General features: G+C 57.0%; 8 protein-coding genes and 4 long non-coding RNA genes across 13 annotated transcripts; 6 read left to right on the forward strand and 6 right to left on the reverse strand.

Moving 5' to 3' along the window:
- Window positions 1–11,704: 11,704 nt before the first annotated feature.
- LOC119140208 (keratin, type II cytoskeletal cochleal-like) lies at window positions 11,705–25,133 on the reverse strand. Its single transcript, XM_037371293.1, has 11 exons — window positions 24,885–25,133; window positions 23,252–23,469; window positions 22,520–22,580; window positions 21,842–21,937; window positions 21,321–21,485; window positions 21,106–21,231; window positions 20,613–20,833; window positions 20,410–20,438; window positions 18,808–18,835; window positions 14,843–14,922; window positions 11,705–12,006 (listed from the first exon to the last, which is right to left on the reverse strand). The coding sequence occupies exons 1-11, from the start codon at window positions 25,131–25,133 to the stop codon at window positions 11,705–11,707; spliced, it is 1,575 nt and encodes a 524-aa protein (XP_037227190.1).
- Window positions 25,134–41,540: 16,407 nt separating this feature from the next.
- LOC119159153 (keratin, type II cytoskeletal 6A-like) lies at window positions 41,541–45,411 on the reverse strand. The gene is made up of 9 exons (XM_037411736.1): window positions 44,902–45,411; window positions 43,823–44,037; window positions 43,564–43,624; window positions 43,302–43,397; window positions 42,955–43,119; window positions 42,696–42,821; window positions 42,245–42,465; window positions 41,920–41,954; window positions 41,541–41,812 (listed from the first exon to the last, which is right to left on the reverse strand). The coding sequence occupies exons 1-9, from the start codon at window positions 45,409–45,411 to the stop codon at window positions 41,541–41,543; spliced, it is 1,701 nt and encodes a 566-aa protein (XP_037267633.1).
- A 5,584-nt stretch (window positions 45,412–50,995) lies between these two features.
- Window positions 50,996–54,881, reverse strand: LOC119159145 (keratin, type II cytoskeletal 3-like). Its single transcript, XM_037411727.1, has 9 exons — window positions 54,282–54,881; window positions 53,331–53,545; window positions 53,072–53,132; window positions 52,810–52,905; window positions 52,525–52,689; window positions 52,266–52,391; window positions 51,815–52,035; window positions 51,487–51,521; window positions 50,996–51,387 (listed from the first exon to the last, which is right to left on the reverse strand). Exons 1-9 carry the CDS (start codon window positions 54,879–54,881, stop codon window positions 50,996–50,998), a joined length of 1,911 nt encoding a protein of 636 aa, XP_037267624.1.
- Window positions 54,882–59,364: 4,483 nt separating this feature from the next.
- Window positions 59,365–63,730, reverse strand: LOC119159144 (keratin, type II cytoskeletal 3-like). The gene is made up of 9 exons (XM_037411726.1): window positions 63,098–63,730; window positions 62,213–62,427; window positions 61,947–62,007; window positions 61,608–61,703; window positions 61,317–61,481; window positions 60,715–60,840; window positions 60,280–60,500; window positions 59,826–59,860; window positions 59,365–59,726 (listed from the first exon to the last, which is right to left on the reverse strand). The coding sequence occupies exons 1-9, from the start codon at window positions 63,728–63,730 to the stop codon at window positions 59,365–59,367; spliced, it is 1,914 nt and encodes a 637-aa protein (XP_037267623.1).
- Window positions 63,731–68,138: 4,408 nt separating this feature from the next.
- On the reverse strand, window positions 68,139–73,323 carry LOC119159146 (keratin, type II cytoskeletal 4-like). The gene is made up of 9 exons (XM_037411728.1): window positions 72,718–73,323; window positions 71,897–72,114; window positions 70,879–70,939; window positions 70,577–70,672; window positions 70,305–70,469; window positions 69,952–70,077; window positions 69,534–69,754; window positions 69,266–69,300; window positions 68,139–69,161 (listed from the first exon to the last, which is right to left on the reverse strand). The coding sequence occupies exons 1-9, from the start codon at window positions 73,249–73,251 to the stop codon at window positions 68,878–68,880; spliced, it is 1,740 nt and encodes a 579-aa protein (XP_037267625.1). The 5' UTR covers window positions 73,252–73,323; the 3' UTR covers window positions 68,139–68,877.
- Window positions 73,324–82,387: 9,064 nt separating this feature from the next.
- LOC119159159 (keratin, type II cytoskeletal 8-like) lies at window positions 82,388–87,695 on the reverse strand. Of its 2 annotated transcripts, none has more exons than XM_037411747.1 (9): window positions 87,110–87,695; window positions 85,648–85,856; window positions 85,037–85,097; window positions 84,860–84,955; window positions 84,604–84,768; window positions 84,191–84,316; window positions 83,439–83,659; window positions 82,972–83,027; window positions 82,388–82,882 (listed from the first exon to the last, which is right to left on the reverse strand). In XM_037411747.1, exons 1-9 carry the CDS (start codon window positions 87,440–87,442, stop codon window positions 82,689–82,691), a joined length of 1,461 nt encoding a protein of 486 aa, XP_037267644.1. In that variant the 5' UTR covers window positions 87,443–87,695; the 3' UTR covers window positions 82,388–82,688. The 2 variants fall into 2 exon arrangements, with proteins under 2 accessions (XP_037267644.1, XP_037267643.1); XM_037411746.1 differs by having other exon boundaries at window positions 82,388–82,885.
- Window positions 87,696–93,951: 6,256 nt separating this feature from the next.
- Window positions 93,952–98,641, forward strand: KRT18 (keratin 18). Its single transcript, XM_037411751.1, is given in 8 exon segments — window positions 93,952–94,413; window positions 95,199–95,281; window positions 96,294–96,450; window positions 96,538–96,702; window positions 97,251–97,376; window positions 97,481–97,687; window positions 97,689–97,705; window positions 98,437–98,641. Coding segments are annotated over 8 exon segments (1,281 nt in total). The 5' UTR covers window positions 93,952–94,002; the 3' UTR covers window positions 98,552–98,641.
- Window positions 98,642–100,008: 1,367 nt separating this feature from the next.
- On the forward strand, window positions 100,009–112,068 carry EIF4B (eukaryotic translation initiation factor 4B). The gene is given in 18 exon segments (XM_037411791.1): window positions 100,009–100,099; window positions 104,492–104,629; window positions 105,439–105,566; window positions 105,568–105,648; window positions 107,704–107,820; window positions 108,138–108,192; window positions 108,600–108,743; window positions 109,245–109,355; window positions 109,648–109,826; window position 109,892; window positions 109,937–110,171; window positions 110,451–110,569; window positions 110,664–110,838; window positions 110,840–110,875; window positions 111,071–111,138; window positions 111,297–111,384; window positions 111,544–111,616; window positions 111,869–112,068. Coding segments are annotated over 18 exon segments (1,839 nt in total). The 5' UTR covers window positions 100,009–100,086; the 3' UTR covers window positions 111,947–112,068.
- LOC119159190 lies at window positions 100,432–103,850 on the forward strand. Its single transcript, XR_005108046.1, has 2 exons — window positions 100,432–103,679; window positions 103,779–103,850. It is a non-coding gene; the product is annotated as an uncharacterized LOC119159190 (long non-coding RNA).
- Window positions 112,069–114,967: 2,899 nt separating the features above from the next.
- LOC119159188 lies at window positions 114,968–116,358 on the forward strand. The gene is made up of 3 exons (XR_005108044.1): window positions 114,968–115,096; window positions 115,914–116,022; window positions 116,320–116,358. It is a non-coding gene; the product is annotated as an uncharacterized LOC119159188 (long non-coding RNA).
- Window positions 116,359–117,501: 1,143 nt separating this feature from the next.
- On the forward strand, window positions 117,502–117,968 carry LOC119159189. Its single transcript, XR_005108045.1, has 3 exons — window positions 117,502–117,534; window positions 117,612–117,661; window positions 117,915–117,968. It is a non-coding gene; the product is annotated as an uncharacterized LOC119159189 (long non-coding RNA).
- Window positions 117,969–119,500: 1,532 nt separating this feature from the next.
- LOC119159187 lies at window positions 119,501–120,379 on the forward strand. Its single transcript, XR_005108043.1, has 3 exons — window positions 119,501–119,524; window positions 119,799–119,882; window positions 120,330–120,379. It is a non-coding gene; the product is annotated as an uncharacterized LOC119159187 (long non-coding RNA).
- The last annotated feature ends 1,853 nt before the right edge of the window (window positions 120,380–122,232 follow it).

Below are 122,232 nucleotides of genomic sequence, written 5' to 3' on the forward strand. Positions count from 1 at the left end.
GATAGCCTCAAAGAGCCGCGCTCCATCTCTGTAATTACCCACAGCCCCAGAAAACCCATTGCATTCAGATAGGACAATGGCAATAACCTGCTTGTGCTAACACCATCCTCTGGATGCAAGATTGGGTCGTAATGTGTATTTTTATACACACAGTTTCTCGGGCGGTAGAGACTTTTATCAATGTCATTCATGAGATGTTAAAGAACTATCTTGATTAGCGCAGCCTCATTCCTTTGTACCCTAAAGCCAAGGGAATTCAATCTGGTAATGTATTTTTTTTCCTTCATTAGCCTACATCTGCTCTACATTAGAAGTCAAGGCTGGGATTTTCAAAGAATGTTGCTCATAAAATTCATCAAATGAGGGGCCCGGATACACCTTCCTCCCGACTTCAGCCATCAAACTGGCCATGCATCCTAATTCCATCTTTGAGACTCCCTCTATGGCTAATGGAAAGAGATAGGCATCTCCAGACGGTGATTCATCACATCCTAAAATAGGCAGCTAAAACAGGTGGGAGGAATCCAGCTCTGGAGGTACTTGCCTCTATTCTTACCGACTACTAGAGGACAGTCTAGACAACCAGACAACTAGACCAGGCGCCCCAATTCTGGATGGTTAAAGTTAGGTGAAATTAGTCCCACCCTTTGGGCGCCAAATTTCTTTAGTGCCTTTGAAGTCTTAATGAGAGTACACAACATCACACGCTCTCCAGATTTGCCCAGACCCTGATGTATGCACATACCCTATCTCCGTGCGCCGATTAGCGCCTGTAAAGCTGAGGCTTGCAACAAAGTAAAGGCTTGTTTTGATCTTTTTCATGTTGATGTTTTCCTCCCATAGACTTGCACGGTGGAAATGAATGGTTGGATGTACAGGAATCTGGGCCCCTGAATGGGATGGCATCACACTGCCTGTTAAAGCAAAAAGATTAGAAAAGGGGAAAAAAAAAAAAGTTGCAGCTGTTACTAGGTTACAGCAATTTCCCTATAAATCCCCAGGAGCTCTCATCCCTTCCAGTTGAGGCTGTTTTCTTGGGTGGAAGATCCTCGGAGCTGTACAGGAGGAAGGAATTGCCCATGGAAGGTGGGGCAGCTCCTCCTGGGAAACAGGTTCAGTGGCAGGAGATAAGCTTTTCCTTTTCTTAGGCTAAAGCCCCAGCCCAGGTTTGATTTGTTCTGTGCAGCTTTGTGATGTGGTGCTGAATTCCCGATAAAACGCACAGATTTTTGGAGAGGCTGGTCACAGGTTTGGGGTAAAGCACTTGGTAAATCACCTTCTCAGCCCTTGAAATGGTGACAAGGGGGAGTTTGGAGGTGAGAAACAATCCTAATTCTGTGTCATTTCCCCAACTTGCTCTTCTCTCGCATAAAAAGTGATGGGACCATCAATGGGAACATCATAACCCTTATGAGCTGCTTAAACCCCTCTTAATGAATATTTACGGCTGCTGGATTGCTCTTTTCTTGTCAAATCTTTCTTGTGGTTTTCTTCATTAAAGATTGCGCCTGTTTTCTTTTGTGCTCCTCATATTTGATTGGGAAATAGCTTCCTATCACATGAGAATTGGGGGGAAAGAAGGCTCTTCCAGTTCTGAATCGCGGTAACTGCTTCGGATAGGAAAGACCTTCCCTCTGGATTCCCTACTTTGTACAAGACCTGTCTGCCCAAATTGCCTCCGCACAGTTCTTTTCTTTGTTCTGCTCATTGGCTTTCATCAGTTTAATCACAAAACACTCGAGCCCTTTCTGATTGATCTACGTTACTAATATGTTGGCTTCTTTTTTTTAATCTGCTCAAAGGTACAACAAAATATCTCCCTTTGATCTGTTTTGAAATCCTAAACTGGCAGGCATAGGGTTTCTAAAACGATGCTGGAAAAGCAAGCAAGTACATTCCTGATTTTTCTTTCCCTATAATGACCCTCTCACAGCAGATCTTGAAGACCTATAAAATGTGTTTTGTTGTCACACCTCTGTGGTAGGCTTGCTATAAAAATGTAAAGAGGCTGAGATGACTTCTCGGTGAATTTTAAAAGACCCATTGAATAGCATTGGCTAGGAGCCAAATTTGGTGCAAATCAGCCCAAATAAGCTCACTTTACAAGGCTTCTGTCATTTACAGCAACCAAAGACTGGATCTACACCGTGGTCTCTGGGCAGCCCTGACACCTCCACTTAATTGCTAAGGATTCTCATCCGCAGAGATGGCTTGTCCAGTTTAGCAATGGGGCATTTCTGTGTTCTTGGGAAATACTAAAAACCAAGTGGTAGCATGTTTGCTCTCCGTGCGATTTATTAGGAAAAGAGCAAAAAGTTTAAAGCTCTTGAGCCATCAAGGTAGACGTGAGGGTTCTGTGATTTACTAAGCAAGGAAGCTAACAGGAGTCCAAGCAGCATAATTACTCTTTGCTGACTACAGAAGGTGAAATGTGGGGTTTTTTGAATTGCGATTTCCTTTGACTTGCCTGCCTGCATATGGGTGACCAAACTGCTCCAAGAGAGAGAACAAAGAACATCACTGGAGTCCTGCCCCTCCTCTCTGTGACCCTGCGTGTCTCACCACTACAACTCCACTGCCTTGCCTAAAATTACATCAGATAGATGTTGATGAAATGGCGAGTCCTAGAGAGCTCATTTCCAAAAACACTTCCCAGAGCACTCTAGGGAAAGGACTACGAATTAAATATCACAACTTGTTTGATAGATAGCAAAGGCTTAATTGGGGGGGAAAAGAAGGCTGGTGGGAAGCAGGAATTGGTGATAACAAGGTAAGTGCCTCAGCACAACCACCAGCCCTTTAAAGAAACAGCAGAAATCAAAAGGAATATGTTTTAAGTGTCCCTTTTTTGATGTGATCCTGGTGGAGCTTCTCTGATGTGGTTTCATGATGCTACAGTCTTCTTGTACCCAGTACTCTTTCTTGTGTGTAAGGTGGTGCTGAGGACATTTTTACTGCTGAAAGTGGAGCAGGGCTTTCATTTTCCTACTTTATATCTTACATCCTGGTGGTCTCAACTCTCACAGCTGAGGTTTAGGTCCAGGTGTTGCTGGGGCATCAGGTCCAGTTGAAGCCTTCACCCCTGGCCAGCACATCCCTTGTGGGTGAGCTGAGCCCCTCCACAGCTCCCTGCAGAGCCCACCAGTGCCCAGAGGGGCTGAGCTGTGGCATGTGGCCCCCACCCCGGCCCTAAACTCCTCGCTCCTGGGAGCACCAGGGATGCACCACCTGCCTGCAGAGCTGGCAGCGCTTCTGGAGGTGAACCCTCTGTGGCAGCACCAGCGCCTTTGGGTAGGGAGGCTCTACCAGTGCTACAGGAGGACTTGCATCTTCTGGGCTGTCCACTGTTGCAATCTGAGTCCAAATCAGTTTGCCTCACATGGGGCACCAATTGTCACAGCATAAACAATATTAGCAAACAGCAAAAGGGTTTTACCGTGGGTCAGATTCTACTGTCCATGCTGTTTCTCCACTCTCCTGAAGCCAGACCACACTGCTCCTTGTTTCTGCTACACCCAGGTTCTTCCTTCTCCAGGCTCCTCCTCCACCCAGCCACCTCTCCTACCCTCCTCAGGGCCATTTAACCACTTTGCAGGGACAAGCCACAGCTGCACATCATCCATGTCAATCAACCCACTGCCTTCATTCCTCTACAGTCCACCAGATCCACTGCCCAGATTGGAGGTGGTGTTGCAAGGGGTGGTGATTGCTGTCCAGGGAAAACACAAGCTGAATCACTCACAGGGAGGATGCAGCCTTCCTCCTCCCTCTGCAGACCAGGGCTCCATGGTTTAATATTGGAAGGAAAGCACAAAACCTTGAGCTTGCTTACACCTTTTAGGGCTCCCAAGACGTATCCTGAAGGAGAAGGTCTCAAGGTTATTCACCATGTAACTAACATTTCTAGTGTTTTCCAGCTTCCTCGTATCTGCTGAAGAGTACTGAGGACTGAACGCTGCCCACATGGTGGTAGTGGTACCCACCTGCTCTCTTCACCCTCCAGTACAGTCTTACACTTTGCAATCTCAATGTCCAGCACCATCCTGACACTCAGCAGCTCCTGGTAATCCCGCAGCATGCAAGCCAGCTCATCCCAGGCCTCCCGGAGGGCATTCTGCAGCTCAACATGCTTCTCCCGGGCATCTCTGAGGGCCTCAAGCAGCTCAGTATCACAAACCTTTTTGGTTTTGCAGAGAGGACCCCTGCCAAGGGAGACACAACAAGTCTTTATTTTCTCTGCCCTCTCTCTTGCCACGCCGGCCTTTGAAAGAGAAATTCTCATTCTTTTGAGAGTCCCAGACTGGGAAGTATTGAGGCTGGTTTTAGGAAAGCCAAATGTTTCCAATTTCAAACCTCAGTTCTGAAATACTACAGAAAGGCTGGACATGTCCCTGTACGGCTAGACTGTGTTTAAGTCTGGTTTTGAGAATACCAATACCTTGTTCTAATTGGAACTAATAATTAAGGTTTTCCATTACTTCCCGTTATAAACTACGTAATGAATTAGATGGTCTGAAAATTATACCAGTTTCTATGGGTGCTGAATTACTGGTGAGTCATAATTCTACCCTACTTATTGGATGCTTTACACCTGTGTCAGAAGCATTGTCTCCTGCCAGAATTCTTTCTGGAGCAATTTTAGCAATTTTCCAAGTGGCTGTAGCTAATCCAATGATCTAATTTGGTGTAATTAGTTCTTTGCAATAATCAAAATGGTCCAACAGAAAATGAGACAGCAGATAATCCTGATAATCTGATAATCCTTCTTCCCCAGCATGAGGCAACACTCTTTGATAAAGATGAACAAAATGCCACAGAGCAGAAAGCCAACTGTCCCCTGGGCAGCATCACTGGGGGGGCGAGGGAGGGGGCTCTGCCCGGCTCTGCTGAGACACACACACATACCCGCAGCACTGCCTCCAGCTCTGGGGCCCCCACCATAAGAAGGACATGGACCTGCTGGAGCTCGTCCAGAGGAAGCCACAAAGATGCTCAGAGGGCTGGAGACCCCCTGCTGTGAGGGGAAGCTGGGGGAGCTGGGGGTGTTCAGCCTGGAGAAGAGAAAGCTCCAGGGAGACCTGAGAGCACCTTCCAGTACCTAAAGGGGCCACCAAGGAAGCTGGGGAGGGGCTTTTTACAAGGGCCTGTGGTGATGGGACAAGGAGGAATGGCTTTAAACTGAAAGAAGCAGATTTAGATGAGATATGAGGAAGAAATTCTTTACTATGAGGGTGCTGAGGTGCTGGCACAGGGTGCCCAGAGCAGCTGTGGGTGCCCTGTCCCTGGAAGGGTTCAAGGCCAGGTGGACAGGGCTTGGAGCATCCTGTTCTGGTGGAAGGTGAAAGATGGTCTTTAAGGTTCCTTCCAACCCAAACTATTCTATAAGTCTATGAAAACATGACGTGGGATCTCACATCCGGGATCCAGTGAGTCAATATGATCCATCATACCTGCTGCTTCACATTTTCATCTGCCACTCACAGCAGAAGATGATGAGAAGAACTTTCTTCCATGAAAAGACCTTCCAGCTAAGAGCCAATGTGATGGAGGAGAGGGTGCTGGAGGATGGCAGAGGATGCAGCTCAGAAAGGGGCCCCTCAGCTCTGACACCCCCGAGCACCTCCTTTATACACGTCTCAGCAGCGGGGCTCGGTTGATGCATATGAACAATTCGGGGTTTTCTTGGGGTTTGCCTTGCCTGGCAGCAATTCATAGATTTAAATACACAAAACAATGCATAATGCTGAACATTTGTGAAATACAATGGAATTTTACTGGTTTTAAATTGCTTTATTTGCATACTCCGCTTGGAGGATCCCACGGGCTGGGTTTTGTGAGGATTCTTCTTTTGTTTTAGTTTGCCCTCCTTCCTTACATTAATTACCGTTTAGCAAATGGCCTTAAGAGTATCTCCCTCTGTCAAGGACAATTTGTAATGTTCTGCCGAACAGCAAATTAGGAGTGATTTTTGCAGTATCCATTCTTTTCATAGTCACTCCCTCCACAAAGGACAGTCAGAGCCCAGGAGGCACAACCAAAGGCATCCCAGTGCTTGGAAGCTGGGGACCACAGCATGGACAGGACACACAGATCTCCTTGCTGCAGTACAAGAGTGCAAGATACTTACTTTTCACCAATAGCCCTCCGCACACCATCCTTAAAAGTCCGTAACTGACTGGGCAGGACTCACCTCCTCTAACTTTTGATGCTAGGTCTGCTGAGATACTGCTCTCCAGAGAGCCTTCCTCTTCTTCGTTGCGACCAAGAAAGTCTCAAATGACCAGCTCAAACCTGGATGCCCAACTTCTAGAGGAATAAATTAGTGTGGCTGTATCTTCTTGTTAAGTCTTTGGCTTTGATTGTGTAGAGCACATGGAAAAATGAGGCTCGCATGGAGAAGACGATGAATAGCTTAGAAAATAGGAAGCTGAGCCACAAGGCTGTTAACGGAGACACGTTAATCATTTAATTGGAAACATCAGTAGGCTTGGCCTTGGTGGGCAGGCTACGAATGCACAAGCGACCAGTATCCTGCAAAAATACCTTGTTAATACAGCTGCTGCGTGGCTACTCTCTGTTACTGTCCTTTATATTTGAGCTTGTAATTAAAACCCTTGGGATAGCTCAAGGCAAACAAAAAAAGATTTATTAGAGTTGCTTGGCAGGCAGGGAAGAAAAGGCTGATAAATATAATATATTTGCTGAGAGCCTCACAATACCTCTGAGGTGGAGCCAAGATTACATCCCTGTCCTTGTGGCTTCTGGCCGAAGTCTCTTTCAAAACAGAAAGGCAAAAGGTTCCATTTCAGATGATTTGAAAGAAATAATTTTCCCCTGCTGCTATGCCACACTAATCCTTAACTTTTTCAATAGGCTTAAACCTTGGCCAGTGGGGTTTTTTTTGTTTCAAATTCCCAAGAAATAGGATAGTATTTCCTGTGCCCATTTCTTTCCTTGGCTTTGCAGGGATTTTTAATATTTTTTTTCCCCACTCCCTGGGCTCATTGGAGGGCTTTTTCACCACCTTTCGCAAGAAGGCTGATGGAAAACAAAACTGATTACCAGAAACCTTCCTGGTATTCTGTCTCCAAGACCAGCTGATGCCAAAGGTTTTCTCGTACCTCATTATTTGCAAATGTTCTGCACTGGAACAACTTGCCCTTAGCCCAGCAAGAGAGATAATTGATGGTATGAAGTAGCTGGAAAGACAACTAGCTTAATTGCAGGTTCTTGACAGCACTATCAATTACACCTACACACAGAAGAGCAGGAATGATTGAAGTCCTGGGTGTCTCACTTGGCTGCTTAAATACAGGCAGAATCCGTGGCAATCCCAGCTGGAAAAGCAGGATCGGAGCCCAGGAGGAGTGTGCTTGGCCTGGAGCTGCTCTGACTTGGTCTTCGTTTTGTGCTTCCAGTGTGTCTCTCCTTGGTCTCCCACTGAATCCCCCTGTGACACCCAGCCAGAGGGTACCACGATGCCCCTGAGCGGGGGGGGGTGTGTGTGTGTGTGTGTGTGACCTCACAGCACTCTCCCTGGCCCTGCCGCTCACGAGGAGAGCGCAACTCCTTCCAGGCAAGACGGAGCAAGCTCAGGTTTTGTTTCCTTGCTGTGGTTAAAGCCTACAGGGTCATGGGTGGTTTCAGGTTTTCCTCCCATAGATACGCTCTGATAAGCAGAGCTTCTGAACACAGGTTTTCACAGCCCCAGACATACCAAAAAGTTCATCCATCCAGATCAACTTCACCCCTGACTAAGTCCAGATGCCCCCGAGTCCCCAAAAGACAGATGATGCCACCTGGTGCAACCCTTGGGCTGTTCTCACCTGCCTGGCTCAGGCTGTAGCTTAGAGGACCACAAGGTCAGCTTTACCTTCCTCTCCCAACTTCATCTCATCCCACCCAGCTTGCTGCAGGAGACAGTATTTGTGTGTCTTGACAGCAGAGTGGCCTCCAGGATTAAAATACATCAACTCTTCTCCACTCGCTTCCACCCAGCTGATGGAACTCGGTGCAGTCATGTCGGAGCGATGGCGTTTGCTCCAGCTCCCTTTCAGGAGAGGGAGGGGTTCATGTGCATGGGGGCACCAGAGGGGTAGCTCCCAGGGTAATCACAGCTCATTAATTTACTTCTAATCACCAGGAATTTTGGAAAGAGGCCCAGCAATGAAGATAGGAGGCCCACATAGCCCTGACTAATTTGACAGCTATTTGCCAAAGTAAATCAGAGGGGAAATGCTTGTTGTGGCCACATCTGTACAAGTGAAGAGGGTTCAAGCCCAAAACTCCATCAGTCAGAGAGCAACTGGAAGAGCCGGCGCAAGGACCAGCCCTACCCACTGTGGTACAGCTGTTTTCTCCCACTAGGTGGTGGTATCTAATGCATCTTGAACATCCCTGGCCACATGGGTTCTTGGTTGGGTTCTGGGTGGTGGCATGAGGCTGTCCGCACCTAGTTCAACACCCAGAAACATCTCAGGACACCGCTAGCCAGAGCCAGCTCACAGCTGCAGGGGGCAATATTTAGAAGCCAGGACAGCATGGGAACAGCCAGGTCAGTCCTTCAGGAAGGTGAGATTTCATGGATTTGTGCTCTGAGGTCAACTATGAGTCTGGGATGTTTTGTAAACTATGTGTGCGTCCAGCAACACGCCTCTGGCAGAAAAACAACACAGAGATAGAGAGTTACTGCCAGCTTTAAGGACAACTGACCTGCTGTCATCTTCTTCATCACCCTGGTGTCCTTCCGTCATACCTGCGATCTTGCTCATCACGTCAATACTCTTGGACGCTCAAGCTGTGCCCGGGCACAGGGTGTCAGTAGACACCTGGTTTCGGTATTACATCCTGAGCATGTTTACAGCGTTGTGCTGATGGGTAATACATGCCCTAAGACACCTACTGACATTAATCTGAAGGTTTGCGTCTTACGCTCTTCTTTTTCTCATGACTTCAGCCTCAGCCTCTGAACCTCAAAAATCAAAATGACTCTGGGACCAGCCTTACCCAGCCTATTTCACTGCAGTTCCCATCAAAAATGCATCTGCAATATCTAATCAACATATGCCATTAGCCTTGAGTCAAGAAAAATCAGCAATGAAAAATTACACAGATTGACACTGCGCCTCTTTTAGCCTCTTTCCACCCTTCGAATGTGCTGCGGGTGGTGGAAAGAAAATCATTTGCTTTTTTTTCATCCAGCTCAGATGCTGGATGATCATCCCAGCTCAGATCTGCACGATCCAAAGGCCTGAAAGCAGCCCTGGTTTAACTGGGCTGAATCAGGAGCTCCTTACAGATACTAACAGGAGCTGGACCACATAGGAAAGGCTGAAGGAAAGGAACCACCATAATTAAGTAATTAAAAAATACTCTATTTTAGAGAACTGAAATTCTGGATAAGATTTTTCACTCTTACTTACACAGGAATAATTTTATATGGAAGGAGGTGCCAGGACACTCATCTCCAGAAACTGGAGATATCATTATAGCTTAGCTGACAAGCAGAACGGGTTTTGATGTACCCTTCCAAACCATTCCTTCACTAAATTAGCCCAGCACTTAAGGCGATGTACTACCAGTATGTAAACAGTACTTAAAACAACTCCGTGGAAATGCTGATCAAGCCCCTTGTACAAGTCAGGAGTTGGCAATCTCTTGTCTAAGTTGGTCTCCCAGGCTCCAGTTATAGTCGACCGAAACAGATGGTTTGTCTGGTCTCCAGCAGGTGATTCATCCCGTGCTGAGGTAGATGCACAAATTAGGGGTTTTTTAATCGCTTCCAGGAGTGCCCGTTTCTCTCCATTGACTCTACCATCTTCCTTTTTGACCTTTCGCTCTACAGAACAGATTGGTGAAAATCCCACCGACCTGACCACGGTGTTCATATTAATTCCTTATTTCTTCTGATTAGAGATGAGAAGCTTTAGCCACCCTGCCTACACAATTAACAGCGAAGCTAAAGCCCAGCAGTACTGGCTAGTGTGCAGAACTGCCTTTCACAGCTTCCACTTTTTATCGTAAGAGGGGAAGCTTTCCCTTGGCTGAGAAGTCCCACCTAACCTCTTAGATAAAAAATAGGGTCGTGATGACACAGCTCATTGATCACTTGGATCCCGAAGAGCTGAGGTGTTTCGAGGAGTGACATAGAAGCAGCCATTAACAGGGCGAACAAACTGGTCTCAGCTGTTGGAGGGCAGCTCTACATGGCGTTTTGCAAACCAAGGTGGACTCACACCACCCACACGCCGAACGTGTGGGCTGCAGGGCAGATGAAAGCACAGGCTTATCTCAGCGGGGTTTGCTAACACAGCCTCCAGATTTCACTGCCACCACTTGTGCAGAGCTTTCTGCATTTGATGAGGGCAGCGATAACACAGTTGTGACTGAAATACAGAGCCTAGATCTCCCCACTTGCAGGGTACCCATAACTGCATCCAGACTCTGCCATAAAGGCTTGATCCAGCCCTTTGTGGCTCCCCGACCATCTTCTCTACTTGTTTTATGGCTCCACAGCCCTTGGCAATGGGTCTCCACAGTGGATTTCCCACCAAGCTGAGCATCTCGCTCCCCACTGGCTGCCACCCTCAGGACTCTGCACAGCTGGATTTCTTTGAAAAGCCATTAAAAGGATTGTACCTTCCCTCTGACTGGCGAAAAGTCATGAAATATTCCTGATGGGATCACAAGACTCCAGTTATCTGTGGTGTGTCACCAATTCAGGTGACACAGTTGCACTGAGCTTCTTGAACAAATTTTCCTGGTGATCTCAGTTGCTCTGCTCTTCATTAGAACTTTTGATTAGACTTAAAGGAGGTTCTGTGGGAAATTTAGAAAACATCTGGCTTCCTCTGCATGGAAGTGGCCATTGAATAAGATAGTGGCCCAAAAAAGCTTCCTTGGGTTCGTCCCATCCAACTTTGATTTGGGACCCCGGGGGGGAAAACGGGACCAGAAGCAAGATATGGAGACAGTGTTGTTCATAGACTTTCTGCTCCTTTCTTTTTCAGCAACTGTGATGCTAACAAAACCTAGGTGGATGGTTTGATCTGCCCCCTGGTTATTTAATTAGCGAGTCCTGCAGGGAATGATGGGACTGACGTGTAGCCACGCACCCTGGGTGGTGGGCTGGGTTAGGCCAGTAGGACTTGTCCTCTGAAACCCATTTTCACAGTAGATGTTCAGCGTATGCCCCCCTCCCCTATTGTAAAAACTTTCTTCCACTTTTTCCCTAATTTTTTTTTTTTTTTTTGCAGTTGGATTAGATCTCTGTTAACTAGTTTATAGATTTAAAGAATTCTTTCAAAAATCTTGTCATATATGAGGGTTACATGCTCCCATAGACCAAGACACACACAACAGACAGGGTTTCAAGATTTTAGTTGCCAAAGACAAAGGTTCCAAACAGCCTGAGCTGAAGTGCTCAGAGAAAGCCTAAAGTGACAACAGCAAACGTCACAATATTGTCATCAAACGGAGGGATGTAGCTGGAGAATTCAGGAGAAGGCTGTGCTGGGAGAAGAGAGCTCGAGATCATGAGCAATGCACTCAGACTAGCGGTGTCTCAGCGGCAGGCAGGAAAGCCCCCATGCCTCCAAGAGCGAGGGGAATGTCTTCTTCCCATTCCACTGGCACAATTTTGCATGGAAATATTACTTATGGAAAGCATCTGCAGAAGAACCTGAGCTACTTCCATACACAAAACTTAGAGAAGAACCCCCGCTTTCAGAGCTGCATTCTCCAGTCCCACCTCCGCAGCTGTACCCCCCAGATCCATAACTCGGTCCCTCATAACCCCCTTCCCCACCACAACTACTCCCACCTTCACAGCCATACCCTCCACTGCCAGAACTACAGACGCCTCCAGAGCTATATCCACCACCTCCACACCCATACCCGCCACCACCAGAACCACAGGTATCACCACAGATCGATTCCCCACCTCCAGAAAATGACCTTCCCACACCACTGCCACACATGGACCCGCCACTGCCTGAGCTTCCTCCTCTGCATACAGACACACCAGAGCCAGAACTAGATCGCAATCCCCCAGAGCTGCTGCCACCACCAGACATGGACCCTCCACTACGAGAGCTGGATGCCCATCCTCCAGACCTGTGGCCACCTCCAGACATGGACCCTCCACTGCCTAAGCCTCCTCCACCATCACCTCCAGAGATGGACCCTCTCCTGCCAGAACTGGATCCCCATCCTCCGGAGCTGCTGCCACCTCCAGACATGGACCCTCCACTACCTGAGCCTCCTCCAACACCTCCAGACATGGACCCTCCACTGCCAGAGCTGGATCCCCATCCTCCAGAGCTGCTGCCTCCTCCAGACATGGACCCTCCACTGCCGGAGCTTCCTCCAACACCTCCAGACATAGACCCTCCACTACCAGAGCAGGATCCCCATCCTCTGGAGCTGTGGCCTCCTCCAGACATGGACCCTCCACTGCCTGAGCCTCCTCCACCACCACCTCCAGACATGGACCCTCTCCTGCCAGAGCTGCTGCCACCACCAGAGCTCAGCCCTCCACTGTGGGGACTGCATCTGCCACTGCCGGAGCTGGACCCCCAACCTCCAGAGCTGTGGCCACCTCCAGACATGGACCCTCCGCTGCCTGAGCCTCCTCCAACACCACCTCCAGACATGGACCCTCTCCTGCCAGAGCTGGATCCCCATCCTCCAGAGCTGCTGCCTCCTCCAGAAATGGACCCTCCACTGCCTGAGCCTCCTCCAACACCTCCAGACATGGACCCTCCACTGCCCGAGCCTCCTCCAACACCTCCAGACATGGACCCTCCACTGCCTGAGCCTCCTCCAACACCTCCAGACATGGACCCTCTCCTGCCAGAGCTGGATCCCCATCCTCCAGAGCTGTGGCCTCCTCCAGACATGGACCCTTCACTACCTGAGCCTCCTCCACCACCACCTCCAGAGATGGACCCTCTCCTGCCAGAGCTGCTGCCACCTCCAGAGCTCAGCCCTCCACTGTGGGGACTGCATCTGCCACTGCCGGAGCTGGACCCCCAACCTCCAGAGCTGCTGCCACCTCCAGACATGGACCCTCCACTGCCGGAGCCTCCTCCAACACCTCCAGACATGGACCCTCTCCTGCCAGAGCTGGATGCCCATCCTCCAGAGCTGTGGCCACCTCCAGACATGGACCCTCCACTGCCTGAGACTCCTCCACCACCACCTCCAGACATGGACCCTCTCCTGCCAGAGCTGCTGCCACCACCAGAGCTCAGCCCTCCACTGTGCGGACTGCATCTGCCACTGCCGGAGCTGGATCCCCAACCTCCGGAGCTGTGGCCACCTCCAGACATGGACCCTCCACTGCCTGAGCCTCCTCCAACACCTCCAGACATGGACCCGCCGCTGCCTGAGCCTCCTCCAACACCTCCAGACATGGACCCTCCACTGCCAGAGCTGGATCCCCATCCTCCAGAGCTGTGGCCTCCTCCAGACATGGACCCTTCACTACCTGAGCCTCCTCCACCACCACCTCCAGACATGGAGCCTCTCCTGCCAGAGCTGCTGCCACCACCAGAGCTCAGCCCCCCACTGTGGGGACTGCATCTGCCACTGCCGGAGCTGGACCCCCAACCTCCGGATCTGTGGCCACCTCCAGACATGGACCCTCCACTGCCGGAGCTGGATCCCCATCCTCCAGAGCTGCTGCCACCTCCAGACATGGACCCTCCACTGCCGGAGCTTCCTCCAACACCTCCAGACATGGACCCTCCACTACCAGAGCAGGATCCCCATCCTCCAGAGCTGCTTCCTCCTCCAGACATGGACCCTCCACTGCCAGAGCTGGACCCCCATCCTCCAGAGCTGTGGCCACCTCCAGACATGGACCCTTCACTACCTGAGCCTCCTCCACCACCACCTCCAGAGATGGACCCTCTCCTGCCAGAGCTGCTGCCACCACCAGAGCTCAGCCCTCCACTGTGGGGACTGCATCTGCCACTGCCGGAGCTGGACCCCCAACCTCCGGAGCTGTGGCCACCTCCACACATGGACCCTCCACTGCCGGAGCCTCCTCCAATACCTCCAGACATGGACCCTCTCCTGCCAGAGCTGGACCCCCATCCTCCAGAGCTGTGGCCACCTCCAGACATGGACCCTCCACTGCCGGAGCTTCCTCCAACACCTCCAGAAATGGACCCTCCACTACCAGAGCAGGATCCCCATCCTCCAGAGCTGTTGCCTCCTCCAGACATGGACTCTTCACTACCTGAGCCTCCTCCACCACCACCTCCAGAGATGGACCCTCTCCTGCCAGAGCTGCTGCCACCACCAGAGCTCAGCCCCCCACTGTGGGGACTGCATCTGCCACTGCCGGAGCTGGATCCCCAACCTCCGGAGCTGCTGCCACCTCCAGACATGGACCCTCCACTGCCTGAGCCTCCTCCACCACCACCTCCAGACATGGACCCTCTCCTGCCAGAGCTGCTGCCACCACCAGAGCTCAGCCCTCCACTGTGGGGACTGCATCTGCCACTGCCGGAGCTGGACCCGCAACCTCCGGAACTGTGGCCACCTCCAGACATGGACCCTTCACTACCTGAGCCTCCTCCACCACCTCCAGACATGGACCCTCCACTGCCTGAGCCTCCTCCAACACCTCCAGACATGGACCCTCCACTACCAGAGCAGGATCCCCATCCTCTGGAGCTGTTGCCTCCTCCAGACATGGACTCTTCACTACCTGAGCCTCCTCCACCACCACCTCCAGAGATGGAGCCTCTCCTGCCAGAGCTGCTGCCACCACCAGAGCTCAGCCCCCCACTGTGGGGACTGCATCTGCCACTGCCGGAGCTGGACCCCCAACCTCCAGAGCTGCTGCCACCTCCAGACATGGACCCTCCACTGCCTGAGCCTCCTCCACCACCACCTCCAGAGATGGACCCTCTCCTGCCAGAGCTGCTGCCACCACCAGAGCTCAGCCCTCCACTGTGGGGACTGCATCTGCTACTGCCGGAGGTGGACCCCCAACCTCCAGAGCTGCTGCCACCTCCAGACATGGACCCTCCACTGCCTGAGCCTCCTCCAACACCTCCAGACATGGACCCTCCACTGCCAGAGCTGGACCCCCATCCTCCGGAGCTGCTGCCACCTCCAGACATGGACCCTCCACTGCCGGAGCTTCCTCCAACACCTCCAGACATGGACCCTGCACTGCCAGAGCAGGATCCCCATCCTCCAGAGCTGTGGCCTCCACCAGACATGGACCCTTCACTACCTGAGCCTCCTCCACCACCACCTCCAGAGATGGAGCCTCTCCTGCCAGAGCTGCTGCCACCACCAGAGCTCAGCCCTCCACTGTGGGGACTGCATCTGCCACTGCCAGAGCTGGACCCCCAACCTCCAGAGCTGTGGCCACCTCCAGACATGGACCCTCCACTGCCGCAGCTTCCTCCAACACCTCCAGACATGGACCCTCCACTGCCTGAGCCTCCTCCAACACCTCCAGACATGGACCCTCCACTGCCTGAGCCTCCTCCAACACCTCCAGACATGGACCCTCCACTGCCTGAGCCTCCTCCAACACCTCCAGACATGGACCCACCGCTGCCAGAGCAGGACCCCCATCCTCCGGAGCTGTGGCCACCTGCAGACATGGACCCTCCACTGCCTGAGCCTCCTCCAACACCTCCAGACATGGACCCTCCACTGCCAGAGCTGGATCCCCATCCTCCAGAGCTGTGGCCTCCTCCAGACCCGGACCCTCCACTGCCTGAGCCTCCTCCACCACCACCTCCAGAGATGGACCCTCTCCTGCCAGAGCTGCTGCCACCACCAGAGCTCAGCCCTCCACTGTGGGGACTGCATCTGCCACTGCCGGAGCTGGATCCCCAACCTCCGGAGCTGTGGCCTCCTCCAGACATGGACCCTCCACTGCCGGAGCCTCCTCCAACACCTCCAGACATGGACCCTCCACTGCCGGAGCTGGATCCCCATCCTCCAGAGCTGTGGCCTCCTCCAGACATGGACCCTCCACTGCCTGAGCCTCCTCCAAGACCTCCAGACATGGACCCGCCGCTGCCTGAGCCTCCTCCAACACCTCCAGACATGGACCCTCCACTGCCAGAGCTGGATCCCCATCCTCCAGAGCTGTGGCCTCCTCCAGACATGGACCCTTCACTACCTGAGCCTCCTCCACCACCACCTCCAGAGATGGACCCTCTCCTGCCAGAGCTGCTGCCACCACCAGAGCTCAGCCCCCCACTGTGGGGACTGCATCTGCCACTGCCGGAGCTGGACCCCCAACCTCCGGAGCTGTGGCCACCTCCAGACATGGACCCTCCACTGCCGCAGCTTCCTCCAGCACCTCCAGACATGGACCCTCCACTGCCGGAGCTTCCTCCAACACCTCCAGACATGGACCCTCTCCTGCCAGAGCCTCCTCCAACACCACCTCCAGAGATGGAGCCTCTCCTGCCAGAGCTGCTGCCACCACCAGAGCTCAGCCCTCCACTGTGGGGACTGCATCTGCCACTGCCGGAGCTGGACCCCCATCCTCCGGAGCTGTGGCCACCTCCAGACATGGACCCACCACTGCCACAGCTTCCTCCAACACCTCCAGACATGGACCCTCCACTGCCTGAGCCTCCTCCAACACCTCCAGACATGGACCCTCCACTGCCTGAGCCTCCTCCACCACCACCTCCAGAGATGGACCCTCTCCTGCCAGAGCTGCTGCCACCACCAGAGCTCAGCCCTCCACTGTGGGGACTGCATCTGCCACTGCCGGAGCTGGATCCCCAACCTCCGGATCTGTGGCCACCTCCAGACATGGACCCTCCACTACCTGAGCCTCCTCCAACACCTCCAGACATGGACCCTCCACTGCCAGAGCTGGACCCCCATCCTCCAGAGCTGCTGCCTCCTCCAGACATGGACCCTTCACTACCTGAGCCTCCTCCACCACCACCTCCAGACATGGAGCCTCTCCTGCCAGAGCTGCTGCCACCACCAGAGCTCAGCCCTCCACTGTGGGGACTGCATCTGCCACTGCTGGAGGTGGACCCCCATCCTCTGGAGCCGCTGCCACCTCCAGACATGGACCCTCCACTGCCTGAGCCTCCTCCAACACCTCCAGACATGGACCCTCCACTGCCAGAGCTGGATCCCCATCCTCCAGAGCTGTGGCCTCCTCCAGACATGGACCCTCCACTGCCTGAGCCTCCTCCACCACCACCTCCAGACATGGACCCTCTCCTGCCAGAGCTGCTGCCACCACCAGAGCTCAGCCCTCCACTGTGGGGACTGCATCTGCCACTGCCGGAGCTGGACCCCCAACCTCCAGAGCTGCTGCCACCTCCAGACATGGACCCTCCACTGCCGGAGCTTCCTCCAACACCTCCAGACATGGACCCTCCACTGCCTGAGCCTCCTCCAACACCTCCAGACATGGACCCTCCACTGCCAGAGCAGGATCCCCATCCTCCAGAGCTGTGGCCACCTCCAGACATGGACCCTCCACTGCCTGAGCCTCCTCCACCACCACCTCTAGAGATGGAGCCTCTCCTGACAGAGCTGCTGCCACCACCAGAGCTCAGCCCTCCACTGTGGGGACTGCATCTGCCACTGCCGGAGCTGGATCCCCAACCTCCGGAGCTGTGGCCACCTCCAGACATGGACCCTCCACTACCTGAGCCTCCTCCAAGACCTCCAGACATGGACCCTCCACTGCCTGAGCCTCCTCCAACACCTCCAGACATGGACCCTCCACTGCCAGAGCTGGACCCCCATCCTCCAGAGCTGCTGCCTCCTCCAGACATGGACCCTTCACTACCTGAGCCTCCTCCACCACCACCTCCAGAGATGGAGCCTCTCCTGCCAGAGCTGCTGCCACCTCCAGAGCTCAGCCCTCCACTGTGGGGACTGCATCTGCCACTGCCGGAGCTGGACCCCCATCCTCTGGAGCTGCTGCCACCTCCAGACATGGACCCTCCACTGCCGGAGCTTCCTCCAACACCTCCAGACATGGACCCTCCACTACCAGAGCAGGATCCCCATCCTCTGGAGCTGTGGCCTCCTCCAGACATGGACCCTCCACTGCCTGAGCCTCCTCCACCACCACCTCCAGAGATGGACCCTCTCCTGCCAGAGCTGCTGCCACCACCAGAGCTCAGCCCCCCACTGTGGGGACTGCATCTGCCACTGCCGGAGCTGGACCCCCAACCTCCAGAGCTGCTGCCACCTCCAGACATGGACCCTCCACTGCCAGAGCTGGACCCCCATCCTCCAGAGCTGTGGCCACCTCCAGACATGGACCCTTCACTACCTGAGCCTCCTCCACCACCACCTCCAGACATGGAGCCTCTCCTGCCAGAGCTGCTGCCACCACCAGAGCTCAGCCCTCCACTGTGGGGACTGCATCTGCCACTGCCGGAGCTGGACCCCCATCCTCTGGAGCTGCTGCCACCTCCAGACATGGACCCTCCACTGCCGGAGCCTCCTCCAACACCTCCAGACATGGACCCTCCACTGCCTGAGCCTCCTCCAACACCTCCAGACATGGACCCTCCACTGCCGGAGCTTCCTCCAACACCTCCCGACATGGACCCTCCACTACCAGAGCAGGATCCCCATCCTCTGGAGCTGTGGCCTCCTCCAGACATGGACCCTCCACTGCCTGAGCCTCCTCCACCACCACCTCCAGACATGGAGCCTCTCCTGCCAGAGCTGCTGCCACCACCAGAGCTCAGCCCTCCACTGTGGGGACTGCATCTGCCACTGCCGGAGCTGGACCCCCAACCTCCAGAGCTGTGGCCACCTCCAGACATGGACCCTCCACTGCCGGAGCTTCCTCCAACACCTCCAGACATGGACCCTCCACTGCCTGAGCCTCCTCCAACACCTCCAGACATGGACCCTTCACTGCCAGAGCAGGATCCCCATCCTCCAGAGCTGTGGCCACCTCCAGACATGGACCCTCCACTGCCTGAGCCTCCTCCACCACCACCTCCAGAGATGGACCCTCTCCTGCCAGAGCTGCTGCCACCACCAGAGCTCAGCCCCCCACTGTGGGGACTGCATCTGCCACTGCCGGAGCTGGACCCCCAACCTCCAGAGCTGCTGCCACCTCCAGACATGGACCCTCCACTGCCGGAGCCTCCTCCAAGACCTCCAGACATGGACCCTCCACTGCCAGAGCTGGACCCCCATCCTCCAGAGCTGCTGCCACCTCCAGACATGGACCCTCCACTGCCGGCGCTTCCTCCAACACCTCCAGACATGGACCCTCCACTGCCTGAGCCTCCTCCAACACCTCCAGACATGGACCCTTCACTGCCAGAGCAGGATCCCCATCCTCCAGAGCGGTGGCCACCTCCAGACATGGACCCTTCACTACCTGAGCCTCCTCCACCACCACCTCCAGAGATGGACCCTCTCCTGCCAGAGCTGCTGCCACCACCAGAGCTCAGCCCCCCACTGTGGGGACTGCATCTGCCACTGCCGGAGCTGGATCCCCATCCTCCAGAGCTGTGTCCACCTCCAGACATGGACCCTCCACTGCCTGAGCCTCCTCCAACACCCCCAGATATTGACCCTCCACTGCCGGAAATACATCCCCATCCTCTGGAGCTTTTTCCACTTCCTCCTTCAGATGCTGACCCTTTCCTTCTGTTTTTGCTGGCACCACCAGTGCTCAGCCCCCCCTTCCCACTTTTCACGCCTCTGGATCCAACTCCAAAGATTCCGGTAGAACTGGTATTGTCGTCAATTACACCTGAAAGAAATGGAATTTAGCTCCACCTTTTTCTATTTACCTCCAAAAATTTACAAGCATATCTGATACTTATTCTTATGTAGGGCCATCATTGCACCTACTCTAGTGGTCATGGTCATATCTTTTAAAAGATCCAATAAGGGTCTTCATTAGAGCTCGTACCTATGATATGTTTTCTCATGTGTTTATGGCTTTATTAGCTTATTTTTAACATTATTTACATTTTATTCTGTACATGAACAGCCAGTGCAGTCCTTCCTTCAAGAAGGCCAAGAGTTCAGGTCTGTTCTCCGTAAGCTGGTTCTCTATTTCCACAGATTTTAGGACAAGCTGCCTGATTTCTTTCATTTCTGACATGCACCGCATGGACATATAGAATGATTTAGGTGTTTCCCACCTCCTACAGGCTTGGCTGATCCCCCCCAATAAGTTCCAAAGCCCATCGCTCAATGTTGACGTATTAATGCATATACACGAGTGTTCCTACACACACTCACAAGTCCACCGTTGGCTTCATTTCCATCAGAAACTCAGATAGAAACTCAAACGGGTTGTTGTGATGGTGATCTTAACTGTTGTGATGTGATCTTAACTACCACGGGCAACACAATGGCATGGGTGCTCTTAAAAAAAGGAAAGCAAAGCCTTGAGATACTTACAGATCGTGGCGGGTGAGCCTTCTCGTATCCTGCGAAGGAAAAGTGACATTGAGATAATGCATCCAATAAAAGTGGACATCAATGTGTCTATAAGCTAATGAAAGAGGTCACTCCCTCCAGGCAGACATTCATCCTGGAGGTCTGAGCGACAGGGTGAGGGGTGGGACACACTGCTTTGTCCAGGATGAGTAGCTTGCACCTACCTGGTCTCCTCCTCCTCAAGGAGTGATCTATACATGGCAATTTCAATATCCAGGGCCAATTTCACGTTCAGGAGCTCCTGATAATCATGAAGAAGGCGAGCAAGGTCATCTTTGGCCTGCTGCAGGGCGTTCTCCAACTCCTGAAGCTTTTGCTGGCCATCTCTGACGGCAGAGCTCCCACGCTGCTCAGCATCTTTAATGGTTTCTTGGAGGTTGGAATTCTGCAGGGGCACAAGCAGAATGTTCATTTCCCGTCTGTGGGACTGGGGTTTTCAAACCTTTCTGGTAGGCCTTGGAAATTAAAGGCCTCAATGACAGAAGACACATTTACTGGGTAAATTAACCCAAATTAAATCCCAGTGCAGACAGCCTGCTTCGTTTTGAAGAGAAACCATCTCTAGGTTTGCCTGCAGAGGACAGGCTGTGTCACACTGCACCGAGTCCCCGTGTGAACGTGACTTACTTTAGCCATGTTGGAAAGGATCAGCTTTACCTTCTTCCTTGCAATTTCAACTTCTGGTTGCAGCCTTTGGATCTGCCTGGTAAGCTCCTGGATCTCCTGGTAACTGTTCCTCAGTTGCTCACACTGGTTTACCCACATGTCCTGAAGGTCCTGGTACTGATGTTCAGAGAAGAGAACAGATGGTTTTGGTTTCTACTCCACTGACTAGCCAGACTTGCCTCCTTGTCTTGTCACTGTCTACTCACCCTGCCACGATACATGGCATCTACTTCAGCTTTGCTTCTCTGAGCAATTGCCTCATACTCCTGCCTGACTTCTTCAATGATGCCATCCATGTTCAGCTCTCTGTGGTTGTCCATGGACAGAACGACATTGGTGTTGCCAACTACCGTTTGCAGCTGGGACAGCTCCTGTGAGGAAAACAAGACGCTGGATTTTAACAGTCCACCTGAGCAGCCCAGATCACATTATGAGGAAAGAAATGGCACACTCTGGTCAGTTATCCACGGGAACTTCCCTACCTGCAGCCCCCAGATCCTATTGTTCCACCACCAGTTTTAATTTCCAAGTGTCTCCTCCAGCCTTCAGGACACACCAGACCCCCCTTCCACTCACAGATGAGAAAGGACTTAACAAGATCAACGGCCAAGGATGATCCTCTCTCCACACCAAAAAGTCCTGTTCAGGCTAAATTTCTGGAAACCTCCAGAAGATACATATCCTTCAAGACCTGAGGGTGAGTTTTTCATCTGAGAAGTGTACTCACCGCTTCATGTAAGCATCTGAGGAACTCAAGCTCCTGTTTCAGTATTTCCACCCGAACATCAAACTCCATTTTTCCCATGTAGGCACTGTCCAGCTCCTGTAAGATAACCCACGGGCATATTTGTATCTCTTTGATCCAAATTCTCCACCGAAGTACAGTTCTTGCAAGGCTTTGTGCACTTCCTTAAAGCCTTCGTTTCTGGAGTCAAATAAGGACTCAGGTTTCATTTGAAAAGCAATTAGAACAAAAGGAAAGATTTTAACTCTTCAAAGAAAAGAACAGCTTAGAAATAAGCAAAATAGCTGTGGAGATAAACGTGTTCCTGGGCAAAACAAGGAAAACATAGATTTCATTAATTCTTCTAATAAAAAGCTGTCTCAATTTTCTATTCTCCTAAGCCATCCATAGATGTTATTTAACCCCTGGTAACGATGTCTCGCCTAGGCTGTACTGAGTGAATAAAAACCAGCACTTCGTAGATACTCATCGTACAAAGGACCAATTCAGTCTCTAGAGGAAATTATTTCTCTCCAGTCTCGCAGTAAAAAGCTCAGGTTTTCAATTACTTCAGTTAGATGAACTTAAGCAAATACCTTGCTTTTAAAAACCTCAGCAGCCATCCTGTTACTGCTTTATTTCTGAAGCTTTGATTTAGCTCAGTGTCTTGGATTACTTCACCTTTTTGAGCTCCACAAACTCCTCTTCTTTCGATGCACGCTTGTTGATCTCATCCTCGAATCTGTTACAGTGGAGAAAAGAAATAGGTAGCTCATTGCCTGGCTCACTTCTTCAGTCAAGCGGATCAGAAACCAAAGGGAATCACCCAGAAAGGGAATGTGTCAAGTTTTCATTTAACTGCAATTTCTGAGCAACTACAAAGGCAAACCCCTGCAAAACTATATGTTAATTAGCCAACAAAACGGGATAGATATAGATCAGGTCTAACATCTCTGTAATCCTGACCTAAAATCCCCATTTTTCAGAGCTGTGGATGTATATTATCTTTCAGGTGCACGTAAGCCAGAAGAAGTGATGACTCTTTTAACTTGACCCCACTGCTCAGCTCTGACCCTCCCCCACGCCCCATTGTCCAGGTTGACCACAACTCCACAACTACCAGCAGAAGTAAGGACTCCTGGGTTACTCATCGCTGGGTGAAGGAAAGGCATGGAGGAAGGCAGGAGAAGAGTGGGATGGATCTACAGGGCCTTTGATTTTCCTCTTACTGTTCTGTGTTCTTCCCTTACCAAATCTTTAGTCTTCCAGCCTCAAAGTCACATCCCCTAATGAGCCTACTGCAGAGCAGTGCTACCATGGTTACATAACTCTTGAACGTGGGGAGCCAAAGGCACCATCATCACTGCCTTAGAAAATTCCAGTATTCTTTTTACCAGACCCGTAATTATTCACCTTTTTTTATAATCTTCTACAAGATAAAGCATGTTATATGCCTCCGGATCCAGCTGCTCCTTCTGGTTCTGGAGCGTTTCTAGCTGCCTCTGCAGGTTGCTGATGTAAGATTGGAAGAAAGAGGTGATATTTCTGCTCTCTTCTGGTCGGGCACTTTGCTGCTGCAGAAGTTCCCATTTGGCCATCAGAGCCTGGTTCTGCCGCTCAAGGCATTGCACCTGAAAGGCAAAGCAGAGTGTCTCAGCTGCTGGAAGGCACCGGGGGACACAGCGACATCGGCGTGAGTCCCTATAGCAAAACAAATCCCAGTTACCAGTTCCACCACAGTAGCATCTAGAGGTTTGTTCCATCAGGTGAGACTAACTGTAGGAACGTTGGTACCAACACACCAGAACGCTTAGACTAAAGGAAGGGACATCTCTTTTTTTCCCAGTCTGTTGTATAAGATGGGTATGACTCTACTGCTGCTTCTCAGCACTGATACTGGAATTTTGCTGGCTTTTCCTCTCTTAAAGGCACAATTTTTAGGGGGATGATTGGGATGGAGAGAGACTTCAGCTGTTTCTGAAGTACCTTAGACACCCAAACACCTGAGCAGAGTTGCCCCCCTCTCAGAAGACCACACAGGACCAGTATCTCCCTGGACACACTTTGCCTTAGAGAAGGTCAGAAAGACCTACAACATGCAGACCTGGTGTTTTTGGAAACCAGAGGGATAGCATCTCTTTAGCTGGGACACTGAACAGTTTATCACCTGGCAGCTGACATCCAGAAGGTTTAATAAAAAAATAATTTAAAAAAAAAAATAGTCAAAAGCACTCCTGTTTTTCAGGACTAAGCACGCTTAAAACTTCTGGGTGCAACCAGCACCTTTTCTGTAGGGTAATACAAGAAGCCGTTAAGTCTTTACCTGTAAGAAATAACACAAGCTTCCACCCTACGCAGAGACACATGTCACCACCCAAAAAAAGGCACATGTCAGGTTTGCGTGGGTGGAAGTGTTTCCGTGGCTGTTTTGTTCCTGTATCTGTGAGTAGAAACAAAAGAGAAGGCAAGACTGCGGGTGGGTGAAAGCGTTGTAGCTGCAAGCCAAGAGGTAAAGGAGAAATACGAGGGAGCCACCGGCCACCTGAAAGAGGCTAGGACCTCCAAACAACAAAGTACTTTGTTTTGTATCTCAGAGAAATGAAACATTTTGTTTTGCTTGAGGGGAGAAGGGGAAAAAAAAAAAAAAAAGAGCACACATCAAGGCTGCTCAAGCCCATCACCCATTTTTCCTGCTAGCATCAACAATGCCCAGGCACCAGAATATTGCTGGCCACGCAGAAACCCTTTTCCTCAAAAGAGAAGTGAGTTAATGTGATGGTGACATCCCAGCAGTTTGTTATTGTCCTGCCACAAAAGACAACTCAGAGATACTTATCCCAGGGCTAAGTGCAAGTGATTCACGCAGCGATGTTTATTGCGAGCTATTAAGAGCTTCACACCAGCACAAGGGTGTGATTTTGAGGGGGGAGAAGATGCCGTGTAAAGGTGTCATGTAAAGGTGTCCCCGTGGCTGGCACAGGCAGAGCAGCACCCCTCGTGTCTCCCCCTTCCCAGATAACAAGTGAAAAAGAGAACAGGGACTCACCTTATCGATGAATGATGCAAATTTGTTGTTGAGAGCCTTAATCTGCTCTTTCTCATCTGACCGCACTCTCTGGAACTCGGGGTCGACTTGTACTTGTATTGGCCTCAGCAGGTTGGTGTTGACATGGACCTCCTCAATGCCTCTGCTGATGCCAGCCTGCCCGAAGCCCTGTCCAGCCCCTTGTTCACCAAAGGTGCTTCTCCCAAGGCCTTCTGCACGCACCTCCCTGCCTGAACTTCCTCCACACATGCCACCAAGCCCTGCTCCACCACCTTGAAAAGCTCCCACAAAACATCCTCTTCTCCCAAAGTCCCTATCAAGACACCTCCTACCACCAAATCCCATGTACCTCACATATCCTATTCCTTCTCCTCCATAGGCTCCACCAGTACAAACATTCCTAAACCCACCGAGGTTGTGGAGACTCCTGCTGCCATAACCATACCCATAACCACTGTATCCATCATCTCCTCTATTGTCTTCATAATGGCTTATGGTAGAACTTCTCCAGCCACCTGCTGGGCCACAGTGAGCAGAAAAGGAACTGAAATTCCCATCCCCAAATCTGGAGAAATGTCGTCTCATAGCGTCGCTTTCAGAGCGTTAAGAGAAGATGAGAAAGCAGGTGAGGAGTTTGTAAAACGGGAGGAGAAATGAGAGTGAAGGATCCTCAGCTCCTCTGGTAGGGAGGACGGAAGTTCTCCTTTATACGTTCTGGAGGAGCTAGGCTCCATTCCGTGGTAATTAGCAGGTCTGTTAATGTTGTTATTGGGTTTGGTTCATCAAGAGGCAATTAATGGCTGCCTGAAGAGAGGTCAGAGTAAACACCACACACCAATGGGGGAATTGTGAAATTCCCCAAATCTGCTTGAGTCATGAGTTTTGCTCAGATGAGATTTCCTTATCTCATTAGTCTGCCCTCCATCATTAATTACAGTTACCCATCCACATTACCACGGTTTGTTCTCTCTCAGATTTCCCCATCTCTATTGATATTTCATTTCATGAGACAGAAGGCCTCGATACTGGCCCCACACCGTGGCTCACCATGCTTCACCGCATCGCTGGGGGTACAGAAGGCAAAGGCGACAGCTCCTGTGGCTTCCCAATCTTCTCTCATTCCCAGTATATCCACCCATGAGCAAGTATCACTTCTGCAGGGAGCGGGGAGGTGTTGCCACCTGGTCATCTCTGCTAATAGCATTTAAAAAGTTAAAAACCTGCCTTTGGTTCATGAAGCTGAAATAATGTCTAGAAAACAGAAAAAATTTGATCTCGGTGGATCAATTTTAGCTTTGGACAAACTGATACAGCTTTAAATGGAAATGGGAACGGTCTGAGATATACCTCAATCAATTAAACCAATCTTTTAACTATTAAAGATTAAGACGAGGTCACCTGAGGGAACAAGTGACCCATCACTTCCATGGACAAGGGCTCTTGGCCCTCCTGCTACGGTTGCTCCTGCTCTTCCATGCGGGAGAGGTTCGACCATGAGCTAAAGCCGCCAGTTTGTGGGGTGATTCTTCTAGAGGCCCCACCACTGCGTGGCTGAGACATCAGACACAGAGCTGGGTTCCGGGCTTTTCTACCCACTGAGCACCTGCCTGATCCTGATCCATCCCTCTTCCCTCTCCTCATTCCTGCACCATGCTCCACCGTTCCAGCCTCAGCACGCTCCAGCGCAAGGCTCAGTGGCCACAGGCTCATCCAAAAGCATTTGGGAGCCAAGTCCTGCTGCTGGCCATGCCACCCAGAGCCTCAGCCTTGACCAATACCTCAAGAAGGCAACAGGGATCTGGTACACGGTCTCCAAAAGCTCTGGTGGAACAGTTTCCAGAGGGCGAGCACCTCCCCCTTGTCCCCTGCACAGTGTTAGGAGGATCTGGGCTTCACCCGAAGGCGATGCTCTTCCTCCCAAAGGTGCTGGATGAAGCTGGGCTGGGAGCCCTGCAGTTACACAGAGGTTCTGTGCTCAGGGCTCTGCAGTCCTCGATCTGGCTCCATCTGGAAAGTGCCTCACAAACCCCCAAAACAAAGGGTGTGTAGGGAGAGGTTATTTGTCCGGCTGAAGCATCCCGAGGTGGACATGATTTTGGACGCTTAGCGACCTATGAAAGGCTTTTCCCATGAGCAAACACAGTGTTTTCCAGACAACCAGATGGGAAGAGATACCTTTCCCTACCAAACTTGGATTCTTCCATCCTTACACCAGGAATGGCCAACTGGTATCCCAGACCTTCCATTTGTGCTACATTTTTTGTAATTAAACTTCATTAGTCACCTACATTTTACTGAGAATTGCAACTAAATTTCCCACTGAATTCCCCCTTTTTATATACCTATATAAAAACCTGACTTGGATTGAGAATTCTGTGTCCTGCTGGAAAGAATAATTATGGTGAACAGAAAAAAAAAATGTGTAATGAGCTTGATTTTCAAAGTGAGTGGGGGGAAAACTGGAAACAGACCCATTTTAACACATCTGGGTAAGGTTTGCCAAAGCATTAGGATATGACACAAAAATCTTTCCTGTTCTGTTTTAGTTGAGCTCATTAGTTTCTAGATGCTCATGCGTCTCAAGAGAAACCAACGTAAATTGTCCTGCTTTGCTCCCATGTTTCTGCCAAGCTGGAAGACACTTTCAGAACTGCACCCGCTCCCTGCAAAACTCTGTGTAGGACAAATGGTGTCTGAGCAATGAGGCTGAAACTCCTGGGTGACCTTGGAGCCATTATTAGGCTCAGGTAAGGATTAGGAGGACAATGAACGACTTGACGTCAGGAGGAGGTGAGACTCAGTGGGCATGACCCATGGTTGTCTTCGTGCGGTCTGGGCTAAAACGTCCTGTTTGCTTGCCTTAACAAGCAATTCCTGCACAGGAGTTTCTAAAGGGTTTCTGTTCACCTCTCTGTTGAGTTGAAGGACTGCTTTGGGTACAGTTCATCCTCATCCTACACTTTGGGCAGTGAGAGCTGGCTGAAGGGCAGAGGTCCTGACCCGTGGTGCATGGTCTGGCCAGAGGCTGTAGCTCATGGTGTTCCCCAGGGTCAGTGCTGGGTCCTGTCCCACTTCTTCATCACTGGCCTGGTGAGGGGATGGAGTGCACCCCCAGCATGTTGGTGGGTGATACAGAACTGGGAGGAGCGGCCAATACCCCAAGGCTGCACTGCCGTGCAGCCAGACCTGGGCAGGCTGAGGAGCTGGACGCTGAGGAACATCAAGTTCAAAGGCAGATGTGATGTCCTGCCCCTGGGGAGGGACAGCCCCGTGCACCGGCACGGGCTGAGGCTGAGCTGCTGGGGTGCAGCTCTGCGGGGAAGGGCCTGGGAGGGCTTGGGGGCAGCAGGTTGCCCGTGGGCCAGCAAGGTGCCAAGGGGCCAGTGGGATCCCCGGGGGGCACGAGGAGCATGGCCAGCAGGTGGAGGGAGGGGGTCCTGCCCCTCTGCTCTGTCCTGGTGAGGCCACATCGGGAACACGGTGCCCAGTGCTGGGCTGCCCAGGTCCAGAAAGACTGGCAGCTACTGGGGAGGAGCCAGCCAGGGCTGTGAGGGTGATGAGAGACCGGAGCATCTCCCTGATGAGGACAGGCTGAGAGTGGTGGGGCTGTTCAGCCTCAGGAAGAGAGCGAGAGGGATCTCATCATGTGCACAAACACCTTAAGGGCACATGTCAAGGGAACAGGGCCAGGCTCTTTTCAGCGATGCCCAGCAACAGGACAAGGGGCAATGGACACCAACTGCAACACAAGAAGCTCCATCAGAATATGAGGAAGAACTTTACCTTGAGGGTGATGGAGCGCTGGGACAGGGTGCCCAGAGAGGCTGTGGAGTTTCCTTCTCTGGAAACATTCAAACCCACCAGGATGCAATTCTGTGCAACCTGCTCAAGGTGACCCTGCTTTAGCAGGTGTTGGACTGCCTGGTCTCCAGAGGTGCCTTCCAACCCCGACCAGTCTGGGGTTCTGTGATCCCTCCTCTTTCCATTTTGAGAGTGGTTCATTCCAATGCATGCTGTATCAGGCAATACTTTAGATCATCCACACGGATCTTCCACATGGATCTTGGAAGGAAGTGTTATGACCTAGGGGAAGGAACACCCACAGACCAAACAAGTCAGTTCCATGTGGAACAATGCTTAGGAGTTGTCTATCCAAAATCATTGCCCTAAATACATACATCAGCATGAAACAAACCAGGTGGCAATTCGTGCCGAACCACTGCACTGATCTCTGAGGCAGCCACGTCCTGCTTGCGAAGGCCTCCTGCAAACCCTGCATGAGAAGAGCAGCCATCCTGCCCCACGTGCCACATAACCCAGAGCATGGCGTGTAGGCAGCCTTGGCACAACAGACTAAGCCACACCTGAACCTGTTGAGCTGGCTCCAGAAAAGGCGATGCACCCAGAGCGCTGCTCACACATCCTGCAGACGAAGGGGGAGCTTCCTGTGATACCTTCCTCTTCCCTGCAATGAGCTGGCATCGCTCTTGGATGTGCCCGGGGAGCTTCTGCTCTGATCCTGTAAAAGAAACACCAAAACAGTTCCCAACATTCACGGAACAAAAGGACCACAGGTTCAAACAACATCCTTACTGTGGAGATGGATGATCACCAAATCTACCAGGGAGTAGAAGTCTTTGGGGGTTATGCAAGTAGCCACATGATCAGCCTGGCTCTTTCTTGTCAGGGATTTTTTAAGATTAATTTAAATTGCATCCCCAAAATTATTCATGTAATTATCCATAAAATTGGTTGCCCGGGCTGCTTGTACAGCTGCTGGAGCAAGCACAGGTCATCCACGTGTAATTCCTCCCATCCAGAAGAGTCCGTGAAGCAGGTGATGATGTTCCTCCTGCCTGGAGAAGCCCTTGGATAGGGGACATGAGCGTGCCTTTCTGGGTGGTCTCATTTCCCTCTGTGGACCATAAGGGAACCTGGAGAACTCGCTCAACTCCTGACTTCCAGGTGGTGGAAGCAATGTGAGTTGAGCTGTCCTCTGTCAGACCCATGCCACAGAGACTGTGCCAAGGATTAACATTTTCAGACCACCAAGACAATTCACAAACAGGCTGAAACTTCAGCTCTTGGAGCACAATGGACCCAGGAACCCACCAGCCTCCATAACCCACATCCACCTCCGTCCACCTCCAGTCAACCCAAACGATAAATGGGAATAACCAATTCTAGTACTTGGGCTAAAGCTCAAGGAAATGCCTCTACCTTCTTGCAGGACCATTTTAATCAGCTAAAAATAGAAAGCCTGAATGCCTAAAGCCCTGCAGGTGTCTCAGAAGAAAGATCTAGATACTCCTCATCACTGCCAAACATAAACTAGCGATGTTTACAAGCCACATCGGCAGAGAAGAGGGTAGATAAATTAGTGCAGTAATGTACTTATTGCTATTAAATAACTAGTGCACACCAGTAGAGTGGACACTCTGCAGTGTAATGCAGTAGCACATTAATAAATAGAGTATGTAGATTTAATAGCTGTCCAGATAAAGTGGATAGGCACAAACACACCGGATTGAAATAGTAGATCGTGACCACTAGTTGCCTAAATACCTGCACCAGCAGAGCCCCGAGTCACTTAGGAAATGGAACTGAGATCACATAGGCACTTATAAAAACGCTTTTCAGCCCACAGACTTTTGTTTTCTCCCATCTTCCATCACATGGACCAACAATAACCTTATTCTGTGGCTGGTGAAGGCAATAAGAGACTCTGGGGAGACAGTAAAAGGAAGAGAAATGTCAAAAACCTTGTAACGGCAGAAAAAAGTGAAACGCTGGTATTCTACCCAAGGTTTACGCTACTTCAGTTCTGAGGTTTCCCAGCCTGGAGAGCACCCTGCCTGCAAGAATGTATTGTCCTAATTATAACAGACACTTCAAGGTGGGAGCAGGAATATGATCCCACATCCGTGTCCACGGTGCAGAGAGAGCAGATGGAGGTTCCTGCACCCAGACCTACATCTGGGGGGGATGGAAAGTTGCCATTAGACCACAGGAAAAAAGCCCAGTATCAGGGCATGCTCAGGATTTCCCGAGTCATCAACCCTTCACAGTAAAACCATGATGCTTCCTGACAATAATTAGAGGAGGTCTGGGAAGGCCCAGGATGGGAAGGCTTTGTCCTGCATAGACTGACATAAGTGGTGCCGAGTTGAGCTGTTTGGGAATGTTTTTTGGGGGAAAATGTTCTTTTTTCTTTAGTAAACAGAAGCATTTTGTCGAAATGCTTTGGTTGAATTGCATGGTACCAGGGTGGAGGCCAGAGTGGAAGGGGAGGGGGAAGAGCCGGCCACTCCAAACAACGTGAGCTCAATGGACAGGTCAGGAGGAACCTGGTGCAGTACATGTCATCAGCTTCTCCATCAGGAGCTTCTCCAGTGACCGGTGGACTGCAACATTTCATGTGGTGAGAAGCAACAGTGCATCTCTGCTTGCACGTGAGTGATTTCTTTTTGAGTGGAGGAAGGACAAGTAGAATAAGGTGGGGACTAAGAGGTCAGAGGAGGCACAGTCTGACTTGCAAGGGGTTGGGACTAAGTGCTCTGCTCCCAAGTCCAGTGACGGCAAGGCAAGCCAAGGAGACATGGCGTGGGAAGTGGTGGGAAGCCTATGAGGAGCAAGGAGAGTTACACCTGGAGCTCCGAATCCCTCTCCTTGACTATGCAGGGACCTGTGCGATGGGTTTAGATCAGACATTTGCCTTTCAGAAAGCCAGGGTTAGGCAGGATGAACCCTACCTGGTGGGGGCTCAGTCCCCAGCTTGTAGGGGTAGGTCCCCTCCCATCTTTGTCTTACCTGCTTGAGACACTGTGAATGGGGAGAGGGGTGGGCTGCGTTAAGGCTTGATTTTAGCCTCAAGTCTGGACCATCAAGTATTCTTCTAGTACACAACAAAATATTACTTTACCTTGCAATCCCGTTAACAAATGACTAATGGCTATTTCAATAAATGGCTAATTATTCTGGGTTAACAGGAAGGTAAACACGTCAATAATTTACTTGTAACCACCTATAGTATTAAATTATCTAGTCAGAAAATAATCATAATTAAGATATCTGTTAATCTCTTATTTCCCCTACAAGAATGTGAAAGTATCAATTTAATATAACGTGTGAAAATAATAAAGTCATTTTTCTATTATTGTTAACAACTGCAGTGAGTGGATGGAGTAGAAGCTTATTACTCTTTTAACTTTATTGGCTAACCTGACGCAGAACACCATGCTCTGATCCCTGGGATACCTTAAAGGCTGAGCAAGTCCTGGTTCCTCCACACACAGCAAACCTGCAGCTGATGCCCTCAAGCTGGGGCAAGGCAGAGATGCAATCTCCAAAGGGTTTCAGGAGGAGGAGAGATATGACCTGCAGAAGAAGGGGAAAAAAAAAAAATAGGAGAGAGAGAGAGAGAAACGAGGATGAAGAGGAAACTGGGTTGAACTCTAGGTTAAATTTACCAGGTGCCATGAGAAAACAAAACTTTTTTCTATGTACAGCTGCTTCCCAGCAGAAAAATAGTCAATGTATGTGACATCCTTGATATAAATAGAGTGAAAATATTAGGGCAGCTTCTTGATCAAGACCTACAGTGGGAATACGTAAAGAAGCTTCTGGAACTTTAGTAATTGACCCCAGCCACCAGTGCTCACAGGATCAGCCTCCCTAAGGGTTTGGGACCACGTTACTTGGTGAGAAAGGGGAGGCAGGGAGCATGCTAAAAGGCCTATGGCAGGCACCAAAAGACACTGTTTATGACTGAGAACAATTTTAATAACATCCCTTCCCACAGGAAGTTGAAACACCTGGAAATAATTCTGGCAGATGTTCAGAATCCAGTAAACAATGTGATTACCAGCCTACCAGAGAAGTGGGTCCCAGTGCTGCCTTCACTGGGCAGAGCATCATTACATCTGGGAAGTTCACCACACCCGATCACCTGGGCTGGCCTCGCAATTGGCTTAGAGTTGATAATTAATCTAATCAAGGTCAGGCTTTGTGATCAATTGAGTAAATCACTCTTTTGAGTTATCGGAACCTCAATTGCTATCATTAGTGCTGCAGCAGCAATAACAGCATCCACAGGACAACAAAACAGGTGGAGAAAAGGCAAAGCCATGCAAAAAGCAGCAGAAGTTTGATTTTTCTCAGCCTAGACCTTCTGCCCAGCAAGGGAAAGGTCTGAAGGAAAGTCACCTGCTGTAGGCATGGTGTGATGCCCATCTCTGAAGGTCAGTATTTTGCCTGATTTAGCCATTTAGGTTCTTTGCAAAGCTGATGAAGAGAGACCACCACCTCCAGGAGGTCATTCCCTCTCTGGAGAATCCACCCCTGAAGGCATCTTTCCCCACATAACAGCAAAGTTAGTCAAAATTTATTTTATAAAACTTTACAGGTAATGTCAGCAGCGTTTTAAAGGATGGCACTTCTCAGCCAAGAGGACTCTTCCATCGGGGGGGTCTGCCAGGTACATTGCATATACGTCCACACTTCAGACCAGCCACCTTCTACCTATCTCTCGTGGCTTTGCAAAGGTCTGGCTGGTGGGGGGGTGACGGGGACCACAACAGGGTTTGACACAAAGGGACAGGAATCCCCAGCTTTCATCCTCTCAGGAGAGCTGTGGCATCATGACACACCTTACTTTCAGGAGCACTTTAAACCATCATAAACAGTACTATCCCTGCAAGATCCATCCCATCACGCTAACTTCGCCCCAGCCCCACGCTTCTTTAACCAGACACCGAGGCCACACAGAGCCCAGGACTCAGGCCCTGGCTCTCCCCCAGCAAATCAAGTTCCTATCTGATGGCATCTCCCAGTTCAACACTCCAGTTGACAACTGCACAACACAACAGCCAGCCAAGCCCTTAATGCAGCTTTCTCCAAAGAAGCCAAGGCCAGCAGCCACCTTGCTCTCACCACCTGCTGGAGTGGCCGTCACTTTTGGAGCACAGCCACCACCATGGACTCCTTGGGGCCGGGCCAGCAGGTTTTGCACGGTAGGTTGGGGCACGGCTGAGTGACATGCACCGTGGAGCTGGTGACGCAACAGGACCCGGGACCAGGCAAGCCGGTGCCTCCCACCAGCACGTCTCCGGACCACGCACATCTTGTGCCTGCTTGTGCACGGCACCAGCCAGGGCTTGGTGGTCCCAGCTACCACGTCTCTCTGGCCTGGGGAGGAGATGGCATTTGGCTGCCTTATCTCATGGCCCGGGGATCTGGTAACACTGGCTACAACCTTGGGAAGAGCTGGGGAGGGAATTTGTTTGCTCAGAGGCTCAGGCTGCGCAGCAGCAGTATTTATCGCGCAGCTGCACAAACACGGGGGTTGCTACTACTGCACGCGGTGTAAGTGTTGTGTAGGGTTTAGGGCAAGCTCCACAGGGCAACATTTAGTACGGCTTGTCTTAGGTGGGAGGGTACCGTCAAACTGATTAAGGCTGGTTTGATTGCTCACAAGCTCCAGACACTGCAGCTCGAATTGTGGACAAGGCATTTCAAGCGATGAATGTGGGCAGCTCTGCCAGCTGAAGAGGAATCCGTGATGAGTTGCCACTCATCAAAGTAGTCCTTTAGCAAGGAAATCCTCCCAGGTTCATATTCAACTTAGGGAAGAAGAACATCTGGGGAGATGCTGCAGCTCTTGCCCGTGTTAGCAGGAAATTATCAGCGTTGATGCATGGCCCAAGAGGGCTGGAACTGAAGCATTTGCATCTCAGGAATTATCTCATCCATCAGCCATTTCCACCCTGGCCTGCAGCTGCACTTGGCTCACCAAGGCAGAATAATGCCAGTCCACAGGAACAGACGTGGATTTGCACACCGGAACAACTGGGAAAGGCAAGCCAGCACTGGGAATGCACAAAAGGTCACAGTCTTTCCCCAGTCATGCTGCTTTCCATTCTTCCCATGCCAGAAGCAGTCACCAACCTACAAAAGTCTTAAATGCAGTTATTTATTGTTGCTGGGAACTTCAGTCGGGGTTTTAATCTTTAATTAAGATTAAATTAAAATTAAGATACAGCACCTAGCACTAGACTCTAATCATCTGTGCTAGGTTCACACGATGTCACCAAAAACACTTTGGAGCCACAGGCACACTAGCTTGCACCTTGCAGGGAGACAGGATGCTAACACTTTGCAGTAAACAGTAATTTAGAGCTAATTTTATGCATTTAAAACCTTTTCTGAGCCATCTAGTGGTGCTTGGCTCAGGCTGTGCTTTAAAAACCATCCAGACACACCTTGGTGTGCAGATAACCACCGAGCCCTCAGCGCGGCCAAAGGATGCCCAGAGCTCAAGTGGGCCATTGCACTCACCAGTGATGTCCTGGCATGAGTAACCTTAGCCACCACAGCCTGTCACCTTCATGCACGAGATCAGCTCCCCCACCCAAGCCCAATTTGCCGACCCGACATTCCAGAAAAGGCGCCTACTGACCTGCCCCCAAACGCCGTATCCCACCAGAAGTCTTCACAAGTGTAACAGTGAGAAACTTACACCTCCTACCCCGTCAACAATGGGGGCAGCGTTCCCATTGAGGATCTTGATTTGCTCCTTCTCCACCATTTGCACCTTCTGGACCTTGGGGTCAACATCGAGACTGAAAGGTGCCGGGAAGTCTCGGTTCAGGGTGACTTGGGTGCAAGCAGATGTGACGGAGGATGAACGAGCACATCTTTTTCCAACAACCTGTTTCCACCAAAGAGATTTGCCACCCCACCTTAGGGGCACCAAAGCACACTCCTAGCTGAGAACTTCCAACCTGTAGGAAACCCTTCTATTCCCACCATTTCTGGGGAGGCTTCTACTGCAAAGCCACTTCTTCCTCAGCCCAAGAGGTTTCAAGCAGGTTGTGCTGCTGGCAGGTACGACAGCACCAGAGCTACCCTTGCTCTTCTTCAGCTGCTTTACTTCAAATGGACGAGACTGTGGCACAGAAACAGACCTCCTAGCAGAGGGTCACTGTGTTTCCTCTTTGTGTGTCTGCAAGACCTTGGTCGGAGCAGTGAGAAGGTAATGCAAGCCAGCTGAGGGGCTTGGTTCCTTGGCTGCCAGGCCAGCCTTTTCTCCAGCATATTTCAAACACCTGTGGAGGCACAAAACAAAAATAGAGAACTTATCTGAGGGGCTTCAGAGAGTGGTTTTGTAGGGGAGGAGGAAGGGAGGCTGGTCTGAGGACCACCGGGAGGTGGCTGTCCAAGTGTGAGACAAGGACCCGTTCCTATTTCAGTTGATCCCAGCTCCATATCAAAGCCTGTCAAGGTCAGGCGAGGCAGAGGACCTGCAGCTCAGGCAGACCTGCCCCACACACAGTTATTGGTGAATGCAACACACCACTTGTCCTTTCATCCTTCATCGGGCTGCCACTTGTGAGCGATGACTGCACCAAGAATGCGGCTGGTCCTTCCTTTAGGTGGTGGTTTTCTGTACAACCTGAAATTCCCACCTCAGCCTAACCAGTAATTTATGTATGGGAAAGTCAATTTGTCATCGACCTGGAGGACAACAGCAGGTTCAGATGTGTGTGAGAACGGGGCAGTGTCCTCTGCATGGCTGCAAACCCTCTAGGGGCATTTCATGGCCATGTCTACCCTATCTCCATCGGGTCTGCCCAGCAAGCCCTGCTCCCCAGGCTGCTGGAGAGGTAGGCTTGCTTCAGCCCATACTTCTAGTTACGAGTGGATGTTGCCATGCCATCCCATGCCATGCCATGTCATCCCATGTAGACTTCGAGCTAGGTCTGATGGGCACCAGCAACAGGGCTGGTCAGAAAATGTAGATTGTGGAGTCACAAGGGTAAACCTAAAGGAAGATCAGCCCACTCTTAGGGTAGAGCTAATGAGTGTGGAAGCAAAATGAAGGGCAGAGAAGCACCAGCATCCAAGCCAGAGTGGGTGGGAGGAAGAAGAGGAGGAAGGTTTGCTGTCAGCACCAGGCACAATGTGATTGGCATAAGCTCTGCAAACCCTGCTCTACCTGTCCCGGCTTTAGCTGAAAGCCCTGGATGAAATGGGGCCAGGAGGGAGCTGGAGGTGCACCGCATCCACCGGCAGCGCTCATCCAGGTCACCTGGCTAGGTGGGAGCAGATATTTTGTTCTGAGACACGTAACATGGGAGCAGCGTATAATTTGCACTCTCACAGAGGAGCAGTGCTGACATCAAGCAGGAAGAAAAGGCTGGGATGAAAGGCACCTGGCTGCTGGCACAATCTCTACAATCAAAGCTGAGGTGTGTATTAACTTAGATGAAGGACCCAAATTCTCTTGTAAAGCCCTAGAGGAAGCGTTCCAACACGGACTTCTTTGGATCCCAGCAAGCCAGTCAGCAAGAGCCACCGGGCTGCCACAAGGCATCCCTGGGGAGTGACAACAGATTTCCCGCACGATGAATCCAAGGCAAAAGCAGCCAGGATGCGAAGAGGCAAGAGCAGAGGTCTTTTAGCAGCTTGAAGAAAAGCACAGGAGCACAGCTTGCAAAAGCAAATGGGAGAGCTCGGCTTTGCTCCTTAGCTACGTTTCTTTGGTAGCCACATAGCTTTAGGTACGTTTGGCAATGTGTTTGCTTCCAGGAACTTGTAGGTCTTTGACCGTTGGGTTGTAAAACTCCTTCCAAGCCCAGATACTTGGTGGTTGTTGCTGCTTTCATGATACACTGATATCAGTCTCTCCTGAGAAGGTCAGAGGGTTTTCTAGTGAGTATTCCAGCTCGTTTTGAACTTGAGTTGGAGGTGAGTGAGCCAGGAGTGTTGCTGTGGCTGCTTGAAGTGGAGAGAAGGGGCAAAAGGATGCCAGTTTCCACCTTCAACCTCCCATAACCTCTCTGCACCTCACCACCATTGCCTTGAACGTCTCGTCCTTCGGGATCATGAAGGACTCCAGCTGCTCAGGTGATATGTGCCATGTAAATAACAGTATCAAGAATGCGGTGGCAGGGTACGTCTCAGGGGACAACGTCCACGTCCTTTCAACAAAGCAGTGCCACTCATGAAAGCAGATGTTTCCTGCTTACCACCACAACTACGGGGTGGGTGAGTCTCCTCCATATTTGCAGTGACCAACCCAAGGGAAGCAATCTTGGTAGCTCCGGAGGCCCTCCCATCATAAACATGATTAGTAACAATTAAAACCTCATTTCAGCTCTAATTACAGCCAATATAATGCCACCTGGATTCATTCTTAAATAAGCTCATAAAATATTGCACCTATTACATTTCTTTCCATATTCTAATGCAAGGGATATTGCTCTCACACCCTGAACTAGGTTATGCGATGGGCTTCCACCTGCTCTCCTCTCCTTCCAGCAGGTTCCTGCACGTGGCAATCTCAATGCCCAGGGCTATCTTCATGCTCAACAAGTCCTGATGTTCCTTCAGTGCATGGCCAAGCTCCACTGAGGGCTCTGCACCGTCCACCCAGTTCGCTTTGGGCTTTGTTGAGGGTGAGATCTCCTTTCTGTTCCACCTCAACAATGCCTGGGGGAAGGATGAGTCCCACCAGCTGGGGCATAACTGTCCTCTGAGCCGTAGGGCATCCAGCCACCGGTGGTCTTGCACTAAACTGCTCTGTGATGGGACAGGCCCGCAGTCCCAGCCTGTATCTCACACTTCCATGTTACTCAGACTGAGTGAAGGAGACTCAATGGTAAACGCTAGGAGTAAGGCATTGCCATCTCACTGTGAGCTCCAACCTTTGCAAGCCAAAAGGGATCTGAAAATGCAGGCAGGTTCTCATGAGCACCTGAGCAGAGCCCGCAGGAGGCCCCTGGGGGCAGGTTTTGTATTAGCACAGACAGCACGTGCCCTCTGCTGTAGAAAACCACCATGCACAAACCAACAAAAACACATTTATTCTGTATTTTTTGTGCTCTGTGTCCAAAATGGCAGCAGCTCTACCAAAAAATATTAAAAAGACATACCATTGCTTGGTCACGCTAAGGCTGTTTCACAAGTAAATTCACTTATCTGAAGGAAAACCGGCCCCTTTGCTGCAAATACGGATCTAGTTTTACCCTAGAGCTCGCAGCAGTGCCCCACGAAACCGACGAAGGGCAGCCCTGCCACCAGGCTGCTACCACCTCTCATTCAAGCATGAATGTGCTTGAGCAATTAACATTACTCCCTTTTTCATGAGCACAGCAGATGGGAATGATAAACAGCGGCACCTCCATGTTATAGCCTGGCCCCTCTCCAGAAAAAACTCAGGGAACTTATAAAAAGCCTGTGGTTTTCTGTAGGATGATGCCTGCGTCTTTGGCTGCCTGGGTTTCAACACATGGGAGATCTTCCACCACCACCACCCTCCCAGAGAAGCCCCAGGAATGCTCCAGGGCTTTGCACCACCTTGGGCTGTACCTGTCCTTGGACTCTTCACTGGGCTGAGGAAGGAAGAGATGACTTCTTGGTCTCTCTCATCCCAACCTGTAAATTTTAGAATGAGAAATACACTGCTTATTCAAACAAGAGAGTAAGTCATATTATAATCTGGTACAAACATCAGATGAAGTCGTCAGGTGTTAACTGAGAGAGTATTTGGGGGAAAATAAGAAGAGCAGCATGAAAGTAACACTAGTTCAAACAAGAACCATCATTTCTTCGTTTGCTTTGCTCGTTGAGGTGGCAAGGGCTCTGCAACACAGATCCTCTCCGTCACCATATTTTTATCCGACAAATACCGAGGCTGCCTGAGGATGATGCGCACACCACCATACAGTCAGGGTTGATTCACGTACCGGTCTGGCTCTTGCTCCTCCCAATGCCAGAGAAGAATCCAGTCAAGCATTAATCAAATTAATTTGGTTGCAATGGGATGTTATTTAGAGAGGATAATGACTAACCTGGCTGGGCAGTCTGCAGTTATAATAGCAGGTTCGAGGCTGTGTCTCATACTTTCACGCTGCTTTTTTTTTTTTTTTTCACAAGTAATTTGTGTCCACGTAACATCTTCAGACCTTCCCACCGCTCCTGTGTGAGGTGCTGGTGCCCATGTAAGAGCCCTGCTCGTCAGATAGATGGTGCTGCTTGCCCTTGTGCTGGCCAAGGGTAGAGGACAACCGCTCTTCTTCGGTGCATTAACCACCTACTGCAGACCTGTCATTGGTGTCCTCCCCCATGGAGGTCCCTAGGCCACCAGGACAGAGCCCACTGCGTAATGGTGATGGGTTGGATGCATGTCTTGGAATGAAATCTGTGCCAAGGGCTGGTGCTAACTGCCACATCCCAATGGCAATGGTCAAACCACCCCAGTCCAACTGCCATCCCAACGGCCACGCTCAAACTAATCCCAGTCCAACTACCACATCCCAATGGCCACCTTCCAACTGCCACATCCCAACAGCCATGTTCAAACCAATCCTAGTCCAGCCACCACATCCCAATGGCCACATTAAAACTACCACATCCTAACGGCCAGGTTCCAACAGCCCCAGTCTAACTGCCACAACCATGCCGTTCAGGCCACCGTGTTCAAACCATGACATCCAGACCACCACATACCAACTGCTGCCATCCATTGCCATATCCCAACCACAACATCCCTGCTGGTGGCCCTGCCTGTCTTGCTCCTGAGGTGTCCACCAAACGAGGGCTGGCCATCATCCTACCATGCTTGGTATGAGCACAATACCCCCACCTCATGGCCACCAGGTTGACATGGCACGTTCCCTTCCTGTGCCACACTCCTCACAGCCATGGCTCTCCCATCCTGCAGAGAGATGGGGAGTCAGCTGTGGAGGAGCAAGACAGCACCTCCTAAGAGGAAAGAGAAGGTCCATCTTCCTCCTCCTCACCTCAGCTGGGGAGTTCATGGCATCCAGTGATTTGCATCATAGGACAGAGCACCGTAGGCATTGCCATTCGCTATGGCGATGAACAAAGCATGTTTTCCCTCCCCTGGGGACCATTAAGTGATAAGACAACACAAAGGTATGTTTTCATCTCTCTGCAGTTTATTGGTAATGAAAGAACTTGGAGGACAGGGGTGCTGGTAAAAAGCAACCATGCAGTAGGGTTCAGGCAACAGAAGGTTTGCAATAAGGCCATACATACGTCAGGTGTGAAGGAGAAGAGGGAATGGGATCTATAAAATATTAAAGCTGCCAAATTACTCCACCAAGGGAAGGTGGACATCTCCAGAGACCTGTTTCTCACTCCTAAATCTGACTATGAGACATTATCACGTTTCTTCTGCTCGTGTGAATTCCCGATATAGCTGAAACAAGCATGTGGGCAACATGCAGGACATGTGGAAGTTGCAAGGGGAAACACGGCCATTGAAAAAGAGACCTTGAAAAGTGAAAGGAAAGAGCAGCTTTATACACACTCCTCCTCAGCCAGGGCAGGAGCTGGGGGGAGCAGCAAGGAGTGCAGCGAAAGATGCTCGGATGAGCTCTGCGGTCCCTGGTAGCCACAAGGGAGATCTCCTGCCCCTGGAGACTGGTGAAGCTGGAAGAGGAGGCACCTCTGCCAGCAGGATGGAGTTTTCCTGCAAATCTCCCCTTGGGCAGGATGGTTTAGGGAGGTGCTGAGCTAAAAGGGAAACAGTTCATTTCTTTGCTGAACACCGGTTGCGGGTGGCAGGGGCTGTGCTGCTGGCTGGAGAAAGGGAAAGGTGCTTCTTTCCTTGGAGGGACTGAGGGGGGCTCAGTATTTCACCCCTGAGGATTTGACTGTTGTGGTTGTGACACATCTCCGCACGGAGGAGGATCCGGCCCCTCCTATGAAGTTGCCGCCTCCAGAGCTGCACATTCTCCCACTCCCGGACGAGAAGCCACCACTGAGTATTCCTCCTCCCATGCCACAGCTGCCTCCAATGATGCTTCCTCCTCCGACCACACACACTCCTCCGCCCATGCCACTGCCAGCTCCAAAGCCACCAGCTCTGCCTCCAGCAATGGTGCTTCTGCCCACCACAGCTGCAAGAGAGGGACAGGCTCACTGTGCATCCTGCGCCAGCCTGGGAATCCTCAGGAAACCCGGGGGGAAAGCTGTTCTGCTGAGAGGGCGATGTATGGATACTTACAGACATTTACGTTGGATGGGTTGTCAACACAGAGCCTGCAGAGGGAAAGGAACACAAGTTGTAGATCTAATGTAATGGAAAGCAATTAAGGTCCGTGCAATTTCCCAGGTGCTACTTATATGTCCTGGTTCACGCAAAACAACAAAAGCCACTGAGAAATATTCCCAGTGCAGACATCATTTCTTTTTTTGGGCTTAAAAACTTGGGGAAAAAATTAAAGTAAATCAGATTCCAATGCTAAATGGGTTGTGACAGATGATTAAGCCTCAGTTGGCCCCAAGGAGAGACTGTACCTCGGCCAGGGTGACACAGCAGCAGGGCTCACCTGTTCTCCTCCCCCTCCAGCAGCTTCCTGTACATGGCAATCTCAACATCCAGCGCAATCTTGATGTTCAGCAGCTCCTGGTACTCCTTCAGCAAGCGAGCCAGCTCCTCCTTGTCTTTGCTCAGGGCACATTCCAACTCTTCCAGTTTCCTCCTGGCATCCTTCAGGGCCATCTCACCCCGCTCCTCTGCCTCAGCAATAGCTGCCTGCAGTTGGTGGTTCTGAGAAAGAAAAAAGAAAAGCAGATTCTCAGTTCCCTTCTGCACACCCTCCACCAGAGCAGCCTTCAGGATACAAACTGAATGGAAAATGGGCAGGGACCATCCATCTCCTCCAAAGGACCTGAAGCTCAATGACTGATGCTCCCCTCACACTGTCCTTGACACACCACACAGCTCAGTCATGACCCAGCCTGATGCCACCACCCAACAAGATGCTTGCCAACCCCTACCTGCTTCTTCACGTTCTCAATCTCAGCCCGCAGCCTCTGGACGTTCCTGGTCAGCTCCTGGATCTCTATCTTGGTGTTGCGGAGGCTGTCCCCATGCCGACCAGCGGTGTTCTGCAGCTCTTCATACTGACGGCACAGAGACAAAGCAACTGTCAGGGACTCAACTTCTCCAGAATGCAGGTGGTCCCCTTGGTGGGTGGCAAGGGAGGCATGAGCCAGCAGAGACCGTCCCAGGTGCCTTGATGGCTTCCCAACTCACCCGGCTCTGGTACCAAGCCTCAGCTTCAGCCCGGCTGTTCTGAGCAATCTGCTCGTACTGACGCCGGACCTCCTCGATGATGCTGTCCAGGTCCAGGTGACGATTGTTGTCCATGGACACCACCACAGACAGGTCCCGGCTGATTGTTTGCATCTGAGCCAGCTCCTACAACCAAAACACGAGTTAGCCCGACCTTCCGAAGGAAGGGGGGGGGGGGGGGGGGGGGCGCGGAGCAGCAGCACCAAGCAGCCTCTCCAGACTAAATCCACAGGGGCACCCAGTCCAGCCTCACTGTCTTTGGCCAACACATGTCTCAGTACAGCTCCAAAGGAGGGGAGAGCTCGTACCTCCTCGTAGATGCACCTCAGGAAGCTGATTTCATCAGTCAGAGCTCCCACTTTGGCTTCCAACTCTACTTTAGTCATGTAGGCACAATCCACATCCTAAAAGAAATATCACACAGATGGCAACAGCTGCCTCCCACCCCAGAAGAGCTCTTGGCAGCCAATGCCTCCTGTTGGAAGATGCCCATCTTGGTGCTGCCTCCTTCCAACGTCTGTGCAGCCTGTCCCCCGACACTCCCTTTCTCCCAGTGCCTCTCTGACTTACCTTCTTGAGCACCACAAACTCATTCTCAGCAGCGGTGCGCCGGTTGATTTCTTCTTCATACCTGTTGAAGGGGACAAGACAAGTTGAGTCTCTTGACTGCTCATCAGTCAACCAGTGGAACCCCCCTTCCCTCCATGGCAACCTCGGTCCCATCTCTGCAGAGCTCCACAGCAAAGGGAAGACACTGTGGAAATGTCCAAGCTGGCTTCACCCTCCTGTCTTGGTGCCCACTTCTTCCTCAGCCTGTCACTGCACTTACTTGGTCTTGTACTCCTCAACGTATTGTCGCATGTTCTGCAGCTCTGACTCCAGCTGGCCCCTCTGTCCCAGGAGAGACTCCAGCCTCCTCCTCAGGTTCTGGATGTAGTTTTCAAAGATGACATCCAGGTTCTTCCTTGGCCCCGAAGGCCCTTGCTGCTGGAGGAGATCCCACTTGGTGGAGAGGACTTTGTTCTGCTGCTCCAGGAAGCGGACCTGAAAGCCCACAAAGGGGTGTGTGAGGTGTCCACCCAGAGAGGCATCGCACCACTCAAACCTCCTGCTTATTTGGGAGGCCACGGGAATCATTTTCCACATCCCAACAGGACTGGGGCTAGTGGAAAGCCAATTTTCCAGCAGGAAGACTCCTCCCTCCTTTCTCCTCTTTTTTCCATTATATTTGAATTTCTCCTCTTTTCTCCTCCTTCATTATTGCTTGGTTTTTCATTACCTATTGGAATGATTACATTCCAGATTTACAGATTATGATCATTTCCAATTGCAAATTTTGACCCACATTAATTTGCAGAAGCGTCAGATCATTTTTTACTCTCCAGTGAATGAAATGCCATGTCTCACTATCAGAGAGCATTCATCTTACCAGGTACAAGTATTCAATTCTTATGTTATACATTTAAATACTCTAAGCGTGTTCATAACCAATTTTCTCCCTGTGCAGACAGGCTAAAGAATACTCATCTGTACTTGAAGTGAAATAAGGAACAGCTGAGAATTAACGGAGAGCTCATTCCTACGTTCTAAGTTCCTCAAGAAGAAACTCTCCTCGAAAAAGGGCAGGCTTAAAGAACCACTTAGGGCAAGCAAGTACATCATGATCCCTTTGGCTTGACTACACAGAGAGGAAAGCTAAGGAAGAATTTGGATCAACCAAACCTAGAGAAAGCCCTTTGGTTTCTCTGCAGATGTAAAACCTTTACATTTCCTTAGGAGGACGCAATGAAAACACTACCAGCTTTCCAGACCTGCCAACACTGAGCTGGGGAGGACATTCCCCTCCCCACAGCACGGGAAAGTCCTCAGAGTCCCCGTTCCCCAGCAGATGCAGTTCCAGCCTCTCACCTTGTCAATGAAAGAGGCAAACTGATTGTTAAGAGTCTTGATCTGTTCCTTCTCCTGGCACTTCACTTGTTGGATCTGAGGATCGATATCAACATGGACCGGCCGCAGGAGGGTTGGGTCAACCTGCACCGGCTGGATGCCTCCAGGGAACCCAGGACCACCTCTCACAGGACCACCAAAGCTGCCTATTCCTCCACCAATGACACCTCCTCCAATGCTGCCAAATCCTCCTCCATAGCCTCCACCAAAGCCACCAATTCTACATCCGTATCCACCGCCATAAGAGCCACCCATGGAAACTCTTCCGCTGCCACCCATGTTATGGAGGCTCCTGCTGCTAAAACCTCCACAACGTCCGCTGCCTCCAATTCCCCTGGATGTGGAGAACGAGCTATAGCTGATCCTGGTTCTGCCCCCACTTCCTCCAAAGCCACCACCGATGGCAGAGCAAGAGCTGTATCCCCTTTTGCTGCCGCCTCCAAAGCTCCGGCAGATCGACTGGCGAGACATGGCTGATTCTTCCAAGCAGAGTTGGGAAGAGCAGAAAGACCAACGGAGCTGTGCTGCTGAGGGACGAGTGCCGAGAGAAGTGTGCACAGTCTTCTCTGGCTCCACAGCTTCAGGCATTCCCTTTTATCTGTTTCTGGAGGTGGGCTGGGTCTGCAAGGGCGTGAAAAGGAAACAAATTTACTGTCTTCATCAGCTTGGTGCGGTTAACAGATTTTTGCCAAATTGTTGACTCCACCCAGAAATACGCTTTGCGATGCAGAAGAGAATAAAAGAGCAAGAGCATTGAAACAGGTCTCAATGAGTAAGTGGACCCTCATATCTTTATAGCATCTGGAAAAATATGTTTTACAGTGATGTAGTCATGTTCTACCCTCCTCCCACCTTTCTATCTGTTCTCAACAATTTTGCAGTTTGTCTGGGTCTGGATCTTTTGCACTGACACCCAGCGTCAGGGGAGCATTTTGGCAAAAACCAGCTAGAAGGAGACTTTCACAATTCCCCCAAGCACGCCCCAAATCTCCTTCTTAAGTGGAAAATTGCTGATGGCTTTCCGAGAGGCAGTTTCCCAGTGCCGAGCAAAAATACCACATATTAACATTTAATAGCTGTCAGCATTTCTTTTTTATCCAGAAAGGAGGTGCTTAGTTCTTTTCCTACGAGCATCAGTTGGGATGGGAGTGACTTTTTCTAGGGCACGTTCCTGCAAAATGTGTCTCCCAGAGTCTTGAGGTAATCAGGTACCGAGACTGAGCGCCAGAGTGGAATGAGCAAGAGAACAAGGATGTCCGAGCTCCTTCCTTGTGCTTTTCAGATGGCCACAGGGATCTCCAAACCAGCAGAGGACAGAAAGGACGCTTCAGGCACTAGATGTGGTAATGACAACTGAATGAAGGCAAACAGCAGAGAAAGGCAGACAGGGGTAACGGTGATTTGTTAAAAACTTTTTTTTTTACACTAAATTTGGTAGGCAAATGATCAGGCTGAGTTCATCAAACTTGATCATTTTGAAATAAGGTGCAGCTAAAAGTTAGAAGCTCTGTATTGCTGTATGTGCTTTAAGAGGTAGGGCAGCCTTGCCCACATCTCTGACCACAGTAAACCTGGGCGGGGGAGAGAAGAAGGGGTGATGATGAGCTTCACTTTACAAAGATGTATTTTTAAGACAACAGCTGCTGGTTCAAAATAGAAAACAATAATGTTTAAGTTCATGCACGAGCTATCTGGCTATGAAGTAGTCAAGTTAAAGAAATCTTGCAGATCTGTTCTAGGTCTCATTAATCAAATATACATTTTAGTTACATTTATGAAATTTAAGAAAAAGACCTAGCATTTCCTTAGAGCCTAGTTCCTGAAAAATATAAATAATAGCCAAGGGACACATATTTTAAAACCTTGCAAGCATTTCAACAGACCAATGTTATACTGTATTTAAGCTTCCAAATGGGAATATACATGTTCCAGTTTCCGCAGCCACCTGTAAGACTTGTGCAGCTCGGTGTTGTTTGAGTATCCCTCAGTGTCAACCTGCAGCCACAGACACTTCAGACCCTTTGGAAACACCAGCCCAGAGAATCACTTTCAAAAGCCACCAGAGGAATCACAAACATAAATGCCATTGATGGCCGCAGAGGCAGAGGCTGCTGGACACCACAGGCTCTTCACAGAATGGAGCGCAGGGCAGAGGAGAACATGGCCCTTGAGGGGCACTCAAGTCACTGTTGGCCAAGGGCTGTCCGACCCTTGAGGGGCACTCAAGTCACTGTTGGCCAAGGGCTGTCCGACCCTTGAGGGGCACTCAAGTCACTGTTGGCCAAGGGCTGTCCGACCCTTGAGGGGCACTCAAGTCACTGTTGGCCAAGGGCTGTCCGACCCTTGAGGGGCACTCAAGTCACTGTTGGCCAAGGGCTGTCCGACCCTTGAGGGGCACTCAAGTCACTGTTGGCCAAGGGCTGTCCGACCCTTGAGGGGCACTCAAGTCACTGTTGGCCAAGGGCTGTCCAACCCTTGAGGGGCACAAGTCACTGTTGGCCAAGGGCTGTCCAACCCTTGAGGGGCACAAGTCACTGTTGGCCAGGGTCTACCCTACCCATGGAGGGACACAAGCCACAGTTGTCCAGGGTCTACCCTACCCCTGAGGAACACAAGCCACAGTTGGCCAAGGTTTACCTTACCCTTGAGTGACACAAGTCCCAGTTGACCAAGGGTTATCCAGATGTGTGTGGCCTGCCCTCTGTGACAGGCTGGAGCTGGACAATGGGCAGCCATCCCTGCAGCAGGGAGGGGACACCTTCCCTTTCAAAAGCAGCTTGAATGAAGAGGGTCTTGTTTCTTCAGCTGTTACCTCCAAGACGGAGAGTTATGTTCCCCCGATCCCTCTGCAGCGCAGTGCACTCGCTCAAGGTGAGCAGTCCCAGGGAGGTGTAGGGTAGCTCAGGTTTTGGTTGGAGAAAACAGGTCATCTCTGCTCATGGCCTCATGCCAGATTGCCAAAGACACGGTCACTGCCCTTCTCGGTAGGCAGCGTAACTTGGTTGTAACACCCCACATGGCGGCTCCAAGATGAGGGAGAAGATCTGTCATGTCAGCCAAATGCCTGGATGCTGACCACATTCAGCACATGCAGATAAGACACCCAGATTGACTCACTCTGACGTCTTCAGACAAGATGTGAAGATTATACCCAACCTGGAGTCACTGCAGCCTCCTCCAGGTAAAACTCGATAGACAGCCTCGGCTGCAGCCGTTCCTTCAGATCTCTTACGCAAGGAGCTGTGCACAGCAGAATCATCCACACCGCGCAAAATGTAAACTCTGCAGAAAACGTCGATGGAGACCAAGCCGGGCTGCAGCTTCAGATCTCACACAGCAAAGACATTCTGGCATCACAGAGGAGGATGTCGCAATGCCTCATTACAATGCCTACAACGCCATGCTGGGGATTTTAAAGCTGAGAAGAAACATAGTCTTAAAATTAAGAACAAAAATAGGTGACTCTTGCCCCAAGCCAAACCCCAGAGTGCTCTTGGCCCAGCCCCAGCTTCTCAGGGGCATTGCCTTCCCATCGCCTCCTGCCAGGCCAAACCCAGTCACGCTCCCCAGCTCCAGCACACCTCTGCGTGGCTGCACAGGGAGCACAAGCCCCGCTCCCAAGAGCCCCCTAACCATTCCCCACTGCCTTGGCTGGGCCTCTCCTGCCTCAGGGACCTGGTAGCTCACAACAGGTTCTTGTGGGACTCCTGAACCACTACTGAAAGTGGTTTCAGCCTCTTTGATCTCTTCTTGTGGCAGAGGAGCTGAACCACAGCACAGATCAAACACAGCAGCATTGCGCTCCCAGTCCCCCCTCCTCCAGCCAGAGCAAAGCTCTCCTGCTTGGTCTCCACATCAAGATGACCCACTGGGGGGATTAACCCGCTTTCCAGGGAGCTGGAGGGTGCCTGAGGCCGCAGTTTGGGAGCAATCATGCCTTCCCAGCCCTTGTGTTCCTGCTGCTGGTCAGGGAAGGGGATGATAAGTTAGAGATGTTGCAGTTTAAGTCCATATCAGCGTTCCTCACACAGACACCAATTGTCACAGCACAAAAACTACTGAGCAGCAAAAAGGCTTCACTGTCAGCTAAACTCTACTATCCATGCTGTTTCTCCATCCTCCAGAGCCCATAACACACTCCTCCTTGTCTCTGTTTTACATGGGGTTTGGTTTCCTTCTCCAGGCACCTCCTTCGTCCAGGACCTCCTACATCTGGGACTTCCCACCCACCCACCTCAGGGCTATTTAACCACTTTGCGGGGATGAGCTACAGCTGCACATCGTCCATGTCAATCAACCCCCTGCCTTCATTCCCCTACAAGAGGTTCTCAAGCACTGCTGGTGTTGAGCTGTGCAGGCTGCCTGGCCACAGCCTACTTGTGCATCAGAGAGTGGGTGTTTGGCCAGTGTCTATATCCCCACTGGCAGGCAGCTGTACACCTGCCCTCCCACCATGGCCCACAGGACTACTGCCATTGCCACCTTCCTGTACCACAGAGCAAAGTCCATGCCAAGGCAGGAAACTCAGATGAACTGACAACAGCAGATAGGTCTGTTGCCTGTTCCCACCCTTCTGCTGCCAGTTTTCATCATCCATCCATGTGTTTTGATCTCCAGTGGTTTTGCTACTATGTGCTGGCAGGATCCCTGCACAAATCCTGTAACTTTCCGCTTGTGCTTTCAGCATACCCTGTGCACAGCTTCTTCCTGCCCTAAAAATCTGAAATCCCAGCGGGAGATGGATAAACCCCCTTTCCTAGAGCAGGAGCAATTTGACCATTCTGCTAAGATGTGATGTGGGTGGCATAGGCAGCAGGGCACTGAGTGGCTTAGTCTGTGTAGAGGCCAAGCCCTAAATATCGGCACGGGGCAGCCTGTAACCTCCTCCTCATTGACTCAGAAGGTGCTGGACCCCTCTGTGCTGGAGGTTTCCAGAACAACACATGAAGACATCTCCTGGGGAAATGACTACATATGATTACAAGGTTGAGGCTATATCAGGACTTGCTCAAATATTTAGCAGCCTCCTGAATTCCTCCAGTTTGGGCTCCTCAGTGTTCCTGCCTGCTCAAATTTACTGCACATGGTGCGAACTGATCATCCAGAACGTCACCATTCCTGGTACGGGCTTGTGTCTTCAGGCACTACAATGACTGATGAGAGTCGAGAGGCATCACCCGTGCCTGGGTACTTGCCTGGCTCCACTCACACACCCACTCGGTTCCCTCAAAGCACAGTCACGCACCTTGAACCGGAGAACAACCCACCCCTTCCCACCAGGCTGCTTCCCCAATGGCACATCCCACCTTGCCTGGAAGAGCCGTCCAAAGCAATGACACCAAGACATCATGAATGTTCTCTGCAATTTATTGAGAATGGCAACATCCCAAGGAAGTAGGGCATACCACAAACAGAAGAGGAAGGGCGGTGGGGACGGTACATCTTGTTCCATGTCACAGGGGCCTGGCACTGAAGAGCAAGCTTTGTTCTCCTTAGAAAAAGTCCACGTGTGCCTGAGGTCTTGTCAGGTGTCATGGAGAGCAAGGACAAGCTGTGCCAGGGCACCGGTCCCGCTTGCTCCGCACCTACCCGGGCCCCAAAGGCTGGTGAATGGAAGCAGCAGGATGTACCGCATGCAGAAGCACCCCAGGGCCATGGCCATCGAGGAAGGAACGTGAGGACAGTGGAAGAAAGAGGAGTTTTATACACAATTGCCACGAGGCGGCCAGAAATGTACAACACAGCCAGAAAAGCAGAGCGTTCCCCTCCCGTAACTCAGCGCTCCGTGCTGGGTGCCCGCAGGCGAGGCTTTCCTTTGCTGCGAAGATGGTTATTTCATCACTGGGCTGGGGACTAACGAGCAGCGCGCCAGGGCTGCTGACGAGGCATGGCATCGCCACGCGACTCCCGGGATGGGACCGAGCTGGTGCGTGGTGGGCCATGAGGGAGACAGTTCGTTTCATTGCAGGACACCGGAGCTGGATGTACGGAGGCTGGGCTGCTGCCGGGAGAAGGTAGGAGATGCTTCTTTCCTTTTGCGAGGTGGCTTTGGGGCTCAGAACCTCACGCCTGATGATTTGACGGAGGTGGTCGTGACACATCTCCGTATGGAGGACGATCCCCCACCGGAGCTGAAGTTGCCACCTCCGGAGCCGCACATCCTTCCACTCCCAGAAGAGAAGCCACCGCTGTGCATTCCTCCTCCCATGCCACAGCTGCCGCCCATGCTTCCTCCTCCAAAGCTGCCTCCCATTCCACACACTCCTCCTCCCATTCCTCCGCTCATGCCGCTGCCGCCGCCAAATCCTCCTCCCATGCCGCTGCCGCTGCCGAAGCCTCCTCCCATGCCGCTGCCGCCGCCGAAGCCTCCTCCCATGCCGCTGCCGCCGCCAAAGCCTCCTCCCATGCCTCCTCTGCCACCAGAGATGGTGGTCCTGCCTACCACAGCTGGAGGAGAAGCACAGGTTACATACCCGGAGTGCACCGGCATCCCGCATCTCCAGAAACACATGGTTTCTGCCCAAGGAGAGAAATGCCGATACTTACAGACATTGACGTTGGACATGCCATCGTTGCACAGCCTGGGAGGGAAAACAGACCAGTTAATCCTCTGGGATTAACTCTGTAGTGCATGTTTCCACCCTTTTATTACAAGGTTTATATTCACTACATTGCTGAATTTCCCAATTTTTCTTTAAAAGAAATGAGCAATCTTGAACTTAACATTCTTATAAGAAATATGGAGAACATACTTAAGGGTAAGAGAGCACAGGAGATATGGAATTCATCTTTAGAGTCATTGCAAAGATTTTACCTACTCTTAATATAATCTGTCAGGACTTCAGTCAAATAGACACAAAAAGAAGATAGGCACCTGTTCTCCTCCCCCTCCAGCAGCTTCCTGTACATGGCAATCTCAACGTCCAGCGCAATCTTGACATTCAGCAGCTCCTGGTACTCCTTCAGCAAGCGAGCCAGCTCCTCCTTGTCTTTCTGCAGGGCACTTTCCAGCTCCTCCAGTTTTATCCTGGCATCCTTCAGGGCCATCTCACCCCGCTCCTCTGCCTCAGCAATAGCTGCCTGCAGCTGCTGGTTCTGAGAAAGAAAAAAGAAAAGCAGTTTCTCAGTTCCCTTCTGCACACCCTCCACCAGAGCAGCCTTCAGGACGCAAACTGAATGGAAAATGGGCAGGGACCATCCATCTCCTCCAAAGGACCTGAAGCTCAATGACTGATGCTCCCCTCACACTGTCCTTGACACACCACACAGCTCAGTCATGACCCAGCCTGATGCCACCACCCAACAAGATGCTTGCCAACCCCTACCTGCTTCTTCACGTTCTCAATCTCAGCCCGCAGCCTCTGGACGTTCCTGGTCAGCTCCTGGATCTCTATCTTGGTGTTGCGGAGGCTGTCCCCATGCCGACCAGCGGTGTTCTGCAGCTCTTCATACTGATGGCACAGAGACAAAGCAACTGTCAGGGACTCAACTTCTCCAGAATGCAGGTGGTCCCCTTGGTGGGTGGCAAGGGAGGCATGAGCCAGCAGAGACCGTCCCAGGTGCCTTGATGGCTTCCCAACTCACCCGGCTCTGGTACCAAGCCTCAGCTTCAGCCCGGCTGTTCTGAGCAATCTGCTCGTACTGACGCCGGACCTCCTCGATGATGCTCTCCAGGTCCAGATGGCGGTTGTTGTCCATGGACACCACCACAGACAGGTCCCGGCTGATTGTCTGCATCTGAGAGAGTTCCTACAACCAAGACAGTGCAGCCCAAGTGACTCTCAAGCCCAGATCTATGGGGGCACCCAGTCCAGCCTACACATGCCTCGGTACATCTCCAACCAGTCCAGGAAAAGGGAGAGCTCGTACCTCGTCATAGATGTATCTCAGGAAGTTGATTTCATCAGTCAGAGCTCCCACTTTGGCTTCCAACTCTACTTTAGTCATGTAGGCATTGTCCACATCCTAAAAGAAATATCACACAGATGGCAACAGCTGCCTCCCACCCCAGAAGAGCTCTTGGCAGCCAATGCCTCCTGTTGGAAGATGCCCATCTTGGTGCTGCCTCCTTCCAACATCTGTGCAGCCTGTCCCCCGACACTCCCTTTCTCCCAGTGCCTCTCTGACTTACCTTCTTGAGCACCACAAACTCATTCTCAGCAGCGGTGCGCCGGTTGATTTCTTCTTCATACCTGTTGAAGGGGACAAGACAAGTTGAGTCTCTTGACTGCTCATCAGTCAACCAGTGGAACCCCCCTTCCCTCCATGGCAACCTCGGTCCCATCTCTGCAGAGCTCCACAGCAAAGGGAAGACACTGTGGAAATGTCCAAGCTGGCTTCACCCTCCTGTCTTGGTGCCCACTTCTTCCTCAGCCTGTCACTGCACTTACTTGGTCTTGTACTCCTCAACGTATTGTCGCATGTTCTGCAGCTCTGACTCCAGCTGGCCCCTCTGTCCCAGGATCGACTCCAGCCTCCTCCTCAGGTTCTGGATGTAGTTTTCAAAGATGACATCCAGGTTCTTCCTTGGCCCCGAAGGCCCTTGCTGCTGGAGGAGCTCCCACTTGGTGGAGAGGACTTTGTTCTGCTGCTCCAGGAAGCGGACCTGAAAGCCCACAAAGGGGTGTGTGAGGTGCCCACCCAGAGAGGCATCGCACCACTCAAACCTCCTGCTTATTTGGGAGGCCACGGGAATCATTTTCCACATCCCCAACTATGTCTCATACAAACATTCCTCTCCTAAAGTGCCTGGCAAGCATTATGAAATTTTGAGTCATTCTGGAACTCTCACTTTGGGAGAAAAAGACGTTGCCAGTAGAAAATATCATCCCTATTTTTCCATAGCATCAGTTTTGGACATTGCTATCCTCTTCCCAGTAGTGAAGTCAAGAACATTATCTTACAAGGGATTCTGTATTTCTTTTGGGGTTTTTGAATTCAAAATAATCCCAGAGTGTTGGAAAGGTCTTCATCACTAGTTTGTAGAATCAGTTCCTTGAAAAGAAAGTTTCATCAAAAAGAAAAGCACAGTCAGGAGAACTCTTAGGACAACTAAATAGGCGATGGTGACTTTGCCCTGAATCATTAGGAATTAGGCTGTGAGATGACAAGGCAAGAGAATTTAATGTTGTGCAAATGTTCTCTTTAATCTTCCATTAGCACGAAAACCTTGTCTATTGTTTGGTATTATTTAATAAGACCTTTATAATAACTTCTACTAAGGCAGCGGTCTTGCAAACATTAACAAGTAGTTGTTGGTAAGAAAAAATATTCCCTTTCTGCACCACAGGAAAGCTGTTTAGAATTCCCATCTCCAAACTAGCACCATCCGACACTCTCACCTTATCAATGAAGGAGGCAAACTGGTTGTTAAGGGTCTTAATCTGTTCCTTCTCCTGGTTTTTCACTTGCTGGATTTGGGGATCAATCTCAACATGGACAGGTCGCAGGAGACTTGGGTCAACTTGCACTGGTTGGATGCCTCCAGGGAAGCCAGGGCCACCAAAGCCACCCATTCCTCCACCACCCATTCCACCACCACCCATTCCACCACCAAAGCCACCCATTCCTCCACCACCCATGCCACCGCCACCCATGCCACCGCCACCCATTCCTCCACCAAAGCCACCCATTCCTCCACCAAAGCCACCCATTCCTCCTCCGTAGCCTCCACCAAAGCCACCCATTCTGCCGCCATATCCTCCACCGCCATAGCATCCACCCATAGTAATTCTTCTGCTGCCACCCATGTTATGGAGGCTCCTGCTGCCAAAACCTCCGCAATGTCCACCTCCACCACCTCCCCTGGATGAGGAGTATGAACTGTAACTGATCCTGCTCCTGCCACCACCGCCTCCGAAGCCACCACCAATGGCAGAGCAAGAGCTGTAGCCCCTTCTACTCCCGCCTCCAAAGCTCCTGCAGACGGACTGCCGAGACATGGCTGATTCTTCCAAGCTGAGTCAAAATAAAGAAGAGCAGAAAGACCAACGGAGCTGTGCTGCGAGGGACGAGTGCGGAGAGAAGTGTGCACAGTCTTCTCTGGCTCCACAGCTTCAGGCACTCCCTTTTATCCGCCTGTGGAGGTGGGCTGGGACAGCATGGGCGTGCAGGTGGAAACCAATTTATTATTTTCATCAGCACGGTGCTGTTGACAGATTCCCCGTTGAGCTTTCCCATATTTGGTCCTGCCTAGAAACACACCCTGCAATATAGAGGTGAATAAAAGAACAAGGACATTGAAACAGGTCCCAGTGACTAAGTGGGCTCTCATATCTTTATGACATCTCGGAATTCAGCTCTTTCAATATTGCATTTTTCTGCAGCCCCGTGTTGGGTTTCCAACCTTCATGAACGATTCCCAATAATTCCAGATAGTGATCTTTCCAGTCAAAGCTGCAGTGAAAGGAGAAATTTTTATGAAATCCCAGCTATAATGTAGCTTTCACAATTCCTTAAACACACCCTAAATCCCCTTTTTATATGTCAAATTGCCTTTGGCATTATAGAAGAAGTTTCCCAATCTTCAACGGGAAACTCACGACACTGAAGTTTGAAGAGACTCAGCATATTCTCGAGCTCTAAAGGAAAAACATCTCCTTGGAGTGCATGTGGTGTCACTTCGAATGGGAGTGTCCTCTACCCGTGCATTAAATGCCCTCCAATTGTATCTCCCCCAGTCTGTGACAGCTAACTGGGACCTTGGATGATGATGGAGCGGAGTGAACAAGACAACTTGAATCATCACGCTCCTTCTCTGTGCTCTTCTGAGGGCAACAGGGAACAGCAAACTGTGGAAGAGCGAAGGGACACATGGGGCAGCCACTTTGGTGGTGGCTGGGGACAGACATCAAGCACTACTGAGCCCGATGGCAGAGGAGCAGCTCGAGATGGTGAGAGGTTCCTACTGCTCAGATGGATGTCACTGACGCAACAGCTGTTTCCAAAGATGAGACAACCAAAGTGAGAAACATTAAGAACAGGGGCTATTATAACTTGTGAAGCATCGTATATCCTCTCAATTTCAAATATCCTGTTGGGAAAGGGATGTATTTTGGAGATGTTTTCTGTAGGGTGTGTCTGAAAGCCATTTTTTGATTGCTTGTAAATGAAATATTAAATAATTACTCATAAGGTTCCAGGTTACAATAGACAACTGATATGCAGTGTTCTGAAGAACCTGGCTTATAGCTGCTGGTTAAACGGAACCTGAGATCTGTAAATACTATTTAAAAGCCATTCTGAAGGTATTATCTGTCTGGAAATTATCAATCAAATATGTGTTTCATTTAATGATTGAAATACATCATCACTTTTCACATCTTCTCTAGATATTAACCAGCACAAGTAATCAAAAAGTGACAATGAAAATATACATAAAGGCCCTTTAAAAGATTTAAAACAATAATGAACATGAATTTAAAGTTACTCAAAAGACCAAACTATGAACATATACATTCATAACAAGTTTTCAGGATTTCCCGTAAGACTTGTGCAACTCGGTGTTGTTTGAGAGTATTCCTCAGTGTCAGCCTGCAGCCACAGACACTTCAGACCCATTGGAAACACCAGCCCAGAGAATCACTTTCAAAAGCCACCAGAGGAATCACAAACATAAATGCCATTGATGGCCGCAGAGGCGGAGGCTGCTGGACACCACAGGCTCTTCACAGAACGGGGCGCAGGGCAGAGGAGAACATGTTTTTAGGGGGACTCAAGTAATGTTGGCCAAAGGCTATCCCATCCTTGAGGGACACAAGCCACAGTTGGCCAAAGGCTGTCCTATCCTGAGTGACACAAGTCCCAGTTGACCAAGGGTTATCCAGATGTGTGTGGCCTGCCCTCTGTGACAGGCTGGAGCTGGACAATGGGCAGCCATCCCTGCAGCAGGGAGGGGACACCTTCCCTTTCAAAAGCAGCTTGAATGAAGAGGGTCTTGTTTCTTCAGCTGTTACCTCCAAGACAGAGAGTTACGTTCCCCCGATCCCTCTGCAGCACAGCGCACTCGCTCAAGGTGAGCAGTCCCAGGGAGGTGTAGGGTAGCTCAGGTTTTGGTTGGAGAAAACAGGTCATCTCTGCTCATGGCCTCATGCCAGATTGCCAAAGACACGGTCACTGCCCTTCTCGGTAGGCAGCGTAACTTGGTTGTAACACCCCACATGGCGGCTCCAAGATGAGGGAGAAGATCTGTCATGTCAGCCAAATGCCTGGATGCTGACCACATTCAGATAAGACGCCCAGATTGACTCACTCTAACATCCTTAGACAAGATGTGAAGATTATACCCAACCTGGAGTCACTGCAGCCTCCTCCAGGTAGAACTCAACACCAAGCATAGGCTCCAACCATTCCTTCAGATCTCTTACACAAGGAGTTGTACATAGTAAAATCATCAACAACACGCAAGACGTAAACTCTGCAGAAAATGTAGATGGAGACCAAGCTGGGCTGCAACATCAGCGTTCACACAACAAAGAGATTCTGGCACAAAATGCAAGAGGGAGCACGGAGGAGCATGTTGCAGTGACTCCTCACACCAGTACCTACAACGTTGTTTTGGTTTTTAAAGCTGAGAAGAAACATAGTCCCAAGATCAAGAACCAAAACAAGGGACTCTTGCCCCAAGCCAAACCCCAGAGTGCTCTTGGCCCAGCCCCAGCTTCTCAGGGGCATTGCCTTCCCATCGCCTCCTGCCAGGCCAAACCCAGTCACGCTCCCCAGCTCCAGCACACCTCTGCGTGGCTGCACAGGGAGCACAAGCCCCGCTCCCAAGAGCCCCCTAACCATTCCCCACTGCCTTGGCTGGGCCTCTCCTGCCTCAGGGACCTGGTAGCTCACAACAGGTTCTTGTGGGACTCCTGAACCACTACTGAAAGTGGTTTCAGCCTCTTTGATCTCTTCTTGTGGCAGAGGAGCTGAACCACAGCACAGATCAAACACAGCAGCATTGCGCTCCCAGTCCCCCCTCCTCCAGCCAGAGCAAAGCTCTCCTGCTTGGTCTCCACATCAAGACGACCCACTGGGGGGATTAACCCGCTTTCCAGGGAGCTGGAGGGTGCCTGAGGCCACGGTTTGGGAGCAATCATGCCTTCCCAGCCCTTGTGTTCCTGCTGCTGGTCAGGGAAGGGGACGATGAGTTAGAGGTTCTCAAGCACTGCTGGTGCCTGCAGGGTGCTGAGCTGTGCAGGCTGCCTGGCCACAGCCAGCTCGTGCATCAGAGGGTAGGTGCTTGGCCAACGTCCATACCCATGCTAGCAGGCAGCTGTGTGTCTGCCTTCCCACCACTGCCCACAACACCACTGCCATCTACTTCCCCCAGCATGGATCAAAGTCTGTTCCACGATGACTTGATCAGAAGTCAATGTTGTGTGAGGGGACTCAACTGTGTCGGTTGGTATAATGCTGAGGCATGAATTCCAGGACAGTGCTCCTGCCCCAGCCAATTTACTGCACATGGTGCGAACTGATCATCCAGAACGTCACCATTCCTGGTACGGGCTTGTGTCTTCAGGCACTACAATGACTGATGAGAGTCGAGAGGCATCACCCGTGCCTGGGTACTTGCCTGGCTCCACTCACACACCCACTCGGTTCCCTCAAAGCACAGTCACGCACCTTGAACCGGAGAACAACCCACCCCTTCCCACCAGGCTGCTTCCCCAATGGCACATCCCACCTTGCCTGGAAGAGCCGTCCAAAGCAATGACACCAAGACATCATGAATGTTCTCTGCAATTTATTGAGAATGGCAACATCCCAAGGAAGTAGGGCATACCACAAACAGAAGAGGAAGGGCGGTGGGGACGGTACATCTTGTTCCATGTCACAGGGGCCTGGCACTGAAGAGCAAGCTTTGTTCTCCTTAGAAAAAGTCCACGTGTGCCTGAGGTCTTGTCAGGTGTCATGGAGAGCAAGGACAAGCTGTGCCAGGGCACCGGTCCCGCTTGCTCCGCACCTACCCGGGCCCCAAAGGCTGGTGAATGGAAGCAGCAGGATGTACCGCATGCAGAAGCACCCCAGGGCCATGGCCATCGAGGAAGGAACGTGAGGACAGTGGAAGAAAGAGGAGTTTTATACACAATTGCCACGAGGCGGCCAGAAATGTACAACACAGCCAGAAAAGCAGAGCGTTCCCCTCCCGTAACTCAGCGCTCCGTGCTGGGTGCCCGCAGGCGAGGCTTTCCTTTGCTGCGAAGATGGTTATTTCATCACTGGGCTGGGGACTAACGAGCAGCGCGCCAGGGCTGCTGACGAGGCATGGCATCGCCACGCGACTCCCGGGATGGGACCGAGCTGGTGCGTGGTGGGCCATGAGGGAGACAGTTCGTTTCATTGCAGGACACCGGAGCTGGATGTACGGAGGCTGGGCTGCTGCCGGGAGAAGGTAGGAGATGCTTCTTTCCTTTTGCGAGGTGGCTTTGGGGCTCAGAACCTCACGCCTGATGATTTGACGGAGGTGGTCGTGACACATCTCCGTATGGAGGACGATCCCCCACCGGAGCTGAAGTTGCCACCTCCGGAGCCGCACATCCTTCCACTCCCAGAAGAGAAGCCACCGCTGTGCATTCCTCCTCCCATGCCACAGCTGCCGCCCATGCTTCCTCCTCCAAAGCTGCCTCCCATTCCACACACTCCTCCTCCCATTCCTCCGCTCATGCCGCTGCCGCCGCCAAATCCTCCTCCCATGCCACTGCCGCCGCCGAAGCCTCCTCCCATGCCGCTGCCGCCGCCAAAGCCTCCTCCCATGCCTCCTCTGCCACCAGAGATGGTGGTCCTGCCTACCACAGCTGGAGGAGAAGCACAGGTTACATACCCGGAGTGCACCGGCATCCCGCATCTCCAGAAACACATGGTTTCTGCCCAAGGAGAGAAATGCCGATACTTACAGACATTGACGTTGGACATGCCATCGTTGCACAGCCTGCAGAGGGAAATTGGTAGATTTTAATCACCCAGCAAAAGAGACATTGTAAAAACTGCAAACTGTATTTTCATCATCAAACTCTTTTCCTGTTTCATCCTTATGAGCAACTTAATTATCATTAAAATATTTAAGGAGGGAAGGCATTGGCAATTTCTCTTTAGATTAACATTCTTCCATATTTGAGTTCATTAAAAAAATCACACCTAGCAGTAATTAAATGGCAGCTATACCACCTGTAGTGTACAGGTTATGCCAATTATCAGTCCTGGCCATCCACAATGTCACCCAGAGTGCCAATTGCCATATCCACCCATTTTAACCAAATAGCCGGTTTGCAATTACACTGCTATCATTAAAACTGAAGGCATCCAGCATTGATCATAACATCCCTCTCAAACCCAAAGTCAAGTGTTTACCTGTTCTCCTCCCCCTCCAGCAGCTTCCTGTACATGGCAATCTCAACGTCCAGCGCAATCTTGATGTTCAGCAGCTCCTGGTACTCCTTCAGCAAGCGAGCCAGCTCCTCCTTGTCTTTCTGCAGGGCACTTTCCAGCTCCTCCAGTTTTATCCTGGCATCCTTCAGGGCCATCTCACCCCGCTCCTCTGCCTCAGCAATAGCTGCCTGCAGCTGCTGGTTCTGTGGAAGAAAAAAGGGCACTTCCTTCCTCAGGTCTCATTTTGTCACTTTGATCAGCCCTCAAACCCCAAGTGGAGTGAAGTCATGGGGAAAAGAGGAAACATCTCCATGAAGCTAATGGGGGGGTGGCTGAAGAAACCATTCCTGCCCCACACACGGTCATCTGTCACTCAACCCAATGCCACCACCCAACAAGATGCTTGCCAACCCCTACCTGCTTCTTCACGCTCTCAATCTCAGCCCGCAGCCTCTGGATATTCCTGGTCAGCTCCTGGATCTCTATCTTGGTGTTGCGGAGGCTGTCCCCATGCCGTCCAGCGGTGCTCTGCAGCTGTTCATACTGATGGCACCGAGAACAAAGCAAACCTTCAATGAAACGTTCCTGATGCCTAGATGAGATTTGTCAACAGTTTCATAGCTTATGTGCTGCTACAAGGAGCTGGCACGTTGGTCATGGATGCCCAGCTCAATGTAAAAGATGGTTTTGAGACTCAATTATTGGTTTTGATCTTTGAAATATGTCTTAGTGAGACTAAAAAGTAACCCCTGGCTTCTGAAAAGCTGCTTTGAGCAGGCGTTCTCTGGTTAAGGTCCCTTTTTGGCCACCTTTATTGAGAAGCTTGTACTGTGCACTGAAGTGATGTTCTAGACGCCTTGAAAACAGTGAGTCAGATCCCTCAAAAGCAACGCAATTCCTCTGGGGACTTCCTTGCACAAGCTCCAGCACCTTTAGCTTGAAGAGATGTCTCACATTGTCATAAATTATAGGTGAACACTAGCCATCACGCAGGGTGCCTTCATGGTTTCCCAACTCACCTGGCTCTGGTACCAAGCCTCAGCTTCAGCTCTGCTGCTCTGAGCAATCTGCTCATACTGACGCCGGACCTCCTCGATGATGCTGTCCAGGTCCAGATGGCGGTTGTTGTCCATGGACACCACCACAGACAGGTCCCGGCTGATTGTCTGCATCTGAGAGAGTTCCTACAACCAAGACAGTGCAGCCCAAGTGACCCTCAAGCCCAGATCTATGGGGGTACCCAGTCCAGCCTCAGTGTCTTTGGCCAACACATGCCTCGATACAGCTCCAGGGGAAGGGAGAGCTCGTACCTCCTCATAGATGGCCCTCAGGAAGTTGATTTCATCAGTCAGAGCTCCCACCTTCGCTTCCAACTCTACTTTAGTCATGTAGGCAGAGTCCACATCCTAAAGGAAAGAGGACAGAAAATCATTTCATTTGTAAATCCTTCAGGATCATGGAAATTACAATTGGTGCTGAGGGTAACAGCTGTGATGGTGTTACTCAATTATTCAAATCAAAAACAAGGGACTTGAAACTTCAGCCTACAGATCCTACAACGTCTACGATTTCCCATCCAAGAGGGATCCCCTGCAAGAGCAGATAAACCCCCATATTCAAGCGATCACTTTATAGTGCCTGTGACTCACCTTCTTAAGCACCACAAACTCGTTCTCAGCAGTTGTGCGCCTGTTGATCTCTTCCTCATACCTATGGAGAGTGAAAATACAAGCTGAGCTTCCTGAATTTTCCTGCCTAAGGCCACGCTAAACAAACAAACAGGAAAAAAAAAGAACTCAAAATATTTAGACTGAAAAAACTATGTCCACAATTGCCATAAAGAGCATGCATGTGAAGAAGAATGACTACCGAGCTGCTGGACTGGCTTCCTGGTTTAGTCTGTCACCACACTTACTTGTTTTTGTAATCCTCGACGTATTGCTGCATGTTCTGCAGCTCTGACTCCAGCTGGCCCCTCTGCGCCAAGATTGAGTCCAGCTGCCTCCTTAAGTTCTGGATGTAGTTTTCAAAGATGACATCCAGGTTCTTCCTTGGCCCCGAAGGCCCTTGCTGCTGGAGGAGCTCCCACTTGGTGGAGAGGACCTTGTTCTGCTGCTCCAGGAAGCGGACCTGAAAGCCAACACATGGAGTATTGACCATCATACCGGGAACAGCAGCAGAAGCCAGAGCTGCTCTTTCATCACGTAAAAAAGATTCTCCTTTGTACAATCACAAGACACCTGGTTTACTTTTATTTTTTTAAATTTCTGTTGTTGCCTGAAACTCAAGATTGGGAAAAGATGCAAATTTCTAAGCCATATTCAAGTCAAAGGAGCTTTTCAGCGTAGCACCGGCTCCGAGTACATTCCCATCGCAGGTAGTGTAGAAATCTTAGATCTCTAGTCTAGACGTAAAAGCCCGGATATTTGAAAAGGAGAAGAAATGATTATATTACTGAATTCTTAAATGGAAGGGTATTTGGAAAGAGAATGGTTCAGGAGGGGAAATTTGTGCCTGAAACCTGCCTGAAACCTGCCTCCTGATGTTTGGAGGCACTGAGCCTCCTTGCGAGAATCACCGATGAGTTGAGCCTGGTGCAACTGGCTGGATTAAAGCCCTGAAGACACAGCTTTGATCTCATATGGAAGAGATTCTCATCTCTTCCCTAGCAGCTCTTAATAAAGAGACTCGGCTGAAGCGTCTCAGCCCGCTGGAATTCAGCTGAAAAAGGACATTTCTGCAGAACTTGAAAGTTCTTCCCAGTTTTGACCCTTAATTAGACACAATCCCACCCTCTCACCTTATCAATGAAAGAGGCAAATTGATTGTTAAGAGTCTTGATCTGTTCCTTCTCCTGGTTTTTGACTTGCTGGATCTGGGGATCAATCTCAACATGGACCGGCTGTAGGAGGGTTGAGTCAACCTGCACTGGCTGGATTCCAGGGCCACCTCTACCGGGGCCACCAAAGCCTGGCATGCCAAAGCCTGGGCCACCAAAGCCACCCATTCCTCCACCACCCATTCCTCCACCACCCATTCCTCCACCATAACCACCCATTCCTCCAGCAAAGCCGCCCATTCCACCACCACCCATTCCTCCAAAGCCACCCATTCCTCCTCCACCCATTCCTCCACCAAAGCTTCCTAGTCCTCCTCCGTAGCCTCCACCGAAGCCACCCATCCTGCCTCCATATCCACCACCATAGCATCCACCCATGGAAATCCTTCCACTGCCACCTATGCTATGGAGGCTCTTGCTGCTAAACCCTCCACAGCGTCCACCACCTCCAAATCCCCTGGACATAGAGAACGAGCTGTAGCTGCTCCTGCTCCTGCCGCCACCACCTCCGAAGCCACCACCGATGGCAGAGCAAGAGCTGTAGCCCCTTCTGCTCCCGCTTCCAAAGCTCCTGCAGACAGACTGCCGAGACATGGCTGATTCTTCCAAGCTGAGTCACAAATTGAGAAGATGAGAAAGGCTGGTGGAGTTGTGCTGCAAGGAGGTGCGTGCAAAGAGAAGGGAAGTCAGTCCCTCTGGCGGGAGGGCAGCAGAGACTCTCTTTTATCTGTTTCTGGAGGTGGGCTGGGTTTGCATGGGCGTGAAGGAGGAGACAGTTACTGTCTTCATCAGCGTGGTGTGGTTTACAGATTTTCATCTTCAATTTGCCAAACATTGACCCTACCCAGAAACACACCCTAGAATGCAGGAGAAAATTAAAAAAGATTCAACTGTGTCCACCAAATGGTAGCACTGGGTGACTAAGAAGTCTTAGGCGGTTGTGGTATAGTAACACTCTCCCTAGGACACACTATAGTCTTTTATTTTTTTCCACCTTTCATCCATTGTGGTTGTTTCCCTGCTTATGTTTATCTTTATTTTGATCTTTCACTCCAAAGCCCCATGGCAGGCAAGCGCTGCCGTTCATGCCAAATTGTAGCATGGCTTTCACAATTCCCAAAACACACCTATGTTACACCCTTAGTCTTCTTTTTACATGGAAAATCGCCTTTGGCTTTGAGAAGTAGTTTCTCAATCCAGAGCCAGTGCTCAGCAAATTGCATTTTGATGAGGCTCTCCGGCTTTTCGATAAATAAAAGCTTACCAGAAAGGAGGCACCAGAGCAATGGTTGGCCCTGGAAATTCATTCATTGTTGGACCAAACTCTCGCTGCAAGTGACTCCTGGGCTCTTCGTGCCTATAGTCTCAGCACGGGTGAAGAAATGCCACAAATATCATAGACGGGAAATCCCTTCAGGATGTTCTGACGGCTTCAGGACCATGAGAAGAGCCAGAGAAGGCATCGGCAACCCGGCTGCTCCAGTGGGAAGTGTGGCCAGGCGGACGGAGGGCTCTGAGAACAGGCAGAGAGCAGGAGGCATGCAAAATCACACTGCCCACATCATAAATCCTGTAACTACTCAAAGGCAATTAGCCAGGCAGACGATGCTGGAGAGCTCAGCTCGTTTGTAGACACATAGAAATGAGGAGAACAGAGGGCACAATAACTTTCACTTGAGGAAATGCATGTTTTTCAGCTGCCTGCCTTAGTTCACTATTAATGTGCAAATATTTTTTTTGGCAGACACAGACACTTGTGAGCGGTGCTGAGCCCTCCTTCGGGAGGGCAGGTGGATCCCTGTCCAAGCTCCTTTGGAAGTGGGCACCAGGCTCTGGGAAGGCAGAAGCTGGTGGGAACACTCCGGTTTGATGCCACGCTGCGAAGGGATTAGCTGATGCATGAGACTTGCAATATAAGACTATGACCCATCATACATTCATCCTTTTGTCTTGCAGAAGCCTGCTTATCAAATTACTGAGTCTTTTTTTTTTTTTTTTAGAAAGTCCTTTTTTTTTATTAGTTTTCAGCTTTTTTGAGCCACCTGAGATATTTTGAAGTTCTAAAATCTTTATGACTACTGAGGCAGCCAGCTGTGCTGGTGGCTTTCTAGCAAGGTTCTCAGAAGTTCCCACAGGACACAGGCAATTAAGTGCTTCTTGAAAATCCACACTAGCAACTCTTGGTGTCTTTAGATGTTTAAATACCTCTAAAAATATCGCACAGACACCTATTTCCAAAAAGTCCCTAAGGACCTGGACCAGGTCACGACATGCAGCCAAACTGGCATTTCCACTGAAAAACACGACTGTCCCGGCACAGCCTGCTCATCCCACCTCCCTTCCCAGCACCCGCCTGGATTCCTGAGCATGTGGGGCAGAGGATCAAGGGATAGATAGGGCTAAAAAAGGTATAGAATAAAAACAAGTCACTTTGAGACCAAAAGGGTGGGGAGGACGGGGGTTGTGGTGGTTGTGCAGCACAGTTTATAGACAAATAAATAAATAGACAATAAATATGCGGGTCGAGGAGGTCCTGTATGGCTTGCTGGTCTTCAGCCAGACTTTGTCTCCTAAGCACCTGCCCAGCTTGGGAGGTTCTGCAGCGCAACCTCAAACACCACAGCAGCCGTGAGCCAACAGCCTTGACAAACCCCTGATCCCTCTTGGGGCCGAGGCAGAGCCGGCACTCAGCAGCCCCGTCCGTCTCGAGGAGAGGCAAAGCGCCAGCAAGACCTGGCAGTGCCGCCTCCGTGGACCGGGCTGAGAACAGGCTCTGCTCCTGGTTCATCAGCCAAGCACATCCCACCGCTGCCTGCCACGCCACCAGGTTCAGCAGCGTGCCATGGGCTTACGGCTGCTATAGATACAATCACACAGATGCACACGCATCTAACGATGCCTTCCCTCACATTGCCACACATGCGGTTACATTTTTCGGGGGGGGGGGGGGGGGGGTGTTTTTTAATTTTTCTGTGGGCGGGACAGCATGATCGGAACGTTTTCCCATTCCCAGCCGTGCTGGGAGGAGATGCGTTAAGTCAGCACAAGGCTCCGAGTCCCCGGCGCCCGTGTTGAGTCACGGCCACATCGCCAGCCAAGTTTGGGAAATCGAACTGGGATTTGGGTATCAACATCGTCAGCCGGTTCAAACGCAAGAGGCAGCTTTAGACCACGGGGATCTCAAACAACATCATTATACCCGGAGCCCTAGTGAAGGAAAACAACCTCTAAAGTCCCTTCCAACCCAAACGATCCAAGGAATCCATGAAAATAAACAGGCAGGAATGTAGGAATAGAAGCCTTGGCTCATTTCAGCAGCAGCACCGTCAGCCACATGCACTGGCCTTAGGAAAAGTCTTCAGCCACAGAAAGGGAGAATTCTGGGGGGGAAAAAGCAAAGCAAAGCATTTAATTCCCACACCTCCCATAAAATGCTTGACATCTAAGTGTCTTCACTGTGCACTTTGAAAATGGGGGGAAATCGTGACAAAATCAAACCAAACTTATTTCTGACCATGCAAAATGTTTTTACTCCTCCAATAAGAGGCAGAAGTTGTGTCACGTCTTGGTCCAGCCCAGCAGAATTTTCCCCTCCTTGCTGCAGCAATCCTAGGGACAAAAGGCGAGGGCTTTTTGGTGTCTGTTTGTTTTAACAACAGCCTTAGCACACATCTAGAAACCTTTTGTCTCTCCATCACGCTGCCCTGATGGCAAGAGTCATTTGCTGGAGGCAAGTTTACACAGAGGCAGCTAAATCGGGGTGACTCTGAGGGAAGCAGATGTCTTTTCATTCAACGCCATCTCAGGTCCCTTTACGACTCACTAGAATATTTAACTGTTGCCCAAACCATCTCCCCATCCAAGTAGTTACATGCCTTTGCTGGCAGCATTGTGACATTCCGCAGTCACCGGTACGTTTATGTCTCGAGCATTTACAACTGGGAAGAGAGCATGGGATAAATGAAATGAGTCATCTGGATCGCAGAGCGAGTCTGCGGTTGACCAGGGATGTGACTCAAGGTCTCCTGAGCAAGAGGTCAAACCACGCCAGGAGTTTTTGGCTCTAAATTTACAGGTCATCAAAAATATTCTGCTTTTGTGGAGAGGCAGAGCTTGACAGGGGGTTGGGATCTTACTCTTCCCATGGTCTCAGGTGCCTTTTGGAGATGCCTTAAAAGCAGCCCATGGATCCCTGGCCAGTCCAGACACAGTGAAAGCTGCAGGGCTGGCTCCGGCATCAGGGATGCTGAGGCATTAGCTCTGATTTAGCTCGGAGGGGTGATGATCACCCCTCCCTTTTCCACACCATTCCTTAGAGGATGCTCCAGCACCACTTAGGGCTGTGCAATGTCTTAGCCATGACAGCACCAGCTGTGGGCACCACAGTGTCGGGACCACCTTGGAGGACAGGGAAGCCAGCAGTGTGCTGGAGGCAGGGGTCAGTCAGAAGCAGGCTAGCTAGGGAATATCCTGGGCTGGCCAGCACGATCAGAGAAATGGCTTAGGAATAGAAAGGAGAAGGGAACGGTCCCCCGAGTCCACCAGTCTGCTCTGCTCTAACGTGGCTAATTGCCCCTGTTACCCCAGGAGACCCAGCAGAAGGACAGAGAAGAACACCCAGGTTCAACCCAGCCACCTCTTTCTCTCCTGCCGCACTGCCAGGAACAGGCTCGTTCCCAGCGATGTCATTCAAGAAAACATGAGTGTTTCACAGACTGAGCTGGATCGGACTGTCACACCGAGCCTGGACCAGCGATTTTGCCACCCCAACCATCTCACCCCTGCAGGACCTCCTTCACCTCCTGCCAAACCATCCGTGTGTTTGGAGAGGGGTGCGAAAGATGGGAGAGCGGGCTACACGTTCGCCTTGGCTGCTTCAAAGGGCAAGGAAAGTCAGGTCACACTTTCAGATCTCAGCAAAAGAGAGGTCTTGTTGCAACACGAAACTCTTTGGTCAAAGGAAAAAAAACCACACCAGCTTACTGCCTGTAGTGTTTATTGGGGTACACCACATGCCAAGGGAGAAAGGCTTAAGCAAACAAGCACAATTGTTCCCATGATCACAATGAAAAGGTAAAACCTGAACAAAACTAAACATTTCACAGCAGTTTCTAAAGAAGGCAGGTGAAACTACTGGTATCTTGCTTAGAAAAAAAAAAAAAAACTCAAACTGCAGCGGGGTGAGAAACGTCTTCAGCTGGGACTAGTCACCATTAGGAAATTCTTGTTTTGGAGTTCGAGCCCTGGCTGATGAGCAGGACCGATTAAAATTGCACCACGTCTGGTTCCAGCACAAGATCTTGAGAGAAGTCGAGCCTTTCCGTGGACTCCACGGGATGCCAGTTCCCTGAGCAGCACACGGACCAGTCCCCTCTGCCCGTAGGTAGGACGCCCCTCACATGGACCATGTTGCTTTACAGCCTTATCCCAGCTGCGTCCGGGGGCCCCCAGCAATGGGGCCGGTCCTGCTCCCACCTCAGCACCCTGCTAACCAGCAGCCTCGCAGTGTCTCTGGGGAGCGAGTGGTCCTCAAGCACTGTTGAGAACCTCAGTCAGTGGCTGGTGAGCAGAGCCCTGGTTTGCTTGTCCACGCAGTTCCTGAAGGATGGCGGTGGTTTAAAATGAAATGGGTGGCCATCACGTTGGCAGTGAAGTGGGGACAGGGCGACAGGGGGATGGCAATCATGAAATTTGCTTTCTTTCTCCTTTGAGTGTGGGGTTGGGGGAAATAGCTTGCTCTCCTAGACCCTCCGGCTGGCAGATGTAGAGCTGGTAGTCTTCTTCAGGGTGGTGCCAGACCCCACCACCACTGAGTTAGACCCTCCTGCCCCTCCGGAGCTGAATCCTCCCCCCACACCAAATCCTCCCCCGGAGCCCAGTCCACCACCTCCCAGGCTGTAGCAGAACCCAGCACTGTTACAACTGCCTCTCCCACTTCCAGCACCGACTCCGATTCCTCCTCCTCCCAGGCATAGTCCACTGCCGTATCCACCTCCCACGGAGCTGCTGCCACCTCCCACCACACCTGCAGAGAGGAACAGAAGGCAGCACAAGGTCACCTCTGATGTCACCATGAAGTTTTGGATCACCCATCCCAGCCCGCCATGCTCCTGCAGGAACGCTACTTACAGATGCTCACGGTGCTCTGGCACTCTCCAGACATCCTGCAAGGAGAAGAGACACAGCGTCAGCTCCAGCCAGAGCATCTGGACTCATCCAGCTCCATGAAGCCAGGTTTGGTCCATCAGACCATGGGCATAAATAGCAGCAGCTATAGGACAGCAGCCCATGGCTAACGGCAGCACCATGCGTACTTTAACAGAGGAGGTATGATGGGCCACGTTCTTCCCGTTGGTTTAGCGGGATGCAAGGAATCTCTTGCTGCATCCCCACCCACCTGCACTCCTCGCCCTCCAGCAGCTTCCTGTAGGTCGCGATCTCGACGTCCAGGGCCAGCTTGACGTTCATCAGCTCCTGGTACTCGCGCAGCTGCCGGGCCATGTCCTGCTTCGCCTTCTGCAGGGCTGTCTCCAGCTCAGTCAGTTTGTCCCTGGCATCCTTGAGGGCCACCTCCCCGCGCTGCTCAGCATCGGCGATAGAGGTCTGCAGAGTCTCACACTGGAGGGCAAGACACAGATACGATGAGTGAGGCAGGGGCAGCCGTTCGGAGATGGAGCCGTGGTCCCAGGTCACTTGGGCTCAGCCGTTCACCAGCACAGGGTCCCTCCCGCCCACCGTGACTCTTGCCAGTCTGTTTGCTTTCAGGGAGGCTCTGAAGGGGGTTACCAAGAGCTCACAAAACATGCAACCCCCACCTGTTTCTTCACACTCTCGATCTCAGCCCGTATCCTCTGGATCATGCGGTTGAGCTCAGAGATCTCGATCTTTGTGTCCTTAAGGCTGTCCCCATGCTTGCCCGCAGTAGCCTGCAGCTCTTCATACTGGTAGGTGGAAGGGAAGGGAGCATGTTAGGTCCACTACGAGTGGCTCCTCAGAACAGCTCTCCATGCCACCCCACACAAGCCGAGGGGAACATGTGCACAGTAGCTCCAGCCCAGCTAGATCAGCAGCAGTGATATCCCAGGTCTCAGCACAGTCTGAGCTACCACCAGTAGCTCTTCCACCCGCTCAGATGTCAGTGTTCATGAGCACTGTGTGGCACGCTCACCTTGCAGCGGTACCAGGACTCAGCCTCCAGTCGGCTCCGGTTGGCAATCTCCTCGTACTGGGCTTTGACCTCTGCGATGATGCTGTCCAGGTCCAGGTTTCGGTTATTGTCCATGGAGAGAACCACGGAGGTGTCGGAAACAGTCTTCTGCATCTCAGACAGCTCCTGCAGTTCCGACCAGACCTGGCTTTAGCCCTGCCATAATTTCCTCACAGCATCACAACCCTTCTCCATCCCAGCATCCCCCCACAGCGAGCAGCTGGACCACTTACCACGTCATAAAGATACTTCAAGAAGTTAATCTCATCTGCCAGAGAATCTAATTTTGCCTGGAGGTCCACCTTGGTCAGGTAGGCTGTATCCACATCCTGCGGCAGAAATGGGAAGTGAAAACCCGACGCACACCATTCCATTTCACCCTGAGCCCTTTGGTGCCCCTTCTCCCCACAGCACATACATCTCAGGGTCCTGGTTGATGTCTGGTGCTAACGAACCGGTGCTGATGGAAGCAAGAGCTCCTCTGAACCAGGATGTGTCTTGGTGTTACAAAAAAAAACCCAACCAAGGACTTTACCTTTTTCAGGAGCACAAAGTCGTTCTCCGCAGCTGTCCTCTTGTTTATTTCCTCTTCGTACCTGTTGATTATAACGAGGGAGATTGAATCTCCAACTTGTTTTGGCTCTGGCTGCTGCTGGCAACGAGGTGGTGTTGGCCTCAGACTAACGAATGCAGCAGAAACAGACCTGCCATGGGCGAGATTTATGGACAAGCAACAGCCCTTTGCCTCTCCGAACGAGCCCTGGCTCATGCCACCTCCGTTGCCTGGCAAAGGAGAATCCTGTCCCTGCCTAAACTGAGTCCTGGTGGCTGTGACCACTCCAACCCCTTCTACAAGACCCAAGGACCTTCAGGTCCTCAACACGGGCCATCCCCGGCTGCTCACTGAGGCAGGAGCTGCTGCAGAAGACTGTGGTGGTGGTGATCTCCAACACAAAGTCAAACTTCAACCTGCAGCCTCAGTAGAGGAAGGGATCCTCCTGATAAGTCCCAAACTTGCTTTCCCACCATTTTTTGGTAACTCCTTCAGTGGAAGCATTTCTCCAGGCTTTGTTCGTCCTTTTCCAACTGAACAAATCAATAAATAGGAGCAGGAAAGGACTTTTTTTTTTTTTTTTCCCCCACTTCACATCATCCTTCCACAGAAAGCTCTGAGCTTCAAATCACGAAGGATATTATGGGAAGGAATCCGTGAGGAAATCCATGAGGAAATTACAGTAGGATTTAGCAACTAATATAATTAGTTCATTAAATCATAATGCCATGGATTTTTAAGTGAGAAAGACAGACAGTAGAGGATCCTGCTTTAGAGAGAAGGATAGCTGAGGCAACAGTGCATACGGAGAAATACCTTGAAAAATCACAAAACCCAGTTGATGAAAACTCCCCCAAAATCTTTTACATTTTCTAATCATTGAAACCAGTGAAATATTGCCAGTTCTCATGATTCTTTCAGTATTATGACTGTTCAAAGTTTTATCTCTATCTTTTCACCACCAGACAGCCCAACCATGACTACACCCGGAGCAACATACTTGGTCTTGAAGTCTTCCACCATGTCCTGGAAGCTCTTCAGCTCTGACTGCAGCTGCTGCTTCTCGCTGGAGAGGGAGTCGAGCTGCTTCCTCAGCCCACTGATGTAGGTTTCAAACACAGCGTCGAGGTTCCTGCCCCCCGCCCCCGGGCCACGCTGCTCCTGCAGGAGCTTCCACTTAGTCTCCAGGATTCGGTTCTGCTGCTCTAGGAACCGGACCTAAATGATCGCAGGGATGAGTAGAAAAAGAGTCAGACTGTTCCCAAAAGCATATTTTCTTTTTTTTTTAATTGACATTTTCCATATTTTTTTCCCATTTAATGAGTTTAACCTTCCTGCCTGTTCTCATCTCCAGTGAGCAATAACTTCAGGGTCCCACTGGGCAGGTGGGGCCACGGCTCTAGGATGGGTGGGCAAAGGTGGGTCCCCTTCCCTCTCCAATCTCACAACCTCTAAACAAGAGAAACACGGTGAACTTCACAGCTTGGGCATCTTTTCTTTAAAAATGAGCCAAAACAGTCAAAGTCCTTAAAGTTCATGGAGGGACAGAGCCCACCAGCAGAGACCACCCTGAGGATGCCCCGCACATAGTGCGCGGTCCTACAGCTTAGCATCAGCATCGTGGTCTTAAGAACCAAGGATCCTGCTCCTGGGTTTCTCCATAACCCTGGGAAAGGCATTTCTCCAGTCACCACGCTCTGTCTTCGGGGGTTCTTTGGGGTGGTCTGGGCTCCCTGGGTGTTGCTGGGTGGGGATCTCCCAGCGTGAGCTGTGGTGAGCTCAGACCTGCACCCCCCAGCCCTGGCCTGAAGCCATTCTCACCTTGTCAATGAAGGACGCAAATTTGTTGTTGAGCTGCTTTATCTCCTCCCGCTCTTGCGTTCGCACCTTCTGGATCTCAGGGTCAATTTCAAGGTTGAGTGGGGCCAGCAGGCTCTGGTTGATGGTCACCTCCCTGATGCCACCCGGGGGGCAAGGGGGAAAGCCTTGACCTCCAAAGCCACCATCAAATCCTCCACCAAAGCCACCAAAACCACCACCAAAGACTCCACCAAAGCCACCTCCAGTCCCACCACCATAGCAGCCACCAAACCCTGCCCCAGCACCGTAGCCAAAGCCTCCTTGGCCACCAGCCCCAAACCCTCTGCAGACACCACTGCCTCCACCGAACCCTCCCAGGGAGATACTCCTACTCCCTCCCAAGCCATAGAGGCTCCTGCTGCCGAAGCCACCAGCGCTACCAGGTCCCCTGCATCCTCCGCGGGACACAGAGCTGAACGAGACCTTGTTCCTCCCCCCGAAGCAAGCGGAGCTGGAGCTGAATCCCTTGCCAAGACCACAAGACTGGCGAGACATGGTGACCGGTCCCCAGCAGTCAACCCGTGAAGAGAGAGGAGCCGAGCAGTGCGGTGCGCAGGGGGAGGATGGGATACGGGAGGAGGTGAGTCCTGTGAGTGCCGTGGCTGAGTGCCCCTTTTTATGTGCTCAGGGAGTTGGCCGGGTGTCAGGGGAGTGGAGGTGTCTTTTTTTTCTTTTATTTCTTTTTTTTTTTTATTCTATTCATTGTTTTAGGGCTTGGAAAGATGCCCTCCCCTCTTTGCCACCACCATGACCTGCCTCAAAACACTCCCTCGAGAGCTAAGAAAAACAAAGTGATTGTTGGTGTTGGAAGCACAGCCCCAAATCAAATTCCCTTAGCGGCAGCTGTCAACCCATCATGGGCCTTCCTGAGCCTCTCGGGGCAGTGACAAAGCACCGCAAATTCCTTGACACATTACACCCTGGAGGGAGACCCTTGTCTTAGCTAAATCACTCATTTTGAGCCCGGTGGCAGGTGGTTGGTTCACTGAATTCCAACAAAAACGCGGTTTCCTAATCGCACCCTCAGCTGCACCCTGGTTCAACCTCCTGTGCAGAGCAGATTTGACTCGGGTTGTCCAAAACTGTTTCACAACCAGAGAGCATTAGTCCTTGGCAGGGTTATAAAATTAGCTTTATGTCAACAAAGATGCCTTAGAAACACTTTTGAGGAGGTTTTTAAAGTCATTGTAGATCACTCGGGTGCATTGAGCCTGGAGGGGCAGGGAGGAGGGGACAGGACCTCAGTGGTTCTGTGCCGCACACCTTCCCCCATCCTCAGCAGGGTCGAGATGCCACCACCAGCCTGAGGAGCTCTGCCCCACGCTGGTCCCACCCCCCCTGCCCTGGGCTGGAAGCCTTCCAGGCACTGCCAGGATGTTTCCTGAGCATCCTGGCAGGGTCTCCAGCCACCAGCCCCCTCCACAGCACGTGGCACTTGGCAAAGCCACTCCTGCGCCGGCCCATCAGCAGACTTTAAAAAAACAAATACAACTTAATTGCTTAACCGCTTTTAATTTATATTTTAATGAGCAGAGGTGTCTGAAGATGCCTTCCAACAGAGGATCCCCATTTATCCCAGCGTTAAAAAAAAAAAAAAGCCATAAAACTTCCCCCCAAACCACAAGCTGCCGCTGAAGCCATGACAATAAAATCCAACTCTATAATCATCCCTTTGACTGCAGACGCTCGTGGGAGAGGTTTGGGGAAGCAGTTTCAGCTCCGAACCCATTCACCCCCAGCTTTTTTATTCTGCAAACATGAAAATCTGGGCTCGGGTGCACGTCTGCAGGAGGGGGGGCACTTTTCCTCCCCAGCCACATCGGGCATTCATTGAACTGCCGGATTTTCAGCCCGAGGGGATTTGCATTGCAGGGAACAGGGAAGCTCACGCTCCCCTTTGGCAACGAGCATCCTGCACGCCCTGGTCCCACTGGAAACCCCCTCTCGCCCCAGGCTCCAGGATGGCCGGTTTTCCAGCCGCCGGTGGGGACTTGGTCGGGGTGAGGAGGAAAGCGGCTTGAACTCGGCTCTGGCCAGGAAAGGAGGCGGCGGCTGCATCTCCCCAGCCTTGCGCAACTGGCAGATGGGCTGAGAAACCGAAGGAACCTGTTTGAGCCCAGGCGGAGAGCGTAGCTGCCGGGAGTTCCCAGGGTGGCTCCGCCACCGACTCCTGGCACGGCTGCTGGCTCGCTGCCGGCCGAGGCGCTTGCCCAAGCAGCCGGCTGTTGGGCCAGCAAAGCGCCCTGCTACACCCACGCAGTCCTGTCCCACCACAGTGGGGTGGGAAAACCTGTCCCACCACGCCGGGACACTGGGCCTCCCTCCCAAATCCATCCTGCATCCCAGGGCTGAGCATCTCAGATGCTCCAGCACTTGCTGGGTTGGTCGGCGCACCTGGAGTGAAGCACCGGTGGCAGCGGCGCTTCCTGAGGACCCAACGTTGGCCACCAGCAGCCACCCAGTGCCAGCACAGAGTGACCCAGCAGCAATAGCAAAGTCTCGGGATGAGCACCCCTGGGTGGGAAGAGCACTGGGGAGGTGACCTTCCTCCCAAAGCTGTGGGGTGGGGAACGGAGACAGAGCCCACGGACCAGCCCAGCCCCACTGCAATTGCCCGCGCCGCCTCTCCCGCCTCCCCCGCGGCCAACTGGGAGGAGACGGCAGATCCCAGCAGCTCCACTCTGCTCGCAAGAGCCATGACGGTAGCAGAGCTGACATAGCGCGCCACAGAAATTAGATGTTTCCAAATGCAGAAGACGTGTGTCCTCCTCCTAAAGACCAGCTCGTAGCTCAGAAATCCAGATAAAACCTCAACATCAGGTTCCTGCCGGGCTTAAAGCTCCATTCCTGGGGACCTGGACACGCCACCGAGCAGGTCCAGGAGCTCGGCAGCTGCTGGTCCCCTGGCTCGGCAGCAAGTCCCACACACACCCACCCCACTGGGTCCCCTCTCCACGAGAACAGCGGGCAGACCCCAGACCCACATGTTGCCGAGAGCTTCACCAGGCCAGGCTTGAACGAGGTGCTGGGAAGAGAAAATAGGTTCTTCCCATGGAAGGATATAAATAACCTGCTTCTTTGCATGCTAACCCTTGCCCAGAGGCAAAACCTGATCCCAAGAGGTTCTGCAGCTCCACTAATGCAGACGGCTGCATTTCTTTAACGAGGCTCTGAGACTTCCTCGGGGCTCAGCAAGGCCATGGCAGGAGAGCTGGGCACAGGCGCATTCACCGGGGCACAACTGAGCATCTGCAGCAGGTCCTCGCTGCGGTGGGGCGGCAGCTGCAGGGCAGGGACCCCCAGGCTGGGTTCCCACCAGGGCAGCGGCTTCATCTGCCATGGGTCACCCTTCATCTACTGGCGGGTACTGGTGCAGGGACATGAGGGTCTTGAGGCTCAACGGAGAAGCAGGCGCGCTCTGTGCACCTCAGAGGAGATGAATGATGGCACCTGGCACCTGGCACCTGCACCAGGCACCATGCCCAGACAAAAACTGGGATTTATCCCACCAGGAGCTGAGGATGCTCAGCATCTCTTACTAGGATCATAGGGATGGCAACAGTGGGAGCAGCACATTCCCTTGGCTGCAACACCAGTTTATACTGGGAGTATTTCAGAGCCAGGGAAGCTCCCCAAAGCCATGGGTGGGCTCCGAAGCCCACAGCAGCAAGCGCAGCCCCTCGGCAGAGGGTGATGCTGGGTTCTCCGGTCTCACTGCTTGTTCTCCCCACAGGCCAGGTCTCACATGCAAAATAGAGGAAAGAAAGAGAGAAATTCAACCGGGGCAGGCGAGTGAGCCCACAGAGCTCTTTGATGGTGCATCAGTGGCTGCACCCACAAGCCAGCTCCTCTCCCAGCAAAGAGGGGTGGGAAGAAGGGGGGTGTCCCTGTTGGGGGGGCAAAAAAGGCTCTGGATGAGCCCGGGTGTCAAGCCCAGAGCTGGTTACTCGGGATACCCGTACCCACAGGTACCCCTGTGGGTGAGGGGACCACTAAAACGGGCTCAAAACACACGCAGCATCCAACTGCAGCACCCATAACATCAATGGGGGGTAAGCGGAGCCAAACCAGAGCCCAAATACACCCACTTTCACCCCAAAGCTGCCCCGGGACTGCGCTCCACTGAGAAAACCCCGCTTAGTCCCACAGCAAAGGAGCGAGAGACTCCCGGCTGCTCACCAGGCAATTACTGGCCTGGCAAATTGCAGGGCTGGGACGTGAGCTGGGAATCATAAAAGCAGAAATAACAAGGTGGGTCCCGAGAGAGATCAAAGCCATGCGTTGCAGAAGACGGGCGGCACCCCACTCCTGTCAGAGCTGTGATTGCAGAGAGCGAAGCGCCCCGGGCGCTTGCTCCGGAGCCTCCTCGCAATAAATGCTGCTGCTAACACGTAGCTCACAGGCAACCCCTTCTTCTGGGAATGGCAGCCCTCCGTGAGGGATACTAATAACTGCAATAATTCTTCTTCTTATGGTGATGCCACTGGCACCTCCATTGGGTGCCACCTCTCCTGCTGTCCCCTGCCATCCTGCGTGGCGCGGGATGCTGCCAGGATGCCGGCTGAGCACCCTTCCCCACCCCAGGGGACCGCGAGTCCCAGCCCTGCCTCCCAGGCTCCACGGTGGGAAAAACAGAGCCAGGTCTCCCATGAAATGAAATTAGGGATCATCTCGGACATGGCCAGGAGGAGCATCCACTTGGACTCAAAGCGGGAAGCAGGGCAGCCCCCCACGGGACACACACCCCGCTCACCAGGAGATGAGGACCTGCTCTGAGGGGGACAGGGTGGGGGTTCTCCCAGGCAGGGGAAGGGTTGACCCGGGGGGTGAGGGAGGTCCCATGGCATCCCAGCAGCCCAAGCAAGGCCAGCGCATCCATCCTCCCGTACAGCCCCATCCCGTGGGAATAAAGACCCCCTGGACACCTATTTCCCCTTTTCTTCCCACGCTGGAGGAGCCCGGCCCCGGTGGGGTTTAGCCATCAGGATCCAGGGGGATCTGGGGCCCAACAGCCTCCCAGTGCAGAGGGCAAGTGGCTTTTCTGCAGCATTACCCCCTCCACTGGCTGCTGGGGTCACCCTGAGGATGAACTTGGGGGGCGGGGGGGAAGGCATCTGTGGAGTGGTGGAGGCAGGAACCCAGGGCACTGCACCCCATGGGATGTCCCTGTATCTGTCCATCCATCCGTCCACCCGTCCATCCATCCACCCATCCCATGCCTTGGGGTGTGCCGGGCAACAACAGCAAAAGCAGAGCACCCTCTAAAGGGCAGAGATGCTCCCAGAAGCTGAACCATCCACCCCAACCCCCTAAAAACGAGTCCATCCCTCCCCACCATCCCACCTCGTCCCTGTTTCCCGCCCCCCCCCCGGACCAGCACCCAGGGGATGCCCCATGCCTGATCCCGGGGTGTTTTCCCAAAAAATAAAAACAAAAAAGCAACACCCTCCCCAAAACATGCTGGGTCTGGGGATGCTTCACCCCAGGAAGGGGGTGAACACTTCACCCCCATGAGGAGTCACGGGGGGGAAGAGGCCAAAAGGGCAGGAGGGGGCTTGGGGGGGGGGGGGGGGGCTGGGGGCCAGGGGGGGTTGGGGGCTCCCGGGGGGAGGGCAGCACCCCGGGCAGGGCGCAGGGGTGTGCGTGTGAAAATGTGAGGAGCGAAGCTTTGGGTGGATCCTGCCCCCGACGCTAATTACAGGCATGAAACGCTGGTGCAAGCTGGGTCTTGCTGCTGCGCCCCGGCCGAGCCACGCCTGGGCTCCGGCGGCGCGGGGGGGCAGCCCCCGCTGTGGGGCAGGGACCCCCGAGACGCCCCTGCACACGGGCGAGGGTGGGCGCACGCCGCCTCAGCACCTGGATTTTGGGGGTCCCCTCCATGGGTGCTGTTTGTTCCCACCCCCCCTGCAGCATCACATCGCTGGCAAAGGGGACCCCAAAGCTGGGGGGGGGGGGCACGGTGGGGGGTTGGCGGGTGAAGAAGCCTGTTCTGGGGGGGATTGGGGTGGGGGAAGGCTCAGAGGGTCCTCCAGAGGCATAAAGGGGGGTTCAGGTCCCAATTCCAGCAGGAAAGTTGGGGGGGGCACAAAGCACCTGAGCTGGGGGCTCAGCTCCCTCCTCCACCACCGGGGTCCTGGCGCCAGGAGACCCCCACCGGGTAGGGTCTCCTTGTCCCCTCCAGCGCCCACCACAAGCCCCTAACCCCCCCCCCATGCGCTCAGGACCCCCAAACCCCATCACCCCGCTTCCCCCACAGCCCAAGAGAAACCCAGGTGTCTTGGTCCCCCCACCCACTCCCCCCAGACCCTGGGACACCCCAAAAGGAGCAGGGACCCCCCCTTCCCAGCCTGGGGGTACCTGAAAAACACGTGGGCAGCGCACGGGCACGTCGGTGGGGTGAGTCACGGCCCCGCCCCACCCGTGGGACGAGCTGTGTCAGGCCTCAGCCTGCCCCCATGTCCCCCCCCAGCCTGGGGTGCACCAGCCCCCTGGGATGGACCCCCGCCATGCTCTGTAGGGTTAAATCCTGCCAGCGGGGACCCATCTCCCCTGGGGGGTCCCCCAGCTGCATCCCTGCCTCAGTTTCCCCACTCAGGGCATCACCTCCCCAGTCCTGGGACTTCTTCCGCAGGTGGTGGGTGATTTTAAACACACCCCCCCCCAAGGACCGTCGGGGGCCCACAAAGCCGCGGGGTGATGCCAGGGACCCTCGAGGTCATGTGTCGTCCCCCTCAGTGTCCCCAGTCCCAGCAGGGTGGGGTGACACTGAAACCCGGAGTAGCACCGCACCATGCCCAGACCCCCCCCAGACCCCCCCCCAGCCTGTCCCAGTGCTGCCAGGGCCTGCCTGGTCCTGCCAGCCGGGATCCAGCTGTGCCAGCACCCATGGGTGCCCCATACCCGGGTTGTGGGGTGTGTGTCCCCGGGAAGGGGGTTATGCTTAGCAGTGGTGCTGGAACCCAGACACGGTGATGTTTTGGCGGGGGGGGGGGTCCCTTCCAGCCCCCCTCCCTGGTTCCAGTTGGCACCCTGTGCAGCACGAGGTTGCATCCTGGGGGTCCCACTGAGCTGCCACCCTTGGGGGGCTCAAGCTGTCCCGGGACGTTGGGTTGGCCAGCCCGCCCCGTGCCTCAGTTTTCCCTGCAAGGTCCCCACGACCCCCAACTCTGCCCAACGGGGGGGTCCATGGGCCCCCTCCAGACTCAGCCCACCGGCCACACCGGGGCTGTTCCCCTCCCACCTCAAGCCCCCGGGTGCATCCAGCCCCCCCAGATGCTCGGAGGGGGCCTGAAGCCGGGGGTGAGGGCTGGGCTGGGACCCCGCAGTCTCGGCTTACCCCCACCCACCCTCCCTGGGGACCAGGGGGGACCCCAAGCTCCTGCCCCGCCCCCCCCCCCCCCGGACCTGCAGCCGCCGCCACCCATCGCTGCTCCTCTGCCGCCCCCCAGCGTCCCCGTGAACCCCAAAACCATCGGGAGGGGGGGGCTGCTATAGGGGCTGAGGACGAAGCCCTGGGGGGTCCCCAACCCCTTCCTCCCTCCCAAGCACCCCAGTGACCCTCAAGCCGGCCCCCAGCCCCACAAAGGCAGGGTGTGCCCCAAGGGACCTGGTTACATCCCGGGGGGGGGCGGGGGGCGGGGCACCCACCAAAGGCAACCCCAAGGCAGGGTCGGGGTGGTGTTGAAGTTGGGGGGGGAGCAGAAAAGGGGGTGCAGGGCGGTGGCCCCACTTTAATCCCATCCCCGGGCAGGGGGGAAGCCTGTGCACTGCGGCTGCTCCCACCCCCCCCTTTTTTTTTTTTTTTTTTGGAGGGAGGGGCAGCTGTGTCAACCCCCACCCTAACCCCGGCACCAGCCCCACTGTGGCCCAAGGGCCCCCGCAGATGCTCGGGGCCCCCCCGGCCCGGGGGGTGTCGGGGGGCTGCTCGCGGGGAGCCTCCGGTGGCTGATCCTGCAGCCCCCCCCCCTTTCACCGCACCAAAAACTGAGGGGGACCCCCCCCAAGCCCCTGGGGTGCAGACTGGTAGGGCTGGGGGCACCGTGCCCTGTAAGGAGGGAGAAGGGGGGGACAGGGGACACCCCCCAACCCCCGGAGCATGTTAATTAGCTGCAAGCGGTAATTGCAGCGGAGGCTGATGGTGCAAACGCCAGGTGTCACCTCCGGACCGGGAATGGGAGGCGGGAGGCTGCACCCCAACCCCTGCAGCACCCCAATACCCTGGGGACACCCCCCAGACCCATCTCAGAGCCCCCCCCCCCCCCCCCCCCGCTAAGGGGTCACCGGAGGGGCCAGCGGTGCCGGGGGGATGCTGAGCCCACCACCACCATGGCACGGGCCCCCCGAAGCTGCCCGCAGCCCACCCCGAACCCCCAAATCCTCCCCCCGCCGCCCCGCCGTGGGAGCAGGATCGGTCCCAGCCCAGACGAGCCTGTGCCGCTAATTATTAACCAAAGGGCAAAGTCCCCGTCTGCATCCCGGCTCCGAGCCAGGGTCCCTGTCCCCTGCCCCCCCCGCGGGAACACCCCGGGGGTGGCTCCCAGCCGGGGCCCCCACCCCCCATGTCTCTGCCCCCAGCAGCTCCGATGGCCCTGGTCATGTCCCCCGTCACCTCCTGGGGGTCGGGGTGGAAAACCCCATTAAACACCCCCCTCCCCCTGTTCCCGGGGCTGGATGTCAAGGGGGGGGGAGGGGGCTGGGTCCCCAAACTGGGCTGCTCCACTCCCTCGCTGCAACTCCAGACTGAGGGGACACAGGTGGGCACCCAGTGGGTGTCTCCTCCCCCCTGGGTGACCTGGGGCCGCTCTGGCCCCACTTTTGGCACAGCAGACCCCACAGGTGGGGCGATCCCACAGCTTTTTGGGGTGCAGAGGCAGCTGAAAATAAAAGGCTCCCACAGCTTTCCTGCTGGCAGCACCCCGGGGCTCAGCCCTCCGAGACACTGCAGAACCCCGTGGAGCTGAGCCTGGGGCAGCTCCTGGATCCGGGCGATGCAAGACAGACTTGAGGATCCATCACTTGGATCCCAGCAGGAACCTTGGTCTGGGGGAAAACCCTGCAGGATTTGGATTTTGAACACCGCTGGCCGCAGCCTCGTTACAGCCAGCACTAATGAGGGCCGTAATTAACGCCCGTGTGGGCTGGTGCTGGGGAGCCACAACACATTGTGTGGCACGGGCTGCACTGGGATTTGCAGGCTGGGATGGATCCTGGCACCCCGGGAGGGGTCCTGGCACCCCAAGACAGAACCTGGCACTCAGGGACTGATCCTGGCACCCAAGAGACCCCAGGAGGGACCCTGGCAGTTTGGGATGGATCCTGGCACCCAGACAGACCCTAGCATCTCCAGACAGATCCTGGCACCCCGGGAGGGGTCCTAGCACCCCAAGACAGATCCTGGCACTCAGAGATTGATCCTGGTACCCAAGGGATGGGTCCCGGCCTGTGGGACGCCAGGAGGGAGCCTGGAAGTTTGGGATCTACCCTGGCCCCCAAGGGATGGACCCCAACACCCCAAGACAGACCCTGGCAGCCCAGGATGGGTCCTGGCACCCCTGACCCAGCGTGGATACTTGTCCCAGCCCCCCACCTCCCCGTGAGTAGCAGCTCCTGGCACCGGCGTTTACCAGACCCCTGTATTTCGAAGGCTTTATTCCAGCTTCGGAGCCGGCAGGAGCCCCTCGAGGGGGCCGGGGGCCCCCATTTCCCCCCCCCTCCCCCAGCTCCGATGGGGACATGGGGGGAGGAGCCAGGACGGAGGGAGGGGGGATGTTGGGGACAAGGTGGGGATTGGAGCCCTCGGGGGGGCCCGGGGGGGCACTGGCTCAGGTTGCCCTTTGCCGGGGGGGGGGGGGGGGGGGGGGGGTGTCGGGGGTCCCATCCATCTGCAGGCCAGACCCCGTGGCTCTGGCGGAGGGACCCCCAGCAGAGGGGGCTCAGCTGGCCAGGACGTCGGAGGACTCAGACACCAACTTGCCGTCACGAGTCTCGATCTTCTTGATGACGATGGCGCGGGACTTGGGGAGGGATGCGCTCTCCAGAACCGGGGGGGGCACGGCATAGCCAGAGCTGGCAAAGGAGGTGCCAAAGCCTCCCCCGAAGCCCCCACTGAAGCCCCCGCTGAAGCCAGCTGCTGGGGGAGAGGGACCAGCCATGAGCATCATGGCACCCAGTGGTAGCACCCAAGGAGGAGGGGTCCCCATCATCCCCCCACCTTACCCGAGTACCCCGTCGTCTTGCTGTGGATGCTGAGGTTCTGCACGCCGGACTCCAGCCTGCCGGGAGGGATTTGGGCGGGGGGGGACATGATGGGTGTCAGGGTGGGGGCTAAGGGACAGGCCTGAGGCTGGGGGGAGGCAGTAGCAGGGGGACGTGGGGTCCTCATGGTCATGGCCACAGCCCTGAGCTGCAGATATGGGGGGCTGGGGCTATGGGATGCCCATGGGATGTGGGGTGCCCATGGGATGGGGGATGCTCATGGGATACAGGATGCCTGTGGGACGCAGGATGCCCATTGGATGCCCACAGGACGTGGGATACCCACAGGATGCCTGTGGGCAGCAGGATGCCTTCTGGACATGGGGTGCCCATGGGATCCGGGATGCAGGGTGTGGGATACAAGATATGGGATGGGGGACCCATCGTGTCACCCCCTCCAGGTGCCAGCGAGACAGGGGAGCCCCCACCTGCTCTCCTCGCCCTCCAGCAGCTTCCTGTAGGTCGCGATCTCGATGTCCAGGGCCAGCTTGACGTTCATCAGCTCCTGGTACTCGCGCAGCTGCCGGGCCATGTCCTGCTTCGCCTTCTGCAGAGCTGCCTCCAGCTCAGCCAGCTTCCCCTTGGCATCCTTCAGGGCCAGCTCCCCGCACTCCTCCGCCTCCGCGATGGCGGTCTCCAAGCTGGCTCGCTGCAACGCACAGCCACGGGGCAGGGGGTGACCTGGAAAAGGGGCTGCGGGGGTCCCCCCTGCCCCAGCATCCCCTGTGCCCCAGCACTCCCCACGTCCCAGCATCTTCCATGTCACAGCATCCCTCACCCCCAGCACCCCAGGCCCCCCCATCATCCCTCACGCCCCCAGAACCCCCTGCCCCTCAGCATCCCTTGCTCCCAGCATCCTCCCACACCCCCAGCATCTCTCCCCCTCCAGCATCCCCCACGTCCCAGTATCCCCCACCCTACAACATCCCCCACACCTCAGCATCTCCTGCCCCCCCCTCAGCATCCCCCACACACAGGCTATGCCCACGCCCTCCACATCTCCAACGTATGGATCCCTCCTTCCATCTGGGACTACCAAGGGTGGGGGTTGCGGGGGTCCACAGGCGGCTGGGGAAGCTCAAAGCCCGGGGAGGCCACTGGGGTGCTGGCAGAGGAGGGGAGGAGCGGCGGGAGCGGGCAGCGTCTCCCTGCTTTCCCACCCCAGGGGCCATTCCCAGACCTGGTTCTTGAGCGCCTCGATCTCCGCCTGGATCCTCTGGATCAGCCTGTTGAGCTCGTTGATCTCGCTGCGGGTGTTGCGCAGGTCGTCGCCGTGCTTCCCCGCCGTCGTCTTCAACTCCTCATACTGCGGCGGTAGAGCAGGTGGGATGCAGACAGATGGGCATCCCCCCCAAAAAAAACAGCTCCCCTTCCCCCAACACCCCAAAACCGGGGAGCAAGGAGCCGGGAGGTGCCCACGCCGGGGGGGATGCTGCGGGCAGGGCTGCCGGAGCTGCTGCTGGCTCTGCACGGAGCTGGGATCTCTCCCACACAGCAGCTGCCTGCTCCGGGGCAGGGAGGGGGCTCACCCGGCGGGGTGGCGGGTACGAGCCGGGGAGAGGAGGAGGAAGGAGGAAGGCTGCGGTGGCTCACCTTGATCTGGTACATGCTCTCAGCCTCGGCGCGGCTGCGGTTGGCGATGTCCTCGTACTGCGCCTTCACCTCCGCGATGATCCCGTCCAGGTCCAGGCGGCGGTTGTTGTCCATGGAGAGGACAACGGAGGTGTCGGAGATCTGGGACTGCAGCTCCCGGAGCTCCTGCAGGCAAGGAGCGGGGGGCCGGGCTGAGCACCCACAACTCGGTGCACGTGTGCCCCCCCCCCCCCCCCCAAAGGAGGGGACCCCCTACCTCATCGTAAAGCTGTCTCAAGAAATTGATCTCGTCGGTCAAGCTCTCCAGCCGCGACTCCAGCTCCACCTTGTTCATGTAGGCTTCATCCACGTCCTGGGGGGCAGCACCAGCCTGTCAGCCCCCCCGGCCCCGCCAGCACCCCACCCCCCCCACAGACCCGGGCACCCCCCTCACCTTTTTGAGCAGAACAAACTCATTTTCCTTCTCGGTGCGGTGGTTGATCTCTTCTTCGTACCTTGGAGAGGAGGGGAGGGCTTGGAGCCAGGCGTGGGGGACACTGGGGTGCAGGGACATGGGGACACAGGGACAGGTGGATATGGGGTATGGGGACACAGGGATGCAGGGACATTTGGATATGGGGTATGGGGACACAGGGATGCAAGGGCATGGGGACATGGGGATATAGGGACCCAGGGATGCAGGGACATGGGGATATGGGGACACAGGGACACAGGGATGCAGGGATGTGGGGATATGGGGACACAGGGATGCAGGGGCATGGGGACACGTAGGTATGAGGACACAGGGACCCATCCAACAGAGTGCCCCCTGCAGCGCAAGAACCCCCCTACCCTGCAGTGACAGCCGGAGGGGACGCTCCCACCCCATCCCAGCACCCCCAACCACCCACCAGCACCTCAGGGACACGGTGGGACACAGCACCCACAGGTGGGGACAGCACAGGGGGAGCCCGTGACACATCCCCACCCGCGCCCACCACAGCAGCCACCCTCAGAGGGGCATGAGCAGCCGGGCTGGGGCTCGGGGGGCCGGGGGGGACTGACTTGTTCTTGAACTCCTCCACCAGCCCCTGCATGTTGCCCAGCTCGGCCTCCAGGCGCAGGCGCTCCTGGCCCAGGCCCTCGAGCTGGCGGCGCAGGCTGCTGATGTACGCCTCGAAGAGCCCGCTCATGTTGCTGCGGGTGGTCTTCTGCGTCTGCAGCAGGCTCCACTTGGTCTCCAGCATCTTGTTCTGCTGCTCCAGGAACCGGACCTGCCGGAGCAGGGGGGGTCAGCATCATCCCCCCCTCCTCTGGATCCCTCCCTGGGGGTCCCTGCCATGGATCCCTCCCTGGGGGTGGGCTCTGGTACATGGGGTGGGTCATGGAGGTGGGTGCTCGGTGCTGGGGTGCGAGGGGCAGAGGCTGAGGTGGGTGAGAGGGGTGGCAGGGGACAAATCTGGGGTCCTGGGGGCAGATCTGGGGTCCTGGGGGCAAACTGGAGCAGGGGTGTAAGGCTGGAGTCCTGGGTGCAAGGCTGGGGAGTCCTGCGTGCTGGTTTGCAAGGGGCAGAGGGTGAGAGGGGCGGCAGGGGGCAAATCTGGGGTCCTGGGAGCAAATCTGGGGTCCCAAGCACAAGCCAGGGGGTCTTGGGCAAAATTCTGGGGTCCCGGGGTGCAACCCGGGTCTGGGATGCTTCTGGAGTGGGGGGTGTAAGTCTGGGAGCCCTGGGTGCAGTCCTGGGGTAGCTCTGGGGCACAAGCCTGGGGTCTCAGGTGCCACCTGGGGTCCGAGCCTGGGGTGCTGGCTGGAACGTGGGGGGACCCCCAGGGGACCCCCGTCCTCCCGCCAGCCTGCGCCGGGGCAAGGAGCGCAGCCCCAGCGGAGCACCTGGAAGCGGGTGCAGGGGGAGGAGGGTGCTGGGTGCCGTGGGAGGGGGGCGCCCACCCCAGCGCTAGCTGCTTCCTCGGGGGGGGGACCCCCGCTGCTCCCCACAGCAACAATGCCCCCCCCCCATCCCGCCCTGGCGCCGATCCCTGCCCGCCAGCTCAGCCGCCATGTCCCCAGCCCTGGGAGGGGACCGGGTGTCCCCACAGCCAGCTGCGTGTCCCCAGGGGAGGCCAGGAGGTCCCCAAGGGGGTCCAAAATGTGCCCAAAGGGGTCAGGATGTCTCCAAGGGTGTCTGGGTGTCCCCAGGAGGGCCAGAAGGTCCCCAAGGGGGTCCAAAATGTGCCCAAAGGGGTCAGGGTGTCCCCATGGGGGTCTGGGTGTCCCCATGGGGGCCAGCATGTCACCGAGGGGGTCAGGACTTCTCCGAGTGTGTCACAACGTCTCCAAGGGGCTCAGGATGTGCCTGAAGGGGCCAGGAGGTCCCCAAGGGGCTCAGGAGGTCCCTGAGGGGGGTCACAATGTCCCCAAGGGGCTCAGGATGTGCCTGAAGGGGCCAGGAGGTCCCTGAGGGGCTCAGGAGCTCCAAAGGGTGGTCCCAGCCCTCTCCCCATGGGGTCTCACCCCAGCCCAGCCCCACCTTGTCGATGAAGGAGGCAAACTTGTTGTTGAGGGTCTTGATCTGCTCCTTCTCCTCCTTGCGCACCCGCTGGATGCTGGGGTCGATCTCCAGGTTGAGGGGCGTCAGGAGGCTCTGGTTGACACTGACGGCTGTGATGCCGCCCCCTGTCCCGGGCACAACAGCTGGACCCCGGTACAACCCAGCGCCGTAGCGGCTCCCACCGTAGGCACCGATGGCTGAGGCCGTACTCATCCTCACGGCAGGGCCTGCGGTGTAGGAGTGGGAGCTGAAGGAACGGCCGGGTACGGCCGAGCTGCTTCGCACGGTCTTCCTGGTGATGGTGACAGACATGGTGAGTGGGGAGGAGGTGGGCAAGGAGCTTGGGAGGTGGGCAAGGGGGTCGGAAGGTTGGGAGGAGGTTGGAAGATGGGCAAGGGGGTTGGAAGGCTGGAAGGAGGTTGGAAGGAGGCTGGAAGGAGGTTGGAAGGAGGTTGGAAGGGGCTTGCAAAGAGGTTGCAAGAGGTTTGCAAGAGGGTTGCAAGAGGGCTGGGAGGCGCGGCAGGAGCCGGTTGCAGGACAGGCAGGACGGGCACGACGGGTTGTGGAGGACGGATCCGGGGCGGGGTGCGCAGCCCCGGGTTTAAATCCCGGAGCCGGGGGAGGGGAGCGGGATGGGAGGGACGGGAGCGCACCTGCTGCGCCTTAACCCCTTCGGGTCCGCCGGGACGGCGGGATGCGCCGGGATGCGCCGGGATGCGCCGGGCCGGTCCTGCCCCCCGGAGCGCGGGCTGCCGGCGGGAGGGGCGGGGGCTGAGGGCGGGGAGACCCCGGGTGGGGGGGCTGGAGCTGGCCAGGGAACCCGGCTGCCGCCTCCCCCCCCTCCCGCCATAGGCACACTGAGCCTCGCACCCAGCTCGGCTGGAGAGTGCCGGGGTCCCCGGGTCCCCAGCCCGGGTCCCCCAATCTATGTCCCCAGCCCCTGTCCCCAACCTATATCCCCAAAGCTGTGTCCCCAGCTCCTGTCCCCAGCCTTGTGTCCCCAGCCCCTGTCCCCAAACTATGTCCCCAGGCCCGTGTCCCCAGGCACTGAGCCAGCCCCATCAGCCCCCCTGCCCCCGTGCCCCCCTGCCCGCACAGAGCCTGGCCCTGAAAACAGAGAAAAACCCACAAAAAAGGAACATTTTGTGTGTTTGTGGCTGCTTAGCAGCTGGACCGAGCACCTGATCCCCCCGGGTCAGGATCAGCACCCATACAGAGTCCCCACCACGTTGTGCCATGCTGTGCCGTGCCATGCCATGCTGTGCCGTGTCATGCTGTGCTGTGTTGTGCTGTGCCATGCCACACCGTGCTGTGCTGTGCCATGTCGTGCTGTGCTGTGCCATGTAGTCCTGTGCTGTGCCGTGCCATGCCATACCATGCCACACTGTGCCATGCCATGCTATGCCATGTCGTGCTGTGCCATGCTGTGCCATGCCATGCTGTGCCATGTCGTGCTGTGCTGTGCCATGCCATGCCATGCCATGCCACACTGTGCCATACCATGCTATGCCATGCCGTGCCATGCCGTGCCATACAGCTCTCCACCTGCCGCTCCAGCTTGCAGGGACGCACGGGCAGCAGGAGGGCTGGGATGGGGACACGGGCGCGGCGGTGGCTCAGGACCAGGCTTGTCCCGCACGGGAGCGGCGGGCACTGGGCCGAGACGGCGCGTGGCACCCAGCACCCGGCACCCGCGGGCAGGATCCGGAGTTTCCCGGGGTTGATTTTGTCTTTGTTTCGTTGCACAAAGGGCAGCGCTGGGGCAGCCCTGGGGGGGCAACCCGGGGGTCCAGCTGGTGCAGGATGAACCCATGAGGCCACCTCCACACCTCCCCAGGGGGTAGGTCCGTCTGTTCACGGAGCCAGCCCTGGCATCCCGCCCGTGCTCATGCCTACACCCACCCACCTGCCCACCCCTGCCCAGAGCCGCCCACCCACTCTCCTTCTAGGTGTCCATTCATCCCATGGTGTCCAGCCTTGGCCAGACCTGGGCAACCACCCACCCCTCTAGACCCCCATCCACCCTCCCTTCATCTGTCCAGCTCGAGCCAGAGCCCCCCATGCAGGCACCCCCCTGGCTACCCAGCTGCCTGTCCTTCCATCCTTGGCTGGGCTCAACCACCCACCCTTCCAGCTATTCACCCACCCACCGGCCCAGCTCTCCATCCCCCTGAGAAACTCTCCACCTCCCAACAAAGACCTTCCACCTCCTGGAGGAGCAATCTGACTCCCCAGAGACCCCCTGGAGAAGCTCTCCCACCCCCTAAAGAAGCTCTCCATCACTCAGAGAAGCTCGCCCACCCCTCCAAGGACCTCTCCCACCCCCCAAAGAAGCTCTCCCACCCCCAGAGAAGCTCTCCATCCCCCCGAGAAGCTCTCCCACCCCCTCCCACCCCCCTACCCACCCCCCATCCCCACCCCAGAGGTTCTCCACCCCAGGAGCAGCTCTCCATCCCGCCCAGCTTCTCTTATCTGGAAGGAATTTGCAACCCAGGCAAATACTTCCCTCCCCACGGAGATGCCGCTGGCCGGGGGGGGCGCTGGGTGGGCGCCAGGTCCCGGTGGGGTGTGGAACCCCCCGCCGGCCCCCGCGAAGCCCCCAGGAGTCCCCCAGCGCCGCTCTGGATTAGGCTCAACAGGCAACCTGACCTGGGTGGCTGCTGGCCAGGGCTGCCCGGCCTTGCCCCCCCCCTTGGGTGGAGGCAGAGGGGCACGGGGCGGGGGGGCAAACAGGCTGGGGAGGGGGGCAAAGCAACACCCCTGACCCCCAGATTGCCACCACGGGCAAACCTCGCATTCATTCGGCCCTACGGGTGGGTGGTCCCACGCCAGGGGGTGCTCAGCCATAAATCCCCCCCACCCGCCTCCATCCCAGTCCCCCCAGGTGGGACAGACCCCCCCCATGGGGCTGCCGCTCATCCTGAAGCCCCCCAGGATCAGCATCACCCCTCAGTGTCTCCCCCCGAGGAGCTGGGGGGTCCCTGCACCCCGTTTTGAGTGGGGGACAAAGCTGCAGTTTGCTGTGGGGTGGCACTGATGGGTGGCACCCACTGTCCCCCACTAGCTGCCCCCCCCAGAGGGGGGGTCCGGGGGGAATGCACCCCCTTCCCTGATGCCACGCAAAGGCAGGACCCCTGCAGGGTGCTGGGTGGTCTGGGTGTGCACCCATGGGTGCAGGACCCCCCCTCGGTGTGCCCTGGCTGGGTTGGGGTCCCCCCACATGTCCAGGTTCCTCCTGAGGACAGGAGGTGGCTCAGGGGGTGTCCCCAGGGGGCTGGGGACAGATGCCACCTCCTTGTCCCCATGCAGGCAGAACCTCAAGGGTGCCCTTGGGGGTGAAGGGGCAGAGAGGGGACCCCACTGGGTGCCCCCCAGCACCCCCTGAGCAGGGCTTGGGAGGGAGGAGGAGGATGGTGGGTCCCAGTTGTGGCTTCACCACAGGACCTGGGCACTGCTTAACCCTGGGGGAGCCGGGCAGCCCCCAGACCCCCACACCTCCGGGGGGATGTGAACAGGGGTCCCCGTGTCCCCAAGTGTCCTCCATGAGGCCATGGAGGCAGAGAGTGGCCCTGGACCACCCAGTACCCAGGTCACCCCCTTGGAGATGCCACCATGGTGATGGGGGCCTTGGCCGGGGTCACATCCAGCATCCCTCAGGGTGCTGAGCAGGGCTGGGGGGGGGGGGGTCCCTAGGTCCAGCCCCTGAAGCACTGAGGGCTGGGGGGGCGCGGGGGGCCGTGGCTGACCTTTATCAGCTGCAGGTCCAGGTCTTTCATCTCAGTTTATGGCCCCTGCGGGAGCTCTGGTGGCCTCCGGGGGTGGGGGGCGCCGGGGGGGGGGGGGGGGGGGGGGGGGGGGGTGAGACATGGCTGCTCCCAGCCACTCCAGCCCCACCGGCACGGCAGGAATGTGCCTGATAAGAGGCCAGGCTGGGGAATGGCCCCCAGCCCCCCACCCCATCAGCAGCGGGGTCACGGGGTCCTCCTGCCCCCATGGGGGGTCCCCAAAGCACAGCGTGGAGGTGGGGGGTCTTGGGGAGCCCCCTGAGCACCCCCACACCCCACACCATGTCCAGCCACCGTGTGGGGCATCGCCCCAAGGTGGTGGCAAGGGGGTCCCAGGGACATGGGGGGGGCTTGGGGCAGCGCCAGGGGCAAACGCTGCTGGCACAGGGGGGTCAGACACCACAGGGACCCCGGGGGGGCACTGCGGGGACCCCAGGGGGGGACCCTCCGTGACCAGGGACCCCAGGGGGGCTCTGTGGGGACCTCAGGGGGGACCCTCCGTGACCAGGGACCCCAGGGGGGCTCTGTGGGGACCCCAGGGGGGGACCCTCCGTGACCAGGGACCCCAGGGGGGCTTCTGTGGGGACCTCAGGGGGGGACCCTCTGTGACCGTGGCATCCCACACCACAGGGACCCCCCGGGGGGACCCCAGGGTGGGGACCCCAAGGTGGGTCAGACCCCTGGGCCCCCCCGGCTCACCCCCCCGCGCTGCTCCAGCACCTCCATTTCCCGGCCCCGGCGGAGCCACTGCGGCGCCCGCGAAGGCGCCCAAATGGCGCAGGGTTGGCAGCGGGACAAGGGCCGGCGTGGGGCAGAGTCCTGCTGGGGGGCACAGCGGGGCGGCGTGGGGCAACATGGGGCAACGTGGGGCAGGATGGGACAGGATGGGACAGGAATGGGCAACGTGGGGCAGGATGGGGCAAGATGGGGCAGGAATGGGACAAAGTGGGGCAGGACGGGGCAAGATGGGGCAGGAATGGGACAAAGTGGGGCAGGATGGGACAGGATGGGGCAACGTGGGGCAGGAACGGGGCAGGATGGGGCAAGATGGGGCAGGAATGGGACAAAGTGGGGCAGGACGGGGCAAGATGGGGCAGGAATGGGACAAAGTGGGGCAGGATGGGACAGGATGGGGCAACGTGGGGCAGGAACGGGGCAGGATGGGGCAAGATGGGGCAGGAATGGGACAAAGTGGGGCAGGACGGGGCAAGATGGGGCAGGAATGGGACAAAGTGGGGCAGGATGGGACAGGATGGGGCAACGTGGGGCAGGAACGGGGCAGGATGGGGCAAGATGGGGCAGGAATGGGACAAAGTGGGGCAGGACGGGGCAAGATGGGGCAGGAATGGGACAAAGTGGGGCAGGATGGGACAGGATGGGGCAACGTGGGGCAGGAACGGGGCAGGATGGGGCAAGATGGGGCAGGAACAGGGCAAAATGGGGTAAATAGGCAAAATGGGGCTGGAGTGGGGCAGGAACGGGGCAGGACTGGGACAGGAGTGGGGCAAAATGGGGCAGGGGCAGCGCGGGGCCGCTCTCCCCCCACATTTCGCAGGGCAAAGGATGGGGCCAGGCTGGGGGCAGCCCCGAGCCCCCCGGGGGGCTATGCCATGCCCCCCCCCCACTCCCTGGGAGGGCCAAGGGGAGGGTGGGGCAGCACAGCCCCCCCTCCCCCCTCCCCCCCCCCGCCGCACCGCACCCCTTTATGGCCCAGCCGAGCAAACACAGGTAGGGCCAGGAACCCTGGGGGGGGGCGGGGGCAGGAGCCCCCCCCCCCGCAGCCCCCCGGCGCGTGGGGCCGTGCAAACGTGCGTGCAAAGGTGCATGGCTGCGCACGGCGAGGGGTTCTGCCAGTGTGATCGTGCAAAGGTGGGCGTGCGTGCAAGGTGACGGTGCCGTTCAAAAGTGCACGAACACGGAGAGGTTTTGTGACGGGGCACGCTTGTGCGAGCTGCACGAAGGGGCGTGCTCGTGCAAAAGTGCACCGTGCAAATGTGTGCGCTGGTGCAAGCTGGTGCGAGGCGGGTGTTCCTGCAAGGGTGCGTGCTTGTGCAAAGGCACTTTCCTGCAAACTGTGCAGCTGTGCAAAGGCATGCTCTCACGCAGATGTGCGTGCTGGTGCAAAGCATGCGGCCGTGCGGGGGGTGTTCGCACGCAGACGTGCACACTCGTGCATCAGTGTGTGCTCGTGCAAAGCTGCACGCCCCTGCAGAGAGCGTTCCCGTGCAAAGCTGCGCCTTCCACGCCTGCAGTGGGGCAGGGCACACCCCCCACAGCCCCCCAGGACACCCCCCGCCCCCCCAAGGCCATCGCTGCCCTCTCTGACCCCGCAGAGTGGGGACGTGCCCTGCCCCACGCCCCCGGGGGGCTCCGGCCCCCCCAGCTGCTGCAGATAAGGCTGGAATGCGCCTCCGTGCCTGGTGCGGGGAGGGGGCCCCGTAGCCTATGGGGCTGCCCGCCCCATGGATTGCAGCTGGGGGGCTGGGGGGGTCCCCGAGTCCCAGGACTGTCCCCACGGGGGGACACCCCCTCCCCGGCCCCGCCTGTGGACCCCAGGAACCCTGGGGGGGGTGTCCTGCCACCCCCCGGTGGGGATCGCTGGGGGTGGGGGGGTGGATCAGTGGGGTGATGTGGGGCTGGTGTGAACTGGTGGGGACAGCTGGAGCTGTGGGGTACCCCGAAATGTGTGGGGCTGAGCCCCGTCCCCACATCCTGGACCCCATGGGTTATGTGGCTGAGCCCCGTCCCTCTGCCCTGCGCCCCACAGGGGTTATGGGGCAGACCCCCATCCCTCCACCGTACACCCCATCGGTTATGGGGCAGACCCCCATCCCTCTGCCCTGCACCCCACTGGTTATGGGGCAGACCCCCTCACCCCACCCTGTGCCCCACTGGTTGTGGGGCCCATCACGCCCCAGGAACAAAGGGCTCGGCCGGCCCCAGCCCCCCCCACCCCCACCCCTCCCGTGCCGGGCGTGGGGCCAAGCGGTGCCGTGGGGAGGTGCCGTGGGGCCGCCCCTCCCGGTTATAAATCCCGTCCGTCCGCCCCGTCCCGCGTCCACCCGGCCAGCTCCAGCCAGCGACACCATGAGCTTCTCCCACCGCAGCACCTACAGCGGCTCCCACCGCGCCACCAGCCACCGCTTCGGCCCCCTGGGCAGCGCGGCCAGTGTCTACGCCGGGGCAGGGGGCTCGGGGTCCCGTATCTCTGTCACCCGCACCACCAGTGTGACCAGTGCTGGGGGTGGCTATGGGGCAGGCTATGGGGCCGGCTATGGGGCTACCACGATGTTGACGGGCTCTGGCGTGGTGGCCAACGAGAAGGAGACGATGCAGGACCTCAATGAGCGCTTGGCCACCTACCTGGAGAAGGTCCGGAGCCTGGAGCAGGACAACCGGCGGCTGGAGGTCCAGATCCGCGAGTTCATGGCCAGCAAAGGTCCCAGCACCCAGGACTGGGGCCACCACTGGGAGGCCATCGAGGACCTGCGGGACAAGGTGGGGGCCTGGCGGGGGGGTAGCCAGTGGCCCCAGGGGTAGTGGCCCCAGGGTGGTGGCCCCAGGGGTGGTGGCCCCAGGGGTGGTGGCCCCAGGATGGTGGTCCCAGGATTGGTGGCCCCAGGGTTGGTGGCCCCAGGGTGGTGGCCCCAGGGTTGGTGGTACCAGGGCTGGTGGTCCCAGAGCTGGTGGTCCCAGGGGTGGTGGCCCCAGAGCTGATGGTCCCAGGGGTGGTGGCAACCAGAGTTGGTGGTCCCAGGGTTGGTGGCCCCAGGGCTGGTGGTCCCAGGGCTGGTGGCCCCATGGCGCTGAGTATTACCCTGGTGGGGCTGGGTGAGCTTTGCACCAGGGTGGGAGGCTCGGTTGAGGTTGGGGGTGTTGTGTATGTGGAGGGGTGTGGGGCTGTGCCCCCCTGGGGGGCTGCACCTCAGGGCGGGGGCCAAAGGGACATGACCAAGGGCACGGGGCAGGGCAGTGTTGGAGCCACCGCAGCCCCCACTCTGCCCCCGCAGCCGGTCACTGAGCCCCAGGGTCCCCCCAACCCACCCGGACACCTGTCGTCCCCCTTTTGCCCCCACCCCATTTTATCACCGCTCTTCCTGGGTGCGGCCCCCCCGGCCCCCCCGCGGGAGCACGGGCAGCTGCCAGGGTGGCACCGGTGACGGTGACGTGGGTGGCGCGGGGGGGGTGGCGGGGGTGGGGGTGGCGCGGGGGGGGTGCCCGCGCCCCGGTGACAGTGTCACGGCCGTGCCCTGTGTCATCCCCCCCCCGTGTCCCCCCCCCAGATTTTCAAGGCGACGGTGGCGAACGCCCGCACGGTGCTGCAGATGGACAACGCGCGGCTGGCGGCCGACGACTTCAGGGTCAAGTGAGGGCCGGGAATGGGGCGGGCATGGGGTGGGCATGGGGTGGGCATGGGGCTGGGAATGGGGCAGGGATGGGGTTGGGAATGGGGCAGGAGTGAGACTGGGAATGGGATTGGGTTGGAGTTGGAATGAGATTGAGATGGGGTGGGAGTGAGACTGGGGGAGGGGATTGGGATGGGGTGGGAATGGGATTGGGATGGGGTGGGAATGGGGTGGGAGTGATACTGGGGGTGGGATTGGGAATGGGGTTGGGATGGGGTGGGAATAGGGTGGGAGTGATACTGGGAATGGGACTGAGATGGAGTGAGAATGGGTTTGGGATGGGGTGGGAATGGGGCCGGAGTGAGACTGGGAATGGGAATGGGATGGAGTGGGAATGGGTTTGGGATGGGATGTGAATGGGATTGGATGGGGTGGGAATGGGGTGGGAGTGAGACTGGGAATGGGTTTGGGATGGGGCTGGGAATGGGGACGAGAACAGAAATGGGAATGGGAATAGGGGAATAGGGGTGGGAATGGGGCTGGGAACAGGAATGGGATTGGGGCCAGGAGTGGGAGTAGGATGGGGATGGGGTGGGAATGGGGATGGGGACAGGGATGAGGATGGGGACAGGGATGATAAGGACAAGAGTGGAAATGGGAGTGGCAGTGGGGACAGGGACAAGGACAGGGAGGGACAGGAGGGACAGGAGCCGGGTAAGAACATCGATGGAGGCAAGGATGGGGGTGAGGGCAGGGATGGGATGGAGCTGATGATGGGGATGGGGGGGATGGGGGGGGGACAGGGGTAGGACACGGGGACAGGGATGAGGATGGGGACAGGGAGAAGGGCAGGGGTGGGGTGGAGGTGGCAGGAGGGACAGGAGTGGGGTAAGAATGTTGATGGAGACCAGGATGGGGGTGAGGACAGGGGTGGGATGGGGATGGGGGTGGGACTGGGGTAGGACCACAGGGATGGGACAGGGTGGGGACAGGCGGTGGCCGTGGCGGGGCCACCCAGCGCGGTGCCGCCAGGTACGAGGCGGAGCTGGCCATCCGGCTCTCAGTGGAGAACGACATCGCGGGGCTGCGCAAGGTCCTGGACGACACCAACATGGCGCGGCTGCAGCTGGAGGGCGAGATCGAGTCCCTCAGGGAGGAGCTCATCTTCATGAAGAAGAACCACGAGGAGGTTGGGATGGCGGGGGGGGGGGGGGGGGGGGGGGGGCTGGGCTGGTGGGGATCCCCCCACTGACGCCAGCCCCCCACTGCCCCCCAGGAGGTGAAGACCCTCCGGGCCCAGGTCTCCGAGTCGGCGCTGACAGTGGAGGTGGACGCGCCCAAGTCGCAGGACCTGGGCAAGGTGATGGCCGAGATCCGGGCGCAGTATGACGCCCTGGCCCAGAAGAACCTGGAGGACCTGGAGAAGCAATGGGGGCGGCAGGTGGGTCCGTGCCCCCCGCCCCAACCCGCGCCGGGGGGCACTCAGTGGTCTTCAGGCAGCTGTGGGGGGGCCCATGGGAGTGTCCTCCCCCGTGAGGAACGTCAAGCCATGGTGGATGGAGTGATCATCTGGGGGTGTTGACAAGGGGGACTGCGATCGGGGGGGGGGTCTGGCATGGGGGTGTTCCCCAAAGGCACCCCATGAGGGGGACAACCTGGGAGTCTCCTGCTCCAACACTGGGGACAGTCACCTGTCCCATAGGGACCCCAAGCTCAGTGGGGACCTTCTCCAGAGGGTCCTGCTCCACCAGTGGGGTCATTCCTGGGGTGACCCCTGTCCCATAGGGACCCCAGGCTCGGTGGGGACCTTCTCCAGGGGGTCCTGCTCCAACGTTGAGGATGTTCTTGGAGGACCCCCATCCTACAGATCCTTGGGGTTGGCACTCCCTGGGGTGGTTTCACCTGCCGTGCCCCCTCCATGGGTTGGGGTGGCCATGGTGGGCCGGGCTGAGGTGCTGACCCCCAAACCCCACTTGTGCGCCCCCCCAGATCACCGAGAGCACCATCGAGATCACACAGAGCACCAAGGACATCGACGCAGCCCGCAGCACTGTGGTGGACCTCCGTCGTTCCGTCCAAACCCTGGAGATCGACCTGGAGTCCCTCCGAAACCAGGTGCCCCCCCGAAACAGCACCCATACCCCACCCCTATGCACCCCTGGGTGGGGGGCGCCGAGCTGCCCTCGGGGGGGGCCTGAACCTGGGGTGATGCTCTGCAGAAGGCCGGCTTGGAGGCCAACCTGGCGGAGGTGGAGACACGCTATGCAGCGCAGCTGGAGCAACTGGGCGCACTGGTGCTGCGCGCCGAGGCGGAGCTGCTGCAGCTGCGGCAGGAGCTGCAGCGCCAGGCGCAGGAGTACCAGGCGCTGCGGGACGTCAAGGGCAAGCTGGAGGACGAGATCGCGACTTACCACCGGCTGCTGGAGGGGGGGGGAGGATTTCAGGTTGAGGGGTGGGGTGGGGGGTGCCGGGGGTGGGGGGGTGCTGGGGCTGGCATGGGGGGATTGGGGTGGGGGCAGCACTGGGGATGAGCTCTGGGTGGTGGGATGTCCCAGCTCCATCCTTCAGGATGCTCCAGGGGTGGCAAAGGGACAGCGGTGACATCCCATGGAGATGATCCCTGGATAATGGGATGTCCAGGTCCCATCCTTTAGGATACCCTGGGGACAGCGGGTGGCATCCAGTGGGGATGAGCCCAGGCTGATGGGATGTCCAGGTCCCATCCTTTGGGATACCCTAGGGACAGCAGTGTCATCCAGTGGGGATGATCCCTGGGTGCTGGGATGTTCCAGGTCCCATATTCAGGATTCTCCAGGGATGGCAAGGGGACAGTGGTGGGGATGAGCCCTGGGTGATGGGATGTCCCAGCTCCATCCTTCAGGACACTCTGGGGACAGCAAGGGGACACTGGTGACGTCCAGTAGGGATGATCCTAGCCTGATGGGATGTCCAGGTCCCATCCTTTAGGATACCCTGGGGATAGCGAGGGGACAGTGGTGGCATCCAGCCAGGATGAGCCCCAACTCCATCCTCCAGGATGCACCAGCTCCGTCACCTCTCGGTCCCTTGGGGTGACACAGGGAAGGGGGGGGACACATCCAACGGGGGCCAGGCATGGGGAGGGGGCACCCTGGGGCACCCCCAGTGCCCTGAGCCACCCCCACGCACCCCGCAGCCTGCAGGACGCCCTGGAGAAGGAGACAACGGCCACCACGCAGCGGAGCACCCAGAGGGTGGCTGACAGCAAGGTGGTGACAGAGACGAGGGAGGTGAAGGTGCGGACATACTGAGCTGGTGCAGAGGGCACCCCAGCACCCGGGGGGGGCCCCACCTCCCCCTTAATAAAATAGCAGTGTGTCCCCCCTCGGGGAGATGTTCAATTCTGGTGTCTTCTTCTGCTGCGGGAGGGGAGCAGGGTTGGGGCTGCAGGAGGTGGTTCGGGGAGAGCTGAGGCCTGGGGGGCAGGGAGCTGGCGGGGGAATGGGGAGACAACAGACAGATGGAGGGACAGATGGGGGGGTGGATGGATGAAGAGATGGATGGATGGATGGGGATGGTTGGATGGATGGATGGATGGGGATGGAGGGATGGATGGATGGACGGATGGATGGATGGATGGGGATGGACGGATGGATGGATGGGTGGATGGGTGGGAGGATGGATGGATGGATGGATGGATGGATGGATGGATGGATGGACGGATGGATGGATGGGTGGGGATGGATGGACGGATGGATGGGTGGATGGACGGATGGACGGATGGATGGATGGGGACGGATGGATGGATGGACGGATGGATGGGGACGGATGGATGGGGACGGATGGATGGATGGATGGGTGGGGATGGATGGATGGATGGATGGGGACAGATGGATGGATGGATGGGGACAGATGGATGGATGGATGGATGGATGGGTGGGGATGGATGGATGGATGGATGGATGGGTGGGTGGGGATGGATGGATGGATGGATGGATGGATGGATGGATGGACGGATGGATGGACGGATGGATGGATGGGTGGATGGATGAAGGGATGAATGGGTGGGTGTATGGACAGACAGACACACCAATGGACAGAGACAGGTGGGTGGGTTAAGGGAGGGATGGACGCACAGTTGGACCGGGGGTGGTGGTGTACAGACAATAGGATGGACAGACAGATGGGGGGAGGAACAGACAGATAGGTGGGTGGGTGGGTGGAGGGATGGGTGGGTGGCTGGCTGGCTGAGGAATCTGTAGGTGGGGGTGGGTGGGGGTGCATGGATGGGTGGGGTTGGGGGGTAGTGGTGTAAGGCAGATGGATGGACAGACAGATTGCCTGGGGGTGCTGGTGCATTGCACACGGGTACTGGTGCAGTGCACAAGGGCGGTGGTGCAGTGCACACGGGTGCTGGTGCAGTGCACACGGGTGCTGGTGCAGTGCACACGGGTACTGGTGCAGTGCACACGGGCGCTGGTGCAGTGCACACGGGTGCTGGTGCAGTGCACACGGGCGCTGGTGCAGTGCACACGGGTACTGGTGCAGTGCACACGGGTGCTGGTGCAGTGCACACGGGTACTGGTGCAGTGCACACGGGTGCTGGTGCAGTGCACAAGGGCGGTGGTGCAGTGCAAAGGGCGCTGGTGCATTGCACACGCGCCGCAGCACCCGGCGCTACCGCCGCGCTCCGCAGGGCCCCCCCGGACGATCGCGGCGCGGGCGGCGCCGGCAAGCGCAGAATCAGCCGCGCCCCGGCCGGCCCCGCCCCGGGGGAGGGGGCGGAGCGCTGGCGGTCACGTGACGGCGCCATCCGGGTCCTTTGCCTTCTCTGCCTCTTCCCAACATGGCGGCCTCAGGTGAGCGCGGCGCGGCGGCGGCGGGGCCCGGCGGGTTCTGCGGGGCGCGGCCGGGACCGACGGGCCCCCCTGACCGCGCCGCCCGCTGCCGCTGCCGGGGGGGGCCGTGGGGCCGGGGGGGGCCGGCGGGGCGGAGCTGAGGCGGGGGGGCAGCTGCGGCGAACCAATTCCCCCCCCCCCCCGCCGCGTTCCCTCAGGGCCGCGGCCGCCCGCCCCCGCCCCCCCCCCCCACCGCTGTGGCTTCCCATTGGTGGGGGGGCGCACGGCGGCGGTGATTGACAGGCGACGCGGGGGGGGCCGGGCGGCAGCGGCAAGCGCGGCACTGCGCAGGCGCGGGGGGGGGGGGGGGGCAGGGCAGGGCGGTACCCACGTGGGGGCGCGGCGCGCACGCGGTCGGGCACCCGGTAACGGGGGAGGAGGGGGCCGGGACCGGAGAACCCCCCCTTGTGAGCCCACCCCCTCGGCCCCCCCCACCCGTAGCAGTGCGATACCCTTGGGTCTTCTTGGGGGGGGGGGGCGGCTGCAGAGCCACCGTGTGTGTGTCCCCGGGCCCGGTGTCCTTGTGTCGCGTCCCCCGCCCCGGGCCCGGTGCCCCATGTGCCCCCCGCCCCAGCCCGGTGTTCCTGTGTCATGTGTGACCCCCCCCCTTCCAGGCCCGGTGTCCTTGTGTCATGTCCTGTCCCCCCCCCAGCCCGATGTCCCTGTGTGTCTTGTGTCCCCGTCCCCCCCCCAGCCCGGTGTCCCTGTGCCGTGTCACCCCCTCGGCCCTGGTGTCCCTGTGTGTCATGTCCCCCCCAGCCTGGTGTGGCCCCCACCCCCCCGTGGGTCTCTGTGAGATGGTGGCTGGGCAGCGCTCAGTGCCACCACCAAAGGGGCTCCTTCCCTTGCCCCCTCCCCCCGTGCCATTTGCCCCCCAGATCCTCCCCCCCTCCCACTGGCCAGTCCACCCCACCATGAGGGACCCCCCCAAAAAAAACCCATCAGCCCCCAGAGCCCCACGCTCCTCCAGCTGCCAGCGCCATTTGGAGCCTGGCAGGGCCAGGGGGGGAAATGCCAAAATTATTCATTTCCCCCCCCAAAAAATGAGCGGTTTCCCGGTGAGGCTCCAGCACAGGGGAGGCCTTAACCTGGGGGGGGGCTCCCGGGGGGCTCGGGTGCCCACAAGCCCCATTCTGCCCGGCAGTGGGAGCGCCAACACTGAGCCCCTTCCGTAGCGCAGGGTGGGTGTCACTGCCCGTATCGCACCCCCAGCAGCACCCGGGGGACCCAGCCGGGGTGGGGGGCACCCCTGAGCTGGGGGGGGCTGTGGGCGCAGGTCGCGGACGCAGGGCTCTGCACACCCCGTTGGGTGTCAGTAACAGGCTCAGGGCTCCGTGACAGGGTTAAAACCAGCAGGCAGGGGGTAGGCTTGCCCGGCTGGGGGGTTCCCCCCTCCCCAAGCACGGTGCCTGTAGGCCCAGTGATGCCGTTACCCTGCGACAGGAGCTGCTTGGCTCCGCCAGGCCCCGCTGGGGACCCGGTGGCCATTCGAGGTGTCCGGGGCCAGCCCAGTGCGCTGGTTTCGGAGGCTGGTGGCCCTTGGGAGCGGAGCCAGTGCCGTTTGGGAAGGAGGAGGGCAAACTGTGCTGCCTGGCCCCCCGTTCCTGGGGAATGGCCCTCATCTCCGGCAGAAGAGGGTTCCTCCATTTTTTCCAGGCAGTCGCCACTGCCGTCCCGATGTTTTTATCCAGGACCGACGTCATCTTTCCATGAGTTTCCCCTTGGCAAACGGAGCTTGGGCTGTTCCAGAGGGCTGGCTGGATTCGCGGCTTCTGGCCTTTGCCGAGGGCTGGATGGAGAGCAGCTTCCTGGCCCGAAAACCAGGGGCAAAATCTGAGGGGGCCCAGAGATGGTTGCAGCAGGCGGTAGAAGCCCAGGGGGGCTCCCAGGGGTCGGTGAGGACCCCGAGCAGCACCTGTATCTCATCACCCCCCAGATCCAGCCGCTAATGGGAGGCTGCGGGTGTCAGCCCCTGCGGTCAGGTGTTTCTCACCCCGCTCTGAGCACTCTGCCAGGTGTTGTGTGGCTCTCGGGGGGTGAGAGGTGGGTTTCGCTGGGCCACCCCCTGCGGGGGTCTGCCTGTGTGCTTGGGCTCCTGGGGGAAGTGTTTCCAGTCGCCCGAAGTCCCAAAGCCAAGGCTGTGATTCCCGCGGGACTGAGAAGCAGCTTAAGATGCAAGAAGACGACCAAGCCCTGCCAAGGTTTTCTCTGGAGCGCGACGGGGTCCTGTGATGAGAGCACAAGCCCCTACCTGAAGGGCTGGTGGCTGGAGCCGGGGGGAGCTGCCATGTGTTTCCCCATCACTGCCGGTGCTGTGCCATGTCCCTCGGCTGTTGTGGCTTTACCGAAGCTGCCCGGAGCGGAGCCGTGAGCTGGAGCGTGGCTGGAAGACCCGAGCAGGCCTGGAGATGCTGGCACGGAGCGGTGGCTGCCTGCGGAGGCTTTGGGCTCCAGGAGACGATGCCGGGGGGACCCAAGCCCGGGGATTTATGTGTGGTGGCTAAAAACGGGTCCAAACTGCCACTGAGTTTCTTTTCTGCCCTGGTTCTCCTGCGACTGGTGTGGGTACAGCCCAGGCTGCTCCAAACAGAAACCTTTGGGATTCCTGGTGGGGACGAGGCAGGGGAGGACAGAATGGCACTGGGAAAGGTGCTGGGCCATGGAGCTGGCGCAGCTGCAGGGGGAAGGATCGTTTGTAGGCTCAGCTTTTCTCTCCAGCCCTTCTGGGTCTTAATGGATGTTGGGAATGGAGAACTGGCAAGCGTCAGAGAACAGGAGCTCCCTGATGGCACCTGGGAGCTTCCAGCGTCGTTGGAGATGCTGGGAGCATGTTCAGGAGGGCAGGATGGCTCTGTCTTCCCAGCATCTGGCTGAAGGAGCAGGATACAGCTTCACACTGCCCTAAAAATCCCAGACTCGCAAAGGGGAAGAGCAAGGGCAACAGAAAACCAGGATCTGGGGGGCCAGGAGGCAGGATGGGGGGCCAGTGTTGCACACAGGCAGTTGATCCATCCATGCCTGGAGCCTCCCACCATCTGGCTTCCCTGCTGGAAGATGCTGGTGGTGGTTATATCGGTGCCGGTGCAGGGATTTCTGCGGAAGAAACCATTTTAAGCGCCATTCGGTGAGCAGTCCCTCGGCTCTGAGCAACAGCAGGCGAGCTTTGGCTAATTAGAGAAGGCGAACGAGTAGCCTGCAAAAGTCCTGCATCTGTCATTTTTTATCTTCGTTAAGGCTGCTGTGACCCTTCACCCATTAATTATCGTGCTCCCCAGCCAGGAGCCTGGTAAGACATTATCTGCGTGAAGTCCAGTAATCCCAAAGTTTATTATTTCTTCTTACCAAAGATAAGAGCGCGTGTTTTCAAAAGCAATGGCTGCTTTTGCGTGGCTCTGGCTGCCATACCTTTCAAAACAGCCCGGCTTTTCTTTCCTTTGGGAGGTTGGAGCTCCAAGCGCCGCTGAAAAGCGCTGTGGAGGGGTGTCCGGAGTCACCGGGGGTGTCTGAGCCCTCCATGCTCTGCCCAGAAGTGGTGGTGGAGGTGGTGGTGGTGCAGGTGGAGGTGGTGGTGGTGCAGGTGGAGGTGGTGGTGGTGCAGGTGGAGGTGGTGGTGGTGCAGGTGGAGGTGGTGGTGGTGCAGGTGGAGGTGGTGGTGGTCCCTGCTCCGGCCATGGGTGCCGCAGGGGGGCAGCAATTCCTTCCGCAAGGTTAAAAAAAAAAAAACAAAACCCAAAAACTGCTGAATTCTGCAAACTGCATCATAACCCGGCTTCCTAAAAATAGCCCGGCTTCCCCGGCAGTGCTGGGAGGTGCCGGGGACCGTCACGGCGCACAGCTTCGTCAGGAGGCGACAAAAAGCCTCGGCGGATAAACATTGTGGCCGCTCGTGGCTCCAGTGGAGCAAAAAAAAAAATAATTCCCAAGCTGGAGAAGTTGGGAGGTTTGTTAAGATGTTGGTGAGGCCGGCTCCGGAGGAGGCGGAGGGGTCCCAGCGGCCGTGGCATCGCCGTGCCGTGCTCCGCCGCATCTCTTGCTTGTGGCCTGGGTGGAAGTGGTGTGGCTTCTCTCTCCTCCCCAAAACCAAACAGCCCCGAGGATGTTTGTGGGTACGGCTGACCCCCGAAATGTGGGGTGTGACTGTGCTTGGGGTGATGGCAGCCTGGATTCTCGGCTGAGTGGAATCGGAGGCTGTTGTCCCTTTGGAAATAGGAAATAAACGGGGATGGGGTGGCCGGCGCCTGCGTCTCCGTGGCTGGTGTTGCGTCTCGGGCGCCCCGGCTGCTCCTCCTTCCCCACCCTGCGCAAAGCAGGCCCCGGCCACACTCACCCCTGTCCTCTCTCTCTCCCCACCAGCTAAGAAGAAGAACAAGAAGGGCAAGACCCTCACCCTGACGGACTTTCTAGCAGAGGATGGTGGCGGCGGCGGGGGCCCAACCTACATCCCCAAACCCGTCAGCTGGGCCGACGAGACAGACGACCTGGAAGGAGACGGTACTGTCACTGCCCGGCTCCCAGACCAGTAAACACCAGTACCAGGGGTGTGAGGGGTGCAGAGGCGGGTTGTCCACAGATCCTTCCCCTTCTTGCACCGCTGCAGGGGGGGAAGAACCGTGTGGGAAGTGTTGGAAGCCACCGGCTCTGGGTTTGACTGTACCCTCGAACAGCTGGTGACCTGGAACAACATACACAGACATTGCAAAATTTGCTGGTTGTTTCTTTTCGGGGGGGTAATTAAGCTCGGTGAGCAAACCAAGATCTCATTAGGACTGAGGCTCTTGGTCTGGTGAAGGGGAGGGAGATTTGCACCCACATGGGGAACAGAAATGGGATAAAGAGCTTTTTGTTGGCGTAACTGGCAGAACCAGAGTGGGGAAGACGGAGGGTGGGCAGATTCACCAAAGCCCAGGAGTTTTACCGGTGAGTGCAGTGACCTCCAGCTCGGCAGTGTCAAGGAATTTTCTTTCTGAGAACATTAATAATCGAGCCGTGGTATTTTTCCACGAGACGGGCTGTAATTCAAACAGGAATTAATCCCGGGAAGGCTTAAATGCTTTATTAAATGGGTCGCGGGACTAAACGACCGCTCTCCCGTGCCGTTTTAGCCTGCCTGGGTTCCTCCTGGGGGCTGCTGGTGCCCCTGGGGCAGCTTGTGTCGCGCTGGCTCCGGCAGCTCAGCTGAACGAATTTCAGGGATTTAACGTGCAGCTCCTCGGCTGTAATGCCGCCGGGGGGATGGCGCTGCCAGTAACCAGTCTTGAGTTGGGTGGGTTTTTTGTGATTTGCCAAATTTCTCTCTTTAGTTTCTACCACTTGGCACAGTAACGATGACGACGTGTACCGGGCCCCTCCGATCGACCGCTCCATCCTGCCCACCGCCCCGCGGGCTGCTCGGGAACCCAACATAGACAGAAGCCGCCTCCCGAAATCCCCCCCCCTACACTGCCTTTCTGGGAAACCTGCCCTATGACGTGACGGAAGAATCTATCAAGGACTTCTTCAGAGGACTCAACGTGAGTAGCGGCTCGGAGCCCGGCCTGGGCACGGGGCAGGGTGATGCTGGGGGTACCGTGGGCTGCAAATGCCGTGAATTTGGATGCTGCAATCCCCGTTTGCCCTCCGCCGGCTCTGTGTGTTGGTTCCTGCTTGGCTGTGGGTTGGCCAAGGCAGTTCCCGGCTCCTGCAGGTATGTCTGCCCGGAGCTGGCTGCGAGGGGCGGCTGCCAGACGGCCGTGGCTGTCGGATTGCTTGATCTCAGGTGAGTCACTTGGCTACCAGCAAGCAAACGGCTGTTCCCGCTGTTTCAGCCACGGTGGTGACGGAGCGCGAACCCTTCTGAAGCAGGCAGATGGTGTTTCTCCTGTGGAACCGAGTAAAGAGAGGAGCCTGGGCCGGCTCTTGGCGTGATTTTGGGTGCACAACTGGTGCCAAACACCCACCCGGCTGCTCACTTGCTCCCCCTCAGCGGGACAGGGAGTGGAAATAGGATGAGAAAGTTTGTGCGTTGCGATAAAGGCAGGGAGATGGCTTACCAATTAGTACAGCAAATTAGACTCGGTTTGGGGAAAACTAAATTTATTACCACTTAAAATAGACTTGTCGTTACCTGCTCCAGCACCTGGAGCACTGACAGCAACGAACTTGGCCTGCCTTCTGCTGCTTCTCACTCTTTTTTCTTCTCCTCCTCTTCTGCCTGTGGCATTTTCAGTCCTTTCTTAAATACAATTTCACAGAGGCTGATGGGCTCCGCTTGGACCTGAGCTGGGTCCGGCCCTCTTGAGGGGTTTCCCAGCTGGGGCTCACCTGGGACAGGTCCTGCCCCACGGCTGAGAGCGGGAGAGGCTCCCAGGGAGCCCGTGACTGCTACAGTGGCATTATCTTTTCCCAGCTTTAAGAACATTGGCGCCCGTGGGTTTTTCAGGGAGGGCAAAGGTGGGACATCAAGCCGCGATGGGAAGTGGCTGCTTCCCTCCCGGAAGGTCGGCCTGGGAAATGCAGCTGGAGTCCGGCATTCCCCACGCGGTGGCGAGCCCTGCTGATGGCAGCAGATCGCTCCCCGCGGGCAGAGTCAACGTATGCTTACCGTGATTTTTTATTTTCAGTTTTTTTTTCTAACCTCTGGCGCCTGCTGAGGCAGCATCCACTCCTCCTCAGAGAGTAACGGTGTGGGGGAGGAGGAGGAGGAGGGAGCTGAGAGGCTGAAGCCTCGGCCAGGTCTAGGCAGAGGGGTCAGTGCTACACGGGAGAGTAAGAAGCAAAGCCCAGGGTTGGTCCTCACTGTTCTAGAAGTTACTCGCTCTGCATCCGTCGCTTGTTCTCCCTTCCCAGCCTCTCCCGGCGCTGGCTGGAGCAGTGGCCCCTCGCGCCCGGCTCGTCTGAAGGCAGCTTGTGCCTTCCCTTTGCCTCCACGGCTCCTGCCACTTCCCCTGAGTGACCTGGGGGGCCGCCACGCTTGGGGAGCCTCAGTCCAGCGAGGAGGGGTTGTAGAAGGCGTTAGTGCAGCGGGACGGGACGTCTGATGGGGCCTGCGGGCGGTGCTGAGGGCTTGGAGCGTGACCGGAGGCGTACGTGTGGCATGCGACATAAAGCTAGCGGAGCCCGAGGGCTCGTGTGGAACCCAGGGTCTCGGTTGAACAGTCCGGAGCTGGGTTTCACCAGGGTTTTTCTGCGGAGCCTGGGATGAGCTGGGGATGCAAAGGGGTGGCTGGGGCTGGCTGGGGGAGCCCACAGCCGTGGGGCTGGAGCTTTGGCTGGGGCGCAGAGCGGCCGCCGCAGAGCAGAGCTCTCCTGGCCCTTCCATCCGTTCCCGCTGCAGATCTGCAGCTGGAAGCCTCTTGCTTTAGCCCGATTCCTCCTTCCAGACAAGTGTCGGAGGCAGTTGTGTGGGGAACCTGTGGTGTGCTTGGAGGGGGAGTTGCACCCTCCTCTTCCCCGCTCATCACTGAGAGGATTTATTCAGTTCCTGGGTGGCCACGAGCTGCATTGTTGAGAGAACACGGTCCTCGCCTGTCATATTAACAAGCTGGAGCAAGGACCCTGACGAGCTCTCCTCTTCTCTCTGGCTGCAGATCAGTGCTGTGCGTTTGCCGCGGGAGCCTACCAATCCGGAGAGGTTGAAAGGTTTTGGTTATGCTGAGTTTGAAGACATAGACTCCTTGTTCCAGGCCCTGAGCCTCAACGAAGAGGTGAGTCCGACCCCTGACGGAGCAGGGCTGGTAGGTACGAGTCCCCGTGTGCCCCCAGCTCGGACCAGGCACGTTCCTGTGCGGCCCTGGGTGCTGGAGATGCGTTAAGAAGTGTCATCTTGTAGAGTGATGGCTGTCCCTGCTTGAGAAAGGCTTAAATGGGGAAGAAAGGTGTATTTTTAGGGCATCGGGGCTGCGGGAGGAGCCCGGTGTTGTATAAGCCGCCTGTTCTGTGTTCGGGTGTCGTCCCGGGATCCGCTCTTTCACCCCTCCGCGTGTCTCGGGGCTGCAGGGCTGATCTCTCCCTGTTGTTCCAGTCTCTAGGGAACAGAAGAATACGAGTGGATGTTGCTGATCAAGCTCAGGATAAAGGCGAGTATCCTGCTGGCTCGTGACCTTGGCTTCACGTCGGCCGGCCTGGTAGCTGCATTGCGTGCCGGGCTGGTGATCGGCCCCGGCAATGGAGGGGCAAATCGCTGTTGTCACGACGCAGACGGCGGGTCTGAGCCCTGCTCCAGGCTCAGGCTTGGCTCCTGCCTGCGTGGCTGGAGGGCCCCGCTGGGGTGTTTTGCCTGCCAGCACTTATCTATAACACTGTGTTGGTTCCTCCCACACCCCTGCTGTCCCTATCACGCTAATTGCCTCAGCCGAGGGCTTTCCAACGTTCCTGCTGATAGAGCGCAGTGAGCTGGGAGAGGCTGGGCCAGGCTCGTGCTCCGTTCGCCGCCAGCAGCTGCTCCCATCCCCATGAGCTGAAATTTCCTTCCCTTCCCCGGCAGATCGGGACGATCGCTGCTTTGGCAGAGATCGGGATCGCTTCCGTGACTCGGAGAGGTTTGAGAGTGACTGGAGGGCCCGTCCTGCCACCACGGATAGCTTTGATGATTACCCACCCCGCAGGGGCGATGACAGCTTTGGAGACAGTGAGTTGGCAGAAACATACGTGTTGCTTCCGTTGCCGTCAAATGGTGGCTGAGGGGATCGGAGCGAGACGCAGGAGTCGGGCTGGGGCTTCCCTCCGCCTCTGCCTGGCAAGCAGGTTTCCTGCAGGACTGGGGGTGGCTTCCCTACGTCTGTAGCCCGGAGCTGAATCTGCTGCATCTTCCCATACGGAAAGTTCTTCCTCCTTTCTGCTGTTTCCCCTGAAAATCTGCGTTACCTTGATATCTGGGTGTGCTCTGTCTGCGACGGGACGCTGGCAGCGCGGCCACCCGAGCTCTGCCCAGCCAGGTGGTTCTGAGGGCGAGTGCGTTGGTGCCGTCTCCCACCTGGAGAACGGTAGCGGGATTTTCCTGCTTAGTTATGGGATTTGTGACCGTCACGGTAACAAGTGCAGGAAAACCCTTGCCAGCCTCCGTCACCTGAGCGTTCAGAGCAAACCAAGGTGCCTCACTCACGCGGGACCCCCCTTCTCCCACCTCCAGGGTATCGGGATCGCTACGACGATCGGTATCGCAATGGTCCGCGGAGGGATATGGACCGTGGCTTTGGGGGCAGGGATCGCTACGATGACCGCAGCAGGGACTACGACCGAGGTAGGGCATTCCCGAAGGATTGCCAGGCCGGCAGGGTGTTGGTGAGGCTCTGCCACGGCGGACGAGCTGCCCAGTGCGGCCCTGCTCCCCCCAGTAACTGGGGAAGGGGTGCGGGAGATGAGCTGTGGCTTTTCCTCTCCGGCCAGCTTTACTCCCCAGCCTTGCTCTGGTCGTTCCCGGAGCCTGGCTCTGGCCCGGATTTGGAGGCTGTTGCGTGGAAGACGCTGTCCTGCAGGAAGGCTGGCTGGGGGAGAGCAGCACTCACCGGGAGGGGGTTCCTTTCCTCCCGCAGGCTACGATTCCAGGATAGGCAGCGGCAGGAGGGCCTTTGGCAGTGGGTATCGCCGGGATGACGACTACCGAGGGTGCAGTGACCGCTATGAAGACCGCTATGACCGTCGGGATGACCGGATGGATAGGTGGAACTCCCGGGATGATTACGGCCGGGATGATTTCCGCCGTGACGACGAGGTTAATGGCTTTCTTGGGGTGGGGGTGGGGTCTGACCACCCGTGGCTCAGCTGAGAGCGGCTCAGGGTGGGGGCTTCATGCTTACTGGGGGTGTCTTGGCTCCTGCCCAGGTCCCACCCAGAGGCCGAAGCTGAACCTGAAGCCCAGGAGTGCGCCCAAGGAGGAGGAGACCTCCGTGGCCCCTGCGCCCCAGTCCAGCCGGGCTGCCTCCATCTTTGGGGGGGCCAAGCCGGTGGACACGGCCGCCAGGGAGCGGGAGGTGGAGGAGCGGCTACAGAAGGAGCAAGAGAAGCTGCAACGCCAGCTGGAGGATGATAAGAGGATAGAAAGACGACCCCGAGAGAGGTGTGCTGCAGCGGGAGGGGCCTGGGGCAGGGGCTTCTGGCTGCCTTGTGTGAGCTGTCGGGTGTAAAACTCACCCAGTTCCACCCGGGGGGTGTCCAGGTGGCAGTGGGGTTCCTTGGAGCACAGCATCTCCCCTGTGGTGGCCACCTCCTTCCCCTGACCCATTCCCCTCGGTAGCGGTGCCGATGATGCTCCTCGGCGCGCTCTAAACCCGCTCGCCGCTCCTCTCCCTCCCCACGTTGCGGCCCCCGAGCTCAGCCCCTCTTGCCCCTGGCACAGGCATCCCAGCTGGCGAAGCGAAGAGAACCAGGAGCGATCGCGGACAGGGAGTGAGTCCTCGCAGACCGGCAACTCGGGGCCCCCCGGCACCTCCGTGGGAACTGGCCCGACGGGCAGGAGTGAGTGCAGAGCTGGGTGGCCCCCAGCATGTCCCTTGTCACCCCTCTTGTGGCTTCGCGCACGACCCTCCGTTTGTGTTTGTCACCCCTGCAGCCACACGAAGGAGGGAGAGCGAGAAGTCTTTGGAGAACGAGGCGTTCACCAAGGAGGATGATGCCCCTTCTCCCACCTCCAAGCCGAAGGAAGAGAAGCAGCCCCTGAAGGTGATGCCGGCGCCGCCGCCCAAGGAGAACGCCTGGGTGAAGCGGAGCAGCACAACCCCTGCCCGCCCAGAGCTCGGACTCGGAGCAGCACTCTCCTACGAGGTTGGCACCGCAGGGGGACACGTCCTGGGCCGTGACCCCCAGGGTTTCCCCTGTGCCGCTGGTCTCTCCAGATATTCCAGTGGTGGCCCAAGGATCCCGTCTCCCCGCTCCCTAAACGCCGCTTCCTGCTCTCGCCTGTGGCGTCGGCGTCTCCTTCTCACCATCCTGATGTTGTTGGTCTTTCTTCCCCTCCAGCGGCAGCCAGACGGCACCGAGCCTGCCCGTGGAGAACGGGGCACCCCCGAAGAACGCCCACAGGAAAGGTGAGGGGGGCTTGGCCCACCTGGCTCTGCCACAGCCGGGTTGCGACTCATCCTTGCCCCCGTGGCAGGGAAGGGTGCGGACCCCCGCAAGCCCCCGGTTGTGGTGGGTGGTGGCCACGGGCTCGCAGTGAGACCTCGTGGCCTTCTCTTCCCTGCAGGAGATGAGAACAAACCGGACGGGGGCCGGGAGAGTGGCTCCAAGGTCCGAAGCGGGAGCTCCAGCCGTGGCCCGGGAGATTCAGACAGGTGGGTGACCCTGGGCCCTCCCTGCAGCACCCCCGGCTCAGGGATCGGGATGGGGGTCCCAGTCCTGGCTCAGGGATCGGGCATGGGGGGTCCCGGTCCTGGCTCGGGAATCGGGATGGGGGTCCCGGCCCCAAGCCCACGGGCCGCTGGTTCCAGCAGGAAAGAGAGCAGAAAGGATCACGACTCCCGACCTGCATCTGAGCCAAAGAAACTCGACGAGAACCCGCCCTCCGTAAGCACCTTTCTGGGGGGTGGGGGGCACCCCCAGGACCCAGGGGGCACATGGTGGGGGGGAGAGCCCTGGCTCCAACTCCCAGTGGTGCCGTGACACCCCTTCCTCCCCTCGGATTGGGGATTTGGGATTTTTTTAGCTGGTTTGGGGGGGGCGGTATTTTTCTCCGTGCGACAGAGGCAGCCGCCCTTTTGCGTGGAGCCGGAGCCACTTGGCTGGTGTGTAAGGAATGTCCCCCCCTCCCCCCCGCAGTTCAGCCACGCCAGCAAGTACGCGGCGCTGTCAGTAGATGGCGAAGATGATGGTGATGATGAAGAATGCGCCGAATAAAAAATCCTCCTCCAGGGCCCTCGCGCCATCTCCCCACCAGCCGCCACCCTGGGATCGCTTGGAGAGTTAAAAACCAAACCTCTATCCAGACAAGACAGAAATAAAACCTAAAACTCAACAGCTCCTGGAGACCTTTCTTAAACTTTTTAAATCAAAACAAAAACCCAACACAAATTAAAAAAAAAAAAAAAAAACCAAAACAAAAAAAAAAAAACAACAAAAAAAAAAGACCACAAAAACACCCACCCCCGAGCGAGGACCCCCACCTCTTGCATGTGCTGCAGCCGCGACGGCGTCGAGCGCATCGGAGCCGCCTCCGCAGGGAGGAGTGAGAGGAGCAGGTTGGTGCTTCCCAAGGGACCCAGGGTCCCCCCTGGGATGGAGGGGGGGGCGCGGGGCGCTGTGGGGAGCGGGGGGGCTGAGGAGGAAGAGCTGGCCTTCCTCCCGCCTCCTCCCCAGCCTAAACTTGGTGTTGCGCGATGCTGCTGTCAATAAAAGATCAGCGTGAAGGGGGGGGAACGCTGGAGCCCCTCGGATGGGTTTGGGGGGGATGGGGGGGGGTGAGCCCGGCTCCCAAGGGTGGGCTGCACACCCCTCCCTCCATCCCTCCAGCACCCCCAGCCAGGTCCTGGAAGGTGTTGGCATCCCCTGGGCACCTTCCTCCTCTGGCACGGGTGCCCGCCCCCCCCCCCCCAGTTCACCCCACACCTGCCTCCCCGTGTCCCCCCTGTTTTGGGTGGGTGGTGGGCTCAACACCTTCACAGTGACGCACGGTGGGGGGGTCCCCAAACCCACCCGCTTTCCCTAGCACATCCCCCCCCCCTTTTATTTGGGGAGCAGAGGGGGGCAATGCTGGGACCCCCCGGCTGGGCATGGGACCCCCTCCCCAGGCCACCTCCTTCCCCTGCACCCCCAAAGAAGAGAAACCTGTAAAAATTTGTACAAAATCTATAAAAATGTGTCGTCGTGGGCAATGAGGGCCTCTCTGGCTTGGGGCTTCCCCAGCCCCCCCCCCCCCCACGCGTTCTGGGTTTGGTTTTTTTCGTTTCCCCTCCAATAAAATGAATCTTTTAACGAACCCTTTCAGGGCCCGATCCTTTCAGCCCCTCCCAGAGGGGTGCAGGGGGCTCGGCCAGGGCTGTGGGACCCCCCATGGCTTCTGTGCGGTCCCCGCTCGGTGCCACCCCCCCAATGCCACCCTGGGACCTCCCAAAGCTGGGTCAGGGGGTGAAGCGGAGGCAGGACCCCCGCTTCCTCCACCCGTCCTTCATCTTCTTCCTCCCGTCTTTCCTCCGTCCTCTTCATCCATCCTTCTTCCCTCTGTCCTCCATCCTTCCTCTTCCTCCCTCCCTCCGTCCTTTTCCTCCTTCTCTTACTCCATCCCTGTGTCCTTCTTCCATCCTCCTCTTCTTCCTTGCTCCATCTGACCTTCATCTTTCTCCTCCTCCTCTTCTTCCATCCTCCTCTTCCCCTGTCCTTCCTCCCTCCATCCTTTTCCTCCTCCTCTTCCTCCATCCCTCTGTCCTTTCTCCATCCCTGTGTCCTTCCATCCTCCTCCTCTTCCTTGCTCCCCCTGTCCTTCCTCCTTCCTTCTCCTCCTTTTTCCATCCTCATCCTTATCCTCCATCCTTTTCCTCCCCCTGTCCTTCCTCCTCCTCCTCCTCCTCCCTCCCACGGCCCCTCCAGGGTGCTCCACACCATCTCCCACCCCGCCGCCAGCGACGCCCCTACCCGGGGGTCCTGGCCCCCCCCGGCTCCCCTGGGCCAGGCCCACCTGGTAACGAGCCTAATTGAAGCTTAACTAGCCGGGGCAGGGGAGGGGGCCGCTAATTGCCACCGCTAATTGCCACCGCTAATTGCCGCCGCTCAGCGCGTCGCAGCCACGGGGGCGACTTCACCCCCGCAGTCTCCCTCGTCCCGGCGCCGTTCCCGGCTGGGAATCCCGGGGATCCCGCCCCCCCCCCCAGCCTCGGGGACACCCCCCCTCCCCCCGGGGCCTACAGAAAGGCCCCCGCCCCCCCCCCCGGAGCCCGACCCCACAATGGGGGCTCTGTCCCTCTGTCCCCGCTTGGCCGCCGGCGGCGCTGCGGGTGCCAAGTCTGGCCGGGCCCCCCAGCGGGGGGGCAGGGGGGCTCCGGGGGCCCCCCAAGGGCCACAGCTCCCTCCTGGAGTGGGACCGGGGGTCCCCTGCACCCCGACATCCCTGGGGGCCTCTGGGTATCGGGCTCCCGGCGCTGGGGGGGGGGGGCTCGGAGCCCCCCGCCTTGGGACCGCGGGTGCCCCCCCCCCCCCAGCCCCTGGCGCAGCCGCAGGGGGGGCTGCCTCCCCCCGCCCCCCCCGAGGGGGCGTTGACCCGGTGTGGGACGCGGCCACCGACCTGCTCTGCGCCACCCACCCGTGTCCCCGTGCTGGCACCCACCCGGGGGCACCCACCCACCCATCTCATCATTTTGGGGACCCCCATCCCTCCCCAGGTACCATTTGGGGCCCGGTCTGTCCCCGGAGGGGGGCCCACAGCACCCTATGTCCCCATTTAGGGGGCACAGTGCTCCTGCAGGACACCACCACCCCCGTCCCCCCCCCAGAAGCACGCTGACCCCAACCCCGTCCCCATCACGCCGGTATTGTCCCGCCCGCGGTGACGGTGGCCGTGCCCTGTCGGGGGGCGGGGGGGGGAGGAGGAGAGAGAGAGGAGGAGGAGGAGGGGATGGGGAAGGGGGAAGGGGGAAGGGGGAGGCAGCGGCCGCCACTCTGGGGCCGGGAGCGCCGCGGGGGGGTCCCAGCACCATGAAGGTATGGGGGGGGATGGGGGGGGGAGGGTGATTTTTGGGGGTGTTTTCCAAGTGGAAACTGAGGCAGCCGTGCCAGGCGCGTGGCGGCGCGGGCGGCTCTCCCCGTGTGCCGCTGCCCCCCCCGCGCCGGCCCCCCCCGCCCCCCCCCCGGCCCCCCCGGCCACGGGAAGCGGCTCTGGTGTGCGCGGAAGCCGGGGCGGGCCCGGCCCATCCTCGGGCCGCCCGTCGGTCCCGGCGCCGCTCCCGGAGCCGCTCCCGACCCCCCGGCCCCCCCAGACCCCCCCGGCCCCCACAAGAAGCCCCCCGGCGCCGTCGGGACGCTGCTGGGGCGCTCGGCCGCCGCGACGGCACCGACACGGTAGGGAGGGGGGGCGGGGGTCTCCGGGAGGGGGGTCCCGAGGCGTGCGGGGGTCCCGGGGGTGGGGGATGCGGCGGGACCCCCCCCCCCCCCGGTGCTACCCGCGGGGTTTGGCCCCGGGGCTCCCCCCGCCGGGTCGCGCAGCCGCCCCCTCCCCACGCGTGGCGCGTTTTGGCCGCGGCCCGGCCGAGGGGGTGCTCGGGTGCGGGGGGGGGCGGTGCTGAACCCCCCCATCTGCCTTCCCACGCCCTCCCCCCGCTGTCCCCCCGCCCTTTCCCCACTTTCCCTTTTTTCCCACGCCTCCCCGCTGCCCTCCCCGCCCCCGCTGCCCCCCCCCCATTCCCACTCTCCCACGCCCCCCCCCCCCCCGTGGGAACTGGCCGGGTCGTCCCGGGGGGGTCGGGCCGCCCCCGCGGTCCCGTTTCCTGGGCTGGTCCCGGCCCCGCTTCCTGCGGCGGGACACGGCGTCCCGGGCGGGGGCACGGGGGGGACACGGCGTCCCGGGGGGGGGGGGGCATGGAGGGACGCGAGAACTGACATGGTGGGACACTGGGGGCACACAAGGGGGGAGACACGGCATCCCAGGGCAGGCACGGGACACACACATGGGGGGGGGGACGGGACATGGGGGGGCCCGGGGGACAGCCAGGCACGGAGCAGCCCACCCTGTGGCTACCCACGGCCCCCACCGGCTGAGCCCCCCCCCCCCGCGGGGGTCGCTCAGTCCCTCAGTTTCCCTCCGGGACACGGGAAGGGAAGGGGGGCACGGGGTCTCTGCAGCCCCGTGCCCACTCCCACGCGTGTGTGTGTCCCCCAGCCCCGGCAGCCCCCCGCACCCCACAGCTTCCGCGAGAAGGCGTTCCGGCGGGGGGGGGCGTGCACCGCCTGCCGAGAGCCCCTCGGCCCCCAGGGCCTCGTCTGCAGAGGTGACCCCCCCCACGGGACACCCTGGGTCCCCCCCGGCCCCACACGGGGGGAGCTGGGGGGTGCTGGAGTGGGGGGCTACTGGGGTGGGGGGTGCTGGGCGGGGGATGCTGGGGGGGTACTGGGGTGGGGGATGTTGGGGGGGTACTGGAGTGAGGGGTGCTGGGGTGTACTGGAGTGAGGGGTGCTGCGTTTGGGGTGCTGGGAAGGCGGGGATGGGGGGTATAGGGGGGGGGATGCGGGTGGCCTGACGTGGCTTGGCCCAGGGGGTCCTGATGTCCCTTTGTACCCCCCCGCAGTGTGCAAAGGTCCCAGCCACAAGAGATGTGAGGCGAAGGTAGGGAGGCACAGGGGGGTGGCCCTGGGGGTGGACAGCAGTCCCCTCACTGTCCCGTCCTGGTCCCCAGGGCTGGGGGTGCCCCCCAGTGTGTCCCCCCATAGCGGGATGCTCTGGGTTGGGGGGGGATCACATCGTCCTCATCTCGGCCCCCCTTGTGGCCCCCCCCCACTGTTGTGCAAACGCTGGCCTTGGCAGGCAGCCCGGGCTGCAGCTGACAACGGCGGGTGGGGGGCGGGTCCGGACACGAGGGGTCACGGACATGGGGGGGGCGGGTGTGGACCCGGGGCGGGGGGGAGGGGGCAGGGTCAGTGTCCACCTGGGCAGGGCACCGTGGTCAGGACACAGCATGTGTGCCCCCCCCCAGTAAAGGCCCAGGGTCCCCATGGGACCATACTGGGAGGATGGGCAGGGTGCTTCTGCCCACCCCAGGATGGGGGTGAGGGTGGGGGCCCTGGAATGCCGGGGTTCCCCATATTTACACGCCCCCACCCCCCCGGGCCTCAGTTTCCCCCCTGGCTGGGGGAGCAAGGAGGATTTGGGGGCAGGGGGGTGGGGGGGAATCTCACAAGGAAGATTTTGGGGAGGGGGAGTCCCCAGCTTGGTGGGGCTGAAGGCCGGTGCCGGTGAAAGGCCCCCTGTTGCCGCCAGTGCTATATTTAGCCCCGGCCCCCCCCGGCCCGGCCCCCCACCCCGGCCGTGTCAATCGCAGCCTCTGTCCTGGCCGGGGGCCCCGGGCCAAGAGCAACACGGCGGGGGGGGGGGGCCGGGGGGGTGGGCGGGGGGGGGGGGGGCGCAGAGGCGGCGGGGAGGGAGGGGGTCCTGCGGGGGTCTGAGGGTGTGTCCCTCCGTGGGGCTGGGGGTCCCCCTCGGGTCCCTCTATGGGGCAGGTCCCAGCCCTGGGGGTCCCTTGCAGGGGGGAGGGGGGCTGGGGTGGACCCCCCTTCGCTCCCCACAGGTGACTCACCGTGCCAGGCTCTGCCCCCCCCGAGCTGGTAAGTGCTGGGGGTCGGTCCCGACACGCCCCCCCCCCGCTACCCCCCCGGGGCAATGGGGGGAAACTGAGGCAGGGCCCCGTGCCCCACATGGGGGAGCGGCTCCCCACACTCCCCCCACAGCCCGCTCTGCCCCCCCCATAGGAGGAACACGGCCCCCCGCGCGACGCAGTGAGCACCTGGTGGGTCCCCTGCCCCCCCCCCCCCGTGACCCCCCGTAGGACACGAACCCCCGTGACCCCCCCTCTGCCCCCCCCAGGGCTCCACCAAGTCCCTCGGAAGCGCCCGGCAGCGGAACACCCTACCCAGGTACGGGGGGCCGGGGGGTGCTGGGGGGAGGGGTGCTCTGGTGGGTGCCATGCCCGGGGGGGCCCCCTCACCCCAGGTGGGTGCTGTCATCCGGCATGGGTGCTGTGCCATGGGGGTGCCCTCACCTCGGGGGGGGTGCTGTACGTGGGGGGTGCTGTACCCGGGGGGTTGCCACTCCCCCGGGTGGGGGGTATCATCCTGCATGGTGCTGTGCCATGGGGGGGTGCTGTACCCGGGGGTGCCCTCACCCCAGGGTCGCCGTCACGCCGCGCGCGGGTGCCCCCAGGAGCGTCAGCCTGGAGCAGGTAGTCAGCGCCAGTTCGATTTCGACCTGACCCTACGTGACCGAGCGCACATCTGCCTCCGCTTCCCCGCCCGCGCTGGACGAGCCGCGGCACCGCGCGCACCGCGCGACGTGGCCCACATGCTGGCCTCGCGCCACCGACACCAGTACAGCGGTGCGTGACACGTGCTGGGCCACCGGCGTCCCCAAGGGCAGGACACCGTGGTCCACAAGGGCAGGATGGGGACAGGGTGCTGGGGTCCTTGGGGACAGGACGGGACAGGGCACTGGGGTGCTTGGGGACAGGACAGGGGGTACAGGGCACCGGGATGCTTGGGGACAGGACACCAGGGTCCCTAGGGACAGGACAGGGAGAGGGCACCAGGGTCCTTGGGGACAGGATGGGGACAAGGCCGGGGACAGGACACCGGGGTCTCCAAGGGCAGCATGTTGGAGGTCCATGGGGACAGGACATTGGGGTCTCCGAGGGCGGGACATCGGGGTCCATGGGGACAGGACACCAGGGTCCCCAGGGGCAGGAGGGGGACAGGACACTCAGTCCATGGGGTCAAGATGGGGACAGGACTCTGGTGTCCCCAGGGACGGGACAGGGAGGTGCCAGCTGTGGGGTGGGGCCAGCATCCCCCCGGGCGCTCTGGGGGGGTCTGGCAGAACTGGGGCTGTGCCTCAGTTTCCCCCGTGGGCACCGTGGGGGTGCATGACACCCCTCCCCCCTGCGCCCCCACCCCACAGATCTTCAACCTGTCGGAGAAGCGCCGGACATCATCCGCCTCAACCCCAAGTTGAGGGGAAGGTTCTGGGGGTGCCGGGGGATGCTGGGGGTCCCTGGCACGGACACTGCCCCCCAGGTGCAGGATTTCGGGTGGCCGGACCTGCACGCCCCCCCCCTGGACAAGCTCTGCTCCATCTGCAAGGCCATGGAGGGGTGGCTGCGGGAGCACCCCCAGCAGTCGCGTGCTGCACTGCAAGGTGGGGGGTGGGGGGCTGCAGGGGAGCTGGGGTGCCATGGTAGGCTAAGGGACTGGGGGGGGGGCTATAAGGGGCTGTGAGGAGAACTGGGGGCCCACAGGGGGCCCTGGGGGGAACTGGGGGCTATGGGGGGGCTATAAGGGGCTGTGAGGGAAACTGGGGGCCCGGGGGGGGGCTATGGGGGGTCATAGGGGGCCTTTGGGGGCCCATGGGGGAAACTGGGGCCTATGGGGGGCTATGGGGGTCCAAGGTGGGTTATAGTGGATCATGGAGGGAACTGGGGGCTATGGGGGGCTCATAGGAGGGAACTGGGGGGCTTCAGGGGTCCTGGGGGGGCTGGGGAGAAGCTGGGGGGGCTGGGGAGAGTGGAGGTGCTCGGGGGCAGGAGAATCGGGGGGCACTGGGTGCTGGGGGGCACAGGGATACTGGGAGGTACTGGGAGGGGCTGGGGCTCAGGGGCCGAGCCTGAGGGGCGATGGGCATGCTGGGGTTGGTGGGGGCCCTGACAGCCCTGGCCCCCCCAGGGCAGTAAGGGCAAGACGGGCCGTCATCGTGGCAGCCTACAGGCACTACAGCAAGGTGTCGGCCAGGTATGGGGCTGGGGGGCAACGGGGTGCTGGGGGCAGGATGAATGGGAGCATGAGGATGAGGAGGGCCACGGGGGCAGAGGGCGGTATGGGGGGGTTGGGGGGGTTATGGGGGACCTTGGGGGCAGAGGGGGGGCTGAGGAGTCGCAGTGGGGGTGTGGAGAGAGTACGGGGGGTGGAAGGGGGGGCTGGGGGCAGGAGGTGTTGGGTGCGGGCTGGTTTTGGCACTGGGGGGCCAGGGTGGGGGCTGGGCAGGGGTCCCTGACACCCCCCCCAGCGCTGACCAGGCGCTGGGCACCCTCACCATGCGCAAGTTCTGCGAGGAGAAGGTGGCGGCCGCGCTGCAGCCGTCCCAGAGGAGGTGGGGGCTGGGGGGGGCGGGGGGGGGCAGGGGGCTTGGGGGGGGGGGGGGGGGAGCAGGTCATGGGGGGGCTTCAGGGAATGGGGCTGGCAGGTGGTGCAGGGTGCGAGTGGGTGCTGGGTGGGCGCGGGTGGGTGCTGGGTGCTGTGTCTGGGCGCTGCCGGGTGGGGTGCTGGATGTGTGCGGGTGGGTGCTGGGCATTGGGTGGGTGCTGGATGGGTGCTGGTGGCGTGCTGGTGGGCGCTGGATGGCTGTGGGTGGGTGCTGGGTGCTGGATGGGTGCAGATGGTTGCTGGCGCTGGGTGGGTGCTGGCGCTGGGTGGGCACTGGTGGGTGCTGGATGGGTGCAGATGGGTGCTGGGACGCTGGGTGGGTGCTGGATGGGTGCGGATGGGCGCTGGGCGCTGGTGGGGGCGCTGGGCGCTGGGCGCGCTGACCCCCCCGCAGGTACATCGAGTACTTCAGCGGGCTGCTCTCGGGGAGCATCCGGATGAACAAGCAGCCCCCTCTTCCTGCACCACGTGCTGCTGCCCCCCCTGCCCGCCTGCCCCCCCACGCCGGTCAGTGGGCACCCCCGGACCCCCCCGGGCAACACCTTCCCCCGGAAACCCCCTCCCCAGAGCCCCCAGGGACCTTCCTGGGACCCCGTGCTCCCCCCGCCCCCCCCCCCCCAAAAAAAAACCACCCCAAGGGCCCCACCAGCACCCCCGGGAACCCCCTGCCAAGGGCCACCCAAGAACCCCCCCTCTCCACATGGTCCCCCAGGACCCCCCTGCAACCTCCCTCCCCCCCAGACCCCCTCACAGGGTCACCCTGAGAACCCCGCCTGGAACGCCCCCCAGGGTCCTCCGGGACCCCCTCTAGCCCCACCCCCACCCCCCGTCCCACCAGGGACCCCCAGACTTCCCCCTCAGCCCCTCCAGACCCCCTGCCTCCGGACCGCTGCCCCCCCCCCCCAGCCCCCCTCCTCCCTGCAGCCCCCCCACGAGTCCGCTCCCCCCGCAGGCTGCCAGCCCTTCTGAAGATCTACCAGGCCATGCAGCTCGTCTACACCTCGGGGTCTAGTGAGTGTGTCCCCCCCCTGTGCCGGGCGGGGGTCGCGGCACCCCCCGCCTCACCCCCCCTCCCCCCACAGCAGCACCCCCGGCCCCCAGAGCCTCTGCGTCACCCTGGAGCCCGCGCTGCTGCTCAAGGGGGATGTGATGGTGAGCGGGGCACGAGGGGCGCGTGTGCAAGGGGGTGTGCGTGTGCAAGGGGGTGTGCGTGTGTGCAAGGTGTGTGCGTGCAAGGGGGTGTGCGTGTGCAAGGGGGGTGTGCGTGTGCAAGGGGGTGTGCGTGTGCAAGGGGGTGTGCGTGTGCAAGGGGGGTGTATGTGTGCAAGGGGGTGTATGTGTGCAAGGGGGGTGTGCGTGTGCAAGGGGGTGTGCGTGTGTGCAAGGTGTGTGCGTGCAAGGGGATGTGCATGTGCAAGGTGGTGTGCGTGCAAGGGGATGTGCGTGTGCAAGGGGGTGTGCGTGTGCAAGGGGGGTGTGCGTGTGTGCAAGGTGTGTGCGTGCAAGGGGGTGTGCGTGTGCAAGGGGGGTGTGCGTGTGCAAGGGGGGTGTGCGTGTGCAAGGGGGTGGGCGTGCAAGGGGTGCATGTGCAAGGAGTGCATGTGAGGATTGTGTGCAAGGGGTGCACGTGCAAGGGGTGTGTGTGCGAGGGGTGCATGTGCAGGGATTGCGTGCAGAGGGTACTGCAGGCAGCACATGTGCAAGGGTGCATGGGTGAGGGTCACGTGCAAGGGGTGCGTGTGCAAGGGGTGCGTGTGCAAGGGGTGCATGAGAAGGGTGCGCGCAAAACGGGGATGCGCACAAAACAAGAGGCGTGCGTGCAAGGGGCGCCAAGCAGCGCACATGCAAAGGTCACGCATGCAATGGGTGTGCGTGCAAGGGGTGCGCGTGCAAGGGTCACGTGCGAGGGGTGCGCGTGCAAGAGGTGCCGGAGGGAGGGGGGCCGTGTTCCCCTGCGGGGTGCTGCGCCTGCCGGGGTGGGTGCTCGGGGCGCTGCACGCGCGGGGTGTTGCACACGCGTGTGCTCTGAGTCCGTGCCCACAGGTGAAGTGCTACCAGCGGCGGGGGGGGGGGGGCGCCTGCCCTGTTCCGCCGCCCAGTTCCACACCTGCCCCTGCAGGGCCCCCGCCTGCCCTGCGCAAGCACGAGCTGGACGAGGCCTGCAAGGTGGGGGGGCGGGGGGGTTGGGGGGGGGCGGGGGGTGCGGGGGCCGTGGTGTGATTGACCTGGGGGCAAGGGGGAGCATGGGGGATTTGGGGGCAAGGGGGGCATGGGGGTGAGTGCGGGGGGTGTGGGGG

This window comes from Falco rusticolus, chromosome 19, assembly GCF_015220075.1.
Source record: "Falco rusticolus isolate bFalRus1 chromosome 19, bFalRus1.pri, whole genome shotgun sequence".
NCBI lineage: Eukaryota > Metazoa > Chordata > Aves > Falconiformes > Falconidae > Falco > Falco rusticolus.

What these genes read in the sequence shown, in the direction of transcription:
- LOC119140208 (XM_037371293.1), bottom strand. Translation starts at nt 25,133, where the DNA reads ATGTGTGGAGGAAGTTCAGGCAGGGAGGTGCGTGCAGAAGGCCTTGGG. An exon ending in GTAGAAGATTATAAAAAAAG is followed by an intron (nt 22,581 to 23,251) that starts GTGAATAATTAC and finishes CCACTGTAACAG; the next exon opens with ATTCGAGGATGAGATCAACA. An exon ending in AGGCTCACCCGCCACGATCT is followed by an intron (nt 18,836 to 20,409) that starts GTAAGTATCTCA and finishes CCATGTCTGGAG; the next exon opens with GTGTTGGAGGAAGCTCCGGC.
- LOC119159146 (XM_037411728.1), bottom strand. Translation starts at nt 73,251, where the DNA reads ATGTCTCGCCAGTCTTGTGGTCTTGGCAAGGGATTCAGCTCCAGCTCC. An exon ending in TGAAGTATCTTTATGACGTG is followed by an intron (nt 70,470 to 70,576) that starts GTAAGTGGTCCA and finishes TCGGAACTGCAG; the next exon opens with GAGCTGTCTGAGATGCAGAA. An exon ending in CCAGAGCACCGTGAGCATCT is followed by an intron (nt 69,162 to 69,265) that starts GTAAGTAGCGTT and finishes TCCTCTCTGCAG; the next exon opens with GTGTGGTGGGAGGTGGCAGC.
- LOC119159159 (XM_037411746.1), bottom strand. Translation starts at nt 87,442, where the DNA reads ATGTCTGTCACCATCACCAGGAAGACCGTGCGAAGCAGCTCGGCCGTA. An exon ending in GTGGAGGAGTTCAAGAACAA is followed by an intron (nt 85,098 to 85,647) that starts GTCAGTCCCCCC and finishes CTCCTCTCCAAG; the next exon opens with GTACGAAGAAGAGATCAACC. An exon ending in CAAGACGACGGGGTACTCGG is followed by an intron (nt 82,886 to 82,971) that starts GTAAGGTGGGGG and finishes CCTCTCCCCCAG; the next exon opens with CAGCTGGCTTCAGCGGGGGC.
- LOC119159145 (XM_037411727.1), bottom strand. Translation starts at nt 54,881, where the DNA reads ATGTCTCGGCAGTCCGTCTGCAGGAGCTTTGGAGGCGGGAGTAGAAGG. An exon ending in TGAGATACATCTATGACGAG is followed by an intron (nt 52,690 to 52,809) that starts GTACGAGCTCTC and finishes TCTTGGTTGTAG; the next exon opens with GAACTCTCTCAGATGCAGAC. An exon ending in AGGCTTGGTACCAGAGCCGG is followed by an intron (nt 52,392 to 52,524) that starts GTGAGTTGGGAA and finishes CTGTGCCATCAG; the next exon opens with TATGAAGAGCTGCAGAACAC.
- LOC119159144 (XM_037411726.1), bottom strand. Translation starts at nt 63,730, where the DNA reads ATGTCTCGGCAGTCTGTCTGCAGGAGCTTTGGAAGCGGGAGCAGAAGG. An exon ending in TTGAGAGCGTGAAGAAGCAG is followed by an intron (nt 60,501 to 60,714) that starts GTAGGGGTTGGC and finishes TTTCTTCCACAG; the next exon opens with AACCAGCAGCTGCAGGCAGC. An exon ending in CATGTCCAACGTCAATGTCT is followed by an intron (nt 59,727 to 59,825) that starts GTAAGTATCGGC and finishes CTTCTCCTCCAG; the next exon opens with CTGTGGTAGGCAGGACCACC.
- LOC119159153 (XM_037411736.1), bottom strand. Translation starts at nt 45,411, where the DNA reads ATGTCTCGCCAGTCGATCTGCCGGAGCTTTGGAGGCGGCAGCAAAAGG. An exon ending in AGTTTGTGGTGCTCAAGAAG is followed by an intron (nt 43,398 to 43,563) that starts GTAAGTCAGAGA and finishes TATTTCTTTTAG; the next exon opens with GATGTGGATTGTGCCTACAT. An exon ending in TGAGGTGCATCTACGAGGAG is followed by an intron (nt 43,120 to 43,301) that starts GTACGAGCTCTC and finishes TTTTGGTTGTAG; the next exon opens with GAGCTGGCTCAGATGCAAAC.